At 37.1% G+C, this 144179-nt stretch overlaps 5 protein-coding genes, 1 long non-coding RNA gene and 2 pseudogenes across 8 annotated transcripts; 4 read left to right on the plus strand and 4 right to left on the minus strand.

Moving 5' to 3' along the window:
* The first annotated feature begins 26358 nt into the window (after positions 1-26358).
* Positions 26359-28786, plus strand: LOC122292918. Its single transcript, XR_006237063.1, has 3 exons — positions 26359-26560; positions 27926-28088; positions 28426-28786. It is a non-coding gene; the product is annotated as an uncharacterized LOC122292918 (long non-coding RNA).
* An 11619-nt stretch (positions 28787-40405) lies between these two features.
* On the plus strand, positions 40406-46350 carry LOC122291556 (L-ascorbate oxidase-like). 3 transcript variants are annotated; one of them, XM_043099335.1, is made up of 5 exons: positions 40406-40897; positions 41101-41193; positions 41292-41504; positions 42097-42318; positions 45190-46350. In XM_043099335.1, the coding sequence occupies exons 1-5, from the start codon at positions 40592-40594 to the stop codon at positions 46144-46146; spliced, it is 1791 nt and encodes a 596-aa protein (XP_042955269.1). In that variant the 5' UTR covers positions 40406-40591; the 3' UTR covers positions 46147-46350. The 3 variants fall into 3 exon arrangements, with proteins under 3 accessions (XP_042955269.1, XP_042955270.1, XP_042955271.1); XM_043099336.1 differs by lacking the exon at positions 40406-40897 and adding an exon at positions 40969-41042 and having other exon boundaries at positions 41120-41193; XM_043099337.1 differs by lacking the exons at positions 40406-40897; positions 41101-41193 and having other exon boundaries at positions 41371-41504; positions 42068-42318.
* A 1480-nt stretch (positions 46351-47830) lies between these two features.
* Positions 47831-49484, minus strand: LOC122291016. Its single transcript, XM_043098668.1, has 4 exons — positions 48638-49484; positions 48131-48520; positions 47976-47990; positions 47831-47877 (listed from the first exon to the last, which is right to left on the minus strand). Exons 1-4 carry the CDS (start codon positions 49482-49484, stop codon positions 47831-47833), a joined length of 1299 nt encoding a protein of 432 aa, XP_042954602.1.
* Positions 49485-51284: 1800 nt separating this feature from the next.
* Positions 51285-54780, plus strand: LOC122291017. The gene is made up of 5 exons (XM_043098669.1): positions 51285-51378; positions 52234-52373; positions 52931-53248; positions 53318-54214; positions 54715-54780. The coding sequence occupies exons 1-5, from the start codon at positions 51285-51287 to the stop codon at positions 54778-54780; spliced, it is 1515 nt and encodes a 504-aa protein (XP_042954603.1).
* Positions 54781-62823: 8043 nt separating this feature from the next.
* On the minus strand, positions 62824-65166 carry LOC122291018 (annotated as a pseudogene).
* Positions 65167-67731: 2565 nt separating this feature from the next.
* On the plus strand, positions 67732-84430 carry LOC122291019 (annotated as a pseudogene).
* A 19259-nt stretch (positions 84431-103689) lies between these two features.
* LOC122291020 lies at positions 103690-104265 on the minus strand. The gene has a single exon (XM_043098672.1). The coding sequence runs from the start codon at positions 104263-104265 to the stop codon at positions 103690-103692; it is 576 nt and encodes a 191-aa protein (XP_042954606.1).
* Positions 104266-112780: 8515 nt separating this feature from the next.
* LOC122291021 lies at positions 112781-113347 on the minus strand. Its single transcript, XM_043098674.1, has one exon. The coding sequence runs from the start codon at positions 113345-113347 to the stop codon at positions 112781-112783; it is 567 nt and encodes a 188-aa protein (XP_042954608.1).
* Between the last annotated feature and the right edge of the window lie 30832 nt (positions 113348-144179).

Raw genomic sequence — 144179 nt, forward strand, 5'->3', positions numbered from 1 at the left:
GATGGGGGTGGCAGACAATTCATTCTTTGTGTTGCAGTCCATGTAACAATAGTTTGAAAGGCTAAATTTGAAGTTGGGGGAAGTGAGGGATAAGATGGAACAATAAGGTGCATTGATTAGAAATTTGTAAAGTGAGAGAGATAGGAAAAGACGTGAGCCTAGTATTGAAAAAATGTACGATAAGAATGAAGAGTATGCTGAGTCTCTTGTTGTTAGGTGTGCTCCCAATATAAAATTTAAGATGGATGATATAGAGCAGCAAAGAGAGAATATTTTTCATACTACATGCCACATCAACAACAAGGTATGTAGTATGATAATTGATGGAGGAAGTTGTCCTAATGTTGCTAGCACTACCTTAGTTGAGAAATTGAATTTACCTACTTTAAAACACCCTAGACCATACAAGTTGCAGTGGTTGAATGATTGTGAGGAGGTTAGGGTAAATAAGCAAGTATTAGTATCTTTTTCAATTAGGAAGTACAAGGATGAGGTGCTTTGTGATGTAGTGCCTATATATGCTGGCCATATTTTGTTGGGGAGGCTATGACAATATGATAGGAGGGTGATCCATGATGGGGTCAAGAATATGTACAGTTTTGAAAAGGATGGAAAAACAATCAAACTTGCTCCTTTAACTCCATCACAGGTCCATGAGGACCAACTGAAGTTGAAAAGTGAGATTGATAAAAAAAAAAAAAGAGTGAAACTGAGATTGATCAACAAAGAAAGCGAGAAACAGAGATTGATCAAAAAAGAGAGAGTAAAAGTGAGGTTGAGGAAGAAAAAATAGTGAAACCTTAAGAAAAAGAGAGAATGAGTTGAAAAACAATTGTGAGGCCGAAAGTTCAAAAAAAGATGTTGAAAAAGAGAGTGAAAGAAAAAAAGAGAGTGAGAAGAAAAAGGAGAGTGAAAAGAAAAGCTGGAGTGAAGAAAGTGAGAGAAAAACAAAGAGAGAAGTGAGTTTTTATGCTAAGGCGAATTTTACTACTAACGGATTTAACGAATTTTTATCTAGTATTGTTATCTCTTTGTTGCAGGGATATAAAGTCGTAATTCCTAGCGGAGTGTTTAGTAGATTGTCACCTATTAGAGAGATAGAGCATTACGTAAATTGATTTTGTGCCGGGTGCGATAATTACTAATCGACATCTCTTTGAAGAACACGAGTCCTTGACACACTTAAAGGAACAATGTAAGTTGTTGACTAGAATGCATGCTAAGTGAGAGGAATGTATTGAGACTTTTTCTCATAAAATCAATTACACACATGGTAAGGAAAATCTTGTGTTTGATGCATTATCAAGAAGGTATGTCCTTGTCTTCATTTTAGATGCAAAGCTATTGAGATTTGAATATGATCATAAGAAATTGCATGCTAATGATGATGACTTTGCTAGTGTGTATGGAGTATATGAGAAAGTATCGTTTGGTAAGTGCTATAGACTAGATTGGTATTTGTTTAAAGAGAAAAGATTTTATGAGCCTACTAGTCTTATTCGTGATTTGCTTGTGCATAGATGTGGTTTGATGGATCATTTTGGTGTAAAGAAGAGTTTAGACATATTGCATGAATACTTTTGGGAGTATGGTTTGCCATTCATTGAAGTCGCATATAATTAGAGCGGTAATTTTGGTGTAAGGAAGACTTTAGATGTGTTTCGTGAACATTTGTGGGAGTATCATTTTTCATTCATTGAATTGTTGCATGAACGTTTGCGAGAGTATCATTTGTCATTATTTGAGTTTGCATATAATAAGACCATGCATACTGCTATTTCTCATTCATCTTTTAAAGTTGTTTTTGGCTTTAATTCACTTATTTATTTTGATTTAATGCCTTTACCTGTTGATGACAAAAGTATCTTGGATGGACATTTCCAAATTCTTGATAAAATTAATGATACTTCATATGTAGTGGATCTTCCAGGTAAGTATCATATGTTTGCTACTTTCAATGTTACTGATTTTTTTCCCCTTTGATCCAGGTGGAGATTCGAGGTCAAATCCTTTTGAGGTGAGGGGGAATGATTGAACCAAGTCTTAAGGATCAATTACAAGATTAAGAGCCACGAAGATCAAGGGAGCAATGTAGTAATTGGTGCAATCCAATTGAGATGAAGTTAGCAAGAGCCCAACACTCATGATGGGCTTGAAAGAAGGAGAGCCAGTTTTGATCCACTTGATCCAAGTTATGGAAGACAGGACTTGGGCCTACTGTTAATGAAGACCATGGACTTATTTATTTTATTAAAATGACTAATTTTATTAGTCATAGAAATTAATATAGAATAATTGGGGTTGGAGGATGTCCAACTCACACGTCTTATTTCTAATGAACAAGGGTTTTTGGGAAGGCCTTCTATTTTGGCTAAGGGCTTATTTGGAAAGTTATTATTTTATTTGAACTAAGATTTTAGAAGTTACTGGAGCGAGGTACTATTCACACTACAGTACCCGCGACACTATTCTTTTAGGGTTTTGGGGATTGTTTATTTAAAGCACTTGTAACCTCATTTGAGGAGATAAGACATTATTGAAATTGATGAATTTTATTCATTGTGAGTTGAGTTTATCTCCTCTTATTCTTGATTGAATGTTTGAACTTATCAAAGGTAAATCACAACTTTTGTGGCGTTCCTCCTTTATAATCTGGGTTCTTGAGACGAGTTCTTCAACGGGTCTAGATTTTCATATAATCTAGGTTCTTGAAACGATTTCTCATTGGGTCTAGATTCTCCATCTATTGACTTGAGTTTGGCTTTCTTGGGTTTGTTTTTTCAATATTGTTGTTGGGTCTCAAAACGAGTTGATTGGGGTTTACATCAACTATGTTATGGCCCGAGCCCTAACCAAGATAATGAAAATGTTGCAATGAAAATAAGACCTCTTCCAACAACATATATGGAGCAACAATAGCAGGCTCAACCCCAGTGTCCAAAGCAACGAGGATGCTCGGGCGAACGACTTCTAGCATTGTTCTCCTTGTTTGAGTGGTCAATTGGTAGTCAACGACCCTTAATTGGACAATTGTGGTGGCTCAGTACAATAGGGGTACATTACGACAACCCTTGTCCTCATTTGTCTTCAGTTAATGAAACAAAGTGCGTGAAATGTGATTTGTGTTTTTAAAGCATGGGTAGGGCTATAAAATTTCCGGTCCGGACCGACCAAACTGACTAGTTTGGTTGGGACCAGACCAAAAATTTGTTTGGTCAGTTTCGGTCCTTTACTTATGAGAACTCAATTTTTGATCTGATCTCGGGGTGGGTGATTTTTGCATTGGACCGGACCGAAACTGACCAAACTATATATTTTTAAACTATTGTTTTATACATAATATATTATTTTATATGGTAATTATATAAGTTAATTATGTAATTTTTATCTAATCTATTATCATTGACCATATAAAATGTTAAATAGTATATGCTATCAATTAATAATATAACATAAATCATATATTAATTTATATTATTATATTTAGATACATCATATATTCATATAAACTCTACTATTTACACTTAATTAAAGTAATTAGGTAATTATTTTTTTAAGATACCTACGTTGCAAACAAGCATTAATAATCTATGGATAATGAAGTTATTTAATATTCATTAACCATATATGTTATATAAAATGTTAGAATTTTAATTTTTAATAGAGGCCATTATTAATAATTGTGAATACTAAAGTCTAAGTTATAACTATCAAACTTAGAAATATAATTTTAATTAAATAAATTTTTAATTGCATAATCCACATTAAGAATTAACTTAATTTTAATTTTAGTAATTTTAATTATTTTTTATTAATTTATCTACTAAAAAAATAAAGATGACTTTACAAGATTTTTCTAGGTAATGTAATGGCACCGTTTAGAGTGAAATAGGATTGATCCAATTATCTGTTGGATGATTACTAACTTGTGTGAAAAGACGTAGTTTCATTTAACTTAGGTTTATTATTTATTATTTATTTTAAATTACTCGTGTTTTTTTTTATAGGAAAATACTTCATTTCATGGAGGCATAAAATCTCAAACCAGGTTACAGCAGTGTTGATAAATGAAAATTACATTATCGATGAAAATAGGGACACTATGCCACCAAATATGCATATCATTAATGGACCCTGAATGTCTTGCAAGTTGATGTGCTACCACATTTGTCAATTTGTTGCTATGTTGTAAACTGCACTGGACAAAACATTGCATCAGTCTTTTAATATAAAAAACTAGTGTTCTTATTGCTGCATGAGACTTAGTTTCTTTGTTGACTTCCTCCACGAAAAACAAACAATTACTCTCTAGGATAAGGTTATGGATGCCAATGTTTATGCAAAGTTGTAGTCCCCTTAGTAAAGCCATTGCTTCAATTATTTCTGGTTTCAAAATTTCAGTTTATGCTCTACTAACTACCATAGTGACTTCTCCCATTGAATCTCTTAAAACTGCACCCATACCTGCCTTGTTAAGATCAAAGAACAGTGCACCATCGACATTAAGTTTATAAAAATTCTCAGGAAAAGGAGACCACCTGTAAACCTTGTAAACAATAGCCTTCACTGAAATAGATCCCTGCTGCTGCACCCCAGAAATGTTCTTCAGTTTTTTTGAGAGAGCAAACCCAATGAATTCTTTTGGAGGCAAGATAATAAGATTATGAACCATTTTATTTCTTATGAACCAAAAACCCCAAGCCATTAGTATAAAATTTGTCAATTCATCAGAGGAGTCTTTCGAAAAAACTTCCGTAGCGACAATCATAAATGAACTGATCTATGGAAGCTGTTGTAGAACAAAAAAAATCCTTAACTAGGCCTCATCTATAGATGGACACAGGAGCAATGCATGAGCCAAATCCTCCATCTAGTGTTGACAAAAACAACATTGCCCATTCACATTTATCTTTCTGCTAATAAGATAAGCCATAGCAGGTAGGCTTTCCTTACAAGCCCTTCAAGCAAATATTTTAACCTCTTGAGGGATTTTTAATTCCCATAGAGCATTCCAAAACCTTTTAAGATTTTCCCCATTAGATGATTCACAAACCACATGAGCTATACAGGTTTTAAAAAACCTACAAGCACTTCTGACACTGAACATACTAGATTTTTCATGCTTCCATATCCACTTGTCCATATTACCCGAGGCACTAGGACGTAGCTTTAAAACAGCCTTTGCTATCTTTGGATTGAATAGAAATATGAGTTTTGAGAGATTCTACCAGTTGGTTGAAGTATCAATCAAAGAAGCAACATGTTCATCCAAATGGCTAAACTCTACCCTCTGATTTGAGCTACCAGAATACAACTTATCCCTTAGATTTCGAGAATCTAGTATCCAAACATCCCTCAAGATATGAATAGATCTCCCATTCTCCATAGTCCATCTTCTACCTTGTACAAGCAAATTCTTGGCCTCCCAGATTTCTCTCCAAGCATAGGAGGGATTACTACCAAGAGAAGCTTCCAACAGATTACCATTAGAGAAATATCTAGCATAGAACATCTTATAAAACAAGCTCTCTTTATTCTACTAAAGCCTCTAAGCTTGCTTTGCCAAGAAAGCCATATTGAAAGTCTCCAAATCCTTGAAACCCATCCCTCCAACAGATTTTGATTGGCACATCTTCTTCCAACCGATCCAATGCACTTTCTTTTCCTCATTTCTTTGCCCCCACCAATACCTGGCCATCATACTTTCTATATCAGAACATAATTTGGAAGGAAGCTTGAAGCAGCTCATAGCATAAGAAGGAATTGCCAATGCTATAGCCTTTAGAAGCACCACCCTTCCACCTTAAGAAAACATATTTCCTTTCCACCCTTGTAATTTAATCCAAACTTTGTACTTAATCTCAGCAAATGCATTATTTTTAGACCTACCAACCATAGGAGGCAGGCCTAGATATTTTTCAAATTGCTACACTTGAGAAGAACCCCATAGATTCATAATAGCATGCTGCCTACTTACATCAACATTTTGAAAATTACTCGTGTTGAAACGACATCGTTTAGATTTATTTCCAAGCCAAACAACGTCGTTTCAACACAAATTCTCTCATGTATCACCCATTCTCAGCTCTCCCTCACTCTCTCATTCTCTCAAGTCCTCTGGCTTAGCCCAACCTTGTGCCCGATAAGTAAATCTTAGAAATTTTCCCAGCGCCTCCCGCAGCTCTTGCCCGCTTCATTGCACACTGCCATGTTTTTTCCTGATCTCAACCTTTCACTCTTTCCATCTATTTCTTATAGCCCTAATTTCATAGAAAGATTGATCGGCAGCTCCCAAGCCCTAGTCCCTCCGTTCATTGCCACTGCATCGTAGGTACGAAATCCCCCCACTTTAAGTTTCTTTTCTTAGCAAATTAATATCCACCAAATCATATTGTTTATTTATTTATTGGACTATTTTTTTTTTTGTGAACAAAATATATGCCATGTTATTGTGTTTCTAATTTTTTTTTCCAGTTTTTTGTTTGTTTAATTAGTAGTCAGTAGACTCAGTACCCTTTGGATCTTGTTAAATGTCTTAATTAGATATTGAAGCATAAAAATTTTGCTGAACTGTTTCAGACTTGTTAAGTTAATGAATCTGTTTTGGACATATTAGTTAATTTGATTTTGGTCTGGCTTAGTGATTTGAATGGCATAAATGCTTAATTTAGTGCCTTTTTGCAGATATGTTTTTAGCTTGTTATTGTGAATGGTATAAATAGTTAATTAGCTTGTGGATCTGTTTTGGAATTGTTAAGTTAATGAATTTGTTTTTGACTTATTAATTAATCTGATTTTGGTCTAGCTTAGTGATTTGAATGGCATAAATGCTTAAGTTCTTGCCTTTTTGCTGAGATGTTTTTGGGTTGTTATTGTGAATGGCATAAATGGTTAATTAGCTTGTGAATATGTTTTTGGACTTGTTAATTAATCTAATTTTGGTCTGGCTTAGTGATTTGAATGGCATTAATGCTTAAGTTAGCGCCTTTTATCTAGCTAAGCTAGCACTGATTATTTAGGTGAATCTTATGTTATTTATCTAGCTAAGAAAAATAGCAAAATATTGAACTAACAAATAGAAATCTCAATTTTCTCATTTTATTCTTGGTTTTATATTTAATCTAATTTGTTTTAGATTATTTTTCTAGATGGACCCTAAAAAAGAAAAAGTATTCTGAGAGACTCTACCACGGATGATGCTAACGAATGAACATGGGCAAGGCATTCCTCCACTTCCACCCAATGTAAGTACTAAAATGAGTGGTGATGGACCTAGTAGTGGTAGAGCTAGGTCAATGGTTTGAGATTACTTTACAAGAATACCAAAAGGTGATCCAAGTAAACCTAGGGTTGCATATAATTACTATGGTGCTTCGTATGCATCTGATGCAAAGACCAATGGTACAAAATCCATGGACTATTATATTGAAAAACAATATAAGAGATGTCTGTTTAATAAGACGGACAAGTCTGAAACTACTTTAGGTTGGAAGGCTAAGGATGGAGGAAATGGTAGTCGGGAACTTATTCCTATAGCATTTGGTGTTAAGGCTTGCATACAAGCCTTAGCAAAGATGATTATTATTGATGAATTGCCCTTTAGGTTCATTGGATGGGAGGATTTTAAAAAGTTTATGCTTGTTGTTCAACCGAAGTGGGTAGAGATCCCATCTTGTGTTACCATTGCTAAGGATTGTTTTAGTGTGTATTTGAGGGAAAAAGTTTTGTTTTATCTTTTATTAAAAGAACTTGTTGGGAGGTTGAAAATTCTATGGAGGTGTCAAATATAATGTCTACATCAAATGCAGATGATTGAGGTGAGAAGAATATACTGCTATACTAGTTATTTTGGTTAGCAAGATTTTTTTTTAAACTAAGATATTTACTATTTGTTTGCTATGTTTTGTAGGAAAATATTTTTATGAGTTGTGGAGACTTGGAGTTTGTATTATGGCATCATTGTCATTCAGTCATTTTTTTTCATTACCATTCTGTCCTTTGTAATATTTTAATTTATTTATCATTTTATAAGTGGGTGGGTTATGTCCATCCTATCGCCTTTGGGCCATGTCCATCCTTCCCTTCTCTTCCCTTTTGGGCCATGTCCATCCTATCGCCTTCTATTCATTTTGCTCATGGGAAAGGCGTATATAAAAACTAAAATTAGTCAAATACTCATAATCATTACTTCATCAGTCAAAATATGCTAACATAGGTTTTCAGTCATATATTCGTCACTCCATACATACTATACATAAGACATACGTTCATTTAAAATATTACTAGGTGGGTTTTTTCTTAAAAATGGTTTTCTTTCGTAAAACATTTCCCCGTACCTCGTGCCTTCATTTCTTCAAGATTTTGAGTACACATACATTCTCTTATGACTTTTCTTTGGCCTGTACACAATGTTACGCCCCGTGTGTGAGAGTTAGCGGTCTTCCTTTGGACCTAGACTCTGCTCGTGGCCATAGATTGTGAATCCCTTTTAGTCAGGGGATAGCACTAAGTGCAATCTACCAATTCATTTGGTACCATCATTCATTCATATGGCCGTTACATATTTTCATACATTAAAATTTTCATTCACTCAATCACTGTAGGAGGGAATCACAGGTGAGACTTACCACCGTTTCTGCTTACCTCCGTCCTTATAGCTCATTTTCTTTTCCTTCATTCTTTTCAATCTATTCATTCTTAAACGTAATTTAAAAGTATGAGCTTAAACATTATTTTTCAAGGAATCATTTAAAAACCTCAGTTCATGGCATCATTTAAAGAATCGGTTCACAGGGACATTTACAACACTTTCTTCACATCATTTAAAGCATCTCTTAAAGCATGAGGCATAAGCCTCAACATTTCCTTTCATGAAAATACATCTAATACTTGCTACGTATAGTCATCCATCACATGCGTACAATTAAATACTTGGAGTGCATAAAAAGGGGTTGCCAAGAAAAGCCATTACATACATATACCTTTAAACGTTATACTTAGCATACTATTGTAAAACATCGTTCATGTCATTTCGTAAAGTTTTGTAAAGGAAAATCATTTCATTTTCATATCTTTAGAAAACTCTAGAAGAGTATGAACATAATACTTATCTAGATTCCACGCTATACTCATTTCATGTGGTCCATTCATATGCATGTTAGATGACAACTTACATACATACACAACCTCAACGTCATTCTCCATCTAGCGCATAAGCAACTAACTAGAAAATATAGAACTCTTCACTTAGATACACTCTCCTTCTATCTCATGCTCTTACGTGTCCCTTACTATGTTAAAACCTTCGGGATCCACTTATAGTCACTACCTCTTCCAAACTCAATGTTCTACTTTGAGTGCTTATCCACTTAAAGTGAACCTCATGATTCACCTTAGAGTTAAGACACTAAGACCTTTATTTTACTCTTCTTATCAACCACATCCCGATGCATAGCTTGAATTGACCAAGTCATGCATCCCAATCCTAGTCCATAAACACGTGACTTCCTCCCTGCATCCTAGCCCACACTTTATCCTCATTCCCATTCATACATGCCACAAGACTTTAAGCCAACTATGAGGCTAAACAACGTGTACCTATGCTTAGGAAAAATTATCCATTACATATGGTAAATCTATTCGGTACATGTGTCTAACCAGATACACACGTACTTTATCCCCTTTTATTACCTAAGATCAACATATAATCCGTTGAATGCTTGCTTGTGTAAACAAGCTACATACTCCAATACCTACTTAAACCCAACTAGCATGACTCTTCAGGCTACCCATCCAACAACATAGATCATCCTAATAGTTAACACGACAAGACTTCATTCACAACTACACCTCCGCGTCACTTAGCTTGAGACCAATCCCAAACTACACCATTATCCACCACTTCACTTGGCATCACGCCACGTCACTTCTACACCAACTTCTAACTCATCATGAGCATGACTCCTCATGTGCTCATGCTACTACGTGACATCCTGTCACATTTCTACTATGTCACTCTTACACCACTCCATGACTTCGCATGTACTCTTGATCATACCCAACTACACCTTGACACTTGTCACTACGGCAAGGTCACATCACAACTACTCCAAGATAGTTCTCAACACTTTACAACACGCTCTACGCTCCTTAACTACTCAATCATCCAACCTCCGTGACATGCCATCCGGTGCATCACTACTTTGGCATATGGAGTACACTTCCCGTGTACCTGCTCCAATCCATACTACGCCACACATCACTACAACCACACACACTTCACAACCACCATTACAACACAGTCCACAACAACATACTATGCTTCACAACTATGCCCAACATTTCACGAACATAGCAACAAAATCACATCACCTCACTACAAAATGAACTCCACAATACCAACAACATAGTCCACAACCAACCAATTTCAAGTGAATAACAAGGGAAAGGGAAAGCGAGTTATACCATCGTTGGGGATAACGAGGCAGTAATTGCTTCATCGTGGTCACTGCTGTGATGGGAACGTGGCTACTTCGGAGGACCGGATTTAGGGTTTCTCAACTAGATCTAGGCTTTAGCAGGTTTAACGTGATTGTGGAGGGTGGCTGACACAATGGGTAGTTTGTGGGTGGCGGCTAACATCGCGTATGGTGGCAGTTAGCCACGTATAGTGGCTATTTGGCCTAATGGAGGTTGCTAGAGGTGCAGATTTGAGTGGAATAGGGTTGGGTCGTGGTCCTGGGGTGGTGACCTCCTAATGGTGCCTGGGTGGCTTGTGGAGAAGCTTGGGTTGTGGGCTTTAAACTAGCAAAAGGGAGAGGGAGAGTTGGAGGAGCTTGGGCTGTGGGCTTTAAACTAGCAAAATGGAGAGGGAGAGCTAGAGGAGCTTGGGCTTGTCATGGAGGAGCTTAGGGAAGTCAGTGGAGCTGGTGGTGGCGTTGGATATAGTCATGGGTCATAGAGGACCTATGAGAGAGTGAGAGAGCGTGTAGTGAGGTGGGGGCTTGGTTGGGCATCAGGGTGGCTAGGGGAGGTTGCCGGAGGAAGGGAGGATTGCTAGTGGTGTTGCGGTAGCATGGGGTTGCACCTCAGTGGCACTGGGTGGAGAAACCCATGGGTTTCTTGCGTGTTGTGAAGAGAGACAAGGATCTGCGTGGGGATTGGGTTCGGTGGGGATGGGTTGCCGACGTGAGGGGGTGGTGCTGGTGGTGGTCGGCGTGGCTGTGACGACGACATGGGGTTGGGCTGAAGAAGAACTCGGGTGAGAAGGGGGAGGGGGTTTCCGTTGAGCATAAGGGGAGTGGGAAGAGAGAGAGGGAAATTGGAGGAATGGGGAGCTAGGGTTTCCTCTTTGGGTATTTAATCCCAACCATCCGTCTTAGGGTTCTTAGATTAATCTAACATTGAAAGTTTAAACATTGATTTAAACTAAGTAAACTGAGATGAATTAAGATAGAATATAATTTAACTAAACTTTAGCTTATAAAATATAATCTTTCATCATTAATTAAATGATGAAGTTTTGATAACTACTTTTAAGAGAATAAAACCATCTAATTAATTAGAGTTTTCAACATAAATTGAAATCTCATAATATTTTTAAATAACTAAAATCATTTAGATAAAATGATTTTCTAGAATTATAATATTTTTGGAGCTCTTAAAAATATTATAATTGTTTTACTTAAAATTAGGCTTGGTCCAATAATACTAGAAATACCCCATATAAATATTTCCAGGTGATTTAAAATGCGTGAGAACTTTAAAACATTAGGCTTGTTTTGGAAATCACTTGATATCTTTAAAAACACACCATCGAGGTTCGACACATGGAACGAGACTCGTGAACATTAGAGAGAGAAAGGAGCGGGTTGTTACATAGTTGCCTTTACGTCTTTTTATTTTTATTTATTTATTTTTATTATTCAGAGTTTGGATGATTAGGGATTGTTTTTTAATTTATTATCTCTGTTTTCTGTTTTGAATTTTATTAGTATGATTGATAACCTTTTTTGGGGATATAGTCATATAGATAATTTTTTGTTATTGGCATATTGCATCTATTTGTAAACTATTTTTTTTTTCTCTGTCTTTTGTCTATAAATAATTGTATGCTGAAAAATGGGATCAAATGTCACTTGGGCCAAAATCTGACTAGAAATGTCAGTTGGGCCGAAAAGCATAGAATTGGCCCATTTGGTATTGGGCTGGACGTTGGACTGTTTAGCAGACCCAAGCTAGCTAGAAATTTTTTTACCATTATTCTATACAAAAAACTGTCGAAAAGAATCCAACATCTGGTTACATCTTGTTTGATCACTATTATTAAATTATTTTTTGCTATTGGATCTAATTGTCTTGATAACATGGAACAAAAAGTGCAGTATATGAGCTAGTCAGCATGCATGGGCCTTTGAAAATCAGACCATAGAGATCACTGCTTGAATCAAGAATTCTCTTAATCCATAAGATAAAATATCCAACCGGATAGATAATGAAAACTGGTAGCTAGAAAACTCTTCAATCCGCTCTAATTAGCACTGTAATTACCATTTTACATGTGGTACTCTAATACTTTTGCATCGAAATACATGAATTAACTATAATGAATCAATGATCATTATTTCATCTCACCAATCAATATAAGACTGTTCAACTAGGTTTCAGCCTAGAAACTTGGGTATCAAAACCGGGCCAAAACCCGGATGAATTCGGGCATTTAAAAGCCCAGGTTCTAGGTTGAATCGCCTTTTTTTTTTTATAAATTTTTTTAACAAAAAAAATTTAAGATCTGGGCATGTGGAGGTAGAGAAGACAAGGCAGGGAGGGAGCTGTTGGTTTGGGTTCGTAAATGGCGCAACTTTGGACGTAGAAGTAGTAGTACTAGTAGTAGTTGGAAAGAATGGGAAGAGTGGTAGTTTATTTATGGAATCCCAAGCTGAACAAAAATACATTGAGATGCTCAGTGTGTTTGCGATGATGAAGCTTCCATATTTAAGGAGTAAGCATAGGCCCCTAACCCTGGGTACTCTGAAATCTTTTTTAAAAATCCAGATGTCGGATTTTAAACCTAGCCCAGGTGTACTCAAGTTTAGTCATATGGTTACCTTTTTGAGTTTGTTTTGGGCCAGAACTCGTAACCAGAACCTGGTTATCCGGACTGGGTTGGAAAAAAATTGGCCCTGATGAATAGTGCTAGTAGGAGAACATCCACCCCACATAGCAGAGCACATACTGTAATGACAACACCAAAAGAGTATTATGAGAGAAGACTGCCAAGGAAAACCCAACTCTTGAAGATGCCAAGGCACTACAACATATTGTGGCTTTTGCCACGAGTTTTCTTTCAGGTAAATAATATTGTGGGAAAAAGTGATCTTTTGCCATCAAAATTATTGGAGAGAATAAATATATGCATTTTCCCATGAGAGTATCGACTAATATTTGATGGCAAAAGATTTTTCCCTACCACGTCCATAGTTTTTGTGACCAATTTATTTTCTGGTTAATAAACATGGATAGCATATAGAACTTTAGTGGAAAAATAGTTATTGTGATGAGTTAAATTGTCTTTTACCATGGATCGCAAAAAACTATTTAATTTGTATCCTCGGCAACATGGCTTATTTGTTTTAGCGATGAAAACATTAGCTGCAAATAAATATTAGCACCGTAAAAAGTCACGGTTTTAAAACTAGACTTTTATTTTCTTCCCTATCCCACTTCTTTCTTTCATTTTTGTAGTCTCTCTCTCTCCCGATTTTTCTAGGAAAACATCGATCTGCTCCATGTCATGGCTGTTCATCTCATTGAATACCTATTTTATAGATTCAGAAAGAAACAAAAAGAACTCAGATCATTGTTTGATCAAAACTAAAAAAACGTTCAGCCCTCTGATCAGAGAACATTTATATATTGTGTGAGTTCAAATAGTACTATGTGATTAAGGCAATACGTACTAATGGTTGAAACCATAATTAAATTAATATCGATCTAAAATCATATTTTCCAACGTCAACGCTGGACTGTTGAGAAATTGATTACGTTACAGCCGCATGAGTACATTGAGTAGTGAGAATCTATAGATGTAAAGACAAGCTAAAGGCAAACTAATATAGCTACAACAGAATTCCAAAAACAAGATGATATTATCAAATTTAAACACAGAACAGGATGATATGAACTGCTGAGAGTGCAGTGCATGTGCTTCATTAGAAATTGAAAACAAGCAAACACTACAATAAATTTAATTTTTAGGGACGAAATTTCTTAGGGACGAAATTAATTTCATCTCTAAAAGTACTTTTCTGAGACGAATTTTTTTTAATTTCGTCTCAAAACATGGAAAACCTTATAAATCCATTCGAACTAAAACAAGTAGTTCGAACTGGAGATTCTGAGACGAATTAGGTCGTCTCCAAAAATCTATACCGTTCGAACTAATGAAATTTAATTCATACAGAAAATTAATTAATTCGAATGCAATATTATTTGTTTGAATGAGTATTAATGTATTTGAACGGTATTATTTAATTGAAAAGATATATTGTTAAAATTGTAAGAATACATATTTTTTCTATTAATTTTTTATCGTTTCCAAAGTAAATAAAAAGTTCTATATATTATATATTATAATTTACAATGAATTAAAATATTTACAAATTCATAAATTAATTTTATGTAATTAGTTTAAAAATATTTTAGTTAACTAAATATTAATTTAAAGATAGTGTCATTTTTTCAATTATCGTGAACACTAAGTATAATGAGAAGAAAATATAATTAACAATAAAGAGGCTAGCAAACACTAAAAATAAAAACTATACTGCATTAATTACATTCCAAAATGAGTTAGACGTTCTATACAACATAAAAAAAGTAAAAAAATTACTAACAATATTTATTTATTAGATAAATCAAAATCCTCCTGTAAAGTTTGCAAGCGTCCTTCTAGGTCCTTAAGCTTCTCCATCATGGGCTGAATGAAGTCCCTCAATAAAATATCGCGGTGCTCCGCCAATATAGCTCGTACCTCATCCAGAGTAGCCCCAGCAGGGTGTCTCTCAATAGGGGCAGCAGCAGTAGAAGCTAGATCAGTAGGCGGAAACTGATCCTGTAGGACTGCACGAATCTTCGGCAAGTGACCCTTGCTCTTACTGAATGTGATCTTTTGTTAACAGGCCCCATTTGTGGTGACCTCCGCTCATTCAAAGTCACTGTAACCCCTGAATGGAGTAAGAGGTTAGATATCAAAAGCGCAAATGGTAGACTACCTCCACCCGAATAGCGTGACTCTGTGCGAATGCGGAGGAAGAAATATAATGCCAGATCAATCGGCTCCCCCTGTGCTAACCGTAACAAAAATCTGGCCCGCTCGATCCCGAAATCAGTCTTGTGTTTTTTTGGATCAATGTTATACCCGACAATCAAATTAAGCATGCTGAAAAATGCTATACAGTCGGCCTGTCGGATCACTTTACTGCCATCATATGGAGGAGCCTCAGGGTCTCGCACTAGGTCACGAACTTGATCGTCTGTGAGACCATCATCAGGTACCTCATCACCGCTCTCACTTTCATCCGAGCTAGCATCCAGCTCTGCGGTCTGTACATCCGGCACTGGCGATGAGGATGCGACTGTTGTGTCCTCTCCAGATGGTCCAGTCGCTGCTGCTGCTGCAGGATAGGCACCGGGCTCTCGCCGCAAATCTAAAAACTCAGCAATAATGCGGGGAGAGAATATAATACTCACTCTCTGGACTACTAAGTTATAGCATAGAGCATCACCGGACTGCTAACCCATGACATGGTAAAACTCATTGACCATCTCAGGATATGCTGTGCCCCTCTGTCTACAGATCGGGGTCTATCCACGATCGGTGATGATGTCATGTATGCTCCGCCCCTCCCAAGTGAGGTCACGGAAGTCACCTAGAATGATCTCCCTCTCAACTAGTATAGGCCTCACGGCCGGCTGAGAAGGAGCTGCGGAGGTACTTTCGACTGTCTGGGGTCTGGAACGTTTTCTTCCGCTGCTGCTTGCCATTAGTATACTGTTGATGTATAAAATATATATGTGATCTAATTAAAGTGAATTAGAGGAATGATGATGTTGTCCTGTCATGTTTGACAACTGCTTATTCGAATGGCCTTTAATTCCATTCGAATTAAATTATATTCATTCGAATGAAATTTCAATTCATTCGAATGAACATAAAATTAATTTGAATGACCTCAGATAACTCCATTCGAATGAGCCTAAACTCCATTCTAATAAAATTATATTCCATTTGAATGAACCTAAATTTAATTCGAATAAACTTGACTTTCATTTGAATGGAATTTATATTCATTCGAACGGACCTGAGCCAAACAGACATGGCTGAGTCGACTTAGTCCCGAACTGACACATTCATTTTTCACAAGGAATCCAATATTTTAATCGGTAGAAATGATTTAGGAGTAAATCCCCATCATTTCTACCGATTAACGTTGTGTCATTTGGCCCCAAAACAACAAAATGGGGCTGGATTGATTCAAAATCCGACCCCCCAAAACTAACCAAAAAACTAATAAAAATAAAACTCATTTAACCCATACCTCTTGTTCTAGGAGATTTGAGGAGTTGGTCGGAGTTGGTGGCGGCGTTGTGGCTGCTAACGGCGGAGGAATCAAAGAGTAAGTTCGAATGAGATGAGGCATGAAATGAATGGAGAAGAAACTGGTTCGCGGCTTAAATAACGTGTTCGAACAGAAGTATAATTAGTTCGAACTAAAAGGGTATAAGTTCGAATTAAAAGGGTATAAGTTCGAATGAATTATATAATACTTCATAAAAATATATATATATATATATATAAGTACAAGAGGTAAAACAATACGTTTTATATTAGTAATACTAGTATATAATACTAGTATTAGTACTAATAAAAAATTTCTCACTAGTATATATAATATATATTAGATAACAATATATAGATAGTATAGAGTTTTATACTAGTTACTTATATATATTGTAACTAACTAGTATATATATATGTAATAGTATATATATTATGCATTAGATGAGTATAAAATAGTATTGTGTAAAGCATTGCATTATAAAGTAAATATAGTAAGTATATAGTAAAACATTGCATTAATTATAAGTATAAAAAACATATTTCTAATATATTTAGTTTGTATATTAATAATAAACCAAGTACTTGGATTATATTATAAAGTATTACAGTATTATTAGTTTTCATATTTTGATGCTATCTATACTTTAATATCACTTAGTATTATACTATTAGTGATACTTAGTATTATACTTATAGTGATACTAACTATAAGTATAACACTATTAGTGATTGTAAATAAAATATTATACTATTTTAAATACTTAATATTATAGATTGATAAGAAACTTAGTATTATGATATTAGTGACACTTAGTATTATATAGTGTATATAATTTTTACATATACACATAATAATATTGGGTGTATTATGTGTATAGTTATATATTTCTCTAATTATCTGTTCGAACTAATATAATGTCAGTTCGAATAGAGATAATTCATGTTCGAACGATTTTTTTTTTGTTTGGAGGGAAAATTCGCGCCAAATTATCGGTATATGCTAGAAAATATTCCTTTTTTTGTTTGAACTGGAAAAATATTAATTACCATTTATGCATACATTCGAACAAAAACATATCCATTTGAACCAAAAAATTCCCATTCGAACAAAAATATACCCATTCGAACTTACCGGGAAATACAGTCCATGCGTTCCTTCGAACAATTAAATACTCATTTGAATAAATTCATTTCTAAAAGTTCGTTCGAATAGAAGATTTCTGTAAATAGATTATTTGTTCGAACAGTTAATATTTTTCTTCGAACTAAAGTCACTTACAAACTTATTTGTTCGAACGGACTTGGCCAGATATGGTTATTGGTTCAAATTAACATTTCATGTTGTTCGAACAAAAATATTTTCGTTCAAACTTGATTCTGAGACGACATTTTTTTGTCTCAGAAAATTTTTTCCGTTCGAACGGTTTCGACCGGTTCCGCTCAATTTCATCCTTAAAAATACTTTTCAGAGACAAAAAGTCTCTGAAAACTTTCTGAGACAACCTTTTTGAGACAAAATTGTTTCATCTTCCAAAATTTTTAGGGACAAAATTTTCATTTTTTGAGACAATTTTTTGTCTCAAAAAATCATATCTTTTGTAGTGAAATCTACGATACCTGGCCAACAAAAAAAAAAAAAAAGCAACTCTCACCGAGAAAAGCATAACCATAACAAAGGAAATACCATATTAGCAATGGACTTATACTTAAAAGCTATATTTCCAGGTAAAACATATAACATAGGAAGTGGAAATACCTCCTATTCTTCAACTGTTTATATTCAAAACATTATTCAAAATAATCTCTACATAAAATAAAAAAAAATTATTTTAAAAATATAAATATTTAAAACAAATGAAAAAATATATATTATCTACTAGGACTAGCTTTAGGCGGAGGGCCATCAAAATGCATCATATCGAAAATTGATTCAGACCACAGTGAAGGTATAGTAGCACATCAAGCTCAACTGCAATTTGAGATAAAAGCATCATTAACAAAGCACCAAAAAGTAAACTAAAAAGTATGGCAAGAACAGCAAACTACAAAGAATTCAGCAACCTTCCATTAAGGAGCAACGAAACATCCAATTTCAATTAGTACAAAACTTGAAAAGAAAATGGACAAGTATCCGTACAAACTAAAATTAAGTGAAGCATCCTTTTAAATTAATTAATTTTCATTAGGGATAAGATAAAAAATTAACAAGTAATTTTACTGATCTAATGCTAGGAGTATTGTACGATACTCATACCATATCAGAATATTCCCAAAGCCCATCAACAAGGAATAATTGAGAATTCAAAACGGGTCCTTCTCTCTCTCTCTCTCTCTCTCTCTCTCTCTCTCTCTCTCTCTCTCTCGTTAGAGACTGAGACAGAGTAAGGTTTTAAGTCCCCTTGCTGGTGCAGGGTGGTTCTGTCTCTCCTCCGAGAGTTTGGTGTTTATTCTCGTTACTCGTTTACTGATCATATCGGCCTTCCAGTTCTATGATGGAGGAAGAAGACCTTGCAAAGAGATGGGAAAGACTTAACCTGTCTACAACAGAAAGTGAAGTGTTAAAGATCCCTTATGCTAGGTCTAAAAAGGATTTCCTGCGTAGAAAGCACTGCATTGTTGGGGGAGTCTTGACAGAGAAAGGAATAAACAGCGAAGCATTCAGAACAACTATGTCGCAGATCTGGAGATTGGAGGGTTGGGTAAAGTTCAAAGAGTTAGGAGAACACAAATTTATAATCGAATTTCAACTACTGATGGATAAGGAAAAAGTGTTAGGGGGACGCCCATGGTTCTTTGATAGAAATTTGGTGTCTTTTCTAGAAATGGACGAAGATGATTCTTTAAATACAATAAATTTTCAATTTGAACCATTCTGGGTCCAAATACATGGTTTGCCGTGGGGGGCAATGACAGACGAAGTGGGGTTACAGTTGGGGTCCTCGGTTGGCCAGGTCATAAGAGTGGACACTGACTCTGATGGGGTTGCATGGGGAAAGTGTATGAGGATAAGAGTTGCAGTAGACTTACATAAACCACTTCTACGTGGAAAGTGGGTGGAACTAAACAACCGTAAACATTGGATTTCTGTAAAGTATGAAAGGCTGCAGGCATTCTGTTTCCACTGTGGCATTATTGCCCATAAAGGCAAAAACTGCTCACAACAGAGGGGTCCTCCCCAAGACTTTGATTCCAAGGCATTGCAGTTTGGCCCTTGGCTCAGGGCGCAACCTTTGAATTCGAGGATCTTCGATGCTCGACAGTATGGTGGCAAAACTGATGGCCTGAACCAACAGCAAAGACAACAATCTGAAACTACCAGTGGTAATAACAAGGGCGATAGCAGTGGTAAGGAAACAAGGAAGGAAGAAATCATAGCCACCTTTGAGGATCTTAATAAAACAAACAGTAATGCTAAGGAAAATAGCACTAAAATGGTTAACCAAACATTGGAGGGTTTCAGGTATTCTAATTTTGGAAACTCCCTAGAGTCAGAGGCTCTTATTGATCCAATGAATGAGGTACCTACTGTTAACTGTCTACCATCCAAACTACTAAAATCTGCAGAGAACAATGTTTACAATGAAAATGACATACAATTGCCTGCTGTTGTTTTTGATTCACCTCCATGCATGATCAGTGAACTGAAACAAAACAAATCTAGTGTAGTCATGGATATACCTAGTAGTACGGGTGTTATGACCAGGCAGAGGGGGGCCACCTGGAAAAGAAAGGCTAGGGAGGGTCTCCAACCCATCCCTATGGACACGATTAGTAGAAGTAAGGGGAACAAGAAAAGAAGCTCGAACACTCAGTTGGAGTCACCTTTAAAAAACAAGAAAGCAAAAGAACACCAAGACTCAAGTGTTAACAGTTACAAGATGGTGGAGGCTGCTCTGCAGCCCCACCAACAGACATGATAGGTCTTAGTTGGAACTGTAGGGGGCTTGGGAACCCCCAAACAGTTCGAGAACTAAACCTCTTAGTGAGGACAAAGTGGCCCGAGTTCATATTTTTAATGGAGACAAAATGTGGAAGAAAAAGAGTAGAGGAAGTGAGGAGAAAGCTGGGTTTCGATTGCAGCTTTGTGATAGACAGCAGAGGTCTCAGTGGAGGTCTAGCTTTTATATGGAAAGACAGAATGGACTTCAGCTTAGAGAACTATTCCCAAAGCCACATTTCGATGAACTTGTCTCACCAGGAGAGTAGACAGCAGATAATGCTTACTGGCTTCTATGGTTCTCCTGAAACAGCTAGGAGAGGAGACAGTTGGAACTTATTGGAAAGAATTAGTCCTAAGGAAAACAAACCGTGGTTATGCTTTGGAGACTTTAATGAGATATTGTATCACCATGAAAAAGTAGGTGCAGCCAGCAGACCAAATTCTCAGATGGAAGCCTTCAGAAGCATGGTGGACAGGTGTGGATTAAGTGACCTGGGCTATGAAGGATCAAAATATACCTGGAGCAATAATAGAGAGGGAATCCAGTTCACCAAAGAAAGACTGGATAGAGCCCTGGGAAACTTACTGTGGACTAGATTATTTTGTGAATGCAGTGTCAATGCTCTAGCAGCTCAAACCTCTGACCATTGCCCATTATTGATCAATGCAAGAAGAAGAATAAGATGGGGACCACTTATGGAGACTAAAAGAGAGAAGATTTTCAGATTCGAGGCAAGCTGGAACCTTCATGAAGCATGCAACAACATCATTACATCCAGCTGGTCTAACCAAGATTCTCAACAAGGTTTTAAGATACATTCAGTCATGAGGAAGCTAAACAAATGTAAGGACTCTCTAAAACTATGGATCTTAACTCTCAGGAAAGAAAGGAGGGATATTCAAACCAAAATGAACCAACTTTCCAAGATGCAAGACTCGAGCACTGGTTCAAACACAGCAGCTATCAAGGCCCTAAAAAAGGTAATTGATAAAGCTCTAGAGGAAGAGAATTTAAAATGGCAACAGAGGGCAAAACATGCATGGCTCAAGGATGGAGACAGAAATTCCAAGTACTTTCATAGATGTGCAAACCAAAGGAGGAAAAACAATGGAATTCAAAAAATTGTGAAGGATGATGGCAATGAAACCAGTGATATGAGGGAAATATCTGCCTTATTCTCCCAATACTTCCAGGATCTATTTAATTCCTCAGACCCAAGGGGTGTGGATGAATGTTTGAGTCATGTCCATCATAGGGTGGATAGAGAAATGAATTCCAAGCTGTCAAAACAGTTTACAACAGAAGAGGTGAAGATTGCACTGTTTCAGATGAATCCTATGGGTGCTCCCGGGCCAGATGGCTTCCTTGCCTTGTTTTACCAATCTCATTGGGAGGTTGTAGGAGAGGATGTCACAAAAGCAGCTCTGGAAGTCTTAAATGAAGGTGGTGAGATTGCTCCTATTAATAGTACATTCATTGTCCTGATACCAAAAGTAAAAAACCCCCAAAAAGTCCTGGATTTTAGGCCTATCTCCCTTTGCAATGTCATCTACAAAGTGGTTTCAAAAGTTCTCTCCAACAGGCTGAAGGAGATCCTTCCTCGCATCATTGCTCCTACTCAAAGTGCTTTTGTACCCGGGAGGATGATCCTTGACAATGTCATAGTAGCCTTTGAAACTCTTCATTCTATGTCCATTAAAGGAAAAGGGCAACAAGGCTACATGGCTATCAAATTAGACATGAGCAAGGCCTATGATAGAGTGGAATGGGAGTTTTTGAGGAAGGTCATGGTTAAAATGGGTTTCAACAGTAGATGGGTAAACCTTGTTATGCAATGTGTCTCTACTGTATCCTACTCTATTCTTGTTAATGGAAACCCTCAAGGCAGCTTCAATCCATCAAGGGGAATAAGACAGGGAGATCCCCTCTCCCCCTACTTGTTCATATTGGTTTCTGAGGTGTTAAGCAGTTTACTAAACCATGCTGAAGTTTCCAAAGTGATACACGGTTTTCCAATCTCTAGAGGGAAGCTGAGCATCAACCACTTATTCTTTGCAGATGACAGCCTGCTCTTCTGCCGAGCTAATGCTAGAGAATGGTTCTCTATCCATCTTCTGTTAAACATCTATGAAGAAGCCTCTGGCCAGAAACTTAACAAGACAAAAACATCTATCTTCTTCAGCCCAAACACAAGGCCAGCAACTAAAGAATATATTTTGAGCCTGGCAGGTACTAGATCATCATATTGTTATGAAAAGTATCTTGGTTTACCAGCTCTCATAGGTAGATCCAAGAATGCAGCCTTCAAGAGTATCATTGACAGAATTAAGTCAAGAGTAGGAAATTGGAAGAACAAGCTCCTTTCTCATGCAGGCAAGGAGATACTCCTCAAGGCTGTGATACAGGCCCTCCCTACTTACTGCATGGGGGTATTTAAGCTGCCTAAATCCTTACTGAGTGATATCAACAGAGTCATGCATCAATTTTGGTGGGGCCATCTACAAAATGAGAAGAAGGTGCATTGGGTGTCTTGGGCACAGATGGGTAAATCGAAAGCTGCAGGAGGAGTGGGTTTTAGAGACCTTGAGTATTTTAATCTGGCTTTATTGGCAAAGCAAGGGTGGAGACTTGTTCAATACCCTACCTCTCTAGCTGCTCAAGTCCTTAAAGCTAAGTATTACCCACAACATGATTTCTTCCAAGCCAAGGTGGGACATAGACCATCTTTCATATGGAGGAGCTTCTGTGCTGCAAAAGGAGTTCTGTTAAAGGGCTCTATATGGCGTATTGGAAATGGTCAGAAAACTAGCATCTGGAAAGACAGGTGGTTGCCTCAACCTACTACGTATATGGTTCAGTCTCCAATACATATCCTGCAGGGAGATGAAAAGGTGGAAAGATTGATAAACAGAGAGACCAAGCAGTGGGACAGGGGTTTGGTCACAGATGTATTTGATGCTACTACAACTGCAGTAATTCTAAAAATGCCCATAAGCTCCTCGAGTATGGAAGACAAACTAGTTTGGCTGGGCACCAGAGATGACTCTTTCACTGTCAAGAGTGCATATCATATGCAGAAAGAGGCAATTGAAATGCTCAAAGGACAGCCATCAGGAGGGACACAGAAACAGAAAAGCTGGACTGATTGTTGGAAGTTGCAGATTCCTAATGCCACAAAGACTTTCCTATGGCGTGCATGTCTTGAGTCACTTCCTACCATGCTCAACCTATCTAAGAAGAAGATAGTGGAGTCCCCTACATGTCCCATATGCTGCAGGGAAGAGGAGTCTACCATCCATGCTCTATGGAATTGCAGTTCTGCAATGGATGTGTGGTGTCAGGGCCCTATATCCTTTCAGAAGAGCTCTCTCAGGGAAGTCAATTTCAAGGACCTCTATGAACATATCTCTGAGCAGTGTGATCAGAAGCTTATTGAAATGTTCTCAGTCATTGCAAGGAGCATATGGTTAAGAAGAAACAAGCTACTCTTTGAGGGGTCCTTTTTGCACCCAAACCTGGTCTTGAAACAAGCATCTCAATCCTTACAGGAATTCAAGACAGTTCAGATTGGAAAGGTGCATGTGACTCAAGTGGCCTCTATACATCCATCCGTGTGGATCCCTCCTCCAACAAATTGTGTCAAAATCAACTGGGATGCAGCTGTGAGCGTGCCTCAAGATAGAGTTGGTATAGGTCTGGTAGCCAGAGACCATGAGGGGTCCATTCTGGTCACAAAGAAACTCTCACTATCCAGCTTGACAGAACCTGCTTTGGCTGAAGCCTTAGGAGCCTTCCATGCGGCTAACTTGGCAAAGGACATGGAGTTTAGATCGGTTATCTTGGAAGGAGATGCTTTACAGATCGTGAATGGAATCAACCACCATGCTGAAAGAGGGGATAGAGTGGGTATGGTTTTATTAGACACAAGGGTGCCGCTGTCTAGTCTAGCTCAGTGGAAAGTATCTTTTGTCAGAAGAGGTGGTAACCGGGTTGCTCATGATCTAGCTAAGGAGTCCTTAGAACTAGCTGAGAACTCGGTTGTTTTGGTCACTAGACCTCCTTGTAATCATGTTCCTTCTCTCCCTTAAAAGGTGAATGAAAGTATATTGTTTCAAAAAAAAAAAAAAAACAAGGAATAATTGAGACACATGCAAAAATACCGTTGGTCTTATTTCAAAGGCAAGAATTCAATTTCTTGTGCTTACTGAAAGAATAATATCCCACACGGAAAAATTCAATTTCTTGCGTAGTTAATTTCACGGGTTCTTTCTGTCAAAGTCCTGAATAGGTATCCCACCAGGTAGAGGCGGAACTGTAAGGTAGGGGGGGCGAAAATCTTTTTAAAAATTAATATATTTTATAAATAATTATAATTTTTCTTTATATAATTGAAATTGTCCTCTAACACTCGGGTACCCTGCAAAACTTTTACTAAAATTGTCCCACGATACTCACCTAGCCCTCAAAATATTTTAAAAAGAAAAATTCTATTCATAAGCTTCATACACCATACACCAATATTTTTATTTTTTTTTAATTTTCTTATTTTACTAAATATATGATATGTAGATGATGACTAAAATAATTCAATTATTTTAAGAAGAAAAAAAATAAAAAATAAAAAAAAGGTAGTTTGTGGTGTATGAGTTTTATGAATAGCATAAGTCTTTTAAAAATAATAATATATTATAGTCTATAGGTGGCTTTCACTTCACTTGACACCTAGAATCTAGACTCTAACGCCTAACACCCTAGACTCTTAACATCCTACAATACTCAAACAGCCCCCACTCTAACTCTAGTCCTTTGACAGACTACTAATTGAACACAATATGTGATTTGAACATAGCCTTTCGGCGTGTGATCAATCTAATATTTTGACTTTATATTCTAACAAACTTACACTATTACTTAATCCATCACATATATGATTTATACATATGATATAGATAATGAGTAGAAAAATTCAACTAGTTTAAGAAGAATAAATTTAAAAAAATTTTGAAAAATAAAAAAAGTGAGATGTATGGTGTATGAGACTTATGAATAGCAAAACTCTAGAGCTAAAGCACAGCTGCACAGACCATGGTTTCTTCCTGGTTTTCTCTTGAAGCATTCTACACCAGAACACTAGATTTATAGTTACGGATATGTTAATCTAAACATGTACAATGTACTGATGTACATTATTATTATTTACTTGCAAGAAAAACTCTATTTTATTTCCTTTTATCTTTGTTGTTAATGTTCTAAATCCATGGATTTAGAATTTTATAAATCATGATGATTATAATTTATCTTGAGCCTAAGCCATTGATGAGCCACATGTCTTTTTTGTTTTTTGTTTTGTTTTTGTTTTTTTTTTTGTTTTTGGTGATAATGATTGATTATAATTTATTTGTGAGACTCACATGTCCTTCCTTTTTTTATTTTTTTACTTTTTCACTTACTTGAGCCTGAGCCATTAATGATTATAATTTATCTTGAGCCTAAGCCATTGATGAGCCACATGTTTTTTTATTTTTTATTTTTAATTTGTGATGACCCATTGATTATAATTTATTTGTGAGAGACTCACATAGTCACAATTTTTTTGTTTACTTACTTTTGTGAAATTTATTTATTATTCACATATTTTTTTGTTCACTTAGGGGTGTGCATCCGAACCAGATTTTTTCCCAGTCTGGATCCGAAACCCAGAATCCGGGTGGTTATCTGCCTGGATTACACTCGGGCGGTTGAGAAAAAACAGGATCCGGTTTTCTAATCCGGTAATCTGTAACCGGATATTATATCTGGATGTTTTTTTTCTCTTGCCGAAACGACACCGTTTATTTCTCACATTTAATTCCTCTCAAGCTCTCAAGCCGAACGAATCCTCTCTTCAGCTCTCTGTCTCGTCTCGTCTCGTCTCTCAAGTTCTCATCCAAAACCTTAGCCGTGCTGATTGCGAATCTATCTATCTTTGTCTCTGTTTGTATGCTAATCGAAACCAATGGTATGCTAATCTCTCTCTCTCTCTCTCTCTCTCTCTCTCTCTCTCGGTTTGGTTGGATTTTTCTGGGTTTGTGTTTGATTTTTGCTTGGTCTGTTTGGGTTTGTGTTTGATTTTTTGGGTTTATTATTTTGTGAAGCTGATGTTTATATCTCTTTCCCTTTTTCATGCTTTTGGTCTCTTTGTCTCTGTCTTTCTCTCATTTTGGTTGGATTTTTCTAGGTTTGAGTTTGATTTTTGCTTGGTCTGTTTGGGTTTGTGTTTGATTTTCTGGGTTTGGAAAGGTAGTCATCATTTTCTGGCTTCATTATTTGTTTTCGAGTTAGTCTCTATTTTATCTTTATGTTAGGGTGACAAATGGCTTCATCCATTTGTCACCCTAATATAAAGATAAAACAATTCGGATTTAAATATGTTGATGGAGAATTTTGGCCAAATTTTGCATCACCTTTTAAGATGGTAATTTTAAATCTTATCTCATTTGGAACAACATGATTTGATGGTATCTGTTATAGAACAAATTCCCAAATATTTTCCTGAGAAGAGTCAAAAGATCTAGCCTATTATTTTCCTTTTTATGCCAAACCACGTCCTGCTTGGCAAAAACAAAATACCTTGATGTCTCATCTCAATGTGTTTTAATGTTTTGACAAAGATCTCAACAAACTATGCATATAAGTTGGATTATGGGGGTACCCTTGTACCAGAGTCTTTTTTTTTTTTTTGAAATTATCGATTGAGGTTTTGAATATGTTAAAGCATTAGGAGGCAAGTTTTCTAACTATGGTGTAAGATGGTTTTTCTTCAAGTTAGTTGTGCATTAGGTGTAATTGTTTGAAGATTGTTTCCATGAGATATATCTTAACTTAACAAGATTTGGCATGCATTTTTCACACCAATTATTGCCAATATCTTCTTGTTAAAAAGTCCCTTTGAAGGGTGCCTTTTCTAGAACTTATTTAGACCTGAAAACAAAGCTCTATAATGGCTGTGTTATAAGAGCATATCAGGAGGGAATTTGAGGGTCTCAGTATGGATAAGCTCTGGATGAGGCAAGAGTTCATATAAATATATTTAGAAGTAACTATGTAACCTATGGTTGTGGACCATCCTGAAGATTTTTTGAGCATTTAAGGTAGCAGTACTGCCTAAGTCAACAAAGCTTTGTCTCTTTAGATATGTTCCTCGTTATGATTGTTTGGTGTTTTCAGTTTCCTTGGTTTTAGAATTTTTTTGTTTTATGGTTTTCTTGAGACATGTTCCTGGATTGATGGTTTGATTGGTAGTAGTTATTGAATTTCTCTGTTTTCATGCTTCAATGCTTATGCTTATTATTTGATATTTTCACGCTTCAATGCTTATGCTTAGAGCTATGTATTGGCACATATCTAAAGGATCATGGACATTCTCAATGGAGGACTAAGGCTGGCAAGTCTCTGATGTCACAGGAGAGGGGTTGAAGTTAATGCTTCAATTCTGTCATGATACATGTATATACTAAAATCCCACATTCTCAAGGTTTGTTCCAAAGGTAAGAATTTATCTTACCAATACCCATGCTTCTCTTTTGACTTAGTTAATAAAACTAAAAGATCAATTATACTCCACATCTTTGATTTTATCATCTTTAATCGCACTTGCTAATAATATGACAAATATTAAGTAGCTTCATAGGAAAAAATGCACTCAAAACAGGACGCATCAGCTGATGTGATTGATAATAACAAAATTGAGGATGAAGAACAATATTTCTCAAACTAAAAACCCGTTTCTAGTTAGATAATTCATCTCAATTCAGTAACTTCATTATGTTGCATTTCTAAAATGGTTCACCAAAATAATTAAATTTCTTTCAATTGCCAATGTAGAGTAGCAATGGTGGTTTCCCAGCATGGGAGCCTGGGAGAGCATCCCCATGGATGCAGGTAACTTCAACAATTATAATTAACTCTACATAACTCGTTTCAAGATTTCTGTTGAAATTGATGCTGTTGGCAGCTTATGGAAACTCAATCCAGCAAAAAATTTTCCAAAATGGTCATCACCAGATCAATGTGAAAGAAATCAATTTTTTCCCCAATTCAAGATTGAAGATGTGAAGAGTATTAATTTGTATTAGTTTAATTAGTTGTGATGTATTATTAATTATTTTGTTCTTTGTAAATTTATGTTTTGTTTTGTGATGTAACAACAATATTATCTAGTTTGCATTTTTTTTTATTTTGTTCTTCAATTAGTTGTGATGTATTATTATTTATTTTGTTTTTTGTAAATTTATTTTTGTTTTGTGATGTAACAACAATATTATCTAGTTTGCATTTTTATTTATTTTGTTCTTCAATTTATTTTTTTTATAAAATTCTTTTAAAGTGTTTTAATTATATTTTTTAAAAAAATCTGGGCAATTTAAATATGAGATCATATTTTTTTTATAAAAAAAGTGCTAAAATATCTTTTTAAAGTTATAAAAATATTTTTAGAATTTTTTTGTTTTACAAAACCTGGATTCAATCCAGGTATAACTCAGATATCCGGGATTTAACCCCAAAAAACAAAAAAAATCCAGATATCCGGTTACAATCCAGATATCAGGATTGAATTTGGTTATCCGCCCGGGTTTGGAAATCCGAATCCGAATCTGGTTTTGGCCGGATATTCGAATCTGGATCCGGATGCACACCCCTAGTTCACTTAGTAATAAATACAAACTAAAAAGAAAAAAAAAATAGTCTAACAACTTTATATCATTACTTATCAGGTACTTCTCAGGTTTATTCTTAATCTATAAATTTGCCTTAAAGTATAGAAAAATATGAGCATGGACAAGAACAATTGATTATTATTTTTTTTAAAAAAAGATGTGGACAATTTGGAGAGTAATATACATTTAGAGAGCTCGGTAACAATGGAACGTTATGCTTCTATCACTGATGAGTATCCCTCTAAAACTTCAAGAATCCAACCTGAAGAGATGGATACTATCTCTTTGGAACGTGATCCAGGATTACGTCTACAAATATGAGAATTTCCTACTAACCTAAAAGATGAGATCTAACATGCCTATCTTAAAGCTGGTCCATATCAACCTAAACTTTCAGAATATTCATTTTCAGGAATAGGCAATCAACGTTGCCGATTTCAATTTTCATGGTTTCAAATATATTTAAATTTGCTACAGTACTCATCATCGAAGAATACTATATTTTGTCTTCCATGCTATGTTTTTACTAAGAAATTAGTGAGTCGTTCAAGATCAGATGCATTTACCAATAAATGTTTTGACAATTGGAAAAAAGTGAATGATAGAATGAATTGTCCTTTAATGGGACATGCATGTGGGGAGAGATCCAAATTCACCACGTAAAAATGCTATGAAATATTGTGAGAATCTAATGAATCAATCAAGACATACTGAAAAACAAGTATTACAAGAGATGGAGAATAATCAGTTGCCCTTAAAACTTCGATAGATGGTGTTCAATGGCTTACGTTCCAAGCTTGTTTCTTTGAGGTCATGATGAAAGCTCTGACTCAAAAAATAAAGGTAAACTCATTGAACTGATAAAATTTATGGCAAATTATAATGATCAAGTTGATGGAGTTGTCATGAAAAATGCTCTACAGAATGCCAAATATACATCACCCAAAATTCAAAAGGAAATTTTGCATAAATTTAAAAATAAAGTGTGAAATGTGATTCACGAAGAAATCGAGGATACCAAATTTTGTATTCTCGTTGACGAAATTCAGGATAAGTCCAAGAGAGAACAAATGGCTATCATTTTGAGGTTTGTTGATAAAGATGGTTTTATTTGAGAACCATTTTTTCATATTGTGCATGTCAAAAATACTATGACACTAACTCTAAAATATGAGATATGTATTCTTCTTTCTCGTTATGACCTTCAAATTGAGAATATTTGAGGTCAGAGATATGATGGAGGAAGTAATATGTACGGTGAATGGAATTGATGAAAAACTTTATTTCTTAAAGATTGTCCCTATGCATATTATGTGCATTGTTGAGCTCATAAACTTCAATTAGCTTTAGTCGCACCCTCTAGCTAGAGAAGCCAAATATGTTCATCAGTTCTTTTTCCATTATCAATCTTGTTGTTGGTTCTTCTGAACGTAATGATGAATTACAATCTGCTCAAACTGTTGAAATTGAAAGTTTGATCACTTTCAATAATACTGAGACTGGAAAAGGGACAAATCAAATTGATACGCTACAACAAGCTAGAGAAAATAGATATGGATATCATTTTCAATTTGTTTGTAGCTTGATGCTGATTTTCGGTGCTACCTGCTAAGCTATCAATATTATCTCAAGTGAGGGATCAAATTATTTTCAACGCGGTGATATTGAAGTAGCTTACATGGCATTAACATTTTTTGAATTTGTTCTGATATTACATATGATGAAAAAAATCATGAGAATCGCTAATGCACTTTGCCAATCTTTGTAACAAAATTCTCAAGACATTGTGAATGCCATAGCCTAGTTTTAACCACAAAAGTACTCATTCAAGGGCTGAGAGATGATGGGTGGGAGTATTTGCTTACTGATGTTAAATAATTTTGTGAAAAATACCAAATTGATATTCTTCATATGAATGGTCAATATACTATAGCTAGATGCAAATCTCGTCGCCAATTTGACAAGTCATTGACAACAATGGAGCATCATTTTAGGATTAATATATTTACTGCTACAATAGACTTTCAATTGCAAGAATTGAACAATAGATTTAATGACCATACAATGAAACTTCTCATTCTTAGTGCTGCTTTAAACCCTAAAAGTGTATACAAATCATTTAAAATTGATGATATATGTAAATTGGTTAAGAAGTTTTATTTACAAGATTTTACTAAGCAAGAAAATTCCTTTTGAGAATTCAATTGTAGCATTATGAGCTTGATGTGCTGACGCATCCAGATTTTGCAAGATATGTCTATATTATCTAAGCTATGAAGAGGAGTAGCAATTTCAGAAAAGTCAAAGATTTATTATTTTATTGACAGGTTAATTAGTCTAGTATTAACTTTTCCTGTTTCTACTGCTACTATTGAGTGATTATTTTCTACCATGAAACTTATAAAAATTAGATTACATACACAAATGAAAGATGATTTTCTTGTAGATCATTTACTAGTTTATATTGAGAAAGAAATTGTCAAGAATTTCACAGAAATGATAATAGATGAATTTTATTTTATGAAAGATCGTCGTCAAGCTTAATTGGAAGGGAAAATCCTAAGTTGATATTTTGGTTTCTTTTCTTTTTGTAATGGTCTCTAGCAAACTATTAAAATCCTAAGGAAAATTGTTTTATAAGATGATTTATAAATATGTTTTTTTTGTATACAATTTTATGATGTATGATTATTGTTTTTTAATATAGGCATGTTCAAAAAACACATTTTACTTATACTCATATATACCACACACTTTTGTCAGTCACCCCCTAAACACAAAATCCTAGTTCCACCCCTACTAGCATCTGACAGGTTTTCTAACTTAACGGTGCAGGTAATAACCTTATAGTTTTTAGGCTATCCACAAGCTTTTTTCTCCCATTTGATAGCTTTTGAAATTGAGGATGACTAATAGTAGAACGTCATACTACATTTTCTGCCAATTAGACTCTTATTAGTGGGGGACACAAAGCAGAAGTAATGTTTTCTTTTTCCCCTTCCTATTTAAACATAAAAGTAACATTCTCATGATCACTCCCCCTTTTGAACTTCACCAAGTCAAGTAACTCTTGAATGTTGGCAATGCCTTATGACACTTTCATTTATATAATATGTAGGGCTATGCACATATTATCACACATCTAGGGATACCAATTGTGTTTTATGACCATTTCTATGATTGGGGCGATTCCATCCATGACCAAATTGTGAAATGGCACTTTTTTTTTTCCCACTTATCGAGTTGTCCTTGTTGAGAAAAATTCCTCCATATTGAGCATTTCAAATATGTATCGAGATGGACATTCGAAAGCCTTAAGACATTCACAGCCGATAACCTATTTCACATTCAAAATCGAAAAACTATAATACCCAAAAGTTCAATAAACAAAATCGACTCAAACCTAGCAATCCTAACTGTTCAGATCATCCATATATACCTTTGGGTCACAGAGAGAGATTGAGACAACGAGAGTTAGAGCCTATGATTGGCTGTGAGATTGAGATAGTTGGTGTGACTGTGTGTGTTGGGATACTGGGAGTCTTGGAGTCGAAGAGGTAAGAGGTCAGATTGTGTATTGGTGTGTGTGACAATGCGAGGGAAAGGAGTTTTGGCCATTGAGTCTTTTTTTATTTTATTTGGTTAACAGGTATTAACCGACCCTTCCATAATAATACGAAAGCAAAACGGAAGTATTCCGTTTATGTTCCTTTTCACTTTTGGTCAAGTGTATTGGGTTGAAATATTCGGAAGATTTGAGTCGGTTCGGGTTAACTGGCTAAATGTATAGCCCTAGTTGGACCAAATGGAACAACCAGATTGATGGCTATCGGTCTAGAGTGGGAAAATCCTAAATCGAAAGGGTTTGGTCCAGTCCAAAAAACCCCTTATGGACCAACCAGACCAGTCCAAGGTAATGAGTGCTATTGCAATGAAAGGACTTGTACCTATGATCTATGGGGGGCATATGAACAAGGTCTTAGTGGCATTTGAATATGGTGAATTCCCATGATTCAGAAAGCATTGAAACAATGTTCTTTCTTGCGTGATTGAGCCAAGATTCACGAATCTCAACAACACAAAAATGAAAGGGAATGGAGAATAAGAAGGTTGTGAAACAACTGAAAACTTTTGAAAGTCATTTATGAAGGAGAAAAAGGTATTTATAGGATGGTCAATCAGCTAGATATGCGACATTACCTATTTCATACAATACATCAATGTAGTTTCCCTAGCAATTGGGTAGGGGCCTTTGGATCAGCTATTGTTTGGGTCATGGTTTGGGCTTTCGTGAGAGCCTGGTTCTTATTTTGGGCTTCTAAGCTAGTCTCTAACCCATTGTTGTCTCTACCCCACTCTATTTTTTAGGAATTTCCACACTAAAATCTCTAAAGGTTAAAACTCCTAGTCTTATCTTAACCTAAATCGATTAATAGTAATAGACTCTAGTATATGTATACGATATATATATATATATATTTAATAAAGAGATAAGGTCACATGTTCATTAATGACCCCAACCCACATTTATTAAAAAAACCTCATGACTTATGGTGGAGGAATACCTTGGCAACATCCAAGATCCACATGATTTACATGTATTCAAATCAAAACCATCCCATGAACTAAGAACTAAGAACCAAAAAAAAAAAAAAAACTAACACTGAAAAAAAAAAATAACTAGGACTTATTAAAAAAACCTATACAATGAATACCAAATCAGGCTATATTCGCCCCAGCGAGAACACCACGTCAAACTCTTGCGTAAACCATCCAATCTCACGTAAATGAACACCAGCAAACCAGCTTCAGCTCTTCACAACCACGCTTACCTCATTTGAAGGCATGGTAAACCACATTTATCCAGCAGCAAAATTCCTTTGAGCTCCTTTGGAACATTATTCGGCAAAAACTCATGCGTCAGCCTAACACTTCCACTCTTAGCAAGCCAGTCCGCAACTTTATTACCCTTTCTAAACACATGTTGAATCGAATATTAAGGCCACAAATTATCAAGGTGAGTTCCTCCCAAAAATCCTCCAAATACCAAACCTGACATCTACTTTTGTCTAGCCAATTCACAATTAGAGACGAGTCTAGTTTAGCCACAATATTCATGAATCCCAAAAAATTGTATCTGCGCAAACCATATAGCACCCCTAGCAACTCAGTTTTATTATTTGACCCAACACCAATATAGTCAGAAAAAGCAACAACCAGATTGCCTTCATAGTCTCTAATTAGCCCCCCAGCACCCGACTCTCCAGGATTTGCCAAACTACTACCATTCGTGTTTAATTTAAACCAGCCCACCTCCGGCTTCTCCCAAGATACTGCCATAAACTTATTTTTTGAAAAGGAAACAGCCGGCATAGTTAAATCTTCCAATATTTCTTTGTCATAGTCATGTGGTTTCCCAACCTCCCTAAGCCTTAAACCAACCCAATGTAGCCAGTATTTGACCTTCCTCCACAAAATTTAATGCAATCCTTACGTCTTTCCATACGTGCCGAACACCTCCACATCCATAGATTCCATACTAAAATACATGGAACCAGCCCAATTAAACTACCAACCTTTGAGGACTTCTTAGTTCTTCGAAACCAAACTTCAATAGTTGTCAACCAAGATCGATTAGCCACATAAGGAACACCCAAGAAATTAGAGCACATTTTCCAAAATTTAGCTGCAATCTCGCCACTGTAAAGAACATGATTCAGATATTCAAAACCACCATGTAGACAGCATTCACATTTAGAGACCAAAGGGATGCCAATACGCGTAATCCTCTCATCCACACTCAGACTATTGTTCATTGTCTTCCATAGAACAACTGAAAATTTCTTTAGCAAGACATAATGCCAAATCCAGTCCGTCCATTGACGCTTCGGTACTGAAACACCAATCAAATCCCAAGCACTTGCTGTTGAAAACCTCCCATCCCTACTACCAAGCCATATTAACATATCTGTCTCAGGCTTGGTACCACCAACATTAAAAAGAATATCATCAGCAACCTCCTGACCCACTAGGTGGACAATCAAGTCCACATCCCAACTATGCTCCACCATGCAATCTTTTATTTTTAAAAGAGGAAAATCAGTAATTTGTACAGCTTGGCATAAGGGACCAGCGTCCATCCACTTATCATGTCAAAAGGATAAATTCCCTTCTTTCACACGCTAGACCGATTTATCAACAACACGATGAACTAATTTAATAAGCATATTCCAAAATCTAGAGCCTTTAGACGAATTAACAAGAGAGAAATGATGACACTTCATGTACTTGGTTTTAAAGAAATGAGACCATAAAGTATCCTCCAAGAGGAACTTCCAGACAAATTTGAATTGAAGGGAGCTATAGACATCCACAATATTTCTCAACCCCACACCACCTTCATCGACGGGATTGCAAACCGAATCCTAACTCACCCATTTCCTCCTTGGTCGTCCTTCCAACGAACCCCATAAAAAGTGTTAAATAAATTATTAATCTTGCTAAAAATTTGTTAGGCACTGGTAAGACAGAGAATAAATGAACCGGCAAACTTGAAAGAACATGCTTAATGAAAAGCAATCTAGCACCAGAGGAAAGATACCACATCTTCCAACCATCAGTCTTTTTAGAAATTTTCATCAACAAATTATCAAAATAACATGACTTCACCCTACCTGAGAAAATAGGAACCCCCAAATACCTCACTGAAAAATGTCCCATCGAAAAGCCAGACATTCTAAGCAACTCTTGGCATCTTGTATTTGGGATACAGTTTGAGAAAAGAAAAAGAAGACTTTGCTGCACTAATCACTTGACCAAACCATTGGGCATAGAGCTCTAGAACTTCTAAAATATTCTTCATATATTTCTTCCTTCCCGTAGAGAAGATAACCATCTCATCTTCATAAAGCAGATGAGATATTAATGGACCATTACGAGATTGTGAATAAGATCCAATAGAACCATCCTGGAATTTATTGCACAAAAGTCGAGAAAACACCTCCTCCACCAAAATAAATAAGTAGGGAGATAAGGGATCCCCCTGACGGAGACCCCTTCCACCCTTAAAGAAATCTTTAGAAGTGCCGTTCATGACCATAGAAAACCACACCGACGACACACAATTGGATATTAGATTGCAAACCTCCAGTGAAAACCCAAAAGCTTTCATAACTGCTAACAAAAAATCCCAGTCAATCGTATCATAAGCCTTGGCCATATCAATTTTCATCATAATATTTCCCCCCCTAATTGGTTGATTAATACCTTGAACCATTTCCTGCGTAAGGCTTATATTCTAAAAAATACTCCTCCTTGGTAAAATAGCCTCTTGCTCTTTAGATATCAGCCGATTCAAGACCGCATATTGTCTATTCATAAGCAACTTCAAAGATATTTTATAAACAACTGAACAAGACTAGTAGGTCTGAATTTATCAAATGAGAAAGGATTTGACACTTTCGGAATCAAAACAATAAAGGAAGCAGAATAATACCTCGGGAAAAGGGTGCCTGCAAAAACATCCCGAGCGGCCTCAATCAAGTCCATCTTAACAAAATCCCAACAATGCTGAAAAAAACCAAAAGTGAAGCCATTTGGACCGGGACTACTATTAATCGGGATGTCAAACAAGGCATCCTTAATTTCCTGCTCGGTTGGCCTCCTGAAAATACTCTAATTTTCAACTTCCCTCACTTTTTCCTGAATAACATTAGCTAAATTCAACACTGTAGCTGTCGGCTTGCGACTCAGAAATTCAGTAAAGTGTGAAACCGCTTCATTATGAGTATCTTTGGATGTTGACAACAAACGTCCATCTGGCACTTGCTTGGAATTGATTATATTCTTCTTCCTGGTCATTAACGCTGCAAAGAAAGAAGCATTTACCTCCCTATGCCCTATCCAAGTATTTTTAATTTTTTGTACAATGCGAGTCTCCTCTTTTTTCAACCAACAGTTTAAATCTGCTTGAGCAATGAGCAACTCCAACTCAACTTCTTGAGAATAAGCCTCTTGCAGTTGTGCCTCCCTTTATTCAACTTTCTCCAATTTTTTTAGGTGCATTGTAGTCAACCCAAAAACCTCACGGTTCCAACTTTTAAGAGCATTCTTGAATTTTTTTTAGCTTAGCTACAAGTTTCCACAAGCCATCTCCACTCACTTCCTCTTGCCATAAGTTAGAAACAAACTCCCAGAACCCATCATGCAAGGTCCACATCTGCTGGAATTTGAAAATGCTAGGACCATACCTTAGAGTAGAATTCACCAACTGAATAGACATAGGCGCATGATTAGACGATTTCCGAGGCAAATATTCCATCGACACCATCAGACACATATCGAGTAACCTTGTATTACATAGATCCCTATCTAACCGAGCCCAGCTCCGAGCCAAACCACCACGCCCATTACACCAAGACAATTTATTTCTATAGTTTAGGCACTTCTATCAAACCACCATTTTGAATAAATGAGGAAAATTCATCCATGGCCATAGGGAGTCTCGGGCACCCTCCTCTTCTTTCCCTATCATGTTGAATCGTATTAAAGTCTCCAAATGGAAGAAGGTTGTCCTAGAGCGCCCTTCTCTCCATGTAGGTACATTTTGCATAGACAGCATAAACAATCAATAAAGAATTAATCATTAAAGTAACATGCTGATTTGATTCATGGATAATATTAACATGAACTTCATCTTGCCAAAAGACCCACATCTTACCACCAGAAACACCATTTGAATAAGAACCATCAAACTTCAAAATACCCTGCCATTGATTGAGTTTACAGTCCAGACGAAAAGGTTCTGCAACTATTAAAACTGTCAGCTTTAGAGATTGTAGCATAGCACGTAGCCATGCCCTCGAGTTGCCAAGACCTCGACAATTCCAGTTGAGAAGATTTGCTAACATTTATCAAGCCTTTCAGGCCTGCTAGGAGCCTGTGTAGAGTTGTGCAATTTCATACTAGTTCTCAGCTTTGGTTTCAAGGTTTCAGTATCCGACACAACATCCTTGTCTTTCGCAATATGCGGTGATGCCACCACTCCCTCTGAGTCCGAGAGAGGCCCTGATTTCCCCATCACAGTCCCTACTCGAGTCTCTTCCAGCCTCAAATTAGCCTTCTCCTTGGCTGACTCCTCGACTCTAGCATCAAAAGTATATACACACACACACAGATGTAACAAACTAGCAACAATCAATCATACAATAAAATATTCTAAGGATTACACACGATTAATTGGGAGTTAGAGAGGATGTGTGGCATCTAGGGTTTATATAAGTAGTCAGTCGGGTCGGGTCTAGGGCAATTGGGTCATGGTTTCCCTTGTGTGGATGGTCCATGGTTTGGCTCTTGCTTCTATGGGTCTTTGTCTTGGTTCCTCAAAATTACATAATTAACTTGAATTTTGGGTCTTGAATTTCGAACTTCGCCCAAATCAATCTCTAATCAATTCTAAACCCAAAACTTAAATGCTAAGATCCCTTAATTAAGTCCAACCTTTTTTTTCAACTTCAATAAAAATAATTAAAACCTAATAAATTATCCACTCGAGCTAGGCTTCTTAAATACAATACCCTAATTAAAAAGTTTTGCCAATACCCAACAACAAAATGCACAAAGTACTTAAAGCAAGTTAGGGTTACAATTTCATCTTATTTTTCTTTTAATTTCATCGATCTATCCCAAACCTTCAAATGCATTTATTACTAAAATAAACCCAATCGATTCTATGACACTAAGGTTGTGTTTGGGTAGTGCTGTGTTTGAGATCTCTCAACTACTATTCGATATTTTATTAATATTTTTCACCTATTTTCACTACTTTTTCTTACTATTCACTACTATTCAATATTTTCTCATTAATTTTTTACTACTATTCGCAGATCATCTGAGATTATCTCACAACCCAAACACATTATACGACTAAAAAAGGATTTGAAGATGAAGAAGGAAAAAATGACTTTCATCCTATAGTAGTTATTGATTTCTATTACTTGTTTCTTTGGCTTTTTCACCACTTAACTCTTCTATAATATTATTATTAATTTTCCAATAAAGAAAAAAAAATACAATTCATCTGAACTATTCTACTTTGAAGACATTGTATTCTACCGTACCCATTAATTTGAAGTTTGTTGGGTTACCAAAATTGTGGTTCCTCAAGATTATAAGAATATATTATTTACATATTAGGTCTAGTTTGGATATCAAATACTAAGTTATCTCATATCATCTCATCTAATCATCACAATTTTCTTAAATTCTCATACAAAATATAATAAATAAATCAATTTTTTCAAATTCTAAAATAAAATTAATATTAAAAAATTATATTATAATAATATTTTATTTAACTTTCAACAAAACATCTCATTTTATCTGATCTGAATTATATAACCAAACGACGCCTTAGACTCTTTGTGACAGAAATTTTAGACAATTAATGCATCATATATATAAATATATATGTATGTATATAAGTCGGGTAATTATTCTCGCACATTGCATTTAAATGATCATGACTAGTTTTATCTCAAAAAATAAAACATTTTTACCCAAGAGGGTAGGATATATACTATCCCTAGCCTACTCTTTTATTTTTGCACTCGAACTAGGGTAATATGCATACAAAAATCTACACAACCTCTTACTATTCACACAATTTCCACACACCACATTTTTTTTAATTTTTATTTTTATTTTTTATCAAATATTTAATATATGAACGATGAATAGAAAAATTGAATTAATTTAAAAAGAATAAACTCAAAAAATACTTTTAAAAAAATATTAAAAATTAAAAAAAAAATAGTGTGCAGAAATTGGGAAGACATGTAACATTACTTATTTTAACATATAGATAGAGGCATGGTACGTTCGATATTCCCATTCGGCCCCTGATCCAGACAAAAGGCCGGTTCTAGTTCTATCCAGAGAGAAGAAATGACACGATCGAGATAGCAGAAATGGCACGATCGAGGTGGATGAAAGGACATATTTTTTGCGCACGAGAGTACCTCGCCGCAAAAACGTCTACTCTTGCATGTCACCAAAGCGAAGCAACAGTACCCCGGGGACGAGGGCCGGGACGTGGTGTAGTACTCTATCTACGTATATAAGTCCAACCAACACGATCAATATATACAATCATCAACAATATGTAGACCTTGCACTGCCCAAAACTTGAGCATAGTAATATTGTCCGTACGACCTTCACAAGCTAGCCATATTATATATATATAGCATGCCCCTAATAATTTCTTTGCTGAAATTTTCTCAACCCAGTCTTCTCCAGTATTGTCGTCGGTTTTAGCTATATATCTTCAGAAATAATGGGTACAAGCAGTGATCACAGTCCAATGGTTCACCAAAGTTGGAGGGGAATTCAGGCTATCATTATCTGGTTCATTTTATTACCTATTATTGGAGTATCTGGGGGTGCTAAGACTAGGCACTTCAAATGGGAAGTGGAGTACATGTTCTGGTCGCCCGATTGCGTCGAGAATGTGGTGATGGGGATCAACGGCGAATTTCCCGGCCCAACCATCCGAGCAAAAGCAGGAGATACCGTTGATGTTGAACTCACTAACAAACTCTCCACTGAGGGAGTTGTCATTCATTGGCATGGAATCAGACAGGTTTAATTAATTTTGTGATATTCATGTACTCTTTCCTCTCAATCATGATCTCTAGATCTCTTCTTGATCATATTATTTGAGGAAGCATATATATATGCATCTCGATTATTTATTTTCATGCATGTGATCATGAGAGCATGAATAAGTGAGTTAAGGCTTTGGTTTATTGATCTCTATTCTCGTTTTACTTTCTTATTTTACAGTTTGGAACACCTTGGGCAGATGGAACTGCTTCCATTTCGCAGTGTGTTATCAACCCTGGAGAGACCTTTCATTATAGGTTCAAAGTTGACAGGGTAATTCTCTCTCTCTCTCTCTCTCTCTCTCTCTCTCTCTAGAGTACTTAAACCTTAATTTTGAAATATATGCATGTGTTGTTTAATTTAATTTGCAGGCAGGAACATACTTTTACCACGGGCACTTTGGCATGCAAAGATCAGCCGGGTTGTATGGGTCTCTGATAGTGGAGGTGGGAGAAGAAGAGAGAGAACCATTTCATTATGATGGGGAGTTCAACCTATTGCTCAGCGACTGGTGGCACCAAAGTGTTCATAACCAAGAGGTTGGCCTCTCCTCCAATCCTTTTCGTTGGATTGGTGAACCTCAGGTACTATATCATGTAATTTCTTGCTTTTTTTTTTCTACTTGTTTTGTTTTTGTTTTTGTTTTTGTTTTGTTTTTTTATATATATACGGCATATTTTTCAGAGAAGACGTTGCAATTTTTATATTTTCTTTTGATTACATATAGGTACTATATGTCTATCATGGAGTGGTAAAAACCAAACCATGCAAGAGAATTAGCCTTTTAGGGCACCCAAATGGAAAATGAATGAAAGTAGTTCACCATTTTAGCTTCAAACCCCATCAAAATAGACGAACCAACGAGCTGTAATATAATTATAAATGAAGTAACAATATTGTGCATGCGGTCGATCATTGTCTACTACTTTATATTATAAAATTAAGCTCTGATCTCGCCGGCCCCAAACAAAATTAAAGAAAAGGAAATAAATAAATAAAAAAAGAAAAGAACAAAAGAAAGGGAAAGAAAAAGATCTCTCTTATCTTATAATATTTATATATGTTTTGATCAGATCTAGCTTTTTATAATGTCGACTACTGATCTCAGCTAGCAGCTTACCGGCCCTTTGTTTCACTTTTTACAAAGATTGGGTATATGCTTCCCCATGCATGCAGACATTGCTGATCAACGGAAGAGGACAGTACAACTGTTCCATGGCTGCCAATTTTAGAACGCCGGAATCTTCCTCCTCCTCCTCCAACACGCAGTACTCTCAGTGCAAATTCAGAGGAAACGAACAGTGCGCACCACACATCCTACGCGTGAATCCAAATAAGACCTACAGGCTCAGGGTTGCAAGTACTACTGCACTTGCTTCTCTCAACTTGGCCATTGGGGTAAAAATTCCATCTATTCACACGCTTGCATTACTTTTTTTCTGTATTTTTTAAATTATCTTATAAATCAAATAATATATATATATATATTTCATGATGACTTTCACATGTGCATGCCAGTAAGTTTGGTTTGAGAGATTTTTCTGTGGTTTTTAATTAATTAAACTATAAAAAAATAAAATTTTGCGACTAAATTTTATAATTAAAAGAATTATTTCTAATAAAAATAAGTATGTTTTCATTAAAAACATTTTTTTAATAACAAAATTTTGATAGTAAAAATCCGTTTTTCTTATTAAACATAGCCTTTGAAATTAATATATAGTTCAAGAAGAATTCATAAACACCGGTTTTGTATTTTTAAAGTCATTATTAGAGGTTCATGTATAATGAAATTTATCATTTCAAATTGAAGTCAAAAAGTAGGCAACGTGGTATTGGAGGCAGAATGCAGGTGACGTGTATACAGAATAGTGCACTTTAGCTGGTGCATGGCTGATGCCAGTACTACAAGGGGGACCCACAGTTGACTTTGCTTTACCTGCTCCACTGGATTCATTCACGTATGAAATTTATCATCTCAGTGCCTGTAGCGGGCCCTCCAGCATTTGTATTGTTTGTTATTTATTTATTTTTTTTTTGAAATTTGTATTGTTAGTTAGTGTAATTTATTGTTTTTTCAATAAATAGTTTTTGATATTTTTAATTATTAAAAAAATTAAAATAATAGAATTTTTATTTACAAAATGGTAAAGTTGAGGGTTATATAACTAAGGAAAATGCTAGTGTGCATCTCTCATGAATTTGCTCTTTTATTTCGATTGCTCATGAATTTTATTTTATTAGTATTATTTTTAATTTAATAGATAAAAAAGTAAATATTAATATATTAGTGTATTGTTTTATTTTTTAAAAATATTTAAAAATATTTAAAAAATATGAAAAACAAAATAACATTTAGCGGTACGCCCTTTCGGTCGCAGAATAGCATCAGCAATCATCTAAATTGAATCCGAGTCATGCAGCATCCCGAAAAGTAGGAAACGACGGTTTGAAAAAGAAAGGGAGGAAAGAAATCTAGGGTCGAGTTCAGCATGATTCCATTTTTTTTTGCCTTAATTTTCTTTGTTTCTCTTTTCTGGAAAGCAGTAACCTTGGCAAATGTCCTTTGGATTTAGGATAGTGGGGTAGGTCATGTAGCGAATATTTGGCGTTTTATCCTTTGGCAAGTGTGAAAACATACAAACATCTCAGTCCTGTCTGCTTTATCCGTTCATGTTTTCAACGAGGTTTGTCGTACTGTGATACATGATCTGTACTATTTTGGTGCATGCATGCTTGTTTATGACTTGTCCATCACTAGATCGATCGATCGATCCATTCCTATGAAGACATATCCACCTTACCATTAGTTTAGTTAAACTGTAACGCTGGTATGCCGCCATAGACTATAGTTGATCGCTATGTACCGTTGGTAAAAAAAAAAAAAAAAAAAAAAAAAAATATTTTTAACTTTATTATTAAGAAAGTGATTTTAAATATATTAATATATATATTTTTATTTTTTAAAAATATTTAAATATATTAAAAAAATATAAAAAAAACTGTAAACGTTGGACGACAGAGTAGCGTTGCCCTTAGTTAAATAGTTAAGCTAGGATAATATTTCCTCCCCCACAAACATATGGGATAGAGTTATGAACTTATGATTTGTTTAGATATTTAGAATATTTGTAAATAGTACTAAAATAGTTTGTAAATAGTAGTGAAATAATTTAAGTTAGGATCATATTTTTTGAGAAATAGTTGAATAAAAAATTAGAAAGTTAAAAAATTATTTAAAAATTATTTTTAATATGATTTTTTTTTTTTACATTTGAAAATGTTGTATTAATTTTTGTATTTTGTTAGAAAGTTTGAAAAAATTGTAATGATTATATGAAAATGTTAAAATTTGAAATTAAAAAGTGTTTTTGCTTGAGTGCTATTTCATACTATTTGAGAATACCTCAATGTCCAAACTAGCCCTCAAAATATCTTAGAATTTTGTGAATAGTAGTGAAGTAATATATAAATAGTAGTGAAATAGTTTAAGTTAAAATGTTTTATTGGGTTTTTGGAAATAAGAGAAAAAAATTTAAAGAAAAAGATTATAAAATTAAAAAATAGTTTGAATATAATTTTCCTTTTGAAAATTGAAAAAGTTATATTGTTTTTGTGTTTTATTTGGATGTTTAAGAAAATTATATTGGATTTTTTGTTTCAAGATTACGTAATTATTACATGAAAACGTTGAAATTTTGAAATTAAAAAATATTTTGTATTTGAGTGATTTCTATGAATAAAATTATGATCATAAGTTTTGAGAATATCACATTACCCAAACAAGGGCTTAATTTTTGTGTGACTTCAATATTCATCATTAAATCATCACTTGTCTACAAAAATATGTAAATGATCATACTCTCTCTCTTAATAAGTGGGCTCAAAACGAGATAAAGTGTGGAGTATTTAGGATTTTTAACTCGACATTGATATGTTATATAGATGCATATTATCATCATCATTTATTCCAAAATTAAAACATGTAAATCAGGCTCTTTTAATAAGTGGACTTATCATGTAGAACATTTAATTTATTATGGTTGAGTTTGAGATTAGGTTTTAAATTGGGACATATGCCCCGATATTATATTAAATTACCACTTATCTAAGAGCATTAATTCTGAGAGTTATTCTACTCAGCAAGTCTTACACTACACACTTGATGAGTAGAAATACTCTTTTCTTAGGCTTGCAATCTGTTGAGTCAACTTGTAAATTTATCCACTTCGAATAATCTGTGATCATTGCATATTTGTTTTCTTTTAGAATCACAAAATGGTGGTGGTGGAAGCTGACGGTAACTATCTGCAACCATTTTCGGTGGACGACTTGGACATATACTCTGGTGAAAGCTACTCAGTCCTGATAACCACAGACCAAGACCCTTCCAAGAATTACTGGCTTTCCGTAGGTGTAAGAGGAAGGCTTCCCGAGACTCCTCCTGGCCTTGCCATTCTAAATTACAAGCCAACTTCTGCATCAAAGCTTCCAATTTCTCCACCTCCGGTGACTCCTCGATGGAATGATTATGGCCATAGCAAGGCCTTCTCTAAAAAGATTTTTGCTCTGATGGGGTCGTCAAAACCTCCTAAAAGTTATGAACGTCGGATCATTCTGCTCAACACTCAAAATAAGATCAATGGGTACACCAAGTGGGCTATAAATAATGTCTCCTTAGCATTACCACCCACTCCTTATCTGGGCTCCATAAAATATGGCCTGAAAAATGCTTTCGATAGAAATAGCCCGCCGGAGAACTTTGATGAAAACTACGACGTGATGAGTCCACCAACAAACCCTAACTCAACTAGTGGCAGTGGGGTTTACTTACTAAGTTTCAATACCACAGTCGATGTGATACTTCAAAATGCGAATGCATTGAGCGCAAATGTTAGCGAAATACACCCCTGGCATTTGCATGGTCATGATTTCTGGGTGTTGGGCTATGGAGAAGGGAAATTCTCAGTCAAGGATGAGAAGAAACTCAACTTGAAGAACCCACCCTTGAGGAATACTGCTGTAATCTTCCCTTACGGATGGACAGCCTTAAGGTTTGTGGCAGATAATCCAGGAGTGTGGGCCTTCCACTGCCACATCGAGCCTCATTTGCATATGGGTATGGGTGTTGTGTTTGCTGAAGGTGTTCATCATCTGAATAACATACCTAATGAGGCTCTCACCTGTGGTCTGACTGGGAAGATGTTCCTGAGCAAGAACAATTGAATCTAATGCCATCTTTCCCATCTTTCAGTCCCACTATATTGCACGCAGGTGATGATTCTCAATGCGGTCTGCAAATTAGCTCCGAGAATATGTACGTAAAATGAGAATTCTACTTGTAAGACTTATATATATATAAAACTTGATGATGTGACAATTAATAGAACCTTTTGTTTATGGTTAATGTGATAAGCATATCTACATCTATCACTTCGGGTGGCGATTTAATTTATGTCTGGTGATCATTTCGATTTGTTTCACGTCAATTAATTAACCCTAATTAGAAAGAATTCTTAAATGTGTTATCTGGGTTCAAATCATTTGGATTCGTGTTGGGTTTCTCAACTTCATCATCGGGCCGGGCATCCTTCTTTTTTCACCAGTACTCTATAATTGTAAACACAATTTTTTGTCGATATACTTCAATTACAGCATTATTTATTTTTCCATGAGATATTTTCTTATTTGCTTTGTCACTCATTTGTACACATGATGAATGCATTGATAAAATCCACGAGATTCAAAAAATATTACAAAACCTGAAACTTTTAAATTTTAAAGAATCTAAAAATGTAGAATAGATGATTTTAATGAACTTTTGCATCATCATGAGAAGTGGGGACAGAGACTAAGGTCGAATTGGCAAATTGCTACTTTTAGGGATGTGGTGAATGATTGTGCATTAAGGGATATGGAATTTAGGGTAATAAATTTACATGGAGTAATAGGAGGGGAGGGTCTCAATGTATTAGTGAGAGGCTGGATAGAGATTTGGTGAATGTTCCATGGTGGGAAAGTTTCCAAATGCTTCTGATTTACATGGTTTGGAGGCTTACTCAGACCATGTTCCAATATGGGTTAACATTGAGGTGGAAGAGGTCCACATTCGATTTAGAAGACAGTTAAAGTTTGAAGAAATGTGGGTAGGGGTCTTATAAATTGATTTCTAAAGTTATCTCCAATAGATTGATAGTTGTTTTACCTTGTATTATTGAGGAGATTCAGAGTGCTTTTGTTCATAGCCGTTTAATTACAGACAAAGTGCTTATAGCTTATGAGTTGGTGCATTTTTTAAAGCACAAGAAGAAGGGGAAACATGGGTATAAGTCATTGAAATTGAATATGAGTAAGACTTACGATAGAGTGGAGTGAAGTTTTCTCAAAAAGGTGATAGAGGTGATGGGGTTTCAGGCAGGTTTTATTTCTTTGGTGATGCTATGTGTTCAAATAGTCTCCTTTTCTATGTTGATTCGTGGGGAGCCAAAATGGCCAATCGTTCCTAGTAGGGGCTTGAGACAAGGGGTCCCTTTGTCCCCTTATCTCTTTCTCCTTTGTATTGAAGGATTCACCTCATTGTTGAATGTCGCAAGTATAAAGAAGGGAATTTCTAGGCTTAAAATTTTGTAGGGGCGCTCCCAACATTAATTATTTGTTGTTTGCAGTTGATAATGCTATTTTTTGTAAGGCTGAAGTGGAGGAAAATAGGAGAGTTCAAGCTGTGTTAGATGTTTATGAGAGTGTGTCAGGGCAAAAAATTAATAAGGAGAAAACTTCAATAGTTTTTAGTAGTAACGTGGGGTTGGATGTACAAGAAGAGATTCGGCTACTATGAGTTTTTTTTTTTTTTTTAAGAAGAGCCGGAAGCCACACACATAGTAGCCCCGTCCCAAATTTATTAAAAAAACCCTCACTTGTAGCGGAGAAAAACCGTGGTTACAACCCAAGGCCTGGGGGCTACAAAAAACACCAAAACCCAGACCTAAAAACCAATAAAAAACTCAAATACAAGACATAGGCTCTAGGAAAACAAAACAAAAACCTCAAAACTGAACCTGCAAAAGACAAACCTGCACAAACAAAGATTAAGAAAGAAAATAACGGAGTGCAAAGAGGGACATACTTGGAGATAAAGACAAAGCCAGTAACATCTAGCAACATTTTCGAATTTTTCGAAGGTAAGGGAAACCTCTATCCAGCCGGATATTACCTCTAATGTGAGCAGGCAACTCTGATAAGGAAGACCAGAACACAGTTTGACCATTGGCACCCAGTTTGGCAAAGCCATTCGCGACCGAATTACATTCTCTAAAGCAGTGACCAAGAGAGACATGAAGCCCAGCTAGACGACTTTGAATTTCATCCCAATAATCTTCCATGTACCAAAGGCCACAACGTTTGTTCCTCAACCAGTTAAGGACTAACATGGAATCAAGTTCAATTTCCACTGATACAAAACCCATTAAACAAATATGATGAAGTCCATGCAGTAAACCCATCAACTCTGCATGATTATTAGAGTTATGCCCTGTTTCAACTGCAAACCCACAAAGCATGTTTCCTTTATGATCCCGAATAATGCCACCTGCACCTGAAGGACCTGGATTACCAAGAGAACAGCCATCCACATTCAATTTAACCCAACCCTACTTAGGAGATTTCCATTTAATCGGAATAACTATCTCATGTCTCATCATATTAATAGGCATATTGAAACAATGTAGAACTCCTTCATCTTGCTTAGTGAGCAAATTAACATCCTTAATCTTTAATGCAATCCAGGATACCCAATATTTGATAGAACACCACACCTGTTGAACCGATTCCATCAAACCTTCCATCCTGGCCTTACAACGCTGACCCCATAAACGCCAAGTTATGATGGCTGGAAGAAGACCCAACAATTGACCAGATCGAGTAGAATTTTTTGCCTGCCTATACCAACACTCCACCCGCTGTCTCCAACTCCAACCTTCCCTCCAAGGAATACCAAGAACTACCGAACAAATACACCAAATTTTTTCAGCAAAATCACCTCTCGCAAGACTATGATTAAGATCTTCATACTCAGATTCTGAACAACAATCGCAACGGTAGGCAATAGGAATACCTATTTTGCGGATTCTGTCATCCACTGGGAGACAGTCATGAATGGCTTTCCACATAGTAATAGACATCTTCTTGGGAAGGGCAGGATGCCAGACCCATTTTGCCCAAGGGAAATCTGGGCCCCTCGTTCGAATACAATTCCAATCACTTTTGGTAGAGAGAAGCCCATCAGCATTAGGGAGCCAAATCAGAACATCCGTCCCATTATTAACCCGACCCAATTGCAAAATAAGATCCTCAGCTTTTTGATAACCAACCAACCGAGTAAATAGTTCCATATTCCAGCCCAAGCCAGATTTGCAATCTTTCAATTTAAGGTTCGGCATATCTGAAATCTGAGTATTAGTACAAAGAGGGCCATCATTAGCCCACTTATCAAGCCAAAAAAGGATTTTACCCTCCCGCACTTTCCATTTAGAGTTAGCTTGCACTAAAGGAATATTCTGCGAAATCATCTTTCAGAAAATAGAACCTTTCGTAGAGTCCACCATAGAGATATGTTTGTCACCAACATATTTAGCATGAAAAAAATTGGACCAAAGAGAAGTACCTTGCAAAAAGTTCCAAGCTAACTTCATGTGGAGAGAAGATTGCACATCTTGGAGACTACGAATGCCCAACCCTCCTTCCGAGACAGGCTTACAAATGTCCATCCAAGAATGCCATTTTTTCTTAGCTTTTCCATCTCTGACACCCCAGAAAAAGGTGCTAATGATTCTTTGCAGTTTCTCAATCACGACTTTAGGAGTCCTTAAGATAGAAAGACTGTGTACGGGTATGCTTTGAAGAAATTCAATAGTATGAGAAGTATCTTGGGTTACCTCCTATAGTTGCTAGATCAAAATCTAGGGCATTTCAGTCTATCAAGTAAAGGGTATGGCAAAAGCTAGAAAGTTGGAAGGAAAAACTATTGTTGCAAGGGGGCAAGGAGATTTTATTAAATGCTGTTGCATCATCCATCCCAACTTATTCCATGAGTTGTTTTCTATTACCTACTAGTTTTTGTTCAGAGTTGGAGGGCTTAATGTTAAAGTTTTGGTGGGGGTAAAAGATGGAGGAAAGAAGGATTCATTGGATTAATTGGAGTAATATGTGTGAAGGGAAGTCAAGAGGAGGTATGGGGTATAAGAATCTTAGAACTTTTAACCTTGCTCTTCTTGCGAAACAAGGTTGGAGGTTAGTGTAAAATGAGAATTTTGTTTTACATAAACTCCTCAAAGCTAGATATTTTTCTAAGACTAATTTTTTGGAGTCTAGCTTGGGAAATTATCCATCATACACGTGGAGGGGTATTTGGGAGGCTAAGAGTAGGTTAAGGGAGGGATGTAGATGGAGAATTGGAGATGTGAAGACTGCACACTTATGGAATGAACAACGGATTCTAGGACATAAGACCCTGGATCAAGAGCTCGGATTATAGCTGCACAATAGGGATGATGTTGTGGCTTCTATTATTGATGAGGAAACAAGGTGGTGGAATCTTCAAAAGCTTAGAACTCTCTTCAATCTAATGATAGTGGCAAATATTATGAAAGTCATGATTTTTTCAGAAGGCCTCATAAATTGATATGTAGCCAAGAAAGAAGTGAATAGTTTTAAGTGAAAAGCTGTTACAAGTTCACTATGTCTCAAAATGGTTTTGATGCAGTAGAGTCCTCTTTAATGGGGAGACAACAGAGATTATGGAAAGTTTTGTGGAGGATGCAAGTCCCTAACAAGATCTAAGTGTTTGCATGGTGTGCTTGTAAAGATAGTCTACCTTCAAAGGATAAATTGGTAAAGAAACATGTGATTATAGAAGCAACTTGTAGATTCTGCTTGCGTCTAGTAGAGGACCTTCTACATGTAGTTTTCAGTTGTAGTCAGATTTGGGACGTATGGATTCAGTTCTTTCCTTCTTTGGCTAATCATATGTTGCTTAATATTACTCTTTTGGTAATGCAGTTTGTTGAGGGCAAGGAATTCAATAATTTGGCTCTATTTTTCTGTCTTGCATGAGGCTTTTGGTATAGGAGAAATAAGTTGGAGTTTTAAAATATCAGTTTGAGTCCTAGCCATGTAACTAATCATTCATTGGGTCTTATGCATAGTTTCAAAGTAGTTTTTGTAAAATCCCAGGTTTAGATAAAAATTAGTTCAGCTGGAAGCCTCCTCCTCTTGGTGTTCTTAAGCTAAACACTGATAGAGCTATGTTTTCAAATCTACAAAAGACAGGTGTAGGTGTCATACGACGAGACTCATTAGGAAAGGTGGTAATGGTTGCATCCAAACTTGAACTATCAGTTGAAGAGCAAGAAGCAATTGAGCTATTGGCAGTTTTCAGAGGCCTGCAATTGTGTTCCACCATGGGTATTTCGTATATAGAAGTAGAAAGTGATTGTTTTTTGTTAGTTAAATCTCTGCAGCAAAATAATATGATGGATTCCATGCTTGGCAACCTGTTTATAGAAGTGCAGAGTTTGTGTAGTTGTTTTGGTAGTTGTTCTTTTACTCATGTGTATAAAGAAGGTAATAGGGCAGCTCATCAACTTACTCGTAATGCTTGGAGGGTTGAAAATATTGAGATGTGGTGGGATTGTATTGCATACTTTTTTTCTCAAATCTTATAGTTTGATAAATGTCTGTAATTTTTTATCTCGAATGAAGATAATTGTTTCTATATATATAAAAAAAAACCTATACCCAGTGAGGTAAGGATAATAATTGGATCAGGGAGGCTACAATCGAGTGGCGAAATTCTGAGAATGAGAAAACAAAATTGTTGGTGCGGTTAAACTGATAAGAGAGGAGCAAAGAGAGAGGGTGACAACGATTTGTGGCTCTGATTGAAAGTTACCGATAGAATAATGTGTAAAACTTATGCAGGAGAGAGAAGATATAAGCTGAGGCTTCCGAGTCTTGCAACCTCATTGTCATCGTAACGTTCAAATTATTGGAGAAGCGTCCAAAAGGAAAGGTAATATCTTAAGGACATTCGGGCATAATTATGAAAGAAAAAAAAGTAATAAAAATGATATTAAGAATTATAAAAATAAATCATAAATAATTAAAATTGCCGACGTTACAGAAATCTCGTTCTTGAAATGGAAGATACCTCAATCAAAACAAGTATGGATAATTTTCCCTCATGTCATCTTCGCTTTTCCAAGTGGCTTCTCTCTCCGTATGGAGTACTTTGACTATTTTGATAGTTTTGTTGCGTAGGACTTGACTCTTATGTGCTAATATTCTCACCGAATCTAAAGAGGCACATTCTCGACTTCGCTGGTTCGCAGAAATTGCCCATAGAGGAGCGTTACCTTAAAAAATGTCATCCCATTGTTGCCAAACCTTTTTACAACTTGGTATCTCAGCTAGGCTTTGAATCCTATATTTTATCTACAGCATTTCGTGTTGGGCATTTGTCGTAATTCTTTTCACTGTCAATCTTTCACTTCAAAACAAAATTCTCAGTCTATTATTTTTCAAATTTCACAAGGTCTAAAGTACAACATTTTTTTTCTTTAGTTTGTTTTGGGGTTTCCCTATGTTGAAACTGCAGGAAGAAGAGACAAACCAGCTCCACCAGATGAACGTCCCACGCCCACACCAACTCCACTACCATGCACAGGCCAACACCAATATACAGAGCACATCCCATGGATAGACTCTGCCATGCACGGATAGAAGAATATAATTCCGTTACAAGGAGCTGTAATGTGTAAATTGTTTTATTTATTTCTTTGTATATATATATAGCAGTAGGTACTCGCACAAGTGTAACAATGCAATATACAGAAAATTCAATTTTCTCTCCAATAGCGGACTCTGTTTCTTCTTCTTCTTTCATCTTGCACTTGCATCATTTGATTATTTCATATTCATTTGCATTGCATCTGTGCCATTCTTAATATGGTATCAGAGCGCTATGACTGAAGAAACTGAAGCAACGCCAAATACCGAACCAAATATGCAATCCAATCCTGAAACTAATCCCCACCATCCTGCTAACCCATTCTTCATTCAACCCGGTGAAGGAGCATCCTCTCCATTGGTTCCCGACCTCTTAACAACAGAAAATTATGTGACCTGGGCAAGGACAATGCGACGAGCCCTCAACATAAAAAATAAGCTTGGATTTATTGATGGTAAAATCGCCAAACCAACCAACGTTTCTGACCCTTTGCCTGCTCCATGGGAGCGCTGCAATGACATGGTCATAGCATGGAGACAACACTCGGTTAGCTCGGAACATAGATCAAGCATTGCACATGCATAAACTGTTGCCAGTGTTTGGAACGACCTCCAGGAGCGATTTTCTATCCAAAATGCTCCTCGCATTTTCCAACTTACAAAGTCCATCTCCTCTTTAACACAAGACACTGACTCCGTCAGTCAATACTACAACAAACTCAAAAGCTTCTGGGATGAGCTTGAGATTTATGAGCCCATGCCACTTTGCACTTGTGGCTCAGTCAAAATTTTGCAGGAATACACCCATCGCAGCAAGGTCATGCAGTTCCTCATGGGACTCGATGATTCCTTCGATTCCGTTCGGGCGCAAATTTTACTTCATGACCCATTGCCAGCTCTCAACCAAGTTCAATCCTTATTTCAACAAGAAGAACGGCGTCGTCAAATTCATTCCATGCCTGCACCCCTTACAATGGTCACACGAGGACTAGATAGCCGCAGCCAGAACAACTCTCGCAAAGATCGTTTGTTCTGCTCCCATTGCAATATACCTGGCCATTCTTTGGAGTGTTGCTTCAAAGTGAATCCCCATCTGCCCATGTGCTCACACTGTCACATACCTGGCCACATCAAAGAAAAATGCTACAAGCTAAATGGCTTCCCTCCAGGCCACAAGCACGGTCTTAAGCTTAAATCTTTTGCTAACCAATCATCTCTTGTGCAGGAAGAAATTCATCATCGTTCGTCCATCACTCAGGAGCAGTACAAACAACTCCTTGCCTTGCTCAACCCCTCTCATGTTGATGCCACTACTCCTACTACTAACAATGCGCACGTTGACTCCTCCCCTGTTTCTACACACACCCACGGCAATGCCTCAAATACCTCATGGATTATAGACGCAGGTGCTACAGATCACATGATCTGTAGCCTCAACCTTTTCACAAACAATGTCACCACAGTTTCTAATATGATTAAGCTCCCAAATGGATCCACCACAACAGCCACACACGTTGGAGATGTCCATCTCTCTAACCATTTGATTCTTCGAAATGTGTTATGTGTCCCCGAATTTTCTTTCAATTTCATTTATGCAAAATCCCTGACATCTCACTCCAATTGTTGCCTATTTTTTTTTTTCAAACACATATTATATCCTGGACCTTTCATCTTGGATGACGATTGGAGTGGGGAAGGTGCGTAATGGCTTGTACCAACTTCAACTCACATGACCCAACCCAACCATCTTGCAATCTTTTTTTCATACCTTGTTTCCGTTAAAATCTGTTAACAATGTTGGTGTTTCTGAGTTTGATCAATCAACGTTATGGCATTATAGACTTGGGCATAGTTCCATGACTCAGCATGTATTGCATAATATTGATAAAGCTAACTTCAAACTCTCGGTTAATTCAAAAATTCCTTGTGAAATTTGCCATCTTGCCAAACAACACAAACAACCTTTCCCTTAATCGGAATCCAAAGTTAATCAACCATTTGATATTGTTGCAGTTGATATTTGGGGTCCTAACTCAGCTCAAGGATACAATGGTTCCAAATACTTTCTTACCATTGTAGACCAATTTACGAGATGCACTTGGATTTACTTACTAGAAACCAAATCTGAAGCTAGAACTTCGCTTCAAAATTTTTTTTTCACTTGTCGAAAACCAATTCAAAACTCAAATCAAAATTATTCGATCCGACAATGGAGCCGAATTTCAAATGCCTCTTTTCTATAACTCCAAAGGTGTTTTGCACCAACTAACATGCGTCGCGACGCCACAACAAAATGCCCTTGCCGAACGTAAGCACCAACACATTCTCAATGTGGGAAGGGCCCTAAAATTCCAATCCGTACTACCCATAACATATTGGACTGATTTTATCACTACCGCCATTTATTTAATCAATAGACCACCCACTCCAATACTTGACTACAAAACTCCTTTTGAACTTCTATATCATACCAAACCCTCCTACTCACATTTAAAGGTATTTGGGTGCCTATCTTTTGCCTCTACACTTAGCCATGCGAGAACCAAATTTGAGCTGAGAGCACGAAAATGCTTATTCCTTGGATACCCGTATGGTGTGAAGGCTACAAACTACTTGACCTTGCCACCAATCAGATTTTTCTCTCACGAGATGTTACGTTCCATGAAAAAATTTTTCCCCTCAAACAAGCCTCAAACAACACTAGACCCACCTTTCCATTACCCAACACGTCCATCAACACCCCAGCACCTCTCATGGATACCACTCCATTACCTTTTCATTACACTCCATCACCTTCTCATTACACTCCATCAACCCTTATGGATATCGACACTCCATCACCAATGCCTCCTGACTCTAATCACAGTAATAACACCAACACGCCTTCAACTTCACCTTCACATCATGACCCTCCACCTCAGCCCCTATATAGATCAACTCTTACAACCAAGGCTCCTGCTTACCTCTATGATTTCCACTGCCAACAAGTCACAGCACCTGACTCCCACCAGTTGGCATCCAAGTTTGTTTCGGGTTCCTCTTCAGACACAGGTTCGCATAACCCTTTCCCTCTTTTCTTCTGTGTTATCTTACACTTCACTTTCACCCAAGTTTCAAGCATTCACTGTCTCACTTTCCCTTCATACCGAGCCAACATATTACGCACAAGCCATAAAACACCCAATTTGGTGCAAGGCAATGGAACAAGAGCTTACTGCACTTGAGCAAAATGAGACGGGGACCATTGTTGATTTACCTCTTGACAAGAAATCGATTGATTGCAAGTGGATTTATAAATACAAATTCAAAACCGATGGGACAGTGGAACGAGCTAAGGCTCGCTTGGTTGCAAAAGGTTTTACTCAACGCGAAGGTATCGATTTTCATGACACTTTTTCACCAGTTGCTAAACAAGTTTCTATTCGATGTCTTCTAGCAATTGCTGCCATCAAAGGCTGGGAACTCCAGCAACTCGATGTCAATAATGCGTTCCTATATGGTGATCTCGACAAGGAGCTTTATATGAAGCCACCTCCTGGCCATTCCACTACTAAAACCAACCAAGTTTGTCATTTACGGAAGAGCCTTTATGGCTTGCGGCAAATGTCCAGACAATGGAACACCAAACTTGCTTCCTCTTTAGCTGAATTTGGGTTTGTTCAATCAAAAGTAGATTATAGTCTCTTCAGAAAATGCATAACCAGCTCCTTCATCGCCTTACTCGTCTACGTCGATGATATAATCCTCATGAGTTCAGATGCCACTTTGAGTACTGTCGTAAAGAAATTTTTGGAGACAAAATTTAGAATTAAAGACCTCGGCTCACTTAAATACTTCCTCGGCATGGAAATGGGACGCACACAATCTGGCATTCAACTCAGCCAACGTAAATACGCACTGGAAATTCTCTCTAAGACAGGCCTGTTGGCATCCAAGCCTTCTCCCTTGCCGATGGAGCCCAACGTCAAACTCAGAAAGGATGAAGGAGAAGTCTTCCTGACCCTGCGCTTTACAGAAAATTAGTTGGTAAGCTCCTCTATCTAACCAACACACAGCCAGACCTGAATTACAACATTCATCTGCTTAGCCAATTCATGGAAAACCCACGAGTTCCTCATTATGAAGCCATCATCAAAGTGCTCAAGCATGTCAAAAATACTCCAGGACAGGGAATTTTCTTCCCTGCTAGTTCAAGTATGGAGCTCGTGGCTTACTCGGATGCTAACTGGGCCAACTGCCTAGACACACGTAGATCAACCACCGAATTTTGTGTATTCATTGGCAACTCTCCTCATGGAAGTCCAAGAAGCAGAATACTATCTCAAGGTCATCCGCCGAGTCTGAATACAGAGCCATGGCTGCAGTTGTATGCGAGCTTACTTGGCTTCGCTACTTACTTCATGACCTGTGTGTCACCATCAAAACTCCTGCTACTCTATATTGTGACAACATGGTTATCTTGCACATTGCTGCAAACCCTGATTTTCACGAGCGCATGAAGCACATCGAGCTAGACTGCCATCTAATTCAAGACAAGATCTCAGCTAGGCAAGTCATCAATGCACATGTCTCCTCTCATGCTCAGTTGGCTGACTTACTCACAAAACCCCTCTATTCTCCAACGTTCAACATATTATTGTCCAAGATGGGAGTCATCAACGTTTACTATCCATCTTGCAGGGGGATGTTGAAACTGCAGGAAGAAGAGTCAAACCAGCTCCACTAGACGAACATCCCACGCCCACACTAGCTCCACTACCATGCACAGGCCAGCACCAATATACAGAGCACATCCCATGGACAGACTCTGCCATGCACGGATAGAAGAATATAATTCCGTTACAAGGAGCTATAACGTGCAAATTGTTTTATTCATTTATTTGTATATATATAGAAGTAGGTACTCGCACAAGTGTAACAATGCAATATACAGAAAATTCAATTTTCTCTCCAATAGCGGACTCTGTTTCTTCTTCTTCTTTCATCTTGCACTTGCATCATTTGATTATTTCATACTCATCCGCATTGCATCTGTGCCATTCTTAATACCCTATGTACAGGTTACAATCCAGAGAGGGAGGAAGCACATAGAAAATGCACAAGCACCTCTTCAAGCTTGCAAACAACCACAAAAATGCAGGTATGCAAAAACTAGAAAGCTCTAAAACAAAACTCTGCCGTCAGCAGCCCTGATCCACCAACACACATACAATGTACAGAAACCATCTTCTATTCATGTCCTGTCCAAAAATAGGCTGCTAACTTCAACTCCCTCGTGAAGTTCTGCTAGAATTTTTAGTGCAACTGCTAGCTAATGACTGTCTTCTTTCATGGCATGGGGTACTTTTTAGCGCGAATGTCATCCAAGCTACAGATTCCAATTCCCCGAGTCACCTATCCAATTCCTCACGTTTCTTTAGGGGTTCTTTCGGGTCATGAAGCCCACGGTAGTGGTGGAATGCCCTGCCACAAACACGAACAAACCGTCAAACAAAATTTCGTAAAGCCACTGCTCAATAGAGCTTCATAAAGCCAGGCTGATAAAATAGAATTTCAGGTAGATCGTCACAAGCTTAGTCAATTTTTTGTACAATGAGGAAGTGGCTGAATTTGCAGTTGTTGTATGGAGTATATGTGAACAGTGGAATGAATTTAGTTTTAGCAAGAATTTTACTCATCCAAGTATTTTTCTAAAACATACAGTCAAAAAGTTCAATTGAAAGAGCAACATAAAGATAAGGCTGCAAGCACAACTGCTATTCTAAGTATATGGGAAGCTCCTCCAGAGGATATTGACAAGATCGAATTGGGATGCTGATAACTACAAGAGTCAGTGCAAAGTGGGACTATGAGTTGTTATCCGTGACTGGGAGAGAAGGGTTCGAGAATAAATAGCCATCTGGATCCTGCCCATCTCCTTGTTGAAACATATACAGCTCTACAAGCAACAAGATTTTCCAATGATATGGAATTTCTCTTTTACCCTTTGCGTTTCGTACGCTTGAATGGTTATCTTTTTATCTTTTCATTTTCATTATCTAATACCTTTTAATTCAAGACTTATCATTCTTTCTTCACTACTTCTATTCTAAATTGAAGTCTATTGGCACACCTCAATCTCATATTAGGGGCTTATAAATAGCATTCACGTCCTCTGCTTTGGGACCTCACCTCTTCTTCTCTCCTCTGCACCCAGCCCCACCCCACAACCTCTTCCAACCTTCTTTGGAATTCGAAACAGAATTAAAAGGTTCTTTCTCTCATTTTCTGTCATCCAAGATCATGATCCTCAGCTACACTTCAATTCTTTTATCATTGTTCCTCGATCCGTGCCTTGACACTACTCGTTTTCAGAAATTTGTACTGGATATCGTCTATTTTATGTTTTCTTCGCAAGGTTCATTCTTGGTAAAATGTCATGTTTTTGGTTGATATCCAAGTACTGCTTCGCGATCACCCTTGCTAATTGATAATTCCCAGCTTGATATATGCTCTCCTTTTGGGGTCTCAAGTCTAAAAACAGAGCTCAACTGCTCTTTGCATTTCCTCACTCGCATTCACATACATTGGATTATATATGCCTGCATGCATCGCGCGCCTCTTGATCCTATATCACACCCGCCATACCTTTGAGTCTCTGGTACATATGTATATGTTTATTGGCCTTTTCAAACAACATTGTTTTAATGTGATGTTACCGGCGAAGTTTTCTCAGAAGAGATCGATGCATATATATATGGGGAAAGAGAGAGAGAGAGAGAGAGAGAGAGAGAGAGAGAGAGAGAGAGAGAGAGAGAGAGAGAGATGTGGGAGGAAAGGCTGTTAGAGATGATGGCATTGCAACAGCAGGCGAGATGCAGGAATGTATCCTTCATTTTGAGTCAAGCCAGAAGCTAGCTAGCTAGCAAATGGTCCGGTGCCTGGAGTTGTTAGCGGCCTTCTGGCACTGCAAAATTAGCAGCCATGCATGCGACCTCCAAGAACAGGCCTGTTTTTATGAATTTCTTCTCACATTAACATGGTGCAGACGAAAATACTTGGGACGATGCATGAAAGATATTTCTTCTCACGTCCTCTACTTTTGGACTTCACCTCTTCTTCTCTCCTCTGCACCCAGCCCCATCCTCCAACCTCTTCCAACCTTCTTTGGAATAAAAAAGGGCAAGAAAAGGCCCATTTATTCCTTTCTTTTTCTTTCTAGTTTCTTGTTGGCGTTTCTCTCTTCTTATTTGGGATTTTTATTTTTCAGAGACATTTTCCATCGTCCAAGATCATGATCCTCAGGTACAGTAAAATTCTTTTATCTTTGTTCCTCGATCCGTGCCTTGACAATCCTCGTTTTCAGAAATTAGTACCAGATCTTGTCTATTTTATGTTTTCTGCACAAAGTTCTTTCTTGGTAAAATGTCATTTTTTTTGTTCTGTTTGGCACCGTTTGTTTGCCCAGAAAAGAGAAGATGAAAGGATCTGGATTCCAGATTGTATTTTTTTTTTTTTAAAGTATTTTGCGAATGTTTTTAAAATGGTTAAGATTCAAAAAAATGTGTGCAAAAAAAACTGCACGTCTCGACAAGAACATAGACGAAGGTCTCAAAAGAAAATAGGAGGAGCTAGTGAAGTTCGAAAGGATTTTTATTTTTTTATTTTTTTAAGATGAACTATGGGAAGCTTATCAAGTAACTACGCGAAAACCAAAAACTTATTGGGTTTTGCCTAGATTTATATATATGTATATCTTTCTTGCATTTTCTCGGGATCTAAACAGCTAGAAAGTTTTTTAATTTTTTGTTTAAAAAAGAAAATGGTTTGAGTGCATCTAATATTTCCCTTTGTAGCAATTTTAAAAGAATTTCTTGGACTAAGCTTTTAGAAACTTCTTGGAACCGAAAATAATTGAGTTTTAGTTTCGTATCATCTCGGGTAACTACGCAATAGTTTAACTGCACATTCTAATGGTGGAAGAGAGTTTGAATGCAAATAAATATTTATTACATTTTGTATGTGCTAGTTTTGTCTTTTATGGTAATTTTAATGATTCTTGCACATATTTATTTGGGTCTGAAAATTATGGGGTAAACTGGAGATTAAAGAAGAGATTCAAAGAAAGGGTTGTGCGAATCATGATGGAATCTATGCAATATGTTTAAATAAGGTAATTCTTCAAGAGACAACTCTTAAAGATTGCGATCGTGCTTACTGGTTTGTCTTGTCAGTCTGTTTATTTGGCTGCTTTTATTATACTAGAAATTGTCTCATGCCCGATGTTAATTTTTTGCATGCCTTTGAAATTATGGTCATAGTTGTTAGCCTTCATGTATGAGATGTCAGATAGTTCCTACAATGGTATGTGGCCTGTGTTTAATCTAAATATAGTATTGGTGCCTATTATGCCTCGGCTCATAGATCTTGATTGGTTTGAGTTCTACTTCAAGTATCATAAGTGCTGATACTATCTCAATTGAACAATTACAGGCTCTAAAATTATAACGGCAATCATGAATGTTAATCGTTCACTCATAGGAGTTTTGGCTGCTTAATTTTCTGATATATTTTCCAGTAGACTACTATGAATTACTAATTCATGTAGAAAAAAATCTATTAGCATGCCCTTTTTTTACACCCCCGATGCACTACTAAATTGAATCTATTATGCCTCAGCTCATAGATCTTGATTGGTTTCAGTTCTACATCAAGTCTCATAAGTGCTGATACTATCTCAATTGAACAATTAGAGGCTCTGAAATTATAACGGCAATCATGAATGTTAATCGTTCACTTATAGGAGTTTTGTCATCTTCTCATTTTTGGATAAATGGTGAAAGACTGTGGATTGGTGGCTTGCAAGTTTCTTTTTGTGTTTAACCAAACTTTGTAGTCTATGATCACTTCTCCTTAAATGTAGAATAATATAAGGGCTATATGTTAGTCTGACTTTTGTCAAATTTAGTCTTTAGGTGTAACTATATGGATATCATGAGTTTGGAGAATGAAAAGGTGGGAATGGGTTTCAAGGTCCCTTGATTGGCTTTTCTATACATGTTATTATGGGTTTTTTTATTTTATTTATTTTATTATTATTTTTAACTTGGTTTATGGCTTGTGACATGAACAAAATTTATGACAAGCATAATTGTTCCCTTTTCATTAAATAGAGGGATTCCATTGTTCTATTTACGATGTTCTTATCATGAACATGCATCCTTCGACGGGCTAGTTATGGTGGCAAACCAACATGCTTGCAGTGTAAACATCTAATTGAGTTTTTAGGATACGACCTGGAAACTTATTATGTTTATATATATATATATATATATATATATAAAGGGGTGGAAGATTTCGAATCCAGGTTTTTCATTTGGAGAACCTTAGGCTCTTAATTGGCCTTTTCACCCTTGAAAATTGTTTAGTATGTAAAAATGATTTAAATACGATTTTCTTAGGGCAAGGGGGAAGCTTGATTTTCTGCTGTATTTTCTATTGGACTGTTATGAATTACTAATTCATGTAGAAAACATCTATTTGCGTGCCCTTTTTTACAGCCCAAACACACAATAGAGGTGAGTCTCACACAATGATAAAAAAATGATAGGTCTTTTAACTTTTTTATTACTATAATGGATCCCACAATAATTGGCATAAAGCTTGTAAGTAACAAATAATTAGTGAAGCATCTTGAACGACAACATCAACGATTACATATTTGAGGAGAGTGTCTGCTACTTCTTAGAGCCAATTGGTTTAAACCTTTGATTTTGGAGGACCAAGTAGACTTTTATGATGATGCTCAAGATTATTATCCAGATGATCTAGATGAAGTTTACTTTAGTAGTTTAGCAAGTCTTGTATTGGGAATCGAAAGTGGGGTGATAACGGTTATGTCAAGTTAGGATGCCTAGAAGCAAAGCCAGTCTATTAACCAAATTTTCAAGACTCTGGTTTCGGTTCATCTCGAGAACCTTTGGGGTGTGAAAAGTGCAACCAGCCGGCCTTGAGGCCTTTTCTGTAAGTACCTAAGTTGGGTCTCAAACTTGATTGTAGAACCCACAGCCATAACAACTATAGAAACTTAAGTACCTAAGTACCTATGTTTAAGGCCCAGCTTACGCACTTGCAAAAAAGGACTCATGTTTGACCTAACCTTAGTAGATGTTGCGGGTGCTCTCTTTCAGTAGCTTTATCAGCAACTTCATATTTGAGTGCCCTTTTTGCTCGTCGCCCAGTTGCACTTTTTGCAGCCTCCTAAGGTTCTCAGGATGAACCGACACCAGTGTCTTGGAAATTTGGTTGATAGATTGGCCTTGCTTCTTGGCGTCCTAACTTGACATAACCATTATCTCCCCACCTTCGATTCCCAATGAACTGCTGAAGTAAACTTCATCTAGATCATCTTCTTCATCTTCATATGGATAATAATCCTCAGCATCATCATAAATGTCTTCCTGGTTTTCCAAAATCAAAGGTATAAACCAATTGGCTCTATGAAGTATGCAGACACTCTTCAAATATGTAATCGTTGATGCTATCATTCAATATGCTTCACTAATTATTTGTTACTTTCAAGCCTTATGCCAATTATTGTGGGACCTGTTATAGTAATAAAAAATTTAAAACACCAATCATTTTTTTTAATCATTGTGGGAGACTCACTTGAGTTGTGTGTTGGGGATGTAAAAAAAGGGTATGCAAATAGATGTTTTCTACATGAACTAGTAATTCATAATAGTCCAACAGAAAATATACAAGAAAATTAAGCTTTTGCCCAGTCGCCCAAAAAAATCATATCTAAATTATTTTTACCTACTCAACAATTTTCAAGGCTGAAATGGCCAATTAGACCTAGATTCAAAATTTGCCACCCCTTAATAGATATATATATATAAAATAATTTTCAAGGTCTCATCCTATAAACTCAAATGGATGTTTACACTGTGGGTATGTTGGTTTGCCACAATAAGTGGCCCATCAAAGGATTCATATTCAACATAAGAACAATCTAAAGAGTACAATGGAATCCCAATGTTTAATGGAAAAGGAACAATTATGCTTGTCTTATATTTTATTCTTGTCACAAGCCATAAACCAAGTAAAAGATCCCCATAAATCTAACATTTTTCAAATGTACGTCTTTACTTGTAACTAAAGACTAAATTTGAAAAATGTCAGACTAACATACAGGCCTTATATTATTCTGCATCTAAGGAGAAATGATCATAGAGTACACAGTTTGTGCAAACACAAAAAGAAACTTACAAGCCACCAATCCACAGTCTTTCATCATTTATCCAAAAATGAGAAGATGATGAAAGACCTTTAAGATTGCACACTCATTGAATATAAGACCTTTAAGATTGTGTCACTTGTTGTATTTTTCATTGAGCTTAATGGTTGAAGTTGCAAATTGCAAAAATTTGGTTGTTTAGGGTGCACAATGTCGACAATTTAGTTGTTTTGGTGTGAAATTAGCCACCTCACCAACTTATTTTCAAGTTTGGAATTTTAACAATGAAAACCTCTAAATTTAATTTTATATCCTCATAAAAATAAAAAATAAAACAGAAGTACTAGTTACTGGGTGGCTTTGAAGGGAGGTAGGTGATCCTCTCCATGCAGGTCTCCTATCCTATGTGATGGCTGGTTCCTCCCACCCTTTCTTTCAAGGGAGGGTGACTCCCCAACCTGTTTTTGCTAGACCTTTTCAAATATAGCCTATCTTTTTTTTAGCCAAAAGGAGGGCGGCACCTCCGGCACTTTATTAGAAAATGACCTCACTTATGGCAGAGGAATACCTTTTACACCTGAAAATCAAAGCAACAACATAACCAAACAAAAAACGTAAAAAACCAAATAAACAAACATTACAATCTAACTTGTGGCAATCCCGCCTTATCCAACCTGAGCATCCCTTTCAACTTATGTGGCAAAGAAATAAAATCAGAAAAAGTGCTATTATAACCTTCCTCCCCCCTTTGAGGGAGGAAATCTGCAACATTATTCCCTCTGCGAAACTGATGATTAATGTTGAAATGCACGTCTCTTAACAAAATCAACTACTCAACCAAGTAACAATCAACTTGGAATCGCTCTCAATAATTATCTGGTTAAAACCCAACTCTTTACACAAAGTTATACCCGCTATTAACGCCCTTAATTTAGCTTCATTATTTGTACCATGACCAAAATAAGAAGAGAAGGCACCTTTGAAATTACCTCTCTCATCACAAGTACCTGGGTTGCCCCGACAACACCATCTACATTCAATTTAATCCACCCTTCAGCCGGTTTCCTCCAATAGACCAGTTTCGGAATAGGCCTTTCACAATCAATATATGTAACTTCAAGAGCCCGAAGGATAGCCTCATCTCTAGCAGAAATAGGCCATTGTTTCACCATAATAGATGAAATCTTCCGTATCCAAACTTTAACTGCCAATGAAACACTCGATACCAATTCAAAGGAGTTTTCCATTTGAGCCTTGCATCTACGCATCTAGAGACGCCAAGTAATAATAGACGGGATAGTGTCGAGAAGAATCCCCCTGTGATTTGACTTCTTTGACACATTGAACCATTGCATCACCGTCGCCCACCATGACCATACCAGGAACATGGTTAATGCCCAATGCAATGGCTGCTATCTTCCATATGTTTGTAGCAATACTCCCAGTGTAAAGCACATGATTTAAATCTTTTGAGTGGCCTTGACTGCAGTAGTTACACCAAGAGGCTAACAGTATTCCAAGCGATTGCACCTAAGAGTCCAACGGTAGCCCATTGAATTGGGCTTTCCACATGCACACAGAAATGTTTTCCAGAAGAAGGAGATGCCAAATCCAATCCATGCCCAGCTGGTCCGTCCGTTCCTCTGACCCAAATTAGCTCCCACATTAAGGCCGACATAAAGTCACCCTTAGCTGCAGATTTCCAAACGGCAATATCATTGCCCACCTTTCCAGCCACAAAGCCGTGCATAATCTCCTCTATTTTTTCTAAATCGATTAGTTCAACAAGATGGTTCTCATCCCAGGTTCCATCAACCCATACCTCTTTTTTTTTTAATCTTAGACTGACCAGAGTCCCTACTGTCACACAGCGGCCCACTCGCCAACCACCGATCAAGCCAAACGAAGAGTTGCCCTTTCTCACCTTCACTATGACGTTCTCTGTGACCTCAAGAAAAACCTTCATAATGGACTTCTAGAATAAGGAAGAATTACTTCTAGCCTCAGCAAGGTAAATGTGGCTGTGTTTCACATATTTCACTCAGACAAACTTGGTCCATAGATTATCAACTGTTAACAATCTCTATGCAAATTTCATGTGAAGGGACCTCTGCACTTCATCGAAGTTTCTCATGCCAAGTCCCCCTTCCTTGTAAGGTTTGCATATTCGATCCCAAGCAAACAATTTCGTCCTCGGTTTCCCATTCAATTCTCCCAAAAAAAAAAATGTAGAAATCAAAGAGTTGAGTTTTTTTGAAAACCTTCATTGGCACATTTAAAACCACCAAATGGTGTGTAGCCATACATGATAAAACATGTTTCATGAGTGTAAGCCTACCACCTTGAGATAGTAAATGCAATTTCCAGCCAGCTACTTTCTTCTGAGTCTTCTCAATAAGTGGTTCCAAGTCTCTGATGTAAGACGTCCTTCAACTAGAGGGACCCCCAAGTAGGTGACTAGGAACTTTCCTTCCACAAAACCAGTTGATCTCATGAGATTACGATGCCACCCAGAAGTAAAGGTCTTTGAGAAAAGGAAATCACATTTTTCCTTATTGATTAATTGCCCAGACCACTTTTCATATACCTCCAAGGTTTATACAAGCCTATGAACCGAGAGCTTGCCACCATTCACAAAAACTAAAAGATCATCCGCATACAGTAAATGTGCGACAAGAGGCGCACCCACAGGATGAGAAAAACATCCAAATCGACCCTCTTCAAAATTCTTGCGGAGTAATCTTGACAACACCTCCTCTATACATAGGGAAACCCCAAAACAAACTAAAGAAAAAAAATGTTGCATTTTAAGGTAAAGCTCCTCTATATGCAATTTTTAACATCGGTGTTATTCAAATTGCAAAAGTTCAAACAAAAAGACTATGCCTAATTTATTATATATATGTATATATATATGTAGATTTGAACTCCAAAAAAGTCAGAGTTGGAGTTGGATTTCGGGGAATCGTACTTTGACTAAGTCATTATGCACCCCTACATATAACTTGAATTTTAACCCGTGATATGAATATATTTTTAAGTTACAGAATTTATAAGGGTTATGTGGAAGAATAGTCTCGGATGCTAACAAATCTTTGATATGGCACCCCACACAATAACACGTAGCACGTCGTGTGCTATAAAATAATGAAAAAATATATATAAATCATTTATAAAAAGTAAAACTCGTTATATGAAGCCTAAAATTATTTAGAAAGCAAAAAAAGTAGAAAACAAAACTAAATAACCAGGAAAATGGGCATAACAAAAAATTTGAATGCCATTTTAGAAGTCAACATTTACAATAATGAGAAAGTGGTAATGTTTCTTCAAGAACTAAACACAATCTGAAGAAAGATAGGAGAATCACTTTCACAATCCCAAATAAGGTGAAAGTTTTTGCTTGGAGATTGTAAAGAGGGGCCAACAACTAAACACAATCTGAAGAAGATGAAGGAGTTGCCTGAGGATAAACTATTAGCTATGTAAAGGTGTGACAGAAGATAATGCTCATGCCTTATATTATTGTCTTATGCTACAAGAAAGATGGAGAAAAGGTTTTCCTACATTTCAATTAACTGACTCTCATCAAGAGTTTGTGGGGATGGCCATCTAGGTAAGTGGAAAATGTAGCATAGAGCAAATGGAGCTTTTCTTTCTAATTGCATGGAGTTGCTAGTATAGAAGAAATAAGATGGTTTATGAGGATAAGAACTTGTTACCTAATCAAGTGATTGGTCATGCCCTTGCAGTGCATAAGAATTATGAAGAAGTCAAAGGAAAGCCACTGAAGATGAAAAGAGTTGTTGTCGATGGGAGCCTCCACCACAAGGGTTATGAAACTAAATGTGGATGGTGCTATGTTTGCTGATCAACACAGTGCAGGTGTAGGGATTCTTTGTGATGACCAAGGGGCAGTGATTATGGTAGTAAGCAGGAAGGAGCATGAGGTGAATGATCCAATAAAGATTGAATTGCTAGCGACGCTAACTGTTCACTTGGGAATTAAAGATCTTATTTTAGAAAGTGATTCACTTTTAATGGTGCAAGATCTTCAACGTACAGAAGATTCTATGTTTCTGCTAGGTAATATAATCAAAGATGCTCGAGAATTGATATAGAGGTTTAGTAGCTGCAAAGTTCAACATGTTGGGAGATTGGGAAATGAAGCCGTACATAGGCTTAGAAGGTTTGCTTGGAATGTTACTAATATTGTAAGTACTATATGGCGGGGATCATTCCCTGATGTTATTTCTCATGTCCTTTGGTTATAAAGAAAAGGAAAAGAAAATGGTGTGGCCAACCCCTTGTAATACATATATTATTATAACTAAAGGGTGACTGCCGCCAAGGTTACGGAACTAATGGGAAACATGCATGGCCTAAGGCTATGCCACATTGGGCAACCCAAATAATGTTTCGGTAAGTCAGCAATCACCCTTGTTAATTTGTTTTTCTTTTAATTTTAACATGATGTCTTTAGTCCCACAATACCCATAGTATAAAGATTAAAAAAGTCGGAATGAATAAACTTAAAAAAAGAAAAATGAGAAACTCCCCTAAAAAATGAGAAAAAAATAAAAGGATTACAACGAAACTTATGTTTTGGGACAAAATGTGTGTGGAATGAACAAAATTTCTGAACAAAATTTCATCCTAAAAGATGGTTATTTGGGACGATCAGCATGTTCTCTCCCAAAAGTAGCACAAACATAGTATATCGTTCGAATTGATCTAACAAATTTGGTTGCCATTTCTATTTTCTTTTCTTTATTCAAATGAATATGTTACACGCTCGAATTGTAGACTTACATAATTTAATTTTTTAAATGTAGAAAAACAAATAAAAAGACTAATTTATTGAGATATAAAAAAATAATTTAATATATATCCAAATATAACGAAAAAAGGAAGACGTTCATTGTTTTTGTTTTTATCATTTTGATTTTTTTATTACTAAGGTTTACTTTTGTTTATTTTATTTGATTTATATTGGCTACATATGTTTGTTTATTACAAACTTTCAACAGTTGTATATATTTTTTTTTCATAAAAAGTGTTCGTTATATTGTTTTGAAGTCACATCTTTTGATAGGCATTTATTTGGAAACATCCCTTAATAAAAATCTGTGTACAAAGAGAGAAAAGTTTAATAGTTAGTCTATATTTGTTTCAAACATAAAATCTTTGGTCATGGTCCTTGATTGGTATGTTTTAGCCTTTTTTTTTTTTTTTTGAAACTTTTCTACAGTTTTATTTATTTATATATATTTTTTATGACAGCAATGGTGTGGATTAGAACTTTGTTTTGAGAATGTTGCATTAAGGTGCGTGGTGATTGCATCAAACAAGCTGGAAGAGTTTTGCTTTTATTTTTCTACACAATTTTTCTTCCATTCGAGGGCACGGGATATTGTGCAGTTTAATTGTTTGTAGTGATAACTTAGAGTACTTAGAGCATCAAGTTTCAGACTTCATCAATTCTTCTTGGAACTTTCTTTTGTTTATTGTTTTTTACTTTTTGCTTTGTGAGTTTGATTAGGATGGAAGAAAATTCTAAACTTTTTTCTTTTTCTTTCTTTTCTTGGATGCAAGATTCTATGGAAGAACCCATGAATTTAAAAGCTCAAACTCAAATGCAAAGCAGATCGATTTGCAGACAAAACCCAAATACAACCCTTTTCTCCAATTTGTGGAAGAACCAATGCACGAAGAAATGCCCTAACCTAAACGCAAAGCAGATCGATTTGCACATCTCTATTCAAATCCTTTAAAAGATTTCGAATAAACCCTAATGCAGCCCATTTCGTCCATGTGTGGAAGAACCCACGAAGAAAAGCTCTAACATAGATGCAAACTGAATAGATGCTCGAACGTAAAATGAAATTTCTGATTTAAAAGAGCTACGTCTATGTATTTCTTTTTGTGTTATTTTTCCTCAAATTAGCTAAAATAGTGTGATACGCTATATTTACGTGTATTTTAATTAAATAATTATTTCATTTAATAAGATTATGTACTTTCTTGTTCAAAATTTTATATGATTTTAGTTGTATTATTTTATTATTTCTAACTGTGAAATTTAAATTCAATGTGCTTTATTGTTATTAATCATTGTTTATTATTTAAAGTTCTCTTTATTTTAAATTATTTAATTGTTGAATTTTATTATTTTATTTTACTTAGTCACTGCGTTTAAACTATTGATGTAAATTGCCGTTTTGAAATTCTTTTCGTTGGATTAGTTTTGAGACCCGAGATGAAAAGACTGGATCCCTTTTCTTTCTCTTCCTTTTTCTTTTTCCCTTTTCCTTTCCTCTTTCTCCTTTTCTTGTCTTCTTCTCCTTTTTCCCCTGCCTCCCGCACGACCCCCCTCTCCCTTTGCTCTTGTCCTCTGTGCATTCCCCCTCCCCGAGCCCAGCGCCGCCATGCACCTTGGTCGTCACCGCCCCTCTTAGGCTAAAGACTGTCACCCCACTAGAACTCATCTCTATCTCTCATCCACTATCTCTCTTCGCAACACCCTAGATTCCACGAGTTCACCTCCATGTGCTACTGTGGCAAACTGGGTTTTCGTATGGAGAACTGATTTTGGGTGCATACATATCACGACCACAAGCCGAGATGGGACATTATCTCGATGGAGCTCCTCTAGAAACTCGGGAGCATAATATATTGAGTGACATCCCCTGGGTTGTCGCTGGGCGATAACGAAATCAGATGGGATGGTAAGGGTCTCGTGTTGACTCTGTGGCCCCTCTATTGGTGGGAGCTAGAGGATGCTTGGCCACGAATGCACTAAGCACGGAGCTGGGCATCATTTGTTACGAAGTCACACACACGGCCGTTACCCGTGGTGGGACGAAGGGAGCCAGGGTATGCGGATAGTCCCTAAGGGAGATAATGGTGCATACAAGATTATTGGCAGTTTAAACTCGGGCCTTTTTTGGAAAAATTGTAGTTTATTTTAATCGAATGATTTTTGGCCAAATGGGAATTTTGGAGTGTGTTGGAAAAATATTTATTTTTAGAAAAAAATGATGTTTTGGGTTTGATGTATATTTCAGCATATGCACGCATATATGTTAGTTGCATTAATGTATTTTTATCTTGTGGGTTGTTTGGTTGGTTACTTACCTCATTCACAATCTCACGTGGTATTCGAACCCTATTATTCTGTTTTATGGAATCATAAATTTTGATGCAGGCGAGGACATTGAGCTCGTGGGATCAGCTCCACCAGAGGAGTGACCTAGGTCATTTTCCATGTTTTGGGATTGATTTCCCACTTTTGTTATGTATTTTGGATTTGTATTATATTTTATCAGATTACTGTATAACTTTTGAAGGCATTTTTATTTTGGAAAATTTGTATTTAAAATTCTATTAATTAGTTGACTAACTTTTAATTATCCTCTGCGACCTTTATTGTACACTTTTTGCATGTACGCACACTTGGCATTGGTTGTTGGGGTGCGTTACCCATGTTGTCATAATTTCGAGGTCACAGTTCTCGCATTTCTGTACATGGGAGTCAGGGGCATCACACGAAGCATTGGAAAAAGTTGCTGGTTGCCCCTCAGTTCCGCATGATGGTTGTCCCAAGCAGAACTCTTTGGTAAGTTGGCCCTTATTTGTTTTTCTTTTAATTGTAACATTATGTTTTTAGTTCACAATACCCATTGTATAAATATTAAAAAAGCTAGAATGAATTGAAAAATATAAAGCAAAAACTCTACTTTGCAAAAGGAAAAAAAAAATTAATAAAGTATTAAACTTAAGAAAAGAAAAAAAATGTAAATTCCCTTGAGAAATGAGAAAAAATAAAAAGACTTCAGCAAATTTATGTTTTACGATGAAATGTGTGTGGAATGAAAAAAATTTTCAAACAAAATTTCATCATAAAATTTGCTTATTTGGGATGATGTCTACATTTCGTCCAAAAAGTAGAACAAACATAGTATATGTTTCGAACTGATCTAACAAATTTGGCCTCCATTTTTTTTTTAACATTCAAACGAATATGTTACAAGCTCAAACTATGGACTTATCTAATTTAATTTTTTAAATATTGAAAAACATTTAAAAAGACTAATTTATTGAGATAAACCATACATTAAAATAAATTCACAAGAAAAATGAAATTATTTCTTTAAAATTATATTGAATTATAAAAACATAATTTAATATATCTAAAAATAACAAACAAAAAAAAAAAAAGACATTATTACTAAGGTTTACTTTGGTTTATTTTATTTGATTTCTGTTGGCTTTATATGTTTTTTTATTTACATCTCTGAAAAGTTGTATATATTTTTGTCCATAAAATTATTCGTTATATTGTTTTGAAGTCACATCTTTTGATAGGCATTTTTTTTGGAAAAATCCCTTAATTAAAATCTGTGTATTATAAAGAGAGAAAAGATGTGACTCGCTTTGTATGGTTTCTATTCCCGATACGAAAAGCAGGTATTCTGCAGGGCTACAAAAAGTACGTTAAGATATAGGCAATGAAAAATCCCATAGACGGTGCTAAATGTTAAGGAAATTTTCTGTAATGACAGCCATGTCTTCTTGTAACTTGCAATCAGAAAGTAGAATGGATTGGAGTCCCCGGGTTGCCTTCGATGATTAAGTTAGAATATTTCTTGGAGAATCAGCCAAAAAATATTGAACTAGAGCAAGTAGCTATTTTACCTAGATTTTAGCATTATATTCTCCCCTTAAGTTTGAACCTCTCCTTCTCTTTTGAGCTTGGAGTGTTCGTTTCCTGTACTGGTTGCCATGTCATTGCATTTAATTCTAGTTCTCTCGCGAGTTCGTTGAGTCGAGATTGGTGGTGAGGTGTGGTCTCTCTCTAGGTGTTCTATCAGGGACAAGATCTTAGGTCGGGTTGTGATGCTATATGGGTTATTTAATGCGGTGCGGCTTCTCATGAATTTTACAGGTAGGGGTGTGTTTGTCAATATGTTGTCTCACTTTTGCATGCCGATCTAGATCTCTGGTGCGTCTGTTTTTTTGCTATCAGCCCATTCCCATAGGTCTCTCTTGGCCTTCCTTTTTTTTGGGACAAGCCCCGGCGCCCTACCTAATGACTTCTCAAGTCATAATTACGGGTTTTTGTTCTTTAATTTAAAGGTCACCACATGTGTGCACTCAGCCAGTTTGGGGCAAGAGCCCATTCGTCTTTAAGAAAGAACATTTAAGTGGTATATATTGAATAGATAAGTTGATGTGACAAGGGTATATGAAAGTGGTTTGTCATATGGGAAAGATATAACACAAGATAGGAGGGGGGACAGGTAACCGTGTGCAGATCAAGAACCAGTGAGTATGGAAGGAGAAAACTATTGTGAAAGAAGAAATTAGTGAGGAGGAGCAAGTCACCTTGGTGGCGGATGGGGTAGCGGGTGGGGTTGAGAAGCAGGGAGAGAAAGAACACATGATGGAGCAAACCATGGCTTTGGTTACGGATGGAGTTGTAGCTGGGGTAGCAAAGGAGGGGGAGAAAGTGCATGTAATAGAACAACAGATGGCCTTGGTTGAATTAAGGGTGTTAAAATTGAATGTAGATGAGTGTTGCCGAGGCAACCTGGGTACTTGCGGTGGAGGAGGGGTCATTCGCAATGGAGAGAGCTAATTTCATAGGTGCCTTCTCTTGTTATTTTGGTCACGGTACAAATAATGAGGCTGAATTAAGGATGTTAATAGCTAGTATAACTTTGTGTAAAGAGTTGGGTTTTAATCAGATAATTATTGAAAGCAACTCCAAGTTGACTGTTACTTGGTTGAGTAGTCGACAGTGCACAACACGGTATTTATGGGATTATTGGGATGACTTATTGATTTTGGTAAGAAAAGTGCATTTCAACATTAATCATCAGTTTCACGAGGGGAATAATGTGGCGAATTTCCTCACTCGAAGGGGTGAGGAAGGTTATAATAGCACTTTTTCTGACTTTATTTCTCTGCCACTTAAGTTGAAGGGAATGCTCAGGTTGGATAAGGCGGGATTGCTGCATGTTAGATTGTAATGTTTGTTTATTTGGTTTTTTGTTTGGTTGTGTTATTGCTTTGATTTTTAGGTGTAAAAGATATTCCTCAGCCATAAGTGAGGCCATTTTTTAACAAAGTGCCAGAGGTGCCGCCCTCCTTTTGCTCGAAAAAAAAGGGTATATTTGAAAAGGTCTAGCAGAAACAGGGTGGGGAGTCGCCCTCCCTCGAGAGGGTGGGAGGAACCAGCCATCACACAGGATAGGAGACCTGCATGGAGATAATCCCCTACCTCCCTTCAAAGCCAAATAGGATAGAAGACCTGCATGGAGAGTATCCCCCACCTCCCTTCAAAGCCACCCAACAACCATTCCCTCTTTTTTATTTTTATTTTTATGAGGAAATAAAAATAAATTTTAGTGGTTTTCTTTGTTATAATTCCAAAATTGAAAAACTTGGATCGTAAGCAATCACTGTTCAAAATAAGTTGGTGAGGTGGCTAATTTCATGCCAAAACAGCTGAATTATCGACATTTTGCACCCTAAACAACCAAATTTTTGCAATTTACAACTTCAAACATTAAGCTCAATGAAGAATACGACAAATGACACAATGTTAAAGGTCTTATATTCAATGAGTGTGCAATCTTATAGGTCTTTCATCATCTTCTCAATTGTGGATAAATGATGAAAGACTGTGGATTGGTGTCTTGCAAGTTTCTTTTTGTGTTTGCAGTAACTGCGTACTCTATGATCATTTCACCTTAGATGCAAAATAATATGACCACTATGGTTTATTGGGACGGTGACTAGTGTGGTGTAATGGCCATGAGGGGCAGACTCGAAGCTAGGCTAGGCTTGATAGAGTATTGATTAATACCCATTTTGTAAATTGGTTTCATTTAGATTTCTTTGAATATCTTCAACGGAAGACATCGAATTATTTTCATATGCTCATTCACTCCCAAAAACCAGTGGTAAGCTATGGCCATCATCCTTTTCGCTTTCAAAATATGTGGGTATCTCATGAAGATTTTTTACGATGTGTGGGAGAAGTATGGAAGGAACCAACTACATTTGTGACTCTGTAAGGTGGGTGGAAAAATTGAAAAAAACAAAGCTTGTGCTATGAGCTTGGATTAAACAGGTCTTTGGCCATGTGGGGCAAAGCATTAAAGAGTTAGAAGAGAGATTGGAGGTCTTAGAGACTCGGTTACAAGGGGCCTATGATAATGAGGTAGAATGAGATTTTTTGGTGACTAAACTTGAACTAGATACAAAGGAAAGTAGTGAAGAATCCAGACTCTCTCAATTGGCAAAAAAGAGTTGGCTTTTATAGGGCAACTAGAATGGAAAATACATCCTTGTAGTTGTTAACCAACAGAGAAAAAATAATGTCATATAGAACATGCGGCTAGAGAATAGAGTCGTTTGGAACTCATCGGAATAGGTCCATTAGGATTCTTGAAATTATTTTCAGAACTATCTTTCAAATGATTCTATTGCTGAAAAGGTGGATCGCCCACCTTTTATACAGTGGTCTATATCTGAGGATAATAATTTGGCGCTTGCTATATGAGACTGAGATTTTGGTTGCTTTGAAATCAATTCTGAAAGAGAGCTCACCTGGACTGGAGGGTTTTGTCTCGGGTTTCTATTTAAGTTGCTTGGATTTGACCAAAGAGGATGTTGTTGAGGCAGCCAAGGAGTTATTTTCAGGTTCTACTTTACCTAGATTTTACACAGCATCTTATCTGGTGTTGATTTCGAAGGTAGAGGATCCTAAGATTTTTGACAAGTTTCATCTTATCAGCCTTTGCTTTGTTGTGTATAAGATTTTTTTCTAAGGTTCTCGTGTAAAGGATAACACCTTATTTATCTCAGTTGATTTCTCAGGAAGAAGGAGTGTTTATTCTGGGTTGCAGCATCTTTGAAAACATCACTTTGGCTTAGGAATTAGTTCACTCTCTAAATAAGAAAGCAAATGGTGGCAACATTATGGTGAAGATTGATATGGCCAAAGCCTATGATCACGTAAATTGGCAATTTTTATCGGATGTGTTAACATCTTTTGGCTTTTCTCATCAGGTTTGTAATCTTGTAAGGGAGTGTGTTCAGTCCCCTTGGTCCTCCATTATGATGAATGGGACTTTCAAGGGTTTCTTCCAACTAACTCGGGGTCTAAGATAAGGTAATCCCCTATCTCCATATTTATTTATTATTATGGAGGATGTGTTGTCAAGATTACTTTTTTGGGGAGGTTTCTTCCAATTAGCTCGCTGGAAATTGCATTTACTATCTCAAGGTGGTAGGCTTACGCTCATGAAACATGTTTTATCATGTATGGCTACACACCATTTGGCAGTTTCAAATGTGCCTATGAAGGTTTTCAAAAGACTCAACTCTTTGATTTCTACATTTTTTTGGGGAGAATTGAATGGAAAACCGAGGATGAAATTGTTTGCTTGGGATCGAATATGCAAACCTTACAAGGAAGGGGGACTTGGCATGATAAACTTCCATGAAGTGCAGAGGTCTCATCACATGAAATTTGCATGGAGATTGTTAACAGTTGAAAATTTATGGACCAAGTTTTTTCGAGCGAAATATGTGAAACACGGTCACATTTACCATGCTGAGGCTAGAAGTAATTCTTCTTGATTCTAGAAGTCCATTATTGTAACAGGCCACAAAAAATTCAATTGTGGAATTTCTATGGGTTTTAGGAACCTCGTGAAGACCTTATAAGTTTATATGAATCTATCAATCGTATAGGTTTTAGTCTAATCACATAGTTAGTGTTAACACATACTATAGTACTAGAAGTGTGTTTTTAATTATTGGAGATAGTTAGAAGTGTCAGAATGTGTTATGTTTAGTACCATTAGACTCGGTGGATTATTTAAGATTTTATGGTACAATAACTCATTCTCATATTTTCGGACGAAACACCTACTTGAAACTATGAATTTATTTTTAGGGGCACTTCAGGGCTAAATTTTAGTAAAGGATTTTCACTGTAGCTTCATATGAATATTTAGGATTTTTTGATACCAAGTTTATCATGCACTTTTTTGGAGTGAATAGTAACATGGATAAGCGCATCAAGTGCAATAGTTTCAAAATCACACTGTGGAATGTCTAAATTAAGTTAGAGAAGTTTTAATTGGACACATGAAAAGATCTTAGCCACACATTATGAATAGTATTAGATACTTGGATCAAGAGAAATTAGATTTGGACTTGATAGCAACCCAAACCCTCTTAAAACCCTAAATTGACGCCCTTCAGTTTAGGCCCAATAAGGCCCATGAAATTGGGCACCTTAGCATTGATTTTGGCCAAGTAATTTCATCCCCCACATGGCTAATCAGATGTTTTCAATAGGGTCTAGAAGGTTCTAGAAGGGAAAAGTCAAAGAGCCATCTCATTCTTTCAAGTCTACACTCCACCTTCAGAAAATATCTTGAGCTGATATTTATGAATTTTATTGGGTAAGAAAGGCCAACACACAACCCTTAGTTGAGTCTAATCCTCTTCCATATTTTAACTTACTAACAGTTTACTGTGCATGTGTGCAAAGTAAAGGAACTACAGTGTATGTATGTGTGTTATCATATATACCATGCCATGCCAAGTTATCACATATTTGTCTCTTACACAGAATTTATTTTGTCATGAATTTTTATCTGTTACACAATATATTCTGTCACTTATTAGTATACATTGCAAGTACATCATGTTAAATATGCCATCTAATACATGTATGTTATGTCATGTTATGTGTGTTTTCCGTTACATGTGATACCATATTATGAAATATTGTGTGTTACATGTTTATGTCATGTTACGAAATGTTCAATATCAATTTGGTCATGTCTTTCGAGTTATGTTCAAGTCACGTTATGTTACATCAGGGTTTTTGTCCTTTCGTATTCAAGTCACATCTCGTCTTGAGTACAGTGTGTGTATTTTGAGAACAGTCAAGTCAAGTTATTCATGTCAATCATGACCCTATGTCCTAGGATGGGGTAATATCCTAGTGAAAGTCTTTTGTTCATGCTAGAGTGTTTAAATATGTGTGAAATCCCATGAGTTGACGAAATACCGTCAACAGGTTGTGGGCAGAGACCTAACTAGCTGGTCACTGAAGCGCACTAGACACTAACACCGATGGAGCCACATTTAGTTTAGTGAGGTCTACAACAACTGTGGCACACGAAGTATGGGGTCACAACAATTGTGACGCATACACTACGTGAGACACAACAATTGTGACACGTAGAATACCGGGAGCCATAATAACTGTGGAATATGTATTAACGCACGCACAGCTGGTTCAGATACCTATATTGTGATACGGTAATCGGCAGGGACACATGGCTCTAGGGGACCCATGTAGCACCCTAGAAGTTGAGCTACATTTAGTTTCGTGGGGTCTATAACAATTGTGGCACACGAAGTATGGGGTCAAAGCAATTGTGATGCATACGTTACGTGAGACACAACAATTGTGACACATATGATACATGGGGCTACAACAACTGTGGAGTATGTATTTAAGTAGTTAAAGAATAAGTTTCAGAAGTTCATGTTAAGTCAAGTTACAGAGCAAGTTCATGTTAAGTCAAGTTTCAGAGCAAGTTCAGTTCATGTTTCAATTTAAGTTATGTCAGTTATGCTATGTTGTACGTCAAGTTATGTTGTGATTGCTTATAAATTTGATTATGCATTCATACTTTTACTGTCATGCATGCATCATTAGCCTGTGTTGAGGTTTTTTGTTAACTTACTGAGAGTTGTAATCAAATCTCACTGTGGTAGTCCCAACTACCATTCCTCCCGAATGGTAGATCTTGTTGCAGGACCTGAAGAAAAATCGAGAGTTGACCAATTAGACACAGTTGACTGAGCGATGATGCGACGTCAATGTTAATATAGTAGTTAACATAAAGTACTCCTTGTACTATGGAGTTGCATGTCCAGTACTTTTTTGGATCATAACCATTTTTTGACTAGTGTTGTGATCTTAGTTATTCAATGGGTCTTTATGTATGAAGTATGTTTTAAGCATTTGAGATATTTTCAGTTTGGTGCATAGTATTGCTAAAGAAAAAAAAATTATTTGCTACGAATATTGCATAATGTTAGATTCATGTTAGGAAAATTGCATCTTATATGTCATGAACAGGGACAGGTAACCTTGTGTTGCAGGTCTCGACGCTTCAAATATCCATCTGATCCCAAACGGAATTTGGGGGTATCACAGTATGTTGACAATTTTAATTTCTTGGTGACAGGGAAAACACCTCCACATTGGAACCCTCAGGATCTAAAAAGGTTCAAAGCTGTGGTAAAATATTTCTTCTATGACGACCCTTACCTGTTCAAATACTGTTTTGATTAAATAATCCGTAAGTGTGTCCCTAACAATGAGATTGTTGCTGTCCTGTCTGCTTGTCATGATGAGGCTTGTGCAGGCCACTTTTCTGCAAAGAAAACAATGGCTAAAATCCTACAATCTGGTTTGTATTGGCCTCATTTATTTAAAGACGCCTTAGAAGTTTGCAAAAAATGTGAGCCATGTCAAAAACTAGGAGAAACATGATGCCCCTGCACCCTATTCTAGTTTTGGGAATCTTTGACTGTTTGGGTTCTAGACTTCATGGGCCCCTTTCTCCCTTCTTTTGGGTATATTTATGTCTTAGTGGCTGTTGACTATGTCTCCAGATGGGTGGAAGCCATTCCTTGTAAAAAGAATGATCACCAAGTGGTGTTTAAATTCTTAAAAGACAACATAGCGTCCAGATTTGGTATGCCCCGGTCCATTATTAGTGATAATGGAACACATTTCTATAATAGATAACTAGAATCACTTTTTAAAAAGTATGGGATCCAGCATAAGGTGTCCACTCCTTATCACCCACAAACCAATGGCCAAGTGGAATTAGCTAATAGGGAAATCAAGCACTAGAAAAAACTGTTAATCCCTCAAGAAAAGATTGGTCTATGAGGTTGGTTGATGCCTTGTGGGCATACAGGACTGCTTATAAAACTATACTTGGTATGCCTCCATACAAACTGGTTTATGGCAAGGCATCCCATCTTCTTGTGGAACTTGAGCAGAAGGCTTACTGAGCAGTGAAGAAGTTCAACTTTGATATGGAAAAGATTGGTTCCTTGAGAAGACTCCAATTGTCTGAGTTAGAGGAACTTAGGAGGGATGCCTATGAGAATTCTAAGCTAGCCAAGGAACACATGAAAGTCTTACATGATAGGAGCATTCTTAGAAAAAATTTTGAACCTAACCAACAAGTTTTACTCTACAACTCTAGGCTTCATTTGTTCCCTAGAAAATTAAGATCTCGGTGGAGTGGACCATACTTAGTGAAATCAATTTCTCCTCATGGTGCCATGGAAATAACAAACCCTCAGAATGGTAATACTTTCAAGGTGAATGGTCAAAGACTAAAACCATTCTTAGGAACTTATGCACCAGAAATTTCATCCATCCCATTACAGGAACCAACTGTCAACTGACCAAGCTCATATGCGAACTGCACCTTTCATCCTTTGTTTAGTTGTTTCTTTTTTTTTTTTTCCTTCCCCTATTTCTTTGTTTTTGTTACTCTTTATTTTTGAGTTATTTCTTGCAAGATTCTGGCTTCATCAACCAGTTGGCATTGAAGGCATTATCCATGTTATTTTTTTCAGTAATAAGTTCTACTCCTCAGGTATCATCTCTTACTTCTCCTGCACACATTGAGGAAAATGCTACAATTTAGTTGGGGGGTGGGGATTATCTCTCTAGGTTGGCACATCTCTCTGTTTAAAAATTAGATTATCTCTCTCTGTGTTGGCATTATTTCTGTAATAAAATAATAATAATAATAATGTCTATTTCTGATTTTCACATGCTGAAAAATGATTTGTTGAAGATACAATGGAGTGAGGTAAAAAATTTAGATCAAATGTGGGGCTCATCCATGTTATTTAGTTGTTAAACCAAGGAAAATAAATGTTAAAAGTCTCTACCAAAACACACACAACACAATCCCAGCATGTCTGGGAAGACTACATTGGGTCATTGGTTGTTAAAACACACTTTTGGTTTGGGACTCTAATGAACCATATCCTAATGGTTTAGGAAGAAAGCTGAAATGAATGAGAAAAGGGACAAGCCAGGAATTGAAAAAAAAAAAAAAAAAGACCTTTAAGAAGTCTAGTGATAAGGGCTTATTTGTGAAAGTGTGGGTAGGCGCACATTCATAGGTCTGACTCCCACGAAAGAAACCCAAAGAAAAGAACCAAAAAAAAAAAAAAAGATTTACATTCATGTTTTGGAAAAGGCTGCCTATAATCAAGTGGGATAGTGTGAAAGCCACCATTAAAATGGTTTTGAGTTAGAGTAAGACCATGTGGTTATCTCATATTGGCTGTTGTGATTGAAGCTTCTAATGCCTCTTGGTAGTCAATCTTGGAATTTTAACCCTCTTCCCATACACTTACCTGGGAGCAAACTCTGTTGCACTTAATTCCCTTGGTTAATTTACTAAATTATGGAATAACTCCCCAGTTGACATTCCAGACTAATTTACTCCAAAGTTTCTAAGACTCAACAGATGTAATTCATAGCATGTGACTTTCAAAACATATGGAATGCCATTCAGTAGCCTCCTGTGTATGATTCCATTCACTTTGTTTGCTAGAGACTAGCAAACAGCTAGTTGGGGGGTGTGATTGGGTGGAAATAATATGAAGTTTTAGCTAAAAAATAAGGTTGTTTTGGTCCTAAAATGTCACGAATGCACATCCAGGCCTTACATTTCAGAAGAGGTAATTGCAGGGACATAATGGGAAAAAATGTATTATCTCTACACTTGAATTCACTTGATACTTAGAAGGAATGAGCCTTCTTGGTGCCCTAACTCATACATCTTACATTGGAGAGCTTTCCCACATCAAAACCGCATGGAATTGGAGGGAATAACCACCTGGAGAGAGAGTGCAGTAGAATCATTAGAGGGATTGGAGGAAGAGAGGCTAAAAAGAGAGTGGTGGGACGCAAGAGAGGCATCGATGCTGGCTGGCATAGCTGAAAACCGTGAGGATAGAGGATTGCTTTTTCAGTCAAAAATTCTGTTGTGCTCGTCTTCTATTCATTTTTCGGGATGAACCATTTGTTGTTTGGTGTTATGAATATTTCATTCTCATACTGGGTGGAAGGGTAAATTTCGAAGTAACCTAGGTGAAGGGAATCCTTTGCACAAAGAGGTTTTGCTTGGGGGTTTTGGTTTTTGTTTGATTTTAAATTGTGTTGGTATGAATTCCTATCAACTTCCTGGAAATCAAGTATAGAGGTTTATTTGTAATCTTGTTTTGACTCATTGTTGACTCTGGGCATGGTGGGTACTTAAGGGATACAGACTCCAGTTTCGGATACTAAATGTTGATATGAAATTTGTGATGTTATTCAGAAAGTGTTTGTTGGTGCTGAAATTATAGATATTCTCCATATGCTCTATCCTAGATTGAACTTGCAAGTGATGTTTTTATAAACGCCAACTCCCATTTGAAACACCTTGGTGCAAAGAGGACCTACAACCTAGGTGCTTGTTTAAAGTCACTTGAGAAACTTAGTTCTAAAAATTTCATTTGATTTACTGTCCATGCTCATAACTCGGTTTGTTGTCTATTTTGGTTCTAAATTTCATATTGTTGTTGAGTACACCACATGTTGGTCCCATTAAAGCAAACCCCACCTCCATTTTGATACTGAACTAACATTTTAGCCTTGTCCCATGGTTTTAGAATGTTGCATTCAGCTTAGACTCCTTTTTCTTGACTCTATTAATTCCAATAGTTTTCTTGTTGTAAATAAAGAAGAACCAGTGGGATTGCTGCATGTTAGATTGTAACATTTGTTTATTTGGTTTTTTGGGTTTTTTGTTTGGTTGTGTTGTTGCTTTGATTTTCAGGTATAAAATGTATTCCTCCGCCATAACTGAGGCTGTTTTTTAATAAAGTGTCGGAGGTGCCGCCCTCCTTTTGGCCAAAAAAAAGAGAGGCTATATTTGAAAAGGCCTAGCATAAACAGGTTGGGGAGTCACCCTCCCTCGAGAGGGTGGGAGGAACTAGCCATCACATAGGATTGGAGACCTGCATGGAGAGGATCCCCTACCTCCCTTCAAAGCCACCCAGCAACCATTTCTTCTGTTTTATTTTTTATTTTTATGAGGATAAAAAATTAAATTTTAGTGGTTTCCATTGTTAAAATTCCAAAATTGGAAAACTAGGGTATTAAGCACTCACTTTTCAAAATAAGTTGGTGAGGTGGCTAATTTCACACCAAAACAACTGAATTGTCGACATTGTGCACCCCAAACAACCAAGTTTTTGCAATTTGCAACTTCAACCATTAAGCTCAATGAAAAATATGACAAGTGACATAATCTTAAAGGTCTTATATTCAATGAGTGTGCAATCTTAAAGGTCTTTCATCATATTCTCAATTTTGGATAAATGATGAAAGACTGTACGTGGATTGGTGTCTTGCAAGTTTCTTTTTGTGTTTGCACAAACTGTGTACTCTATGATCATTTCTCCTTAGATGCAAAATAATATGAAGGTTATATGTTAGTATGACATTTTTCAAATTTAGTCTTTAGGTGTAACTAATTGGATATCTCGAGTTTGGAGAATAAAAATGGGAATGGATTTCAAGGACCATTGATTGGCTTTTTTATGTATGTTATTATGGAAATTTTTTACTTGGTTTATGGTTTCTGACAAGAATAAAATATAAGACAAGCATAATCGTTCCTCTTCCATTAAACATTGGGATTCCATTGTACTCTTTACATTGTTCTTATGTTGAATATGCATCCTTTGATGGGCCACTTATTGTGGCAAACCAACATGCCAACAATGTAAACATCCATTTGAGTTTATAGGATGAGACCTTGAAAATGAATCTAAGTTTTCCATTTGGAGAACCTCATGCTCTTAATTGGCCATTTCACCCTTGAAAATTGGTGTTTTAAATTTTTATTACTATAACAGGTCCCACAATAATTGGCATAAGGCTTGTAAGTAACAAATAATTAGTGAAGCATATTGAATGACAACATCGACGATTACATGTTTGAAGAGAGTGTTTGCCTACTTCTTAGAGCCAATTGGTTTAAACCTTTGATTTTGGAGGACCAGGAAGACATTTATGATGATGCTGAAGATTATTATCCATATGAAGATGAAGAAGACAATCTAGATGAAGTTTACTTTAGCAGTTCAGCAAATCATCGGGAATCAAAGGTGGGGGGAGATAATGGTTATGTCAGGTCAGGACGCCAAGAAGCAAGGCTAGTCTATCAACCAAATTTCCATGACACTGGTGCTGGTTCATCCTGAGAACCTTTGGAGGCTGCAAAAAGTGCAACTGGGCGACGGGCAAAAAGGGAACTCAAATATGAAGCTGCTGATAAACCTATTGCAAGAAAGCACCGGCAACATTGCTAAGGTTGGGTAAACGTGAGTCCTTTCTTGCAAGTGCCTAAGTTGGGCCTTAAACATAGGTACTTAAGTTTGAGACCCAACTTAGGTACTTACAGAAATGGCCTTAAGTCCGGCCCAAACTCACCAAATATTGTTGCTGCTTTCTTTAGCATATTTATCAGCTGCTTCGTGTTTGAGTGCCGACTTTGCCCCTTGGCCAGTTGCACTTTTCACACGCTCCTAAGGTTCTTGGGATGAACCTGTACCAGAGTCCTGTAAATTTGGTTGATAGACTAGCTTTGCTTCTCGGCATCCTCACTTGACATAACCATTATCACCCCACTTTCGATTCCCAATACAAGACTTGCTAAACTATTGAAGTAAACTTCATCTAGCTCGTCTTCTTCCTCTTCCTATGGATAATAATCTTCAGCATCATCATAAAAGTCTACTTGGTCCTCCAAAATCAAAGGATTAAACCAATTGGCTCTAAGAAGTAGCAGACACTCTCCTCAAACATGTGATCGTTGATGCTATCATTCAAGATGCTTCACTAATTATTTGTTGCTTACAAACTTTATGCCAATTATTGTGGGACCCATTATAGTAATAAAAAAGTTAAAACACCTATCATTTTCTTATCATTGTGTGAGACTCACTTCAGTTGTGTGTTGGGGTTGTAAAAAAAGGGCATGCAAATAGATGTTTTCAACATGAATTAGTAATTCATAACAGTCCAATAGAAAATACACCAGAAAATCAAGCTTCCCCCTCGGCCTAAAAAAATCGTATTTAAATCATTTTTACATACTAAACAATAAGAAAATATATCAAAAAATTAAGCAGCCAAAACTCCTATGCGTGAACGATTAACATTCATGATTGCCGTTATAAGTTAAGAGCCTCTAATTGTTCAACTGAGATAGTATCAGCACTTATGAGACTTGACGTAGAACTCAAACCAATCAAGATCTATGAGGTGAGGCATAATAGGCACCAATACTATATTTAGATTAAACACAAGCCACATACCATTGTAGGAACTATCTGACATCTCATACATGAAGGCTAACAACTATGACCATATATAATTTCAAAGGCATGCAAAATATTAGCATCAGGCATGAGACAATTTCCAATATAATAAAAGCAGCCACATAAATAGATTGACAAGACAAACCAGTAAGCACGATCACAATCTTTGAGAGTCGTCTCTTAGAGCATTATCTTATTTAAACATATTGTAGATATTCCATCACGATACCCACACCCCTTTCCCTAAATCTCTTCTTTAATCTGTAGTTTACTCCATAATTTTCAAACCCAAATAAATATGTGCAAGAATTACTAAAATTATCATAAAAGACAAAACTAGTGTATACGAAATGTACTAAATATTTATTTGCATTCATACTCTCTTCCACCATTAGAATGTGCAGTTAAACCATTGCGTAGTTACTCAAGACGACACAAGATAACAAAGGAGAAACTAAAAAACTCAATTATTTTCGGTCCCAAGAAGTTTCTAAAAGTTCAGTCCGAGAAAATATTTAAAAATTGCTACAAAGGTAAATAAATATTCGATGCACTAAAACCATTTTTTTTTTTTAAAAAAAGAAAACTTTCTAGCTGTTCGGATCCCAAGAAAATGCAAGAAAGATATACACATATATATAAATCTAGGCGAAACCCAATAAGTTTTGGTTTTGAAAATAAAAAAAGAAAAAAAAAATCCATTCGGACTGCACTAGCTTCGTCTATTTTCTTTTGAGACCTTCGTCTACGTTCTTGTCGAGACGTGCAGTTTTCTTTCCACACATTTTTTTAATTTCTTAACCATTTTAAAAACATTCACCAAATACATTTTTTTAATTTCCGGATCCTTTCATCTTTTCTTTTCTGGGCAAACGAACGGTGCCTAACAGAACAAAAAATAAATGACATTTTACCAAGAAAGAACCTTGTGCAGAAAACATAAAATAGACCAGATCTGGTACTAATTTCTGAAAACGGGGATTGTCAAGGCACGGATCGAGGAACAAAGATAAAAGAATTTTACAGTACCTGAGGATCATGATCTTGGACGATGGAAAATGTCTCTGAAAAATAAAAATCCCAAATAAGAAGAGAGAAACGGCAAGAAAAGGCCCGTTTATCCCTTTTATTTCTGTTTCGGATTCCAAAGAAGGTTGGAAGAGGTTGTGGGATGGGGCTGGGTGCAGAGGAGAGAAGAAGAGGTGAAGTCCAAAAGTAGAGGACGTGAGAACTAAGAAGAAATATCTTTCATGCATCGTCTCAAGTATTCTCATCTGCACCATGTTAATGGTGAGAAGAGATTCATAAAAACCAGCCTGTTCTTGGAGGTTGCATGCATGGCTGCTAATTTTGCAGTGCCAGAAGGCCGCTAACTACTCCAGGCACCAGACCATTAGCTAGCTAGCTAGCTCCTGGCTTCACTCGAAATGAAGTATACATTCCTGCATCTCGCCTGCTGTTGCAATGCCATCATCTCTAAAAGCTCTCTCTCTCTCTCTCTCTCTCTCTCTCTCTCTCTCTCTCTCTCTCTCTCTCTCTCTCCCCATATATATATATATGCATCGATCTCTTATGAGAAAACTTCGCCGGTAACATCACATTAAAACAATGTTGTTTGAAAAGGCCAGAGACTCAAAGGTGTGGAGGGTGTGATATAGGATAAAGAGTCGCGCGATGCATGCAGGCATATATAATCCAAAGTATGTGAGTGAGGAAATTCAAAGAGCAGTAGAGCTCTGTTTTAAGAGCTGTGACCCCAAAAGGAGAGCATATATCAAGCTGGGAATTATCAATTATCGTGGGTGATCGCGAAGCAGTACTTGGATATCAACCAAAAAAATGACATTTTACCAAGAAAGAACCTTGCAAAGAAAACATAAAATAGACGATATCTAGTACTAATTTCTGAAAACGGGTAGTGTCAAGGCACAGATCGAGGAACAAAGATAAAAGAATTGAAGTGTACCTGAGGATCATGATCTTGGACGACGGAAAAAGAGAGAGAGAACCTTTTATTTCTGTTTCGAATTCCAAAGAAGGTTGGAAGAGGTTGTGGGGTGGGGCTGGGTGCAGAGGAGAGAAGAAGAGGTGAAGTACAAAAGCAGAGGACGTGAATGCTATTTATAAGCACCTAATATGAGATTGAGATGTGCTAATAGACTTCTATTTAGAATAGAAGTAGTGAAGAAAGAAGGATAAGTCTTGAATTAAAAGGTATTAGATAATGGAAACGAAAAGATAAAAAGATAAGCATTCAAGCGTACGAAACGCAAACGGTAAAAGAGAAATCCCAGATCATTAGAAAATCTCGTTGCTTGTAGAGCTGCTTATGTTTCAACAAGGAGATAGGCAGGATCCAGATGGCTATTTATTATCGTGGTTGCTGGAACCCTTCTCTCCCAGTCACGGATAACAACTCATAGTCTCACCTTGCACAGACTCTTGTAGATATCAGGATCCCAATTTTATCTTGTAAATATCCTCTGAAGGAGCTTCCCATATACTTATAATAGCAGTTGTGCTTGCAGCCTTATCTTTTTCTTGCTAAAAATAAATTCATTCCTCTTTTCACATATGCTCCATACAACAATTGCAAATTCAGCCACTTCCTCGTTGTACAAAAAATTGAGTAAGCTCGTGATGATCTACTTGAAATTCTGTTTTATCAGCCTGGCTTTATGAAGCTCTATTGAGCAGTGGCTTTACGAAATTCTGTTTAACGGTTTGTTCGTGTTTGTGGCAGGGATGTTAACAAAAAGTGTTTTTCTCTTCAGGTGAGAAAGCCACCTACATAGTGTTGCAGATGGAAACAAAATAGCAAACGGTGAGCCATGCACCGTTTGCTTCTTTGGTTTATTAGGCACCGTTCGGTGCTTTTGTAATTGTTAGGCATCTCCCCACCTCCCCAAGAATCATGCAGTAAATTACTGCAATGAAGTGATCTGCTCTCCTATAAATAGGAGAGCTTATGTGTGCAGAAGAGAGTGCAGAAGAGAGCGCAGCAGAGGAGTGTAGAGAGAAAACAGAGAGCTGCGTGTGTGCAGACAGTGTAGAGAGTGGGTGAGCAGAGAGTTTTTCTGTAAAAATCATTTCATAGTGAAATAACAGCAACTGTGGACGTAGGCAATTGCCGAACCAAGTTAAATTTCGTCCCTCCTTTATTTAGAATCGTCTCTGTCTCTACGAATTGAAGATTCGATCAAGTGGGAGAAAGCCATGCAAGATGAGATGGAGTCACTGATGTCAAATCAAACATGGGAGCTAACTAATCTTCCAAAAGGCAAGAAGGCTTTGCACAATAAATTGGTGTACAGAATTAAGGAAGAGCACAATGGTAGCAAGCGCTACAAAGCCAGAATGGTCGTGAAGGGGTTTCAACAAAAAGAAGGTGTCGACTACACAGACATTTTCTCTCCAGTTGTAAAATTGACAACGATCAGGCTAGTGTTGGCAATTGTGGCTACAGAGAATCTACATCTTGAACAGTTAGATGTGAAGACTGCATTCCTTCATGGTGATTTCGAGGAAGACATCTATATGCACCAGCCACAAGGATTCTCAGTGAAGGGAAAAGAGAATCTGGTTTGCAAACTGAAGAAGAGCTTGTATGGCCTAAAACAAGCTCCACGACAATGGTATTGGAAGTTTGACAACTTCATGTTCAGTAATGGATTTACAAGACTGCAGGCCGACCATTGTTGCTATATGAAGAACTTTGACAACTCTTATATTATCCTACTGTTATATGTGGATGATATGCTCGTTGCAGGGTCAAGTATCGAGGAAATCAATGAACTAAAGAAGTAGTTGTCAAAGCGGTTTGAGATGAAGGATTTGGGTGCTGCAAAACAAATCCTTGGTATGAGAATTATTAGAGACAGGTCTAATGATACTCTCAAGCTTTCGCAGGAGGAGTATGTAAAGAAGGTGCTTAGAAGGTTTAACATGGACAAGGCGAAACCAGTAAGCACACCCTTAGCTAGTCACTTTCGACTAACTAAGGATCAGTCGCCAAAGACGGAGGAAGAGCAAGAATGCATGAATAGAATACCCTATGCATCTGCTATTGGTAGTCTTATGTACGCCATGGTCTGTACAAGGCCAGATATTGCACAAGCAGTGGGAGCTGTGAGCAGGTACATGAGTAATCCAGGAAAGCAGCATTGGGAAGCAGTCAAGTGGATTTTAAGATATCTACAAGGCTCTTCAGATACGTCACTATGCTTTACAAAAGCAGGTTTAAAACTACAGGGATATGTAGATGCTGATTTAACAGGTGACGTTGACAGCAGAAAAAGTACTACTGGATTTGTGTATACGCTGGGTGGTACAGCTGTATCGTGGCTTCTAAGTTACAGAAGATTGTTGCTCTCTCAACTACAGAAGCGGAATACGTTGCTATAACTGAAGCAGGGAAGGAAATGGTTTGGTTGCAGTCATTCTTGGAGGAATTGGGAAAGAAGAATGAAAAAGGCATTCTGCACAGTGATAGTCAGAGTGCTATTTTTCTTGCAAAGAATCCAGCCTTTCATTCCAGAACAAAACACATACAGTTGCGATACCATTTTATCCGATCTCTTCTCGATAGTGGACAGCTGATACTTGAGAAGATACGAGGAACAGAGAATCCAGCAGATATGTTCACAAAAGTAGTTACTGCTGACAAACTGAAGCTGTGTATAGCTTCAGTTGGACTTCGTACTTAAAGGCATGACTTGAAGTTGCTGTGATGATTGCTATGAAGATATGTAGACTCATTTGTCTCCAAGTGGGAGATTGTTGCAGATGGAGACAAAATAGCAAACAGTGAGCTATGCACCGTTTGCTTCTTTGGTTTATTAGGCATCGTTCGGTGCTTTTGTAATTGTTAGGCACCTCCCCACCTCCCCAAGAATCATGCAGTAAATTACTGCAATGTAGTGATCTGCTCTCCTATAAATAGGAGAGCTTATGTGTGCAGAAGAGAGTGCAGAAGAGAGCGCAACAGAGGAGTGTAGAGAGAAAACAGAGAGCTGCGTGTGTGCAGACAGTGTAGAGATTGGGTGAGCAGAGAGTTTTTCTGTAAAAATCATTTCATAGTGAAATAACAGCAACTGTGGACGTAGGCAATTGTCGAACCACGTTAAATTTCATTCCTCCTTTATTTAGAATCGTCTCTATGTCAGAACAGCTCCCAACACATAGTGCCCAAATAAAAGACAAGTGCTACCTAGTAACTGAAACATGAACATTCGAAATAAAAGAAAACCTGACTAACGGAAATAACATGCATTCCGAAAATAAACATCGAGCAACCCAATCGACGCATGCGAAATCTTCTCGTTAACTGCTAATGACCCAGTCAATTCATGCGAGATGATCCTTCACGTGCTAACGACCAAATACCTTCCCTGCATCTCCACGTCTGTTGCTAGTGGCGCAGTATCGTGGTCTTTCAAGTCCACTCTCCCAACATTGTGGCCTATCACGTGACCCAAAAGAACCACTAAAAAAACATGAGGAATTGGATGTTGGGAGCTTTTCTGACACAGAGACGATTCTAAATAAAGAAGGGACGAAATTTAACGTGGTTCGGCAATTGCCTACGTCCACAGCTGCTGTAATTTCACTATAAAAATAATTTTTACAGAAATCTCTCTCTCACCCACTTTGATGCACTTCTCTGATGCACTCTACCTGCACACACGCAGCACTCTCTATTTTCTCTCTGCTGCACACACTGTCTGTACCCTTAAGCTCTCCTATTTATAGGAGAGCAGATCACTACGTTGTAGCAATTTGCTGCATGATGCTTGGGGAGGTGCCTAACAATACAAAAGCACCAAACGATGCCTAATGAGCCAAAGAAGCAAACGGTGCATAGCTCACCATTTACTATTTTGTCTCCATCTGCAACAATCTCCCACTTGGAGACAAATGAGTCTACATATCTTCATAGCAATCATCACAGCAACTTCAAGTCATGCCTTTAAATACGAAGTCCAACTGAAGCTATACACAGCTTTAGTTTGTCAGCAGTAACTACTTTTGTGAACATGTCTGCTGGATTCTCTGTTCCTCGAATCTTCTCAAGTATCAGCTGTCCACTATCGAGAAGAGATCGGATAAAATGGTATCGCAACTGTATGTGTTTTGTTCTGGAATGAAAGGCTGGATTCTTTGCAAGAAAAATAGCACTCTGACTATCACTGTGCAGAATGCCTTTTTCATTCTTCTTTCCCAATTCCTCCAAGAATGACTGCAACCAAACCATTTCCTTCCCTGCTTCAGTTATAGCAACGTATTTCGCTTCTGTAGTTGAGAGAGCAACAATCTTCTGTAACTTAGAAGCCCACGATACAGCTGTATCACCCAGCATATACACAAATCCAGTAGTACTTTTTCTGCTGTCAACGTCACCTGCTAAATCAGCATCTACATATCCCTGTAGTTTTAAACCTGCTTTTGTAAAGCATAGTGACGTATCTGAAGAGCCTTGTAGATATCTTAAAATCCACTTGACTGCTTCCCAATGTTGCTTTCCTGGATTACTCATGTACCTGCTCACAGCTCCCACTGCTTGTGCAATATCTGGCCTTGTACAGACCATGGCGTACATAAGACTACCAATAGTAGATGCATAGGGTATTCTGTCCATGCATTCTTGCTCTTCCTCCGTCTTTGGCGACTGATCCTTAGTTAGTCGAAAGTGACTAGCTAAGGGTGTGCTCACTGGTTTCGCCTTGTCCATGTTAAATCTTCTGAGCACCTTCTTTACATACTCCTCCTGGGAGAGCTTGAGAGTATCATTAGACCTGTCTCTAATAATTCTCATACCAAGGATTTGTTTTGCAGCACCCAAATCCTTCATCTCAAACCGCTTTGACAATTGCTTCTTCAGTTCATTGATTTCCTCGATGCTTGACCCTGCAACGAGCATATCATCCACATACAATAGTAGGATAATATAAGAGTTGTCAAAGTTCTTCATATAGCAACAATGGTCAGCCTGCAATCTTGTAAATCCATTACTGCACATGAAGTTGTCAAACTTCCGGTACCATTGTCGTGGAGCTTGTTTTAGGCCATACAAGCTCTTCTTCAGTTTGCAAACTAGATTCTCTTTTCCCTTCACTGAGAATCCTTGTGGCTGGTGCATATAGATGTCTTCCTCGAAATCACCATGAAGGAATGCAGTCTTCACATCTAACTGTTCAAGATGTAGATTCTCTGCAGCCACAATTGCCAACACTAGCCTGATCGTTGTCAATTTTACAACTGGAGAGAAAATGTCTGTGTAGTCGACACCTTCCTTTTGTTGAAACCCCTTTACGACCATTCTAGCTTTGTAGCGCTTGCTACCATTATGCTCTTCCTTAATTCTGTACACCCATTTATTGTGCAAAGCCTTCTTGCCTTTTGGAAGTTTAGTTAGCTCCCATGTCTGATTTGACATCAGTGACTCCATCTCATCTTGCATGGCTTTCTCCCACTTGATCGAATCTTTAATTCGTATAGCTTCATCATAACTTTCCTGTTCACCACTATCTGTTAGTAGGATGTAGTATAGAGATGGTGAGAACCGCTGTGGTGGCCTAATTGTTCTTGAAGATCTTCGAGTAACAGTGAGTGGTGTATGTTGTTCGATCTGTGTATCATCATTTTCTTGAACCTCATTCTGATCAGTGTTAACTCGAGTAACATCAAAGTCAACAACCTCAGGTTTCTTTGGCTGTTCCTCAGATTCAGCTTGTGACTTAGCTTTGTACAGAATCTGCTCATTAAATATCACATTTCTACTTCTGATGATTTTGCGATTTTTATCATCCTAAAATCAATAGCCAAATTCTTCATCACCATAACCGATGAAAAAACATTTTCTAGATTTGGCTTCTAACTTGTTACGATCAGTAGAATCTATGTGAACATATGATAAATAGCCAAAAACTTTCAAATGGGAAAGATTTACCTTCTTTCCGCTCCAGACTTCCTTTGGTAGATCGAACTTTAAGGGAACTGAAGGTCCCCGATTAATCAAATAGGCTGCAGTGTTAATTGCATCAGCCCCAAAAGATTCAGGCAATCCTGAATTCAGCCTCATGCTTCTGGCACGTTCGTTGAGAGTTCTGTTCATGCGTTCAGCTACGCCATTCTGTTGCGGTGTCCCGGGAATAGTCTTCTGAAATCTAATCCCATTTGCAGCACAGAATTCTTTGAACCCTCCGTCGATGTACTCTCCTCCATTGTCTGACCTCAGACATTTTAACTTCAAGCCTGTTTCATTTTCAACCATGGCTCTTCACTTCTTGAAAGTATCAAATGTGTCAGATTTATTTTTCAAAAAATAAACCCATACTTTCCTGCTTGAGTCATCAATAAAAGAAACATAGTACCGCGATCCTCCAAGAGAAGCGACTGGGGATGGCCCCCACAAATCTGTGTGTACCAACTCGAACTTTGTAGATTTTGGAGTTCTACCATTTTTCAGGAAACTAACATTTTTCTGCTTCCCAAAAATGCAACCTTCACACATGTCAAAATCAGTTGATTCCAACTTTGGTAACTTCCCCTTGGATAATAGTACTTTCATTCCTTTCTCACTCATATGACCAAACCTTTGATGCCATAGGTTGGCATTTGCATCAGCAATTGCAATAGTATCTCCAATACTTGAAGTCATGTATAGAGTACCTGTTTTTGTGCCTTGAGCTACTACCATAGCTCCTTTTGTTATCTTCCACGTGCCACCGGTAAATAGTATCGAATGCCCATCAGCATCAAGTTGTCCTACAGAAATCAGGTTCCTCATGAGCTTGGGAACATGTCACACCTTCTGTAACAACCATGCACTTCCATTGGGCATATTGATTGGTACATCTCCTATACCTTCGATTTCCAACACTTCACCATCTGCTAAGTACACCTTCCCAAAATCACCAGTGACATAGTTCTGCATGATTTCTCGGTGTGCTGTAGTGTGGAACAAGGCTCCTGAATCTAACACCCAAGATTCAATTTGGTTGTCGACTGAAAGGAGTAAGGCATCTTGAAGATCTTCTGTTGTGGCATTAACAGAGTCATGCTCATTCTTCTTCTTAGCTTCCTTACAATTATTTTTGAAGTGGCCAATCTTGCCACAATTCCAGCACTGTACTTGTTTTCCAGACCTAGATTTACTTCTGCCTCTTCGGGACTTCGATCTGCCCCGATTTTAACTTCTACTAGCTCCTCTACCTCTCGTCTCGAGGTTTAAGGCAGAACTGGAAATTGATGCTTCTCCTGTATCTCTTCTGCGAACTTCCTCACTAAGAATATGGTCCCGGATATCTTGATACTTCATCTTTGTTTTGCCATGAGAATTGCTACCAGCTGTTCTCATGGCCTCCCAGCTTTTTGGCAATTGAGCTAGAGCAATCAGTGCACGTACTTCATCATCAAATTCAATCCCCACTGAAGCTAATTGATTGATGATGGTGTTGAACTCATTCAGATGCTGAATAACTGGAGTTCCTTCTGCTATTCTCAAGTAGAATAGCTTGTACATCAAATGCACTTTGTTATTGGCTGATGGCTGCTCGTACATGTCCGATAGAGCTTTCATCAAATCCACCGTGGTCTTCTCCTTTCCCACATTGTGTGCAACTGATCTTGACAATGTTAGTCTAATGACTCCCAACACTTGTCTATCAAGGAAATTCCAATCTTCGTTGCTCATATCATCTGGCTTTCTTCTTAGGAGTGGAAGATGTAGTTTCTTTCCATAGAGATAATCCTCTATCTGCATTCTCCAGTAGGCAAAGTCTGTACCGTCAAATTTCTCGATACCAACACCTTTAGCTTCTTCTCCAGCCATAACTTTACAAATGAGTTCAAATTCAAACAAACAAAGATCACCGTTGCGTCCGAAACACTTGAATTAGCTGGAAACGAGTCCGGAATGATCCAAATAGTTTGTCAGCACTATTTGATCGTCGCGATAGAAGTCCAACTGGCGTGATCTAGCCCAAAATGATCTGCAACACGTGGATGGTTCAGATCCAATGTACTGATGCTGAATCTCAAAATTTCAACCGTACGGATGAGTCCGGAATGATCCAAATAGTTGGAAAGCACTATTTGATCGTCGAAATCGGACTCCGAAAGGCTTAGATCTAGCCAAAAACAGATCTGAAAAATGGACGGTCTTGATCTGTCTGGCGCGTGAGATACACGCGCTTCACAGTGTGCGTGGGCAAGCGCGTGGCACGTGGGATACACGCGATACAGTACTGTGGCGCGTGGGGGCGCGTGGGCGCGTGTACTTCACGCGTCTTCAACCTCTGGAGCGCGTGGGGGCACGTGGACGCGTGTACTTCACGCGTCTTCAACCTCCGGCGCGCGTGGGGGAGCGTGGGTTGCAGCAGATGCACGCGCCGATCTTCTAGGGGCGCGTGTAGCCTCGTCCGACCTCCATTTTTGATTCCGTTTGCAGCAACGGATTCGTCTCAACGCGAGGAACATTGTGGAGTTGTCAAAAATTGATTTTGAACAACTTGAATTTTTAGACAGCTCGAACCAGTGCTCTGATACCAGTTGTTGGGAGCTGTTTTGACATAGAGACGATTCTAAATAAAGAAGGGACGAAATTTAACGTGGTTCGGCAATTGCCTACGTCCACAGCTGCTGTAATTTCACTATAAAAATAATTTTTATGGAAATCTCTCTCTCACCCACTTTGATGCACTTCTCTGATGCACTCTACCTGCACACACGCAGCACTCTCTATTTTTTCTCTGCTGCACACACTGTTTGCACCCTTAACACACTGTTTGCACCCTTAAGCTCTCCTATTTATAGGAGAGCAGATCACTACGTTGCAGCAATTTGCTGCATGATGCTTGGGGAGGTGCCTAACAATACAAAAGCACCGAACAGTGCCTAATGAGCCAAAGAAGCAAACGGTGCATGGCTCACCGTTTACTATTTTGTCTCCATCTACAACATTGGATAGGTTACTCAGGGAATCAGAATTCTATAGCTTGGATGAGTTTCGTGCTAAGGGTATTCCATGCCATGAAAGAAGACAATCATTAGCTAGCAGTCGAACTAAAAATTCTAGCAGAACTTCACGAGGGAGTTGGAGTTAGCAGCCTATTTTTGGACAGGACATGAAGAGGTGATGGTTTATGTATATTGTATGTGTGTTGGTGGATCAGGGCTGCTGATGGCAGAGTTTTGTTTTAGAGCTTTCTAGTTTTGGTATACTTGCATTTTTGTGGCTGTCTATGTTGGGAATGGACCGAACAAACAAAGGCTAAGTTGAAGTAAATAATAGCGAAAGTAACAAAATAAACAACAATCACACAAAGAATACCAAGATTTAAATGGTTCAGCTCAATGTGAGCCTACGTCCACTGTCGGGGTCGGTTTCAATGATTTCACTATGAACAAAAAATGGAGTACAAGAGTATTGATCACAAAATCCTCAATCCTAAAGTCCCAATACACTCAATGGACTCTTAGGATTGTATACAAAAGGATTCTCAAAACTCTCTTTTTCTTGGTTGCTGAACACACCTCAAAATGAAGAGAAAATGATGTATTTATAGCACACGGCGGTAATTCAGAACATTCGATTGAGCGGACGTCGAGCGAAGTGACGTGCGCATGTTAGGGTTACTTTCCCGCTCGAGCGGACAGTCGAGCGGAACTCTCTGGAAGATTTCGCTCGAGCGGACAGTCGAGCGGAGGTCGAGCGGAACTCTCTGGATGAGTTCGCTCGAGCGGACTGTCGAGCGGAACTCTCTGGATGAGTTCGCTCGAGCGGACTGTAGAGCGGAGGTCGAGCGGAACCTTAGCTTGAGCCAGTGTCGAGCCACGGTCGAGCCAGGGTTAAGCAATAGTCAAGCCAAGCCCCAAAAAACACATTTTCAGCAGGAAATCAAGCCAAACTCAACAAATCTCCACCTTGGCTTGAATTCCGTCAAGCCTAAATAAAAAACCATTAACCAAGAAACCGAACCCCTCCACCAAATCCCCTAAGGGAATCACATACCCCGAACACCAATCAAGTCCAAGCAAAGTTTGAACTTGTATACTGGAACTGGCTTTGTCATCATATCTGCTGGATTCTCAGTAGTAGCAATCTTTTGAATTTCTAACACGCCCTCTGTAACAACTTCCTGAAGGAAATGATACCTGACATCAATATGCTTTGTCCTCTCATGATACATTTGATTTTTGGTCAAATGTATTACACTCTGGCTGTCACAAAACATTGAAATTGCATCCTGCCTTAATCCCAAATCACTGATCAAACCTTTCAACCAAATGGCCTCCTTAACAGCCTCAACTGCTGCCATATACTCTGCTTCTGTAGTTGATAAAGCAACAGTAGATTGTAGTGTTGCTTTCCAACTAATAGCAGAGCCACACAAAGTGTAAACATACCCTGTTAATGATCTTCTCTTATCCAAGTCCCTAGCATAATCAGAATCAACATAACCAGCCACCCTTGAATTGTAGTCAGTTTCTCTATTAAATATTAAACCAAGGTTTGAAGTACCTTTCAGATACCTAAGTATCCATTTCAAAGCCTGCCAATGAGCTCTACCCGGGTTAGCCATGTACCTGCTAACAACACTCACTGCCTGTGAAATATCTGGACGAGTACAAACCATTGCTTACATAATACTGCCAACTGCACTGGAATAAGGAACACTAGCCATGAAGCATTCCTCCTCATCTGTCTGAGGAGATAGGGATGCTGAAAGTTTAAAATGTGTAGCAAGTGGTGTACTTACTAGTTTGGAATCAGACATTCCAAACATTCGAAGAACTTTCTCAATGTACTTTCCCTGGGACAAATACAACTTTCCAGCTTTCCTATCTCTGTGGATCTCCATCCCCAAAATCTTCTTTGCAGCACCTAAGTCTTTCATTTCAAACTCATTTCTAAGTTGGGTTTTCAGCAAACTAATGTCAGATATGCTTTTAACAGCAATAAGCATATCATCAACATAAAGTAGCAAATAGATGAAAGACCCATTCGATAACTGCCTATAATAAATGCAACAATCATGGCTACTCCTCACATAACCATGATCTATCATAAAAGAGTCAAAGCGTTTATACCATTGCCTCGGAGACTGTTTTAAACCATACAATGACTTCTTCAATCTGCACACATGATCTTCTTTGCCTTGAACAATGAACCCCTCCGGTTGATGCATGTAAATGGTCTCCTCCAGGTCACCATGCAGGAACGTTGTTTTAACATCAAGTTGCTGAAGCTCTAAGTCATGTGCTGCCACTATGGCAAGCAACACCCTAATCAAACTGTGTTTCACAACTGGAGAGAAAACTTCGTTGAAGTTGATGCCTTCTCTCTGACTATAGCCTTTTGCAACCAAGCGTGCCTTGTACCTTGCATCTGCAACATCTTGGATTCCCTCTTTCCTTTTGAAAACCCATTTGCAACTAACAGTCTTCGTCTTCTTAGGCAACTTAACCAAATCTCAAGTTTGGTTCTTGTGAAGAGACTTAATCTCCTCAGTCATTGCTGCGCACCATTGTGCACACTCCTTACTTTTGACAGCTTCTGAATAACTGGAAGGCTCTTGACCATCTATGTCCTCTGCTGTAGTAAGTGCATACATCACCATATCTGCATGAGCATATCTTTGAGGTGGCCTGATCTGCCTCCTTTTTCTACCAGTAGCAATACTGTAATCTTGCTCACCTTGTGCACCATCATCAAAATCATGATCATGCTCATCTGAAGTGACATGATCTTGGGTGTCGTCTGGCATCCCTTTTGAAGCCTCAACCTGTGACTCCACCTTCTTGCCATTACTCTGCTCTTCACCTGTAGACACAGTAAACTCCTTCCTCGGATTAAGCATGGATTGTTCATCAAATACTACATCCCTACTAACTACAAACTTAGGTGATTTGGGATCAGTACACCATAACCTGAATCCTTTCACCCCACTAGCATATCCAATGAATATGCCCTTCTTTGCCCTTGGCTCAAGTTTTCCATCATTAACATGGAAATATGCAGGATAGCCAAAAACTTTCAAATTTGAATAATCAGAAGGAGTACCTGACCATATCTCATTTGGAGTTTTTAAACCAACAGTTGTGGCTGGAGAGCGGTTAACCAAATAGCAAGTTGTGTTGACTGCTTCAGCCCAAAAATCTTTAGACAAGCCGGCGTTTGAAAGCATACTACAGGCTCTCTCCAAGAGAGTCCTATTCATCTGCTCAGCTACTCCATTTTGTTGTGGAGTATGTCTCACTGTGCGGTGCCTCACTATTCCTTCATTTTTGTAGAATTCATCAAAATCACCTCTGCAAAATTCCATACCATTGTCGGTTCGGAGTCGCTTAACCTTCTTGCTTGTCTGATTTTCAATCAAAACCTTCCATTGTTTAAAGTTAGCAAATACATCGCTCTTATGTTTCAGAAAATAAGTCCAAACCTTCCATGAGTAATCATCAATAAAGGTAAGCAAATATTGGGCTCCACCTTTCGATGGAACTGAAGATGGACCCCAAAGATCAGAATAAATATAGTCCACAGTACTTTTAGTTCTGTGAACTCCTGTAGTAAACTGAACCCTGCATTGTTTTCCAAACACACAATGTTCACAGAATTCAAGTTTTCCTATCTTCTAATTGCACAACAAATCCTGCTTACTCAGGATAGACATCCCCTTTTCACTCATGTGACCCAAACGCATGTGCCACAGACGGGTGTTGTCTGAGTCTGGATTATCTGAAACAGACACTACAGCTGTACCTGTCAATGTACTGCCCTGAAGGAAATAAAGACCATCTGTCATATCTCCTCTCATTACAATCATGGAGCCCTTACTGACTTTAATAGCTCAACCTTCACCGGTGTACCGGAAACCTAAAGAATCAAGAGTGCCCAAGGAAATAAGATTTTTCTTCAAATCTGGGATGTGTCGAACATTAGACAATGTCCTGACAATCCCATCAAACATCTTAATCCTAACTGAACCAATCCCAACAATTTTACACGTCATATCATTTCCCATCAAAATGGAGCCACCGTTGACTGACTCATAGGTAGTGAACCAGTCCCTCTTGGGACACATATGAAAGGTACAAGCTGAGTCCATGACCCACTTGTCACCATAGCGACTATTTGAGCCACTAATTGCTAGAACAATATCTACGCCATTAGGCTTTTCATCAGCAACGCTAACAGCATTAAAGGAACTAGTGCCTTCCTCTCTATTTTTCAATTTAGAACACTCATTTTTGTAATGACCAAATTTATGGCAGTAATGATATTTAACATTTTTCTTGTTAAATTTCAACTGTGAACTACCCCTGGATTTACTCTTGTTCTTCTCTGAACTTCTCTCATGTGATCTACCCCTGCTAGATGAATCCTTAACAAACAAACCACTGGCTTGATTATCCATGCCTTGTACACCCAATTTTGTTCTCAACTCCTTAGAGTTCAAAGCAGATTTTACATCTACCAAAGAGATGGTGTCTCTACCATACAACATCGAGTTTACAAAATTTTCAAATGATACCTGCAACGAACACAACACAATTAATGCTTGATCCTCATCATCAAGCTTGATATCGATATTCCTCAAATCCATGATAATCTTATTAAATTCATCTAAGTGTTCAGAGATAGGAGTACCTTCCTTCATTTTGAGCGTGTATAATTGTTGCTTCAAATACAAACGGTTGGTGAGCGACTTTTTCATATACAAGCTCTCAAGCTTGGACCAAAGACCGAAGGCGGTCTCCTCATCGGCAACCTCCCTCAAAACTCCATCCGATAGTGACAACAAAATGACACTATGTGCCTTCTCATCTTATTCTCTTGATGGTGCAAGAGAACCCTCGGATACCTTTCCTTCCAAAGCTTTCGACAAGCTTTGTTGTCGTAACAAAGCCTTCATCTTGATGCGTCATAAGCTAAAGCTGTTTTGACCGTCGAATTTCTCCACTTCAAACTTTGCCATAGCCATTCCTCAAGACTTTGCAAAGAGCTTGACGCTCTGATACCAGTTTGTTGGGAATGGACCGAACAAACAAAGGCTAAGTTGAAGTAAATAATAGCGGAAGCAACAAAATAAACAACAATCACACAAAGAACACCAAGATTTAAGTGGTTCAGCTCAATGTGAGCCTACGTCCACTGTCGGGGTCGGTTTCAATGATTTCACTATGAACAAAAAATGGAGTACAAGAGTATTGATCACAAAATCCTCAATCCTAAAGCCCCAATACACTCAATGGACTCTTAGGATTGTATACAAAAGGATTCTCAAAACTCTCTCTTTCTTTGCTGCCGAACACACCTCAAAATGAAGAGAAAATGATGTATTTATAGCACACGGCGATAATTCAGAACATTCGCTCGAGCAGACGTCGAGCGAAGTGACGAGCGCACGTTAGGGTTACTTTCCCGCTCCAGCGGATAGCCGAGCGGAGGTCGAGCGGAACTCTCTGGAAGATTTCGCTCGAGCGGACGGTCGAGCGGAGGTCGAGCGGAACTCTCTGGATGAGTTTGCTCGAGCGGACTGTCGAGCGAAGGTCGAGCGGAACCTTAGCTTGAGCCAGGGTCGAGCCACGGTCGAGCCAGGGTCAAGCAACAGTCAAGCCAAGCCCCAAAAAACACATTTTCAGCAGGAAATCAAGCCAAACTCAACAGTCTGCAAGCTTGAAGAGGTATTTGTGCATTTTCTATGTGCTTCCTGCCTCTCTGGATTGTAACCTGTACATAGGGAAACCCCAAAACAAACTAAAGAAAAAAAAATGTTGTACTTTAGACCTTGTGAAATTTGAAGTATAATAGACTGAGAATTTTGTTTTGAAGTCTCCCAGATTAAAGATTGACAGCAAAAAGAATTGCAACAAATGCCCAACACAAAACGCTATAGAGAAAATATAGGATTCAAAGCCTAGCTGAGATACCAAGTTGTAAAGAGATTTGGCAACAATGGGGATGACATTTTTTAAGGTAACGCTCCTCTATTGGCAATTTTTAACACCTTTAAAAGGTGTTATTCAAATTGCAAAACTTCAAACGAAAAGACTGTGCCTAATTTATTATATATATATATATGTAGATTTGAACTCCAAAAAAGTCAGAGTCGGAATTGGATTTCGGGAAATCCAACTCTGATAGTCATTATCCACCCCTACATATAACTTGAATTTCAACGTGTGATAAGAATATATTTTTAAGTTAAAGAATTTATAAGGGTTATGTGGAAGAATAGTCTCGGATGCTAACAAATCTCTGATATGGCACCCCACACGTTAACACGTAGCACGTCGTGTGCTATAAAATAATGAAACAACATATATATAATTTATAAAAAGTAAAACTCGTTATATGAAGCCTAAAATTATTTAGAAAGTACAAAAAGTAGAAAACAAAACTAAATAACCAAGAAAATGGGCATAACAAAAAATTTGAATGCGATTTTAGAAGTCCATATTTAAAATAATGAGAAAGTAAAAGATATCATAAGCAAATGGTAATGTTTCTTCAAGAACTAAACACAATCTAAAGAAAGATAGGAGAATCACTTTCACAATCCCAAATAAGGTGAAAGTTTTTGCTTGGAGTTTGTAAAGAGGGGCCAACAACTAAACACAATCTAAAGAAGAGGAAGGTGTTGCCTGAGGATAAACTATTAGCTATGTAAAGGTGTGACAAAAGATACTGCTCATGCCTTATATTATTGTCTCATGCTACAAGAAAGATGGGAAAAGGTTTTCCTACATTTCAATTAACTGACTCTCATCAAGAGTTTGTGGGGATGGCCATCTAGGTAAGTGGAAAATGTAGCATAGTGGAAATGAAGCTTTTCTTTCTAATTGCATGGAGTTGCTGGTATAGAAGAAATAAGATGGTTTATGAGGATAAGAACTCGTTACCCAATCAACTGATTGGTCATGCCCTTGCTGTGTGATTGAGCTGAAATATTGCATATTTTAGCTATTTAAAACCAATGTATTTTAAATTCATCATGACATTATTATTGGTTTTAAATGGAAAAATGGTTAAAGTGAATAAATCAAAGTTGTGATTTTAATTGATTAAAAGCATGAATTTCTACTTGAATTCTACAAACTATTGATTACTGTGCAACCTCTTCTATTTGATTTGTTTCCATTAGTTTACTTTATTAAAGAATCTAAGAGCCAGTTAATATTTGAAGCTGTCAACGAGTTCATACCAGCTGGTGCCTGCAAGATTTGTGTGCAATATTTGTCTGTTAATCTCTTTTGCATTCGGACATAGATGGGAGGTGTCCTTCCAACAAGGTACCCCTATTGGATACCCTAATTTTCTCAGAACTCACTGAGCTTTTAGGCTTCTTGTGTTTATGACCCTTCCAGTCAGAACTTGAAGCGTTCTTCGAGATTCTGGGGGAGCTGTTACTAGCTCGATGCAACTTATGGGCCAACTCTTCATCTGTCTTGTTGTTCTCAATCGGTTGGTATTTTTTTTTGTACAAAAGCCGAACTGGAAGATGCTTCTTCAGCCTATTCTTTTTCAGATATTTTTCTTTAGAGGCTGCCTCTTCAGAAAATGAGGCAACCAAATCTAAGGCGCTCTTGGCAGCAGCCATTGCCTTTGATGCTTTTGCAGCCTTCTCTTCAGAGGCAGCTCTTGCAGCCTCTGCAGCCTCAGCTGCAGCAATAGCTGCTAATTTTGAAGCCTCTACTATTTCCTCTGGTGTAAGGTTAGGATTATTCGAATGAGAGCTTAACAGGTTGTTAAGATGAGTTTCAAAGTCACTTAAAGTAGCAGCAGATGAATGCACAATACACATGCAAAACAAACTCATTCGGACAGGACACATCACATGGACAACAAACAAACTCACTCGGCAATACACATATGCAGTGGACTCACAATGCACATGCACACACTCGGACAGCACCAGCAGAACACTCACAGCACTTGCAGAAAAATCTTCATGCAGCAAAAACACTCACACGCACTGGACAAACTCACACATGCAGCAGGAGAAGAAATGGACGATGCACATGCAGCAGCAGCAGATTTGTTCTCTCTTTTCCGAGTAGTTGGACGTGCAGCAGGAGATCAATAGCATCTGGGGCAGCAGGAGAACACATGGGATCATGGAAGACAGCTGGACGGAAAGCAGCAGCAGCAGATTTTATTTCTTTCTTTCTTTCATTTAAGCTGGACAGAGTATTTAATTAGCTAAAGGCAGCAACACATAGGCAGTTTTTACTTACTTCTTTCCGTTTAGAAGCTAGAGAGAGTGATTGTTTTTTTTGGTCTTTCATTCGGCCATAGTTGAGCAACTGAGTTCTTGAAGTTGCACTTGTTTTCCGTTTGAGTTTTTCTTTCCGTATATAGCAGTAGGGCAACCTTGAGTTTATTTTCTTTCTCTTCCGTTTAAGTAGCAGAATTTTCATTTCATTTTCTTTGACTTTTCTTTCCTAATATAGATTGGTATTCGGCAGTTTTTGTTTTTTGCCTACAATGCTTTGTTGTTTTAAGAATTTTTATTAAGTATTAAGAATTGTTTTAGAATTTTATCTCATTAATTGTAATACCTTAATTTCTTTCAAGTGTGCTAGTTGGTTTCATGCAACAAGAGAATTGTTTTAGAAGTTTTTAATCAAGTATGCTAGTTTGTTTCATGAAATAAAGGAATTGTTTTAGAAGTTTTTAATTAAGTGTACTAGTTTAATTTATTGCAAGAAGGGTTTGGTAGAGAGCTTTTGTTTTTTTGTTTTAGTTGGGTAATTTAATTGTTGTTTACTTATTTCATGTTATTTATTTTTATTGTTTCATTAAGCTTTCATTTTAATAGTGATTACAATTGTTATGGTTTAATTTGAGAATTTGTGATTTAGATACAATGATAAACCCTAGAATATTGATTTTGAGGCTTTTCAATTTTCAATGCATGTTTTGTCAATTACTTTCTAATCTAGTTTAATTCTTAATTTAGTTTTATTAATCTCTGAATTTAATTTATTAGTCATTTACATTCCAATCCGACAATCAAAAATCTAAAAATATGAATCTAGTCCATGACTAGTAACCTCTTCCATCCATTGCACATATCATCCTTTTGTTTTCTCTTTGTGAAGTTTTTCACATTTTTCAACAAGTTTAATTTTAAGTAACTTTCCCTGAGGAGACGATCTAGGAATTTATTCCTAATTATTACACGACATCCTCCTGCACTTGGGATAGCATTAGTGCTACTCATTTTTGAGTGTGTCAAGTTTTTGGCGCTGTTGCCGAGGAAAGTAGTTTAACTTAAATTTAAACTTGTTATTTTATTTTATTTTTCTCTACCATATTGTCTCTGGTTACTCATCTCATCTGCATCAACCACTCATTTCTACCATATTAAATTGATGTTTCATGTCATGGGTGAGAGACAGTTCAAATAGGTTGTTTAGAGTCACACCGAGTGTTCAGAGTAGTATACACAGCTTAGAGATAGATAGCTCGTCTATCTTTTCTTCGAGTGAGCCAGGTGACAAAATTGAAATCGAATCAGAAAACATGGCTGCACCTGCACCACGCACTCTTAAGGACTATTTGCAACCCACTCGTACCACTACACCTTCATGCATTGTTTTACCAGAAAATGCACCTAATTTCTCTATCAAGCATGGCATGATGTCAGTGATACCTCAGTTCCACGGGATGGATTCTGAGAGTCCTTACCAACACTTGACAGATTTTGAGTTGGCTTGTGCTACTTTTATCACTAGGGCTGTTACTGATGAATTCATTAGACTTCGTTTATTTCCTTTCTCTTTAAAGGATAAAGCGAAGATTTGGTTTAACTCTTTGAGACCTAATTCCATTTCTAGTTGGTCTGACATGCAGCGTGAATTCTTATAGAAATTTTTCCTTTTCAGAGAACTCAGTTTTTGCAAGAGCAAATCAGCCAGTTCAATCAGAGACCTGATGAGACCTTTCAGGCCAGTTGGGAAAAGTTTAAGGATTTGGTGAACATTTGTCCGCATCATGGTTTTGAATCTTGGAGGCTGGTGAGCTATTTTTACACTGGTCTCACCCCAGAATGCAAGCAGTTTGTTCAGACAATGTGCAATGGGGAGTTCTTCAGCAAAGAACTTGATGAAGCATTATCATTTTTTGACTACCTTGCTGAGAGCGCACAACAGTGGAATACTCGTACTAATCGAGTTCCATTAGCAGCACAGCCACTAAAGGCTATTTCTGGAGGGGGCAGATATGCGCTTAAAGAAGATACTGATGTTCAAGCCCGAATAGCTGCATTAACTAGAAGATTAGAGGTCATGGAAATAAAAAAAGTGAAGGCTGCAAAAGTAGTAGAGGCGTGTTCTATATGTGCTGATTCAAACCATAAGACCCAAGACTGCCCGATTATGCCAGTATATCAAGAAGGTGGGTCTGAGCCAATGTAATCAGCTAACTGGGTTAATAGAGCACAAAATCAGCCTTTCTCCAACACATATAATCCGGGGTGGAGGAATCACCCAAATTTCTCATGGAGAAATGATCAGCCTGGTCGATCCCCACCACCTCAGCAGCAGCCATTTAATCAGGGTGCTCCTCAGCACCAGTATCCGCCATATCAGAATCCTCAGAGCTATCATTATGTAGCTCCTCCTAGATTTCAGCCTCATGTAGCTGCACAAAGTTCTCAGCCTTCATCATCTGTAAAGAAAACTCTAGATGACAGTATGGCACAAATGGCCAATACACTTCAGCAATTCATGCAGATTCAGGCCACCACAAATAATCAGAACACTCAGGCCATAAATGAGTTGTGTGGCACTATTAATAAGATGAGCACAACCTTGAGCACCCTAGAGAAAGGGAAATTTCCAGCACAGCCTCAGTCTAATCCTCAAGTATACAGACAACAACAACATCAAGTGCATAATGTCTCAGGAGACATTATTGAGACAGCAAAAGCTGTTCTTACCTTGAGAAGTGGGAAGGAAGTTCCCCGACCTGAGATGACCATAGACACAGAGGTAGTTGCTCCAACGCCTAAAGATGCAGTAGAGACGGATGAAGTTGAAAAAGAACCAGAGGTAGTGAGACCAGAACTGAAAAAGCCTGTGAGTGCAGATGCTGAAACTAGTAAGGGATACCAACCTGTGGTTCCCTATCCTCAGAGATTGGCAGCTGGCCAAAAGAACAAGTATCACACGGAGATTTAAGAGATTTTCAAGCAAGTGAAGATCAATATTCCACTCTTGGATGCCATACAACAAGTGCCTTCATATGCAAAGTTTTTGAAGGACTTGTGCACGGTGAAGAGGAAGCTGAATGTAAAGGAGAAATCTTTCCTAACGGAGCAAGTTAGTGCATTGATATTGAGCAAGACTCCTCAGAAGTTTGGAGATCCTGGCTCTCCCAACATTTCCATTATGATTGGTGAATCACGGATTGGGAGAGCTTTACTTGATTTGGGGAGTAGTGTGAACTTGCTACCGTTCTCAGTATATGAGCAGTTGGGATTGGGTGAGCTTAAAAAGACCTCCATCATGCTACAGTTGGCTGACAGATCAGTTAAGGTACCGAGGGGTATTGTAGAGGACGTGTTGGTCCAGGTGGACAAATTCTACTACCCAGTGGATTTTGTGGTTCTTGACATGCAGCAGCCGGTCTCTACTATTTACCAAGCTCATGTCATCTTAGGAAGACCATTTCTAGCTACATCAAATGCATTGATCAATTGCAGAAGTGGAGTTTTGAAGCTTACCTTTGGGAACATGGCACTGGAGTTGAACGTTTTCAACGCTTGCAAGATGCCAGCACATTTTGATGACACAAGTGATTTGAATGCTGTGGAGAGTTTGACACCAACATATTTTATTTGCTCAACTTCTCCCTTCTCTGATGATGATTATATTTTTCAGACAACTGGATTTTTACTTGATGAGAAAATTGATCATATCAATGAAGATGACTTTGATTTTTTTGATTGTTTTGCAGATTCTTCATTACCACTTGAAGTACAGTTTGCGGGAGCAAGATGGAAACCCCAGTTTGAAGCTCTACCACCACCAGACATGCTTAAATCTTCAAAGGAAGAAGTTTCCCAGTTGGAGCTGAAACCGCTTCCTCAAGATTTAAAGTATGTGTTCTTTGGTCCTGAAGAAGGCACTTTTCCGGTGGTGATTTCCTCAAAGCTAAATCAGAAGGATGAAGCCCAGTTGATTGAAGTATTAAGGAAGCATCGAGGCGCAATTGGTTGGACAATAGCTGACATCAAAGGCATTGATGCCGCTGTATGTACCCACAGAATCCATCTTGAAGACGATGCTAGACCGGTTTGTGATGCTCAACGTAGGCTCAATCCTACCATGAAGGAAGTTGTGAAAGAGGAGGTGCTTAAGCTACTCGCAGTGGGTATCATTTATCCCATCTCAGACAGTAAGTGGGTAAGTCCAACTCAAGTGGTACCAAAGAAATCTGGTTTGACTATCATAAAAAATGATAAAAATGAGTTGATTCCAACTAGACTGGTTACTGGCTGGAGAATGTGCATTGACTATAGAAAACTTAACTCAGCCAGTAGGAAGGATCATTTTCCTTTACCATTCTTGGATCAAATTTTGGAAAGAGTAGCTGGTAATGCATATTATTGTTTCTTGGATGGCTATTCTGGTTATTATCAAATTGCTGTAGCACCTGAGGATCAGGAGAAAATCTCTTTCACCTGTCCTTTTGGCACTTTTGCTTTTACTAGAATGCCTTTTGGTCTGTGTAATGCTCCAGCTACTTTTCAGAGATGCATGATGAGTATTTTTTCTGATATGATTGATGACATTTGTGAAATATTCATGGATGATTTCTCTGTTTTTGGAAAATCCTTTGAGAGTTGTTTGCATAATTTGGCACGTATTCTCCAGAGATGTGAGGAAAAAAATCTTTTACTTAATTGGGAGAAATGCCAATTTATGGTTACTTAGGGCATTGTATTGGGGCATATTGTTTCTTCTGAGGATATAAAGGTTGACAAGGCAAAGATTGAATTAATATCTAAACTTCCTATCCCTAGGACAGTTAGGGATATTCGTTCTTTTCTTGGTCATGCTGGCTTTTATAGGCGGTTTATTCAAGGGTTTAGTTCTATTGCAAAACCTTTGTGCACTCTTCTACAAAATGATATTGAATTTGTTTGGACTGATGAGTGCCAAAAAGCCTTTGATACATTGAAAAAGTTGCTTACCACTGCCCCTATTGTGCAACCCCCGCAGTGGGACCTTCCCTTTGAGATTATGACAGATGCTAGTGACTATGCCTTAGGAGCTGTTTTGGGGCAACGAGTTGATAACAGACCTTTTGTGATTTATTATGCCAGTAGAACTTTGAATGATGCCCAGAAAAATTATACCACTACTGAAAAAGAATTGCTTGCAGTGGTTTTTGCACTTGATAAATTCCGGGCTTATATTCTTGGTTCTCCTGTTACTATTTTCACTGACCACTCTGCTCTTAAGTATTTGTTGGCTAAGAAAGATGCAAAACCATGCTTGATTCGTTGGATTCTATTACTTCTTGAGTTCAACATCAACATTAAGGACAAGAAAGGAGTTGAAAACGTGGTAGCTGACCACCTCTCTAGATTGTCATCATCTCCTTCTTCACATGTCAGCCTTTCTCTTGATGATAGTTTTCCGGATGAGCAACTGTTTGTGGTTGATAGAGCTCCCTGGTATGCTGACATAGTCAATTATTTGGTGACTGAGCGAATGCCTTCTGACTGGTCAACCCAAGATAAGCATCGGTTTCTATCTGAGGTAAAACATTTCTACTTTGATGACCCTTATCTTTTCAAATATTGTTCGGACCAATTGATTCGGAGATGCATTCCTGATGATGAGTTTTCTTCAGTATTGAGATTTTGTCATATGGGTGCATGTGGTGGTCATTTTTCAGCAAATAAAACAGTGGCAAAAATTTTGCAAAGCGTTTTTTATTGGCCTTCCATGTTTAAGGACGCTTACAATTTTTGTAAAGCATGTGAGTCTTGTCAAAAGTTGGGAGCCATTAGCAAAAGAAACATGATGCCCCTTTCCCCCATTCTTACTTTAGAAATCTTTGATTGTTGGGGAATAGACTTCATGGGACCTTTTCCGGTTTCCTTTGGAAACACATATATTTTATTGGCTGTGGACTATGTTTCAAAGTGGGTTGAGGCCATCGCTTGCAAAACCAATGACCATCATGTTGTACTAAAATTTTTACAATCTTTGTTTGCTCGATTTGGCATGCCCAAGGTTATCATTAGTGACGGGGGTTCTCATTTTTGCAATAAACCATTTTCTACACTTATGAAGAAATATGGTATCACACACATAGTTTCTATCCCTTATCACCCTCAAACAAATGGGCAAGCTGAATTGGCAAACAGAGAGATAAAAATCATTCTGGAGAAAACAGTAAATCCTAATAGGAAAAATTGGTCGATTAAACTTATTGATGCTTTGTGGGCTTATAGGACAACTTTTAAAACAAATCTAGGGATGTCTCCCTATCGATTAGTTTATGGTAAAGCTTGTCATTTACCTGTTGACATTCAGCATCGAGCTCTTTGGGCCATAAAACATGTTAACATGTCACTTGATGAAGCTTCAGGGTTGAGAAAATTGCAGATCAATGAATTGGATGAAGCTCATCGGAATGCTTATGACAACGCGCAACTGGCAAAGGAACGCATGAAAATTCTGCATGATCAGAAAATTCATCCAAAGCATTTCACACTTGGCCAGGAAGTTCTTCTTTACAACTCTCGCTTGCATATTTTTCCTGGAAAGTTGAAATCCCGATGGAGTGGGCCGTACATTGTAAAGACCGTTCATCCTCATGGCGCGGTAGACATTGTCAATCCTAAGAATGGTAATAGCTTCACTGTCAACGGACAACGTCTAAAGTCATTTCTGAAGGTCTTTGATCCACATGAAGAGATCTTGCTTGTGCAAGACCCCAGGGAAGTGCTTTAAGTTGTTTTTCCTTCTTTACAGTTTTCTTTACTTGCTTTGTTTTTATTTGTTCTTTTGCTTTGATTTTATATTTCATGTTGATTGTTTGTTTTGCTTGCTTAGTTCTGTGCACTTTGTTTTCTTTCGTTCGATTCATTGAGGACTATGTGTCTCACTAGTTGGGGGGTAGCATGTGTGCACACATAAAAAAAAAAAAAAAAACGAAAAGATTAGAATGAAAAGAAAAAAAAAATTTGAAATTTAAGATTTGTGAAATTTGAGCATCTTGGTGGAGTAGTTGTGCGGGATCATTTGTGAAAAATTTATTTTCAAGCTTAAACATAGAGCATGATTTTTGATGCATCATGTTTTGTTGATATGTGGCTTGAAACATCGGGATGTTATGCTTATTGAGATGAAACTTGATAAAATTTTTGTAGAACGAAAGGCAAATTTTGAAGGACATTTTGCACATGCTTACGCTTGTAGTGTTCCTTATTTACCATTCATTGATTTAACACTGGACAAGTAAATTGCAGGACTACTGAGCCATGCCAAAAAAAAAAAAAAAAAAAAAGCCAAAAAGATTAGAATGAAAAGAAAAAAGAAAAAAAAGGACTAAAGGCAACTTAGTGAACTTTCCTAAGTAAAAAGGGCTAGAAACAGTTACCCAAGACTTTGGGGGTTGAGTGTCCAACCTTTAAAAAACAGAGCTGGCGTGAAAACTGCTAGTCCCTTGGGCTTTGAGGTAGTTAGAATCAACAACGATTAATCTTAAGGTTGAAAAATCCTATGACAAATCATGGCTAGTAATAAGGAACGCACAGCCAGTTTAACTCCACACACACATTTGAGTTATGAGAAATTTGCCTCAATTCTACGTGAAAGATTGTTGAGATAGTCTTGATGGGTATAGCCCCTAGTGGTTTAGTGGTAACATGTCACTTTTGTGAGAATTCAGAATTATGTTTGATTGCTTTTGTTTGAATTTCGAGTTTTATGCAATGTTCATCTCAATTAATTTTCACTATTTTGCTCAAGGATTAGCAAAATGCTAGTTGGGGGGTGTGATTAAGCTGAAATATTGCATATTTTAGCTATTTAAAACCAATGTATTTTAAATTCATCATGACATTATTATTGGTTTTAAATGGAAAAATGGTTAAAGTGAATAAATCAAAGTTGTGATTTTAATTGATTAAAAGCATGAATTTCTGCTTGAATTCTACCAACTATTGATTACTGTGCAACCTCTTCTATTCGATTTGTTTCCATTAGTTTACTGCATTAAAGAATCTAAGAGCCAGTTAATATTTGAAGCTGTCAACGATTTCATACTAGCTGGTGCCTGCAAGATTTGTGTGCAATATTTGTCTGTTAATCTCTTTTGCATTCGGACATAGATGGGAGGTGTCCTTCCAACAAGGTACCCCCATTGGATACCCTAATCTTCTCAAAACTCATTGAGCTTTTAGGCTTCTTATGTTTATGACCCTTCCAGTCAGAACTTGAAGCGTTCTTCGAGATTCTGGGGGAGCTGTTACTAGCTCGATTCAACTTACGGGCCAACTCTTCATCTGTCTTGTTGTTCTCAATCGGTTGGTATTTTTTTTTGTACAAAAGCCGAACTGGAAGATGCTTCTTCAGCCTATTCTTTTTCAGATATTTTTCTTTAGAGGCTGCCTCTTTAGAAAATGAGGCAACCAAATCTAAGGCGCTCTTGGCAGCAGCCATTGCCTTTGATGCTTTTGCAGCCTTCTCTTCAGAGGCAGCTCTTGCAGCCTCAGCTGCAGCAATAGCTGCTGATTTTGAAGCCTCTACTATTTCCTCTGGTGTAAGGTTAGGATTATTCAAATGAGAGCTTAACAGGTTGTTAAGATGAGTTTCAAAGTCGCTTAAAGTAGCAGCAGATGAATGCACAATACACATGCAAAACAAACTCATTCGGACAGCACACATCACATGGACAGCAAACAAACTCATTCAGCAATACACATATGCAGTGGACTCACAATGCACATGCACACACTCGGACAGCACCAGCAGAACACTCACAGCACTTGCAGAAAAATCTTCATGCAGCAAAAACACTCACACATGCTGGACAAACTCACACATGCAACAGGAGAAGAAATGGACGATGCACATGCAGAACAGAAAGCACTCGGACAGCAGCTACTACAGCAAAAGAAAGAACATCACATGGACAGCACACATGCAGACATGCAGTGGACTCACACATGCACACATGCAGAAAAGTGCAAGCACCATTCGGATCACACCAAGCAGCAGAAAGCATTCGGACACATGCAGACCAACATGCACACATGCACACGTGCAGCAGCTGCTACAGCAGGAGAAGACCAGTTCACACATGCAGTAAACTCACACACGCAGCACGTTACAGCAGATAGCAGCTTTCGGACAACACACAGCAACCAACTCACACCAGCTCACACAAGCAGAACACTCATTCGGGCAACACACATGCAGAAAGAAATTCACACGAACGTGCAGCAGATCGGCAGAAGAATAAAGCAGCTGGCCTTCAACTTTGACAGAACAGAACCATGCACATGCAGCAGCAGATTTGTTCTCTCTTTTTCGAGTAGCTGGACGTGCAGCAGGAGATCAATAGCATCTGGGGCAGCAGGAGAATACATGGGATCATGGAAGACAGCTGGACGGAAAGCAGCAGCAGCAGATTTTATTTCTTTCTTTCTTTTGTTTATGCTGGACAGAGTATTTAATTAGCTAAAGGCAGCAACACATAGGCAGTTTTTACTTACTTCTTTCCGTTTAGAAGCTAGAGAGAGTGATTGTTTTTTTTTGGTTTTTCATTCGGCTATAGTTGAGCAACTGAGTTCTTGAAGTTGCACTTGTTTTCCGTTTGAGTTTTTCTTTCCATATATAGCAGTAGGGCAACCTTGAGTTTATTTTCTTTCTCTTCCGTTTAAGTAGCAGAATTTTCATTTCATTTTCTTTGACTTTTCTTTCCTAATATAGATTGGTATTCGGCAGTTTTTGTTTTTGCCTACAATGCTTTGCTGTTTTAAGAATTTTTATTAAGTATTAAGAATTGTTTTAGAATTTTATCTCATTAATTGTAATACCTTAATTTCTTTCAAGTGTGCTAGTTGGTTTCATGCAACAAGAGAATTGTTTTAGAAGTTTTTAATCAAGTATGCTAGTTTATTTCATGAAATAAAGGAATTGTTTTAGAAGTTTTTAATTAAGTGTACTAGTTTAATTTATTGCAAGAAGGGTTTGGTAGAGAGCTTTTGTTTTTTTGTTTTAGTTGGGTAATTTAATTGTTGTTTACTTATTTCATGTTATTTATTTTTATTGTTTCATTAAGCTTTCATTTTAATAGTGATTACAATTGTTATGGTTTAATTTGAGAATTTGTGATTTAGATACAATGATAAACCCTAGAATATTGATTTTGAGGCTTTTCAATTTTCAATGCATGTTTTGTCAATTACTTTCTAATCTAGTTTAATTCTTAATTTAGTTTTATTAATCTCTGAATTTAATCTATTAGTCATTTACATTCCAATTCGACAATCAAAAATCTAAAAATATGAATCTAGTCCATGACTAGTAACCTCTTCCATCCATTGCACATATCATCCTTTTGTTTTCTCTTTGTGAAGTTTTTCACATTTTTCAACAAGTTTAATTTTAAGTAACTTTCCCTGAGGAGACGATCTAGGAATTTATTCCTAATTATTACACGACATCCTCCTGCACTTGGGATAGCATTAGTGCTACTCATTTTTGAGTGAGTCACTGTGCAGAAGAATTATAAAGAAGTCAAAGGAAAGCCACTGAAGATGAACAGAGTTGTTGTCGATGGGAGCATCCACCACAAGGGTTATGAAACTAAATGTGGACGGTGCTATGTTTGCTGATCAACACAGTGCAGGTGTAGCGATTATTCTTTGTGATGACCAAGGGGCAGTGATTATGGTAGTAAGCAAGAAGGAGCAAGAGGTGAATGATCCAATAAAGATTGAATTGCTAGCAATGCTAGGTGTTCACTTGGGAATTAAAGATCTTATTTTAGAAAGTGATTCACTTTTTAATAGTGCAAGATCTTTAATGTACAGAAGATTCTATGTTTCTGCTAGGTAATATAATCAAAGATGCTCGAGAATTGATATAGAGGTTTAGTAGCTGCAAAGTTCAACATGTTGGGAGATTGGGAAATGAAGCCATACATAAATGTTTGCTTGGAATGTTACTAATATTGTAAGTACTATATGGCGGGGATCATTCCCTGTTGTTATTTCTCATGTCCTTTGGTTATAAAGAAAAGGAAAAGAAAATGGTGTGGCCAACCCCTTGTAATACATATATTATTATAACCAAAGGGTGACTGCCGCTAAGGTTACGGAACCAATGGGAAACATGCATGGCCTAAGGCTATGCCACATTGGGCAATCCAAACAATGTTTCGGTAAGTCAGCAATCACCCTTGTTAATTTGTTTTTCTTTTAATTATAACATGATGTCTTTAGTCCCACAATACCCATAGTATAAACATTAAAAAAGTCTGAATGAATACAAAAATATAAAGCTAAAACTATACTTTGCGAAAAAAAGGTAAAAATAAATAAAGTACTAAACTTAAAAAAAGAAAAATTAGAAAGTCCCCTAAAAAATGAGAAAAAAATAAAAAGATTACAACGAAACTTATGTTTTGGGACAAAATGTGTGTGGAATGAACAAAATTTCCAAACAAAATTTCATCCTAAAAGATGGTTATTTGGGACGATGTGCATGTTCTCTCCAAAAGTAACACAAACATAGTATATCGTTCGAACTAACAAATTTGACTGCCATTTATTTATTTTTTAACATTCAAACGAATATGTTACAAGCTCAAACTATGGACTTATCTAATTTAATTTTTTAAATATTGAAAAACAATTAAAAAGACTAATTTATTGAGATAAACCATACATTAAAATAAATTCACAAGAAAAATGAAATTATTTCTTTAAAATTATATTGAATTGTAAAAACATAATTTAATATATCTAAAAATAACAAAAAAAAAAAAAAGACATTATTACTAAGGTTTACTTTGGTTTATTTTATTTGATTTCTGTTGGCTTCATTTGTTTGTTTATTTACATCTCTGAAAAGTTGTATATATTTTTTTCCATAAAATTGTTCGTTATATTGTTTTGAAGTCACATCTTTTGATAGGCATTTTGTTTTGGAAAAATCCCTTAATTAAAATCTGTGTATTATAAAGAGAGAAAAGATGCGACTGGCTTTGTATGGTTTCTATTCCCGATATGAAAAGCAGGTATTTTGCAGGCCTACAAAAAGTACGTTAAGATATAGGCAATGAAAAATCCCATAGACGGTGCTAAATGTTAAGGAAATTTTCTGTAATGACAGCCATGTCTTTTTGTAACTTGCAATCAGAAAGTAGAATGGATTGGAGTCCTCGTGTTGGCTTCGATGATTAAGTTAGAATATTTCTTGGAGAATCAACCAAAAAATATTGAACTAGTAGCTATTTTACCTACATTTTAGCATTATATTCTCCCCTTAAGGTTGAGCTTCTCCTTCTCCTCTGAGCCTGGAGTGTTCGTTTCTTGTACTGGGTGCCATGTCATTGCATTTGATTCTAGTTCTCTCGTGAGTTCGTTGAGTCGAGATAGGTGGTGAGGTGTGGTCTCTCTCTAGGAGTTCTATCAGGGACAAGATCTTAGGCCGGGCTGTGAACCTGTATGGGCTATTTAATGCAGTGCGTCTTCTCATGAATTTTTCAGGTAGGCCGGGCCTGTTTGTCAATGTGTTATCTCACTTTTGCACGCCGATCTAGATCTCTTGTGTGTCTATTTTTTTGCTATTAGCCCATTCCCACAGGGCTTTCCTGGCCTTCCTCTTTTTTGGGACAAGCCTCGGCGCCCTACCTAATGACTTCTCAAGTCATAATTACGGGTTTTTGTTCTTTAATTTAAAGGTCACCACATGTGTGCACTCAGCCAAATTGAGGCAAGAGCCCATTCGTCTTTAAGAAAGAACATTTAAGTGGTATATATTGAATAGATAAGTTGATGTGACAAGGGTATAAGAAAGTGGTTTGGCGTATGGGGGAGATGCAACAGAAGATAGGGTGGGGGATAAGTAACCATGTGCAGATCAAGAACCAGTGAGTATGGAAGGAAAAAACTAGTGTGAAAGAAGAAACCAGTGAGAAGGAGCAAGTCACCTTGGTGGGGTTGAGAAGCAGGGAGAGAAAGAACACATGATGGAGCAAACCATGGCTTTGGTTACAGATGGAGTTACAGATGGGATAGCAAAGGAGGGGGAGAAAGAGCATGTGATAGAACAACAGATGGCCTTGGTTGCGGATGGGGCTGTGGAATGTAGAGAGCTATGGCAAAGTTTAGAGGTGGTTGATGCTAATGAGTCCCTTTGGCTTGTGGTAGGGGACTTCAATATTATCTCGGAAGATAGTGAAAGAGTGGGTGGCCATCCAACGCTGCTAGCTTCTATGGCAAATTTTAATAATTGTATTGACCACTGTGATTTATTGGAGCTTCAGGTCATGGGATGCCGACTGTCGTGGTGGTGTAATGGCCATGAGGGGTAGACTCGAAGCTAGGCAAGGCTTGATAGAGCATTGATTAATACCCATTAAGCAACTAGGTTTCATTCAGCTTTCTTTGAATATCTTCAACGGAAGACATCGGATCATTGTCCTATGCTCATTCACTCCCAAAAAACCAGTGGTAAGCTACGGCCATCATCCTTTTCGCTTTCAAAATAAGTGGGTATCTCATGAAGATTTTTTGCGATGTGTGGAAGAAGTATGGAAGGAACCTACTACATCTGTGAGTCTTGTAAGGTTGGCAAAAAAATTGAAAAAAATATAGCTTGCGCTACGAGCTTGGATTAAACAGGTATTTGGGCATGTGGGGCAGACCATTAAAGAATTAGAAGAGAGATTGGAGGTCTTAGAGAGTCAGTTATAAGGGGGCTATGATAATGAGGTAGAATGTGATTTCTTGGTGACTAAACTTGAACTGGATTCATGGGAATGACGTGAAGAATCCAGACTCTCTCAATTGAGAAAAAAGAGGTGGCTTTTAGAGGGCGACTAGAATGGAAAATACTTCCATGCAGTTGTTAACCAATGGAGAAAAAATAAAGTCATACAGAACATGCGGCTAGAGAATGGAGTCATTTTGAACTTGGCAGAACAGGTCCATCAAGAAGCTTTAAATTATTTTCAAAACTCTCTTTCAAATGATTCTATTGCTGAACAGGTGGATCTCACACCTCTTATGTAGTGCTCTATATCTGAGGAAAATAATTTGGCTCTTGCTATAGCCCTGTCTGAGACTGAGATTTTGGCTTCTTTGAAATCAATTCTGAAATAGAGCTCACCTGGACTGGATGAGTTTGGCTCGGGTTTCTATTTAAGTTGATGTGATTTGATCAAAGAGGATGTTGTTGAGGCAGCCAAGGAGTTCTTTTGAAGTTCTGCTTTACCTAGATTTTATACGGCATCATGTCTGGTGTTTATTTCGAAGGTAGAGGATCCTAAGAGTTTTGACAATTTCTGTCCTATCAGCCTTTGTTCAGGTGTGTATAATATTTCTTCTAAGGTTCTCGTGGAAATGATGACACCTTATTTATCTCAGTTGATTTCTCATGAACAAGGAGAGTTTATTCCAGGCCGCAGCATCTTTGAAAACATCACTTTGGCTTAGGAATTGGTTCACTCTCTGAATAAGAAAACAAAGGGTGGCAACATTATGGTGAACATTGATACGGCCAAAGCCTATAATTGCGTAAATTGGCAATTTTTATTGAATGTGTTAACCTCTATTGGCTTTTCTCATCAGGTTTGTAATCTTGTAAGGGAGTGTGTTCAGTCCCCTTGGTTCTTCATTATGATGAATGAGACTTTCAAGGGTTTCTTCCAACCGGCTCAGGGTCTAAGACAAGGTGATTCGCTATCTGCATATTTATTTATTATTATGGCGGAGGTGTTGTCAAGATTACTTCGCAAGAATTTTGAAGAGTGTTGAATTGGATGTTTTTCTCATCCTGTGGGTGGGCCTCTTCTCACACATTTACTGTATGCGGATGATCTTTTAGTTTTTGTGAATGGTGGCAAGCCCATAAATTCAGCAAAGTTGTTGGACCAAATACTAGTGTTTATAGCAAAACCAGAAACCAAGTTTCCTTTAAAATCTCTAATCACTTCTCTAATCTCTAACCACATCTTTCCCCTAGTTCACTCTTCCCAGTTCTGCAATGATCTGTTTTGATTTTTCCATCTCGACCAGCCGATCGAAAACTTCCACCTTCCATCCACTTTCAGTCTTGCAATCTGCTAATAATAAGGTTGGTGAGTCTCTAGCTTCATGGTGATCAATAAGAGGGCTATCCGAAGAGCACTTGTCATGCCAAAAAGATAAATTTCCTTCTCTGACCTTCCACTGAGAAAATTTTTGCACTACTAGTGAATTATGCAATAACATTTTCTAGAATTTTGAAACTTTTGAAGGGTCCACAATAGAAATATGTTTCTGGCCTATATATTTGGCAAGAAAAAACTTCGACCAAATCGAATTACCATGTAATAAGTTCCACACCAATTTCGTATGATGTGAAACCTAAACCTCATGCAAATTACATAGTCCAACGCCCCCTTCAATAATTGGCCTGCAGAGTTCCTCCCAAGCTTGCCATTTTTTTTCAACACCCCAAAAGAAAGTACTCAAATTTGCTTCAATTTATACATCACCACCTTAGGAGTGTGTAAAATTGAGAGGCAGTGAATAAGAATGCTTTGTAAAACATGCTTTAAAAGTAAAAGGTGAGCACCACTGGACAAAAGTCTAGCCTTCTACCCCTCTATTCAATCTCGAACTCTGTTTATTATTCCTTCAAAATGTGCCACATGGAGTCTTCACGAGACTATTGGAATACTCAAATAATTGAATGGAAATTCCCCATCACTAAAACCAGTTAAGCATAGAATCATTTGACGCTTAGCTGTGGACACATGTTTTGAGCACCATTTGACCCGACCATTCTCCATATTGCTTGAGAACCTTGGAGATAGACTTCATAGATGCCTTTCCACCAATTGCAAAAATCACTATATCATCCGCATAAAGTAGATGGGAAGTAATAGGAGCTCCCCTCGGATGATAAAAAGGTATAATCTTCCCCAATTCTATTTGTTGTTTTAACATCCTAGAAAGGATCTCCTTGACTAGAATAAATAAATATGGGGATAACGGATCACCTTGTCTTAATCCTCGGCTACCCTTGAAAAAACCTTTAGGAATTCCATTTATTACCACTGAGTACCAAGGAGTAGTGATGCCTTGAATAATCCCACAAATCGACTTAGAGAAACCAAAGGAATACAACATATGTAGAAGAAAATCCCAATCAATGCTATCATATGCTTTGGCCATATCAATCTTCATCACAACATTTTCCCCCCAAGATGGTTTGTTTAAACCATGGAACATCTCTTGGGTCAAACTAATATTTTCAAAAATACTCCGACCTTGAATAAATGCTCCTTGTTCCGGCGAAATAAGTTTGGATAATATCGAAGATAACTGAGCAACGAGAATTTTGGAACATATCTTATAAAACACCGAACATAAACTTATCGATTTGAACTTATCAAAACTATTGGGATTGGGAATTTTCGGAATTAAGACCAAGAATGAGGCCGAATAAAATCTTGAAAGCATAGCACCATTAAAAAATTCTGCCACCGCCTGAACAACCTCCTTGTAAATAATATGCCAACATGATCGATAAAACCCCGAACAAAACCCATTGGGCCCCAGACTACTATCCACCAGAATTGAGAAAATAGTCTCCTTAACTTCCTATTGAGATGGCACTCTACATAATTCAGCTTTATCAACCTTAGTAACCAACTTATCAACTAGGCCTTCCAAATTTGGCATACCACCAATTGGCCGAGCCTCCAGAAAATTTTGAAAATAAGCCAAAGAACCATTATGTACTTGTTTAGGAGTATTAAGAGTAGTACTATCAGCAAGTTTCATCTCTTCCACTTGCCTATGATTACGTCGACTGACTGCTCGGAAGAAACCAGAATTAGCTTCACCTTTATGTAACCAGTGTTGTTTGGCCTGTTGAGATAATCTTTGTTCCTCTCTACCCAACCATACCTTAAGCTCCAGCTGTGAAGTAGTGAGATCCATCTCCTCCCTTTGAGTATAAGAGTGCTGTAAATATTCTTCAATTTCCTTACTATGCAATTCTAGATGTGCAATGTTCAGATGTGTCCTCCCAAACACATGTTTATTCTAGACCCTAAGAGCAGCAGCTTTTAAGGATTTAAGCTTAAAAGCCAATCTGGACAAAGCTGAGCCTGGCACTTCTCCTGCCCAAGCCTTGGAAACACATTCAAGAAAAGATTCATGTGAAGTCCACATTTGCTGAAATTTAAAAGATGGAAAACCGTAAGGCACCACCTTCCTGGCCAACGTAATATGCATGGGTGCATGATTAGACAACGTTCTAGCCAAGTATTTTAGATGAGCTTCAGGATACTCATCACAACCCGAAGTATTAAAGAAGCAACAATCTAGACAAGCCCAACTTTGAGTAAAATTATTATGTCCATTACACCACGACATCGATGACCCACTAAACTGCTTCTCCAGTAACCCACATATATCAATAGAATTGTTAAAGTCATCAATTTCCACTGAGTTTCTAGGCCTTCCACCACGTCTTTCACTATCGTTTGTAATGATATTGAAATCACAAACAACAATTCATGGCACATTATGCGTATTAGTCATTTCTAGATCATTCCATAAACGTCGATGACCTTGATAATAACATTTAGCATAAACCAGTGTGACGTAAATAGGTTTCAAGTTATCCAACATTCTCACAGTAATAAACTGATCCCCCATGGCCTGCACTACCAAATTAGTATCTTCTGTCCACATCAGCCACAACTTTCCTCCCACAACCTCATTTGAAGCACAATCGTCAAAGTTAAACCGATCTCTCCATACTTGAATTCGACTATGAGAAATCATAGGCTCAGCAAGCATCAAAACTTTAGGCTTCAATTTCACAAGTAATTTCTTCAGTCTAGTTCTCGACGTACCCAAGCCTCTCACATTCCAAAATATATAGGAACTCATCATAGATCAAGTCTAGAGGGTTTGCTTTCAACCCATGAAGAGCCCCTAATTTTAACAACCTTTTTTTCTCTCATATTTGCCTCTACTTGAGCATTAGAATCTGAGAGACAATCCTTTCCTTTGGCCAAATGCTGTAAGGGTCTATCTATTTCCGACTCTGAACAAACCTGAATTTCCCCTTCTTCTCTCTCAATGATATTTGGCACAACTACATTATCATCATTTGTCTCCATATGAATCCCATCGTGACCACCCACAACAATCAAACCATGTTCCTCCACGTTACCATCCACAATCAAACCATCATGACCATCCACACCAAGAAAGGCCTCAGAAATTGATGCAGGTTCCTACAACTCACTAGTATTCTCCATCACATTTGGTACGTCATGCAATTCGGATCCACCCTCTTTCAACTATTTTTCATTCTCTATGCCCAGATCCTCGTGGGGAGAAGCCGGCATTGGCACACTGACCCCATCCATAATTTCCACTTCCTCTCGTAAAATACTCAATTTATCAACTAGATTGTTTGCGATTTCTGGGGCATCTACTGTTTTGTGTGTTTCTCCCTCTTGAAAAGTCACTGGTCCACTTGCTTCTTCTTCTTGAAACACCACAATTCTTTGCTCCATAACAGTCTCCTTCGCCGCTATTTTTTTTTTTCCTGATCTCTACATACCCATTTCTGATCCACCTTTCCATCGTCAATTTTAGGGTTCTGATCACCCACCTTTTTCTAAGCATTCCTCTTACATGTCTTGTCACTATGTCCTTGCATATTACACTTCATGCAGTATGCGGGTAACGTCTCATAGATCACTTCTTGCAGGAACTGTGAGGCTATTGAGGGATACCAATCCAGAATGCCGTCAAAGCCTCCTTAGTAACGTCCATCTGAATACATACTCGTGCCCCCTCTGTAGGTGTAGCACATTTGGTAGGGTTATCCCGTTTCAGATATCGCCCAAGTGGAGCCGTAATACTGCGCAAGAATGAGTCGTGATAAAAGTTCGGGGGAGGGCCTGGGAAAGAAATCTAGACAGGTACATTAATAGGTTCTTTATCCTCCTGAAATTCTATAGTCCACTTGAAAACATGATAAGCCACACCATCAATATCTGTCGCCTTCCTCGTATAATCTTTAACCAAATCCTCCTCAGACGACATCCTTATGAAAGCATTGCGAGGTCTTAACATCGATGAAACAATAGGTTGGTTAATGAGACCCCATCTAGAATGAATAAATGCTCTGATTGAATCTAAGGAAGGCCTTTGGCATAGAAATTTAAGAACAATAGAGAACCAAAATGGAAATGCCGATTTATCAATTTCATCCTTAAAATGCACACCTCCCCATCTACCGTTCTAGGAGCCTGAAAAGGAACCAAGACCTTAGGAATAGGTTGAGGGGAATCCTGAACCAATTCTGCAAACGATCGTAACCCAGGAGGAACCATCACTGAGGGGCCCTCAGCAACAATCATTAAGAAAGAAAGAAAACCCTAGCAGGGGAAAGAAAAACACTTGTAGGAAGGAGTATTTTTTTCAACATTTTTAACTTGGAACCACTTATTGAGAAGATTCGGAGGAAAGTAGCTGGCTGGAAATTGCATTTACCATCTCAAGGTGGTAGGCTTACGCTCTTGAAACATGTTTTTATCATGTATGGCTACACACCTTTTGGTGGTTTTAAATGTGCCTATGAAGGTTTTCAAAAAACTCAACTCTTTGATTTCTACATTTTTTTGGGGAGAATTGAATGGGAAACCGAGGATGGAATGGCGTGCTTGGGATCGAATATGCAAACCTTACAAGGAAGCGGGACTTGGCATGAGAAACTTCCATGAAGTGCAGAGGTCCCTTTAGATGAAATTTGCATGGAGATTGTTAACAGTTGATAATCTATGGACCACGTTTGGATACGGAAGTTTTCATCAATTATGGTGAAACAATGGCCTATTTTTGCTAGAGATGAGGTATCCTTTGGGCTCTTGATGTTACATATATAAATCGTGCAAGGCCTATTTCGAAATTGGTCTATTGGAGGAAATCGGCTAAAGGGTGGATTAAATTAAATGTAGATGAGTGTTGTTGAGGCAAACTGGGTACTTGCGGTGGAGGAGGGGTCATTCGCAATGGAGAGAGCTAATTTCATAGGTGCCTTCTCTTGTTATTTTGGTCACGGTACAAATAATGAGGTTGAATTAAGGGTGTTAATAGCCAATATAACTTTGTGTAAAGAGTTGGGTTTTAATCAAATAATTATTGAAAGCAACTCCAAGTTGACTGTTACTTGGTTGAGTAGTCGACAGTGCACAGCATGGTATTTATGGGATTATTGGGATGACTTATTGATTTTGGTAAGAAACGTGCATTTCAACATTAATCATTAGTTTTACGAGGGGAATAATGTGGCGAATTTCCCCACTCGAAGGGGCGAGGAAGGTTATAATAGCACTTTTTCTGACTTTATTTCTCTGCCACGTAATTTGAAGGGAATGCTCAGGTTGGATAAGGCGGGATTGCTGCATGTTAGATTGTAATGTTCGTTTATTTGATTTTTTGTTTGGTTGTGTCATTGCTTTGATTTTTAGGTGTAAAGGATATTCCTCAGCCATAAGTGAGGCCATTTTTTAATAAAGTGCCAGAGGTGCCCCCCTTCTTTTGGCAGGAAAAAAAAGGGTATATTTGAAAAGGTCTAGCAGAAACAGGGTGGGGAGTCGCCCTCCCTCGAGAGGGTGGGAGGAACCAGCCATCACACAGGATAGGAGACCTGCATGGAGATAATCCCCTACCTCCCTTCAAAGCCAAATAGGATAGAAGACCTGCATGGAGAGTATCCCCCACCTCCCTTTAAAGCCACCCAACAACCGTTCCTTATTTTTTATTTTTATTTTTATGAGGAAATAAAAATAAATTTTAGTGGTTTTCTTTGTTATAATTCCAAAATTGAAAAACTTGGATCGTAAGCACTCACTGTTCAAAATAAGTCGGTGAGGTGTCTAATTTCATGCCAAAACAATTGAATTGTCAACATTGTGCACCTAAACAACCAAATTTTTGCAATTTACAACTTCAAACATTAAGCTCAATGAAGAATACGACAAATGACACAATGTTAAAGGTCTTATATTCAATGAGTGTGCAATCTTATAGGTCTTTCATCATCTTCTCATTTTTAGATAAATGATGAAAGACTGTGGATTGGTGTCCTACAAGTTTCTTTTTGTGTTTGCAGTAACTGCGTACTCTATGATCATTTCACCTTAGATGCAGAATAATATGACCACTATGGTTTATTGGGACGGTGACTGTCATGGTGTAATGGCCATGAGGGGCAGACTCGAAGCTAGGCAAGGCTTGATAGAGTACTGATTAATACCCATTTCACAAATTGGTTTCATTCAGATTTCTTTGAATATCTTCAACGGAAGACATCGGATTATTGTCATATGCTCATTCACTCCCAAAAACCAATGGTAAGCTACGACTCCCATCCTTTTCGCTTTCAAAATATATGGGGATCTAATTCAAACTTTTTACGATGTGTGGAAGAAGTATGGAAGGAACCAACTACATTTGTGACTCCTGTAAGGTGGGTGGAAAAATAGAAAAAAACAAAGCTTGCACTACGAGCTTGGATTAAACAGGTATTTGGGCAAGTGGGGCAAAGCATTAAAGAATTAGAAGAGAGATTGGAGGTCTTAGAGACTCGGTTACAAGGGGGCTATGATAATGAGGTAGAATGAGATTTTTTGGTGACTAAACTTGAACTGGATACAATGGAAAGAAGTGAAGAATCCAGACTCTCTTAATTGGCAAAAAAGAGTTGGCTCTTATAGGGCAACCAGAATGGAAAATACATCCTTGCAGTTGTTAACCAACGGAGAAAAAATAATGTCATATAGAACATGCAGCTAGAGAATAGAGTCATTTTGAACTCGTCGGAATAGGTCCATCAGGAATCTTTAAACTATTTTCAGAACTATCTTTCAAATGATTCTATTGTTGAAAAGGTGGATCTCGCACCTTTTATACAGTGGTCTATATCTGAGGAAAATAATTTGGCTTGAGCTTTCATAGAAAACGCGAAGATCGAGCTAAGTTAGCTTTTAACTTACTAACGGTTTATTGTGCATGTGTCCAAAGTAAAGGAACTACATTTTATGTATGTGTGTTATGATATATGCCATACCATGCCATGTTATCACATATTCTGTCATGAGTTTTCATCTGTTACACAATATATTTTGTCACTTATTAGTATACATTGCAAGTACATCTTGTTAAATATGCAATCTATTATATATATGTCATGTCATGTTCACTGTTACAAGTTTGTCATGTTAAGTGTGTTTTTCATTACATGTGATACCATGTTTTGAAATATTGTGTGTTACATGTTTATGTCATATTACGAAATGTTCTATATCAAGTTAGTCATGTCTTTCGAGTTATGTTCAAGTCACGTTATGATATATCAGGGTTTATGTCCTTTCGTATTCAAGTCACGTCTCGTCTTGAGTACAGTGTATGTATTTCAAGACTAGTCAAGTCAAGTTATTCACGTCAATCACGACCCTAAGTGCTAGGATGTAGTAATATCCTAGTGAAACTCTTTTGTTCATGCTGGAGTGTTTAAATAAGTGTGAAATTCCTTGAGTTGACGAAATACTGTCAACAGGTAGCGGGCAGAGACCTAACTAGCTGGTCATTGGAGTGTACCAGGCACTAACGCCGATGGAGCCACATTCAGTTTCGTGGGATCCACAACAACTGTGGCACACAAAGTATGGGGTCACAACAATTGTGACGCATACACTACGTGAGACACATCAATTGTGACACGTAGAATACATGGGGTCACAACAACTGTGTAGTATATATTTAAGCAGTTAAAGAATAAGTTTCAGAGCAAGTTCATGTTAAGTCAAGTTTTAGAGCAAGTTCATGTTGAGTCAAGTTTCAGAGCAAGTTCACGTTAAATCAAGTTTCAGATCAAGTTCATGTCAAGTCAAGTTCAGTTGACGTTTCAATTTAAGTTATGTCAGTTATGCTATGTTGTACGTCAAGTTATGCTTTTATTGCTTATAAATTTGATTATGCATTCATACTTTTACTGTCATGCATGCATCATTAGCCTGTGTTGAGGTTTTTTGTTAACTTATTGAGATTTGTAATCAAATCTCACTGTGGTAGTCCCAACTACCATTCTCCCTGAATGGTAGATCTTGTTATAGGACTTGAAGGAGAATCGGGAGCTGACCAACTAGACATAGTTGACTGAGCGATGGTGCGACATCAATGTTAATATAGTAGTTAATGTAAATTACTACTTTTTTATGGAGTTGCATCTCCAGTATTTTTTTGGATCATAACCATTTTTTGACTAGTGTTGTGATCTTAGTTGTTCAATGGGTCTTTATGTATGAAGTTTGTTTTTAAGCATTTGGGATATTTTCAGTTTGGTGCATACTATAAATAAAGAAAAAAAATTTATCTACTGTGAATATTGCATAATGTTAGATGCATGTTAGGAAAATTGCATCTTATATGTCATCAACGGGGACAGGTAACCTTGTGTTGCATGTCTCGACGCTTCAAATGTCCGTTTTATCCCAAATGGAATTTGGGAGCGTCACAGGGTGGTAATAGAGCAATACGTCTCTTGGTTATAAATCCACATGTCCTTAGGATATGCACCAAATATTAGGCTTGAAATTTTAGTCGTCATTAGGCGTGAAATTCATAAGATATGAGAGGTAGTTTTTGGTTTTAATACGTGTACTCGTGTGTTTCAAGAAGGGACACATGACTCGTGGTAGAATACCTCGGAATCCTAAGAGAGATAACAATCAAGAGGATCATAATTCCCCGATGGATGGAGAATTAGCTGAGGCGGTACGTTTGCTGACCAATGTGCTTAGATATCAACAACTACGGCAAGTGCACATACCCCATTAGAGTATATGCTGTCACTCAGAGAGACGTAGATGCTGGCACCCTCGGAATTGTAGGAGCCGGTGTCGTCACTGGTATTTTACTAGGACCTATGTGTGGTTAAACATAGTTAAGGTTGATTTGACTGCAATTGATGGTAGTATTGCATTATTGTTATTTTGGAGTATGTCAAGTCATTAGGATTGGTAAATTGTATACTTTTTGATTCAAATGAGTGCTTGTTTTTAGTGATTGTGGTAGCATATGAGAATCTAGCTCGGAATCCGAATTGTTACCTTGGTGGTAAGAGTAACAATTCTCATTAAAAATATTATTATTCATACAATGTAGATATATAATACTTTTAAGTTATTGGAGGAAGGATATTTAGGGTTGATGAATAGTATTCCACATATTTGAAGAGTCGTTTTGATTCTGAGAATAATTGTTGATTAAAATAAGAGAGTTAAGAAATGACATAATCTCAAACGTAGATATATATGTGACGGACAGTATGTTGATAAGCAACACATCTTCCTTAACTTGCTATTTCTTACTTGCGTCGATTTCAAGGATGAAATTTTTTTTAAGATGGGAGATTGTAACAGCCCGGTAGAAATTCAATTGTGAAATTTTTATTGGTTTTAGGAACCTCGTGAACACCTCATAAGTTTTCACGAATTTATCAATCGTATAGGTTTTAGTCTAACCACATAGTTAGTGTTATCACTTACTATGGTACTAGAAGTGTGTTTTTAATTATTGGAGGTAGTTAGAAGTGTGAGAATGTGTTAGGGTTTGTACGATTAGACTCGGTAGATTATTTAAGATTTTATGGCATAATAACTCATTTTCATATTTTCGGACGAAACACCTATTTGAAACTATGAATTTATTTTTAGGGGCACTTCGGGGCTAAATTTTTAGTAAAGGATTTTCACTGTAGCTTCATATGAATATTTAGGATTTTTTTATACCAAGTTTATCATGCACTTTTTTGGAGTGAATAGTAACATTGATAAGCACACCAAGTGCAATAGTTTCAAAATCACACTGTGGAATGTCTAAATTAAGTTAAAGAAGTTTTAATTGGACACATGAAAAGATCTTAGCCACACATGATGAATAGTATTAGACACTTGGATCAAGAGAAATTAGATTTGGGCTTGATAGCAACCCAAACCATCTTAAAACCCCAAATTGAGGCCCATTCAATTTAGGCCCACTAAGGCCTATGAAATTGGGCACCTTAGCATTGATTTTGACCAAGTAATTTCATCCTCCACATGGCTAATCAGATGTCTTCAAGAGGGTCTAGAAGGTTCTAGAAGGGAAAAGTCAAAGAGCCATCTCATTTTTCCAAGTCTACACTCCACTTTCAGAAAAGATCTTGAACTGATTTTTGTGGATTTGATTGGGTAAGAAAGGCCAACACTCAACCCTCACTTCAGCCTAATCCTCTTCCATATTTTAACTTACTAACAGTTTACTGTGCATGTGTGCAAAGTAAAGGAGCTACAGTGTATGTATGTGTGTTATCATATATACCATGTCATGCCAAGTTATCACATATTTGTCTCTTACACAAAATTTATTTGTCATGAGTTTTCATCTGTCACACAATATATTCTATCACTTATTAGTATAGCAAGTACATCATGTTAAATATGCCATCTATTACATGTATGTCATGTCATGTCATGTGTGTTTTTCATTACATGTGATACCATATTATGAAATATTGTGTGTTACATGTTTATGTCATGTTACGAAATGTTCTATATCAAGTTAGTCATGTCTTTCGAGTTATGTTCAAGTCATGTTATGTTACATCAGGGTTTATGTCCTTTCGTATTCAAGTCACATCTCGTCTTGAGTACAGTGTGTGTATTTCGAGAACAGTCAAGTCAAGTTATTCATGTCAATCACGACCCTAAGTGCTACGATGGGGTAATATTAGAGTGAAACTCTTTTGTTCACGCTAGAGTGTTTAAATAGGTGTGAAATCTCATGAGTTGATGAAATACTATCAACAGGTAGCGGGCAAAGACCTAACTAGCTGGTCACCGGAGCGCAGCAGGCACTAACGCCGTTGGAGCCACATTCAGTTTAGTGAGGTCCACGAAGCATGGAGTCACAACAATTGTGGCACACGAAGCATGGATTCATAGCAACTGTGATGCATACACTAGCTCTAGGGGACCAATGTAGCACCCAAGAAGTTGAGCTACATTTAGTTTCGTGGGGTCCAGAACAACTATAGCACACGAAGTATGAGGTCACAACAATTGTGATGCATACACTATGTGAGACACAGCAATTGTGACACGTAGGATACATGGGGCTACAACAACTGTGGAGTATGCATTTAAGTAGTTAAAGAATAAGTTTCAGATCAAGTTCATGTTAAGTCAAGTTTCAGAGCAAGTTCATGTTAAGTCAATTTTCAGAGCAAGTTCATGTTAAGTCAAGTTTCAGATCAAGTTCATGTCAAGTCAAGTTCAGTTCATGTTTCAATTTATGTTATGTCAGTTATGCTTTGATTGCTTATAAATTTGATTATGCATTCATACTTTTACTCTCATGCATGCATCAATAGCCTGTGTTGAGGTTTTTTGTTAACTTACTGAGATTTGAAATCAAATCTCACTGTAATAGTCTCAACTACTATTCCTCCCGAATGGTAGATCTTGTTGCAGGGCCTGAAGAAGAATTGAGAATTGACCAACTAGACACAGTTGACTGAGCGATGATGCGACGTCAATGCTAATATAGTAGTTAACGTAAATTACTACTTGTACTATGGAGTTGCATCTACAGTACTTTTTTGGATCATAACCATTTTTTGACTAGTGTTGTGATCTTAGTTGTTCAATGGGTCTTTATGTATGAACTATGTTTTAAGCATTTAAGATATTTTCAGTTTGCTGTATAGTATTGCTAAAGAAAAAAAAAATGGTTTTCTATTTGGAGAACCTCATGCTCTTAATTGGCCATTTCACCCTTGAAAATTGTTGAGTAGGTAAAAATAATTTAAATATGATTTTTTTGGGCGAGGGGGCCAAAGCTTAATTTTCTTGTATATTTTCTATTGGACTATTATGAATTACTAGTTCATGTAGAAATCAACTATTTGCATGCCTTTTTTTTACAGCCCCAACACACAACTCAAGTGAGTCTCCAACAATGAATAGAAAAAAGAAATGATTGGTGTTTTAATTTTTATTACTATAACAGGTCCCACAATAATTGGCATAAGGCTTGTAAGTAACAAATAATTAGTGAAGCATATTAAATGACAACATCAACGATTACATGTTTGAAGAGAGTGTTTGCCTACTTCTTAGAGCCAATTGGTTTAAACCTTTGATTTTGGAGGACCAGGAAGACATTTATGATGATGCTGGAGATTATTATCCATATGAAGATGAAGAAGATGACCTAGATGAAGTTTACTTTAGCAGTTTAGCAAATCATCGCGAATCAAAGGTGGGGGGAGATAATGGTTATGTCAGGTCAGGACGCCAAGAAGCAAGGCTAGTCTATCAACCAAATTTCCATGACACTGGTGCTGGTTCATCCTGAGAACCTTTGGAGGCTGAAAAAAGTGCAACTGGGTGACGGGCAAAAAGGGAACTCAAATATGAAGCTGCTGATAAACCTACTGCAAGAAAGCACCAGCAACATCTGCTAAGGTTGGGTCGAATGTGAGTCCTTTGTTGCGAGTGCCTAAGTTGGGCCTTAAACATAGGTACTTAGGTACTTAAGTTTATGTAGTTGTTATGGCAGTGGGTTCTACAATCAAGTTTGAGACCCAACTTAGGTACTTACAGAAATGGCCTTAAGTCTGGCCCAAACTCACCAAATGTTGCTGCTGCTTTCTTTAGCATATTTATCAGCTGCTTCATGTTTGAGTGCCCATTTTGCCCCTTGGCCAATTGCACTTTTCACACGCTCCTAAGGTTCTTGGGATGAACCTGCACCAGAGTCGTGAAAATTTGGTTGATAGACTAGCTTCGCTTCTGGGCGTCCTGACTTGACATAACCATGATCACCCCACTTCCGATTTCCAATACAAGGCTTGCTAAACTATTGAAGTAAAATTCTTCTAGATCGTCTTCTTCCTCTTCCTATGGATAATAATCTTCAGCATCATCATAAAAGTCTGCTTGGTCCTCCAAAATCAAAGGCTTAAACCAATTGGCTCTAAGAAGTAGCAGACACTCTCCTCAAACATGTAATCATTGATGTTGTCATTCAAGATGCTTCACTAATTATTTGTTGCTTACAAGCTTTATGCCATTATTGTGGGACCCATTATAGTAATAAAAAAGTTAAAACACCTATCATTTTCTTATCATTGTGCTCACTTCAGTTGTGTGTTGGGGCTATAAAAAAAGGGCATGCAAATAGATGTTTTCAACATGAATTAGTAATTCATAACAGTCCAGTAGAAAATACACCAAAAAATCAAGCTTCCCCCTCGGCCTAAAAAAATCGTATTTAAATCATTTTTACATACTAAACAATAAGAAAATATATCAGAAAATTAACCATCCAAAACTCCTATGAGTGAAAGATTAACATTCATGATTGCCGTTATAATTTAAGAGCCTCTAATTGTTCAATTGAGATATTATCAGCACTTATGAGACTTGACGTAGAACTCAAACCAATCAAGATCTATGAGCTGAGGCATAATAGGCACCAATACTATATTTAGATTAAACACAGGCCACATACCATTGTAGGAACTATCTGACATCTCATACATGAAGGCTAACAACTATGAGCATAATTTCAAAGGCATGCAAAATATTAGCATCAGGCATGAGACAATTTCCAATATAATAAAAGCAGCCAGATAAATAGATTGATGAGACAAACCAGTAAGCACGATCGTAATCTTTAAGAGTCGTCTCTTGAAGCATTACCGTATTTAAACATATTGCACATATTCCATCACGATACCCACACCCCTTTCCCTAAATCTCTTCTTTAATCTGTAGTTTACTCTATAATTTTCAAACCCAAATAAATATGTGCAAGAATCACTAAAATTACCATAAAAGACAAAACTAGTGTATACGAAATGTACTAAATATTTATTTGCATTCATACTCGAGTTTTGCTACATACAAGCATAGTCGTGCACTAATCTGTATACCAACACTGATTTATTCATACTTAAAATTTAAATTAACATTGTTTTCAATAAAATCTACTTTTTGACCAATCACATCATATTGGTGCACAGATTAGTGCACAATTGTACTTGCAACTATACTTTTCCTTCATGCTCTCTTCCACCATTAGAATGTGCAGTTAAACCATTGCGTAGTTACTCAAGACGACACAAGATAACAAAGGAGAAACTAAAAAACTCAATTATTTTCGGTCCCAAGATGTTTCTAAAAGTTCAGTCCAAGAAAATATTTAAAAATTGCTACAAAGGTAAATAAATATTAGATGCACTGAAACCATTTTTTTTTTTGTTTAAAAAAAAGAAAACTTTCTAGCTGTTCGGATCCCGAGAAAATGCAAGAAAGATATACATATATATATAAATCTAGGCAAAACCCAATAAGTTTTGGTTTTTAAAATAAAAAAAAAGAAAAAAAAAAATCCATTCGGACTGCACTAGCTTCTTCTATTTTCTTTTGAGACCATCGTCTACGTTCTTGTCGAGACGTGCAGTTTTCTTTCCACACATTTTTTTAATTTCTTAACCATTTTAAAAACATTCACCAAATACTTTATAAAAAATAAAATAAAATACGGAATCCGGATGCTTTCATCTTTTCTTTTCTGGGCAAACGAATGGTGCCTAACAGAACAAAAAATAAATGACATTTTACCAAGAAAGAACCTTGTGCAGAAAACATAAAATAGACCAGATCTGGTACTAATTTCTAAAAACGGGGATTGTCAAGGCACGGATCGAGGAACAAAGATAAAAGAATTTTACAGTACCTGAGGATCATGATCTTGGACGATGGAAAATGTCTCTGAAAAGTAAAAATCCCAAATAAGAAGAGAGAAACGGCAAGAAAAGGCCCGTTTATCCCTTTTATTTTTGTTTCGGATTCCAAAGAAGGTTGGAAGAGGTTGTGGGATGGGGCTGGGTGCAGAGGAGAGAAGAAGAGGTGAAGTCCAAAAGTAGAGGATGTGAGAACCAAGAAGAAATATCTTTCATGCATCGTCTCAAGTATTTTCGTCTGCACCATGTTAATGGTGAGAAGAAATTCATAAAAGCCAGCCTGTTCTTGGAGGTTGCATGCATGGCTGCTAATTTTGCAGTGCCAGAAGGCCGCTAACAACTCCAGGCACCAGACCATTAGCTAGCTCCTGGCTTCACTCGAAATGAAGGATACATTCCTGCATCTCGCCTGCTGTTGCAATGCCATCATCTCTAAAAGCTCTCTCTCTCTCTCTCTCTCTCTCTCTCTCTCTCTCTCTCTCTCTCTCTCTCTCTCTCTCTCTCTCTCTCTCTCTCTCTCTCTCTCTCTCTCTCTCTCTCTCTCTCTCCATATCCAACTTATATATAAAGTGCGAATCCACTAACTACAATCTTTTTGTCTAAATTTTTTGTTTCCAATTTTACCCTTAGCTGTAATTCTAAATTTCCTTGTGTTTGCTTTTATTTTTCTTTTTCTGACTACCATTTTAGTCTTTTTATATTTATGATCTTTTTTCTTCTTCTTCAATGCCGACATTCACGCCCATTTCTCACAAACCCCTCTCTCTCTCTCTTTGCTTATTCCTCTTCACTGCCACACCCTCACCTCTAGCAAAGCAAAACAGAGACACCACCGCCTCCGTCAGTGAAGCACGGTCTCTCGCGTCGGATCCTGACCCGTGGTTTGATCATCCATCCTCATTTCCAACCTCAACCCCGCATGCCTCCGGTCTCAGCCCGATGAAGACAAAGATGGAGACAAAGGCAGAGAAATACCATCCTCCATCTGAATGAGAAATAGAGGTCGGTGAAGAAGAATACCGATGGATCTTCCCAAAGCTAAGTTTTTTTTTCAATTTTTTTTTTCAAACAATGAATGTTTGAATGATTACTTTACTGAACCATTAAATCGGAAGATTTTGTTCAATGATTTTGGTTTTTTTTTTTTTGGTGTGATGGACATCTGTATGATTTCGATTCCTTCTGTTGGGGTTATTTTCTGTGAGAAAATGATCTATTAGATCATATGCATATAAGCATATATGGCTTTTATTCTGTTGAGTTTTTATTCAGTATGGTTTTTATTCACTGTTTGGTAATTTGTTTTCCTGTTGATTATATGCATATGATGTATATGATTGAGCCATTTGCTTTGTGTTCGCTGTGTGGGGGTTGGCCTTGCATGGAAGCTCTGGTTTGGTAGCAGAGGAACCCTTGTCATGCCGTGTTTAATCTAGGGCTCCAAACATTGGGTTTGAGTTTCATTTTCTGAAAGTTTTTATTTTTGTTTGTTGAACTTCAATTTCGAATTCAATCCTCTTTGTGTTTGGTTGTCTTTAACTCATGCATATGTGTATCACAAATTTTTTACTCATGCATATGCGTATCATGAACTTCATTTTGAACTGAGAGGACAAGAAGCAGAAATCATACCCACGAAATGCCCAAATTCTCTCTCTCTCTCTCTCTCTCTCCACTTTTTTAATTTATGTATTATTTTATTTATGGATTTGATGATATGTTCTGTGGTTTTTGTTTGTAGGGGAAGGAGAATATTACTCCGGTTGGCTCAAAGATCACAGTAATTTCAACTTTGTGCCTTGTTTTTTATGTATTTGTTTATCATAACCAGTGTTTCATTTGTTTGCTTAGGAAAGCCTAATGGATTTTTTATTACTCTGCTTGATTAAAGTGTTTGGTAGAGTTAAAAATTTCCTGAAATGTTTAATTTTAAATTAATCTCACTGCCTTGTATCAGGATCGCATGCGACAAGTTGGGGATGTTTGTTTCTCCCAAGTCTTCCGTAAGAATGGTAGTTTTTTAGTTTGAGGATTGGGTTTAACAGTTTGTTGTGATTGTATCCGAACAGCTTGTGGTTTAGCCTTTTATTCGTGGTGGGAAGTAATATAGTTTGGGTGTGAGTTATTATGTGCTCTTGTTTTTACTATGGTGGGAAGATTAGCTGCTAAACGATAAAAAAAAATCCATTCGTGTCAGTAATTTGGTTGCTTATGGAAAGTCATTGTTGATATCACAACAGCTTGTGGGTTAGCCTTTTATTCGTGGTGGGAAGTAATATGGTTTGGGTGAGAGTTATTATGTGCTCTTGTTTTTACTATGGTGGGAAGATTAGCCGCTAAACGATAAAAAAAAATCCATTCATGTCAGTAATTTGGTTGCTTATGGAAAGTCATTGTTGAAAGTTCATTGTTGCTAATTTGGTTTCTTATGGAATTGTGTTATTTTTCTTCGTCTCAAAGTTTGCTAATTTGGGTCTGTTAGTTATGGCCCAAGGTTTTTAGTTTCTTACATTTGCTAGAATTATTGAGTGTGAAGTTTGGTGATAGTGGATATTAGCTCAACAAGATGATTCGTATGTTTTTTTAACCCATATGTTACTCTGTTTCTTAAAAGCAATGGGACACATAATTACTTCACATATCTTGCTTTTTAATTTTGGGTTAAATTCATGCTCAATTTAAATCCTATTAATGATAGAATTCATGAAGTCCATTTCTTTAGTGTCTTGGAAATGAGGAATCATAATTCTTGGAGATTTCAAATCATTTGACTTTCTTTTTTTGTCTTGGACCTTTCATCCTTTTTTTTTTTTTGTGATCCTTTTTTCTTTCTGAGTGGAGTAAATATTATAACTTATATATGCAAGATAGTCATTAATGCATATCTTTCTGGTATTGATTGTAGCAATTTACATTTTAAACAGACAATTTTATAGGAGCTAAGAACTTTAGCAGTGGGGCAACATGGGAGGCATGTTAACTCGATTGAAAAAGTGAACTTGAGTAATATGCATAATTTTTTCTTTTTTAATTAATCTTTTCAGAGTCTTAGCTTCTCTTACATATGTTCATGTGCAAACTTTGTAGGGAGTTTCAGCCTCTTATTAAATTCAAACGTGACCGTGAGGCTGATACTAAATTTTAAACCTTCTGTGAATACTGAATCTCATAATGTGGAGTGGCTTTCACAGCTTTATGGTGAACAAAAGAAGAAGCGAATAATAACAAGTGATAAAGAGCGTGGGAATCAGTGTTATTTTTGGATAGATTTTTTTATTTACTACTATTCTTTGTATCCGAGACAAATCTGTCATTTATATTCTGGTTTCTATTGGTTTGTTTGGCGTTTCCAGGTTTGTTGTGCATGCTCTTAGATTTATTTCTTCTGGCTTTTTCTCCTTATTTTTTCATGCATATGGTTTTAAGATGCCCTATTGGGTTAAATTATGTTGAGGTTCAAATTTTTTGGTTGGAAAGTTTGTAGAATTTGTTTCTTCTTAAGGATTCTACCCCTTTTTTGGTACATGTGGCTTTAGGATCGGTTATGGTTCATCTTATCTTATATTTCTGTTTTTTTTTTTTAATTTAATTTAATTTTAAATAGAGGGTCATAGAATGGAATAAAAGGGAATTAAATATTTTTGTTATTTTATAAAGGACCAGTTGTTTTTTTTTTTTTTTTTTGGATTAGTATCTTTTTGTTGGTATCCTTTATATCATGTTCTTGAAATACGTTAGTGAATTGATAGAATAAGCATATTTATTTCTTCTGGATTTGTTTTTCTTTTTATTTCTTTCCTTTTGATCCTTGTCAGTTTGTCTTGAAATTGTAAAACAAGCATTAAAAAAAAAACAAAAAATTTATGCGTATGAGCGTATGAGTTTAAGATTGCTTCTGGTTTATACTTATAAAAAAAAAAAAAGATTGATTCTGGTTTATTTTATATTATGAGTTTATGGTTTTTGTATTTGTGACAGTTCAGCAATATATGGATTAAATTATGTTGAGGTTAGAATTTCTTGGTTCGGAATTTTATAGAAAAACTGGTTATTAGTATCTTTTGTATCATATTCTTGGAACCCTTTTGTGAATTGATACATTAAGCATCATAGAAATGAATTAGTGAGGTTAACTATTATTTGTATCTTCTTCCTCTTTACTTTTTCGTTCAAAATTGTTTCTTTTTGGTTGGAAAATGTTAGGATAAGGATTCTAATTTTTGTTTTTAGATGTGGTTTAAGATGGCTTCTGGTTGTTCATCTTATATTATGAGTTTATGGCTTTTGTATCTATGACAGTTTAGCAATGAATTAAATTATGTTGAGGTTTTGCTTTTGTTATATTATTTTATACTAAAAATAGAATGGTTATGATAACGGAGATTTCTATATAATACTTTTGTTTTAAAAAAAAATACAACATAAATGTAATTTGCATGGTATGGTTAGGGGGTTTTAATGATGCTTTGAGATTTTATTTTTTTATTTTTGTGTTTCTTAGTCATTGTTTTTTTGCCTTTAGTTAATCTAATTGGTTGGTTTGTTTCTTACAGGGAATTTACATTTTTTGATTTGCAGTTGATGATGCTATGAGGTTTGTACATCTCTTTCAGTTTCTTTTCTTGGTTTTGACATGCATATTTTTTTATTCATTCCTATTTTTGGATTTTTAGATTTTATTATTAATATGTTTAATTCAGTTTATATATTGTTGGATTTTCATTTCCAGCTTTTTAAAAAAAAACAGATGCTTTTATTTTTTTTGTTTGACATGTTTAGGTTTGTCATTTCTATTTATTTTAGCTTGTATTTTTTTTAAGAATTTTAATTCATTTTTTTGTTTAAGATGTTTAGGATTGTTATTTCTATTTATTTTAGTTGAGAATTTGGTTTGATAAATATTCCGCTTTTTAGAAATTCTGTAAGAGTTAAATCTTTCTAGATCATCAGAATATGCAGATTCATTTCTTTTCTTTGAATAGCGGATATAGCAATTTTGTTTGGACTGTTCAGTCTAAGGAGGAGGCAATAGGCTTTTATTAAAAATAAAGGTATGTGTTTCGTTAATGAAAATTTGATTTTAAATATTTGGAAAAATCTAGGTATTAAAAAAACAAATGAGTTTTGATTTATTAAAACTCAAGACTTTTGTTAAAAATAAACATATGCTTTGAAAGAATACGTCTCCTTGTGGGAGACGTAAAGGTGGCTTACGTGCTGCATTCTTTCAATATATCATATTTATTTATTTTAATAGTTTTATATTTATGATGTTCTGTGTTTTATTGTACTTGTCCTTGAGGTATTGGGAGCAGCCTTTGTTTGGGATCAGCCAATGCACACCATACGTGGCAGTGGCTTAATGACGAAAATCTCCTTAGCTTTTCGATTCCTTCCCTTTGGATTTTCACATTTGACTTTTAGATGCAGAATTAGGGCTCGAGCTCGTCGCCTCCTCTCTACTGATCATATCCCCCCTCTCTCCAGATCGTCGTTCAGTGCACTCTCCCCCTCTCCCCCTCGTCCTCATCGTGCTTATCATCTCCAAACCATGAGAAGAGAGAGAGGTCGCATAGAGAGAGAGGGATTTGCTGAGAGAGAAAGTTTGATGAGAGAGAGCTTGAGGAGAGAGAAAAAGCTTGATGAGAGAGAGAGCTTGAGGAGAGAGAGAGGACGCATAGAGAGAGAGGGATTTGCTGAGAGAGAAAGTTTGATGAGAGAGAGAGCTGATGAGAGAGATCTTCAGGAGAGAGAGAGGTCGAAGAGAGAGAACTTGAGGAAAGAGAGAGGTCGAAGAGAGAGAAAAAACTTGATGAGAGAGAGAGCTTGAGGAGAGAGAGAGAGGGGTCGAAGAGAGAGAAAAAGCTTGAGGAGAGAGAGACATAGATGAGAGAGAGGAGTCTAACAATTAAAAGAAATAAAAAATACAAGTGTGTGCAATGTGCATCCGCACAGTTGCGGATGCGTAGCAACTCTCATTGTGATTTGTTGGCAAGTTGTTATGGCAAGACAGCCACATGTCCCTTCTTTTCTGCATCCATAAAGATAATATAGTCCTTTGTTTGTTCTGTCCACAAATATATTTCCACTTAAAAGAGTTTTGATTTTGTGTCACAAGCCATTGATATAGTGGTGAACGAGCTTATCTCAGTTGCAACTCCTAGAGAAGGTTGCCGCCACATGTTTATGTTGGGTAGTGTTCTCTTTTCAGTGCCACATCTAAATCTTGGATCTTGTTTCTAACATGTTATTCCCCCATCCTGTTGCAATTGACCCGGTACAGCTTGATCATGCCAAGCAGTCAACGAAGTCTGCCATCCTAATTAATTTGGAATCCAGAGTATGCAGCCATTTAATTGCATTCCTTTTATCTTAATTCTAAGTTTTCTATACTGGCCGCTGTCGCTTCCACATCAATATAATTTATTTATTCCTGATAAGTACTTATTTATTTGATAACTTGTATATATATGTGTATTTTGTAGATCCTTGCATCCAAAGGTACAGGTAGACGATTTCTAATCTATGGTGAGAGGTATGGCCTGAGTCATGATTATCTAGGAACTTGTAGACTACATTGTGTATGCATCACTCCACAATAAATTCTTCTTGACTTTATGCCATGCACTGTATATCCCTTCCATATGCTTATTTTCTAGATGCACATTAGGTGTTTTCATTGTGTGAATGTGTGAATAGACAAAAAATGAGTTGAGTTGTGTGAACAAGTTTTGCATTGGTTTTACCATGAAATGAAAAAGAAAATCAGAAATTGCAGTGGTTTTGGCTCCAACTAAAAATGCTTGTTATGTCATGCTTCTCTTGTACAAATGAGATGTAAAATACATTGTAGGTCCTATGTAGTTGGATTGCTTCTTTCTACTATGTTTTGTTACAAATAAAATGAAAGAAAGAAAAACATTGTAGGTGAAGCATGTAGTTCAAGTTCGTAGAAGAGAATACATGCGATCTAAGGAACAATGTGAGGACCAAAGATGTTACCTTTGATGGCTTGTCAGGATTATGATGACACCCCTTTTGTCAAAAATTAGGATCCAGATTTTAAAACCCTCCCCCTTCGACTGAAACCAAAAACAATGCCTTCTTTGTTTTTAGTAAAAAATCGATTTTTTTTCCTCTTTCAATCTTACATCACAATTTAGTTTTTGATTTTCATATGATCACAATTTAGCTTTTGATTATTTGAGTGCTATTTTCCATATTGTTTAAAGCAACTCATGGCTAAATAATCTCTCCTCTATAAACTAAAAAATTGTGCTCAAATAATTTGTGATCATATGGTTGTTTTCATTCATCATAAATGATCTCTCTAATGGATATAGTATACAGTTTTTAGTAATTATTTTAAGGTATTTGGGAATCTTAAGTCATAAAGTAGGCTAAAAAAAGTTTTCATTTATGTAGGATGTACATGACGAAATGCACTAAAGGAGACTGTTTTGAACAAGGACAATGACATCTTAGTCGATATGTAAACATTGAGCTGAGCCCTGCTGCTGGAGTTCTAAATTATGGGCAGGTATATTGCAGTTGATGTTTGCTTCAGAATTAAACTGTATGGAAATAAAGGATGCCCTATTTGATTTTTTATTTTTTATTTTCAAAAAAAGGAGGTTTTATTTCGTTGAATTTAAGTATTTGAGTGCAGCTTTGTTTTACCCTTCACTTGTGTAGCCTAAAGGAAACTTGTAATCAAATGAAAAATCTAAACAAGGACTATTTGAAGGCACAAAAGCATACATGAGTGAAGATGGACGCCTTCTTCTCTTTTGTCCAAAACAGAATGCAATTTGCATGAAAATGGGAGCTGAAAGAATGTGCATGCCATCAACCTCCATTGATCAATTTGTAGATGTTGTGAAGCAAACTACCATGGTCAAATAAGCGTTGGGTTATCTCTGTCTTGAAGAAAATGCCCAAGACTTATGCTGCATTGATAGTTCTATTGTTTTATGAGTTACATTTGTCAGTGGAAGTTTAAACATATTTTTAAATATATAAATTTATTTTAATACAATTTTTATGTTTTTCTTTTATACTATTATTTGCTTTCATAAAAAAGTTTTACGTTTATATTTTGCCTCCACTATGCAAACGTCCGAAGGACGTTCCCTCTCCTAGTATATATATATATATGAAAGCACACGTCTCCTTGTAGGAGACTTGAAGGTGGCTTACGTGCCACACCCTTTCAAATATATTATATATATTTATTTAATAGTTTTATATTTATATTAAAACTCTGGGTAATTAAAATAAAGATACTACTCATTTAAAACCCAATAGTTACATTCTTTGATGGAAGGAAGCAACACTTAGAAAACAGTGGATAAAGGTCTTGGCCTATCTATATATAAATGCTTGTGATTTTCCATCAGTCACAATTTTTCATGATCTAAAAAGATAGGCTGAAAACCCCTACCCAATACTCTCCATATAGAAATCTGTGAGGGTTCACAATCCAGAAACAATTGGTTCCTGCAAATACTTGATCAACGATGGCCAGAGGTTAGTGTTCTAACGATTCTTTTTATTATTAGATATTCTCCAAAATCTTACAATAGTGGTATCAGAGCCAGGTTTTGTGCCACGTTGTTTGGTATGGATTTCGATTGTTACACGGATTGTTAATTGGTAGAATACATGTTTGGATATTTGGATTATTCTGATCTGTGTGTTATGGTTAGAGTTCATTTCTGTGAATTAAAAAATGTATGTTGGGGCATATACGGAAGAACACAGATCGAAATACATATTAGACTTCATCTTCGTTTTTTTAGTCTTTGACTCAAAGATTTTTTTTTTATTTTTTATTTATCAAGGTTTATTTTGATATGTGTTTTTACTCCTTTCCTTTTGATCTGAAGTGTTTCGACTTTGTAAATCAAAAACTTTTGTGAATTTTTGATACTTAAGAGTGGATTTATGTTTAAGTCTCACGTTTAAACTTTATAAACTGGTTTAGATTCAAAATTTCATCTGTTATTTTTTGTATCCATATATTTTTTAAACTCATCATTAGTGGTGATTTGAGATTTTTCCGAAGAAAAAGAAAATCTTTCGATTTTTTGACCAAGAGATTAGAATAGAAACTGAAATTGAATTCCAGAGCAGTCTGAAGGTTAGGGATGAGTACGAAATGGTACGTTTTGGTGATAAGACGTTTGGATTTAAAAAAAAAAAAAAAAGGTTCGAGTGAAGTGGTACTGACTTTTGGTGAAATTAGCAATTGTTAATTCATTTCCGATGGGCAGGGCTTTGCACTTTCATTTCATAAATGTGATATGAAATTAAATCGGTTTGACCCATGTGATAAATAAACACGTGTTTGACTGACTCTTGGGCAACAAATTTTGATTTATCATGAATAATTTATTCGGTTAAGGTTTAAAAACTCACATGTAGTTTCGTGCAATGATACTAGTCAATGTGTATATATATTTTGAATCATCTTGATGTTTGATTATTAGTCGATGTGATAGCATCATGATTAAGTACGTTATAGTGAATAATGCCATATTAGAGTATAAATATTATTGTGTATTGAGAATGGCCACAACATCTTAACACATAATAATATTTTAATATATTTATCTGTATGATTTTACAATGGCATTTTATATTGCAATTAAAT

The sequence above is a fragment of the Carya illinoinensis genome, chromosome 13 (assembly GCF_018687715.1).
Source record: "Carya illinoinensis cultivar Pawnee chromosome 13, C.illinoinensisPawnee_v1, whole genome shotgun sequence".
NCBI classification, from domain to species: domain Eukaryota; kingdom Viridiplantae; phylum Streptophyta; class Magnoliopsida; order Fagales; family Juglandaceae; genus Carya; species Carya illinoinensis.

Coding starts and splice junctions, on each gene's coding strand:
- LOC122291556 (XM_043099335.1), top strand. CDS start 40,592: ATGGGTACAAGCAGTGATCACAGTCCAATGGTTCACCAAAGTTGGAGG. Junction 41,505..42,096: donor GTTGGATTGGTGAACCTCAG/GTACTATATCAT, acceptor CCATGCATGCAG/ACATTGCTGATCAACGGAAG. Junction 42,319..45,189: donor CTCTCAACTTGGCCATTGGG/GTAAAAATTCCA, acceptor GTTTTCTTTTAG/AATCACAAAATGGTGGTGGT.
- LOC122291016 (XM_043098668.1), bottom strand. CDS start 49,484: ATGATTTCGCAGAATATTCCTTTAGTGCAAGCTAACTCTAAATGGAAA. Junction 48,521..48,637: donor AGATGAAGGAGTTCTACATT/GTTTCAATATGC, acceptor TTGGTAATCCAG/GTCCTTCAGGTGCAGGTGGC.
- LOC122291017 (XM_043098669.1), top strand. CDS start 51,285: ATGGTTGCATCCAAACTTGAACTATCAGTTGAAGAGCAAGAAGCAATT. Junction 51,379..52,233: donor GCAATTGTGTTCCACCATGG/GTATTTCGTATA, acceptor TTTGTTGCGTAG/GACTTGACTCTTATGTGCTA. Junction 52,374..52,930: donor CCAAACCTTTTTACAACTTG/GTATCTCAGCTA, acceptor ATATGGTATCAG/AGCGCTATGACTGAAGAAAC.
- LOC122291020 (XM_043098672.1), bottom strand. CDS start 104,265: ATGAGTTTGTTTTGCATGTGTATTGTGCATTCATCTGCTGCTACTTTA.
- LOC122291021 (XM_043098674.1), bottom strand. CDS start 113,347: ATGAGTTTGTTTTGCATGTGTATTGTGCATTCATCTGCTGCTACTTTA.